This window comes from Paramormyrops kingsleyae, chromosome 8, assembly GCF_048594095.1.
Source record: "Paramormyrops kingsleyae isolate MSU_618 chromosome 8, PKINGS_0.4, whole genome shotgun sequence".
NCBI classification, from domain to species: domain Eukaryota; kingdom Metazoa; phylum Chordata; class Actinopteri; order Osteoglossiformes; family Mormyridae; genus Paramormyrops; species Paramormyrops kingsleyae.
In genome coordinates, this window is record NC_132804.1 from 10525418 (window position 1) to 10657181 (window position 131764).

At 43.9% G+C, this 131764-nt stretch overlaps 9 protein-coding genes and 1 non-coding gene across 25 annotated transcripts in view; 6 read left to right on the top strand and 4 right to left on the bottom strand.

The window, feature by feature from the left end:
* trim62.1 (tripartite motif containing 62, tandem duplicate 1) overlaps positions 1 to 10465 on the top strand; it is a 24002-nt gene extending 13537 nt beyond the window's left edge. For all 3 annotated transcript variants that reach the window (XM_023837553.2, XM_023837551.2, XM_023837552.2), the window contains exons 3-6: positions 2348 to 2443; positions 4998 to 5254; positions 5428 to 5543; positions 7597 to 10465. In XM_023837553.2, coding sequence (XP_023693321.1) covers positions 2348 to 2443; positions 4998 to 5254; positions 5428 to 5543; positions 7597 to 8147 — 1020 coding nt within the window. In that variant the 3' untranslated portion in view covers positions 8148 to 10465. The remainder of the gene's footprint in view (positions 1 to 2347; positions 2444 to 4997; positions 5255 to 5427; positions 5544 to 7596) is intronic.
* Positions 10466 to 12782: 2317 nt separating this feature from the next.
* On the bottom strand, positions 12783 to 26876 carry LOC111856988 (uncharacterized). 3 transcript variants are annotated; one of them, XM_023837378.2, is made up of 3 exons: positions 26624 to 26876; positions 14743 to 14940; positions 12783 to 14660 (listed from the first exon to the last, which is right to left on the bottom strand). In XM_023837378.2, exons 2-3 carry the CDS (start codon positions 14888 to 14890, stop codon positions 13696 to 13698), a joined length of 1113 nt encoding a protein of 370 aa, XP_023693146.2. In that variant the 5' UTR covers positions 14891 to 14940; positions 26624 to 26876; the 3' UTR covers positions 12783 to 13695. The 3 variants fall into 3 exon arrangements, with proteins under 3 accessions (XP_023693146.2, XP_072571274.1, XP_023693145.2); XM_072715173.1 differs by lacking the exon at positions 26624 to 26876 and adding an exon at positions 18234 to 18741; XM_023837377.2 differs by lacking the exon at positions 26624 to 26876 and adding an exon at positions 17889 to 18041.
* A 2089-nt stretch (positions 26877 to 28965) lies between these two features.
* On the top strand, positions 28966 to 45641 carry znf362a (zinc finger protein 362a). 5 transcript variants are annotated; one of them, XM_023837625.2, is made up of 9 exons: positions 28966 to 29270; positions 33104 to 33167; positions 37844 to 38090; positions 38485 to 38791; positions 40876 to 41100; positions 42706 to 42784; positions 43304 to 43462; positions 43799 to 43886; positions 44331 to 45641. In XM_023837625.2, exons 2-9 carry the CDS (start codon positions 33105 to 33107, stop codon positions 44396 to 44398), a joined length of 1236 nt encoding a protein of 411 aa, XP_023693393.1. In that variant the 5' UTR covers positions 28966 to 29270; position 33104; the 3' UTR covers positions 44399 to 45641. The 5 variants fall into 5 exon arrangements, with proteins under 5 accessions (XP_023693393.1, XP_023693398.1, XP_023693394.1 ...); XM_023837626.2 differs by lacking the exon at positions 28966 to 29270 and adding an exon at positions 29613 to 29985; XM_023837627.2 differs by lacking the exon at positions 28966 to 29270 and adding an exon at positions 29613 to 29980.
* A 5986-nt stretch (positions 45642 to 51627) lies between these two features.
* LOC111857101 (alpha-1,3-galactosyltransferase 2-like) lies at positions 51628 to 69944 on the top strand. Of its 4 annotated transcripts, none has more exons than XM_023837617.2 (5): positions 51628 to 51809; positions 57425 to 57514; positions 58709 to 58798; positions 60007 to 60144; positions 68564 to 69944. In XM_023837617.2, the coding sequence occupies exons 2-5, from the start codon at positions 57486 to 57488 to the stop codon at positions 69243 to 69245; spliced, it is 939 nt and encodes a 312-aa protein (XP_023693385.1). In that variant the 5' UTR covers positions 51628 to 51809; positions 57425 to 57485; the 3' UTR covers positions 69246 to 69944. The 4 variants fall into 4 exon arrangements, with proteins under 4 accessions (XP_023693385.1, XP_023693386.1, XP_023693384.1 ...); XM_023837618.2 differs by having other exon boundaries at positions 51628 to 51793; XM_023837616.2 differs by lacking the exon at positions 51628 to 51809 and adding an exon at positions 51817 to 51885.
* trnae-uuc (transfer RNA glutamic acid (anticodon UUC)) lies at positions 64286 to 64357 on the bottom strand. Its single transcript has one exon. It is a non-coding gene; the product is annotated as a tRNA-Glu (tRNA).
* Positions 69945 to 73307: 3363 nt separating the features above from the next.
* LOC111857032 (epithelial membrane protein 3-like) lies at positions 73308 to 78075 on the top strand. Of its 2 annotated transcripts, none has more exons than XM_072715174.1 (5): positions 73308 to 73554; positions 74465 to 74630; positions 75231 to 75333; positions 76910 to 77050; positions 77368 to 78075. In XM_072715174.1, the coding sequence occupies exons 2-5, from the start codon at positions 74520 to 74522 to the stop codon at positions 77538 to 77540; spliced, it is 528 nt and encodes a 175-aa protein (XP_072571275.1). In that variant the 5' UTR covers positions 73308 to 73554; positions 74465 to 74519; the 3' UTR covers positions 77541 to 78075. The 2 variants fall into 2 exon arrangements, with proteins under 2 accessions (XP_072571275.1, XP_023693246.1); XM_023837478.2 differs by having other exon boundaries at positions 74526 to 74630.
* Positions 78076 to 80134: 2059 nt separating this feature from the next.
* fam83e (family with sequence similarity 83 member E) lies at positions 80135 to 88352 on the top strand. Of its 2 annotated transcripts, XM_023837472.2 has the most exons (9): positions 80137 to 80381; positions 80543 to 80917; positions 81009 to 81323; positions 82987 to 83133; positions 83352 to 83476; positions 83566 to 83994; positions 84994 to 85204; positions 86345 to 86539; positions 87224 to 88352. In XM_023837472.2, the coding sequence occupies exons 3-9, from the start codon at positions 81150 to 81152 to the stop codon at positions 87410 to 87412; spliced, it is 1470 nt and encodes a 489-aa protein (XP_023693240.2). In that variant the 5' UTR covers positions 80137 to 80381; positions 80543 to 80917; positions 81009 to 81149; the 3' UTR covers positions 87413 to 88352. The 2 variants fall into 2 exon arrangements, with proteins under 2 accessions (XP_023693239.2, XP_023693240.2); XM_023837471.2 differs by having other exon boundaries at positions 80135 to 80381; positions 80543 to 81323.
* Positions 88353 to 89984: 1632 nt separating this feature from the next.
* On the top strand, positions 89985 to 101596 carry utp3 (UTP3 small subunit processome component). Its single transcript, XM_023837473.2, has 16 exons — positions 89985 to 90138; positions 90644 to 90731; positions 91050 to 91106; positions 91283 to 91339; positions 91702 to 91828; positions 96826 to 96894; positions 97028 to 97149; positions 97270 to 97431; positions 97569 to 97640; positions 97744 to 97784; positions 97950 to 98046; positions 98411 to 98527; positions 100608 to 100747; positions 100836 to 100899; positions 101002 to 101109; positions 101281 to 101596. Exons 1-16 carry the CDS (start codon positions 90122 to 90124, stop codon positions 101368 to 101370), a joined length of 1428 nt encoding a protein of 475 aa, XP_023693241.2. The 5' UTR covers positions 89985 to 90121; the 3' UTR covers positions 101371 to 101596.
* Positions 101597 to 101639: 43 nt separating this feature from the next.
* On the bottom strand, positions 101640 to 104209 carry ppcs (phosphopantothenoylcysteine synthetase). Of its 3 annotated transcripts, none has more exons than XM_023837476.2 (5): positions 104014 to 104209; positions 103551 to 103617; positions 102577 to 103131; positions 102381 to 102484; positions 101640 to 102256 (listed from the first exon to the last, which is right to left on the bottom strand). In XM_023837476.2, exons 3-5 carry the CDS (start codon positions 103106 to 103108, stop codon positions 101933 to 101935), a joined length of 960 nt encoding a protein of 319 aa, XP_023693244.1. In that variant the 5' UTR covers positions 103109 to 103131; positions 103551 to 103617; positions 104014 to 104209; the 3' UTR covers positions 101640 to 101932. The 3 variants fall into 3 exon arrangements, with proteins under 3 accessions (XP_023693244.1, XP_023693242.1, XP_023693243.1); XM_023837474.2 differs by lacking the exon at positions 104014 to 104209 and adding an exon at positions 103853 to 103952; XM_023837475.2 differs by lacking the exon at positions 104014 to 104209 and having other exon boundaries at positions 103551 to 103846.
* A 5094-nt stretch (positions 104210 to 109303) lies between these two features.
* LOC111856970 (beta-citrylglutamate synthase B-like) lies at positions 109304 to 119554 on the bottom strand. Its single transcript, XM_072715175.1, has 5 exons — positions 118656 to 119554; positions 113300 to 113530; positions 112213 to 112299; positions 111921 to 112124; positions 109304 to 111734 (listed from the first exon to the last, which is right to left on the bottom strand). The coding sequence occupies exons 1-5, from the start codon at positions 118816 to 118818 to the stop codon at positions 111259 to 111261; spliced, it is 1161 nt and encodes a 386-aa protein (XP_072571276.1). The 5' UTR covers positions 118819 to 119554; the 3' UTR covers positions 109304 to 111258.
* Positions 119555 to 131764: the final 12210 nt, after the last annotated feature.

Below are 131764 nucleotides of genomic sequence, written 5' to 3' on the forward strand. Positions count from 1 at the left end.
CCTCAGGGCTGCGGCAGAATTGAACAAATTCTTCTGCCTTCCAAGCCTGTTAATATATCATCGGGTGAAGCCCGCAGCCCTTGCAGCGAAAAATGGATGCATGACAGAACATGTCTGAGGGTGCCTGTGCTTGTCTTCACCCCTCAAAAGTTGGCATGGGTGGTGAGGGGAAGGCCTATAATGGCCAAATAATTCCATTCCAGTCTAGGAGAAAATGGGGAACGGGGGGGTTGAAACATCGTTCAATGAACAAGGAAACGTCTGATTCCAGCTAGACAGTTTGAGTGTCCTGAGAACAAGACTCATGCTGTGTGTGTGCTTGTGTGTCCTCCCTGCTGTGTGTCCCCCCCCTACTGTACTGGATAGGAAAAAGGCAAATAAGAAATGTCAAGTTACTGAACAATGAGAGTTGGATTCTCGTTGCATTTGTTGTCAACAAGTGACTTATGAATTATTGTATTGCATGCCGCATTTCCAGTACTGGGCGTCTGTGCCTTCGCCCCTCGCACGGTGGGCGTCTGTGCCTTCGCCCCTCGCACGGTGGGCGTCTGTGCCTTCGCCCCTCGCACGGTGGGCGTCTGTGCCTTCGCCCCTCGCACGGTGGGCGTCTGTGCCTTCGCCCCTCGCACGGTGGGCGTCTGTGCCTTCGCCCCTCGCACGGTGGGCGTCTGTGCCTTCGCCCCTCGCACGGTGGGCGTCTGTGCCTTCGCCCCTCGCACGGTGGGCGTCTGTGCCTTCGCCCCTCGCACGGTGGGCGTCTGTGCCTTCGCCCCTCGCACGGTGGGTGCTGGTACTCTTCCTGTGTAGCCTGTGAATGAGCTGGCTGTGACGGCTGCCTCGTTCTAATTTATGCCCGACCATTAAAGATGACAGCTGTTCGGCACTCGGCTCAGCGCAGGACACAGAAACTGCCCTCTCCCGCCGTAATGCAGAATTATGGCCTGGTGTGATGAAGGTTGTGCTGGAATCGTCCTTGGAAACGTTCCTTCAGGGCCTGGATTCACGGATGCAGACGGAGCGAAGATCCATTTGCAACCGCCTAATGTGGTTGATGCTCCTAGATTGATGATGATGGTGTTATCTGTGCTGTGCCATTGATATCCCCCCTTCCCATCCCCCAGTACCACAGCACTTTCAGGGGGTACGCACAGCCCCCTTCAGCAAATCCGTCACCCACTTTGTGCTTCATGTCATGGATGAGTTTGGAACAGCAGAAATTTTCTGCAGCTCCGTGGAAGACACAGCAGAGCTTTAATGTTAAGGAAATATACCAACACAGCTTCTCTTTGCAGAAAGCGATGCTGGCTAATTCTTATCCAAGGGGATCTTTGGCTTGAATGAAAGCCAGGCTCGGGCGCGCAGTAAGGGTTCACTGACCATTTCCTGCAACAGAATTGATTGTTTATTCTGCATTTCTCACATGCCGATGAGAAGTTGAGAAGTTTTGAGGTTTAGGTCCTTTCAACAGTGTCCTTGAATGTACTTCAGGGACGTGACACCTGGTAGGTCTGACCGAGGCAATGTGTGTGTCTGCAGAAAGCGGCATCCTTTAACAGACACACATCTGCACACTGGAGGGAGTGCCATCGGGCACACACCTGGCATAACGTCCTCGTTCCTGTCACAGCATGAGTGACCTGCACAGATGTAGCTCTCCAAACACTGAGCTACCCTTAAAGTCATGTGTTTGAACACACAACCCAGGTCTTAAACTGCGTGTGTGCCGCCTTGCCAGCCCTGCCATCGGGGCTCTCGGTCAGGGTCGTGCTGGGGGTGCAGCTGGCCCTGCAGGTGCCTGCGCGGCTGCCCCCTGCCCACTTGAAGTTTGCTGCCTGTGACCGCTTCTGAGCCGTGGCCGCTGAAGGGTACAGGTTGGTTTGTGTTTCACGCTGTCCTTGAAAAGCGGGTCACTGTGCTCTAAAAAGTGAGATGGGCGTGTTTGTCGGTGACCTTCAGCCTGTAGTCTCTGCTGCTCTTAGCTGATTAAATTACATAGTTTGAGCTTTTTCCAGAATGTATTTCATGTTATTATTGTGAACTGAGGTGAAATAAAAATGGACAGCTTTCCAACTTAAGTGGACCTCCTCAACGCGCTGCGGCCGTCCTCATTCTGCCTGCCGGGCCTCAAGCGATGTCCCAGTTCTTTCCGGCGGCTTGCAGTGCCCTCATGCAGCCGCGCCCCAATTACCAGTTTGGCAGAGAGCGACACGCGCCATCCACGTGAAACTGGAAACGGCGTGATGTCCATGGAGAAACCTACTTCACCCCCCATGCCGTCACGTTACGGTCTGCCTCGTTCACTGGAGGTGACGCTCTAACTCCTGGGGTCCTCTCTGGTTTCTTCCAGAGGGAGATGAAGGAACAGCTGGCCAGCCTGCAAGACAGCGAGAAGGGCCACACAGAGGCGCTGCAGCTGCTACAGAGACAGCTCACCGAGACCAAGGTAAGACCAGCTGCTCCTTCAAAGACATGCTTTTCATGTCTTAAAATTTCAGCGTGGAGACAGGGGTCTGTTCCGATTTCCTTGAATGGCGGGATCCATGGAAACGGGTCTCTGAGGCTGCCCCCCTCTGCTGCAGGATGAACTCACCCACACAACGCCTACCATGCCCTCTTGAAAATAGGATTATTGAACAGCTCTTTAACCTTGACACCTTGTTTTAATAAGCAGTCTAAAGTGAATCCTCTCCCTTCCTGCAGACTGAAAAGCTCAGGCTTTAAAAGCTTAAATGTCTGCACTTTGCACTATTTGTCAATCTCTTGACTGATGGCACACCACATTGGCCACCGGCGTGCCTTGTCAGTTCCTATTGGCCACCAGTCAGTTTCTGTTACCTGTTGATGTGCTACGTTGGTTTCTATTGGCTGCTGAGCTGTTTATTTCTCCTTTTTACACCTGGCTCGCTTCAGGTTTTAATGAGGCATTTAAGCTCCTGTTTGTCCCTTCTCCATGTAACTCTTTCTGCATGTTGTCCCTCTAGAATTTTTAACAATACATCAGCATGGATCTGCAATCTGTTATACGAACTAGCTCTGTGTTTGGCAGGCTATAATTCACCTTCAAGACGGATATGGTGTTCAGCTTTAATCCCGAAAATAGAGGTTTGCTTCACGGCCAGGCGGGGGTTGATGTTATCGTTACCATTACAGTGTTGGGCTACCATGGTTTCCAGGGTGTCGGACTGAAAGCTTCCTACATTTGCCAGGATACATTCCAAATCCTCGATTCTGTTTAATTAAAAAGCATCCATATTTATGAATGGAAGGTAGTTGAATGTGGGTGTATTTCATCTGCTGTATTTTGTACATTTTACTGGAGGCTTTTTTTCAGGTCCCGTATCCCTCAAATAGCCTCTGCCTAATGTCTTAGAATGGACTCAAATTACATTTGGGATGACACTTAATGCAGCAAACCACTCCTACGTACAGGAAGGATCTGGAGTTCAGCACGGCCCAGTGCGTCAGTATGTGCAGTTTGGTACCATCTCTGAATTTCTGAACTGCAGGTACATTCATTTCTAATAAATCAGGAACTTACTGCTGAAAGCCAGCTTCTTAACTTGTTCGTACTCCTAAAGGTCAGAGCTGCAGTGAGACTTGCATCCTGCATGTTTTGAAAGTGGAAAGTCATTCCTTACTGATTGTAAGTCTGTCAGCTTTCGCTAACCCCGTGTGACCACACCCATGTACCTATTGCGTGGCGCACAGCTCTCAGCGGTGATAGATGGTTAAATATCAAGAGACATTTTATTGACCTTGAAGGAAATTGCAGGTTTACAGTACCACAACACACTCACACGTTTAGGCAGTAAAAATACTTTTAGCTATGAATAGACTAACAATAAATAATAAATGGTAACAGTGCAAAAAAAATGCCAGAGAAAGTATTGTGTGAAATTCAGTAGTAATCGTTCAGAAATAAATAGTATTGTGGGCTATACAGTGAGGGGAGTTCATGCACCATGAATGCGCATAAGTAGTTCAGGTGTGTGTGTTTGTGCAGATGTTTCTGTTTTTAGGGGAAGAAATTTTAACTACTGAAAGGTGATTTTTTTGCTGTTGTTTCTAAGGCCTCGCTTGAGAGGGCTGCTGTGACAGTGACTCTTTGGGAAGTCCCCCACAAAAATAGACATGCAAATGGAAACTGCCTGATCTCCTTGTAGATTCCCCACCTGCTGCCGTTACGGGTTTGAACAGGGATTCATCTCTCTCGCATCCTCTGCTTAATCAGCCCCCCCCCCTTCCTGCACCCTCTTTTGGAATCTGTCCTCCTTTTTTTTTTTTTTTTTTTTCTTTTTTGTGCCCCTCTCCCACCGTGGATGCCAGTCCCTAGCTGACCCCAGATGCTGATCAATACCCTTACCCACCAAATCACTCTGTGCCTGCATCAGTGTTTTCCAGGGATTCTGGGTTGGGCGGCTGGTCCTGTCTCGTGCCTCTCCGGGATACTGGGATGGGCGGCTGGTCCTGTCCCGTGCCTCTCCGGGATACTGGGATGGGCGGCTGGTCCTGTCCCGTGCCTCTCCGGGATACTGGGATGGGCGGCTGGTCCTGTCCCGTGCCCCTCAGGGATTCCGGGATGGGCGGCTGGTCCTGTCCCGTGCCCCTCAGGGACTCCAGCCACCATTTCTCTCATACCTTGACCTTGCCTCTTTCCTTGTTCCTCCATGCAGCTGTTCTGCTGTCCTTCAGAATATGTCTCTAATTACGTGAATCGAGGACATTTTGTGGCTGCTGGCCCCTTCGGCCAGTTCTGTCCGTGCTTAACCTCTGCCACAAATAGACAGTGGGGGCCACAGACCCCCCCCCCCCTTGTATGTGTGATTGTCCAGCCCATTTACAGGGAGAGGCTAATTAATGCTTTGTTATGACAATAAGATGCTAGTCGCAAGCATTAACCTTCAAGGGAGCCATGGAAACACGGCAAAAATGAGGGCTGCCGTCGTGCCACTTGTTGACGTTACCAAGCGCTCAGGCCCCCTCTCTCTCCCCTACAGTCGTCAGCTAAGAGCCTGCGAGCAACGGTAGGTGAGGCCTTCGAGCGGCTGCACCGGTTCCTGCGCGAGCGGCAGAAGAGCATGCTGGAGGAGCTGGAGGCGGACACGGCCCGCACCCTCGCCGACATCGAGCGCAAGATCCAACGCTACAGCCAGCAGCTCCGCGATGTCAAGGAGGGCATTCAGATCCTGCAGGAGCGGCTCAGTGAGACGGGCCGGCATGAGTTCCTGGAGGGTGTGGCAGTCACCTCCGAGAGGTGGGCTGGAGGGGGGGGTTCTGTGGGGGCCAGCGGTGGAGGGGTGTGTGTCCGAGTATTGTGTTTTTAAGTTGTTAATAGTTGATTGGACCCATTCACTGTGCATACAACAGTTGCCTTCTGTGTGGCGCCCTCTCACTCTCACCGGCTCACGGGCCACTTCATTTCTGTAGAATAAAAGGAAAGATTCACGAAACCAACTTGACGTACGAAGACTTCCCCACGTCGAAGTACATGGGACCCCTGCAGTACACAATATGGAAGTCCCTGTTCCAGGATATCTCACCAGGTAACCTGTGGTTCTCCTTCAGACTCTACAACTCCACAAAATGCTTATTTATTAATTAACTTTTAAAAAGCAAAGAAAGCTGTGTGATCTGTCCTCCTTAACTGACGGCCGTCACGGCAGCTTCGCTGCTGGGTTGGCTTGACCGGGAGCCGATGGCATGAGCCATTCGCTGATGTGGAGGGACTATCAATGAGGGAACAATGTGTGATGTATCTGACAAGGAGCCTCTCACAGCACGACACAGTAGCATCATTCAGGATAACTTCTCCCCTCGGGGATCATTCCCCTTTTTAATCAATTTGGAGCTTCCCGAGCATCCTAATGCATCTCGACTGGAGGCGTCTCTTCTGCCGTTACGGGACGCTGCCGCGTCACCGGGACCAGCTGCGTAGGTCACGCCATCTTACAGCCACTCCAGCTGTGTTTGGTTCATCTGTTCCTACGTTCCGGCCCGTGGAGCTGTGTGACGTGGGCGCCGCCGGCAGTGGTGACTGTGTGGGTTTATAAATAGTGTCGTGGGGGGGATGTACCCATCGGCCCCATTCGAGAACTGGCACTGCATAGCAGGTCTCCTCATTATCTCCACCCCCCCCGCTTCTGTCTGACTTGGTTCAGCCCATCACTGGCTCTTGTTTGTGTTGGAGGTCAGAGTGACATTGATGTCTTGTGGTATCACGCCTTCTCGCTTGCCTTATGTCCCCCCCGCCTGTCATCCTGTGATTCCCCTGTCTTAGGGGGGGCTTCCAGGCTTGCTTGCCACTCTTGTTTGAGATTGCATTGCAGGGGTTTCTGCTCCTTGAGCTTTTGCTCAGGTTACAAAAGCATTGGATTGCTTCTAAATATTTTTATATTTCATCCATCTGTTTTCTAACTTCTTGTCTTACTAGATGTCAGCAAGCCAGTTTACTCATTGGTGGGGCAGGCAGCCAAGCAAATGCGACTGCAGAGCCCCCCTCACAAGCACACTTCCTGGCAGCTGATTGGCTTGCCGCAGTGCATGCTTGCCGAGCAATTGGCCAAGTGGTCAGTCCATCTCACTGTACCCATTTGCTCGCCTTCCCCTCTCCCAAGAGGGTCCTAGTGGACAGCTGCCAACATGCACATTGTCCTTCCCATTCCCTGTGCAACATCTCTCCACCCCTTTGAATTTGGTTGCCATGGAGACCCTGCTGGTCCCATAAAGCGTGGTATGGGCTGCAAGCCGGGCATGTGAGGGCTCTCTCGGGTGCCACAAGGCAGGTGACAGCAGATGTATCACGTTACAGCAGGGCACTCTGTCAGGACCCCCCCCCCCCCCCAGGAGAGGAGGAGTTGACTCCCTTACCAATAATCTGGTTGTTATGGTGCAGGGAATTTTTTGCTATGAGTTGTCCATCATCCTGTATGACCTGCTTGTTTAGACTCAGACTTGTTTTTCAGGATGTAGGCAGGATGTTATGTAATTCTTCAGGAGGACACCAACGGGCAGGCCTCCATACCTACTGCACTGCTCCATAAATATGGAGAGCAAAGGAATGGCCTACAAACTTGATTTAGATGCAAAATTGTGCATGGAGTCATGATTTTATTTGTTTTTATTTCTTTGGCCAAACGCAGGAGGGTGGTGATCTCATTGCGTAACGAACGAGCAGAGGATTAACCGTGTCTATGCTTGTTGTAAATAAACTGAACAGTTTATCATGGTGACTTTAAGGGACACAGAGTAGAAGAGATATCTAAGGTTCTCGTGCTGAGAAAGCTTGCTCCTCACCTTTGTCTGTGAATGCCTGAGAGGTATCCACATCTTTGCCTCAAGGGGGTGCTCTACATAGCGTTTTGGAGTAATGTCTTCTAATCTAGTTTCAGATAATGAAACGAGAGGGGCCTCAATCCATTAAAAAAATCCATTACTGTTCATGGTTTATAGACCTGCTTCAGGTTTATCTCTGCCCACTTGAATGTGGCCTGTGACTGTTTGCCTGCAGTGGTAACGGACAGGATGATGTTGATCAGTGGTGTCCTGTGTTGCCACCGCTGCCCTGGTCTCTTCTCACGCTGTGTTGTCGTCCCGCAGTACCAGCCGCCCTGACTCTGGACCCCGTGACAGCTCACCAGCGCCTCATCCTGTCAGACGACTGCACCATCGTGGCGTATGGGAATTTGCATCCGCAGCCACTACAGGACTCGCCTCGCCGCTTCGACGTGGAAGTGTCCGTCCTGGGGGCGGAGGGCTTCGGCTCCGGCGTGCACTACTGGGAGGTGATGGTGTCCGAGAAGACCCAGTGGATGATCGGGGTGGCGAGTGAGATGGTGAGCCGCAAGGGCAACATCCAGATCCAGCCTAGCCGTGGCTTCTACTGCATCGTTATGCATGATGGCAACCAGTACAGCGCCTGCACCGAGCCCTGGACCCGCCTCAATGTGAAGAGCAAGCTGGAGAAGGTGGGCGTCTACCTGGACTACCCCAAAGGCCTCTTGGTGTTCTACAATGCCGACGACATGTCCTGGCTCTACACTTACAGGGAGAAGTTCCACGCTAAGCTCTACCCCTACTTCAGCCCGGGTCAGAGCCATGCCAATGGCAAGAACGTACAGCCCCTACGGATCAACACAGTTCGCCTCTAGAATCCGTGAAACTGGGGGTCCAGGCAGGATGGGTCATCAGGGAAATCACAGTGCGCAGGGTTAAGCTCAACCTAAGGGCACTTGTGGCTCTGGTGCCTGGAAAAATGCCCCCGTTCAGACACGGAGCTTCATATTTAAAGAAATGGCGACGCTTAAATGAAACATTTATAAAGTATGTTTGATCAGTTCTGTCTGGTTTGTGTTTCTGCAGAGAAACTTGCTGTGCAATGCGTGACCATTCCAAGTACACCTTGATCAAATCAGTGAAATTGTGTGATTGTCGAAAGTCAGTCTTACTTAAAATCTTAATGTAACGGGAGGCGTAAGAGGACATAGATCGCTTGGGATTGGGGGCTGGATTCTGGGATTCCCGCTACCCCCAGATGGGCCTCTTACTCCCTCACTTTCACCATCTGCCAGGGGGGAGCACTGACACCCTTATCTCGACTGCCAGATGCTTCACACCTTATTCTCTGTGATAATTTACCCCCCCCCCCCGGCTGTGTTCACGGCGGTGCCAGAGTGTCAACACGGTATCTGTAGTGCTTCTAAAAGCCGACTCTGTGATAAGCCCCTTCCCATTCCCGTCTGCTGCTGTAACTTCAGGACCGGAAATGAGCAACAAAGCTTTCCATCTGTCCTGTCACCATCCTCTTACAAAACGGGTGTGATTCTCCTACAGGTTCTGGTTGTCCTCTGTCCCGATCAGCTGCCTTTGATCAAAACCCCGATCGGTTGCTTCCATAATCCGTAGGCATGTAATTCATGTTCACCTGACCTGTGGTCAGTGTCGATCATTTGACTTATCTTTACTGAGTACCTGTTCAAATAGGGCAGGGTGGTAATGAAGTGATTGGCACTGTTGGCTCACACATCTGGGACCCGGGTTCAACTATCCGTGTGTGGAGTTCTCCACCCCATGTTGTCATGGGGTTTCCAATAGGTACTCTGGATTCCCCCCGAAAGTGCAATAACATGCAGAGGTTAATTGGAGTTTCCAAATTGCCCGAAGGTGTGCATGTGTGGTTGACTGGCGTGTGTGTGTGCCCTGTGATGGATTGGCACCCCATCCTGGGTTGTTCCCTGCCTTGCGCCCTTAGTCTCTGGGTTAGGCTCTGGATCCCCCCACACTCCTGAGTAGGACAAGCAGTTACAGAAAATGGATAGATGGGGGGAAATATATCAATGTAGCATAGTGGGTTTTTTTTTTTAACACCTAAGTTGGGTTTCTGCCTATTGAGGATACATACCCTGTAACGCACGCTGTCCGTACCATCCGCCAGATTCGCTTTGGCTGACGTAGTCTGATGCGATCGCAGAAGCTTGTTCGTGCCCGAGATGCATTATAAACAAACGTGGAGGGCCTCCAAGTGTTTTCCGAGTGAAAAGAGCTCAGCGTTGAGCTTCAGTAGCTACAGGAACAATTATGTAATGGCATTTGTGGAGATTACACCACGGATGAATTTGGGGGAAAATATTGCAAAAAAAATGTACAGTTAGGCAGTCTATCCCTATGCGTCTTCCCTAAGTGCATTGAGTCTATTGCTCTCCAAATAATATTGCCAACCAAAGAAGCGTAGACATTTCAATTATTTCTCAGAATTTTTCCCCACACATTATCAATAGTCTAAGGATCTGTTTCTATGTCCATTTTACGATGTCTAGTGCTCTTCTAATCGTTCCTAGGACCTAGACCTTAAGAAGGATGGTCCAGGTCCGCAAGATTCTTTCCTTTTTGAGTTTCCATGTTTTATTATTCCTAAGTAATGATTATTCAGAGAAGCCATGGTAGAGACATGGCATTTCTGGGCCGAGAAAATGTGGGTCTCAGAGGAGGTGCTAAGAAATTTGCCGGGGTTCCTGAGGTAACTCGAATCATCTCCGACTCGAAGCAGCAGGCCCCAGAAGACCTGGTTCGTCTGACCAAGGTTCTGAGCTGAGCATGAGTGGTCATGGCTTACTCAAAAGATGGCCAAATGGGTAAACCCCGTTTCATTTCCAGGTCTTGTTGTTTTCATTATTATTAGTATGATGATGATTTTCTGAGAGTTCAGTTTTGTTGGTGTGAAGGTCAGGATGCTGCCCTGGTCCGGTGGATGTCGTGTTCCTACATCGCCTGATGTGCTTCTCCCTCAATCACTTTGAAGCAAAGCTGCTAATCAGTCATTTAGCCCTGGAATGGTGGAGGGTGGGGATGTGGTTACTCGAGGGCAACCTCCATGGACATTTTTCGTTCTTTAAACATACTTTGATGTGCTATTGCAGCTAAAGGTCAATGAGGTTTGTGTCAATGTACAATAAAGAATGGTGAAAATCCAGCGCTGTTCGTGTGATCCCTACCTCGTAGGCGATGCGTTGTGTTCACACATGATGATGCTTGCCTTGGATGAGTGTCTAACACCCACAGCCACAAAGCAGGCAGTATGACTTTAGAGAGGCTGCTCTGGACCGTTCTGCAGGCTCTTACTGTGGTGATGCACTTGCACTCCCCGTTGATGTAGGGGAAAAGCCCAACACTTCCACACTCTTCTTGTCTTCCACGTTTCAATGCTGATTCTCAGATCCTGGAAGTAGTCTCTCCTCCACTTCATAGAGTGGGATCCAATGTGGACCTGTGATAAAGTAGGCATTTGTGGCCCCCAACCCCCCCAGCCTCAATCTCTACACTCCACTAATTATCTTGTTTTGTTACCATGCATCTCTGTGTACAGCCTGTTGACTCCCCCCTCCTAAGAAAGTGAGGCAAAATTCAAGACCAGCTGCCCCTCTCGGAGCATGTCCCATTAAGTCGTTGGGGGGGGGGGAGGCCCGCTTGGGCTTCCCACAAAATTTGATTAACATATTGTTTCCTTCTTACACCGCCTTCCTAGGGTGGGGCATGCTCCTTGCCAAGCTTGTGTTCTTTGTGCCCTGCAGGTCACAGCGCTTGCGTGTGGCTGTGTCTCACGCGGAAAATGAACACACTCACTATGTCACGTATGTGGAAAATGAGTGTTTTAAAAGAGACCCACTTTCTGATGTTCGTTTCTGCGTGCGTGTCGTATACGACTCCCGCGGGCCACATTTAGGCAGCCGCGACTGGCAAATTATAGACGGCCTTGTTAGATATGAAGGGGACTGTGGCCCCGCGGCGTGTTGCAAAATCCGCCTCAGTTTGCTTGCACCAAACTTGCAGCACTGACTGACTTTGCATTATTAACAGCGGGTTCACACCCAGCCTGTGTTGGATGGCTCTTGCATCATCCCTGTCTTGCATGTTTAGCACAAACTCCGTTTGCTTTTGAATTGTCTCCACTGTTTTTTCTTCTCTCCATTCATATACTTTTATCGCCATTTTAACACATTTTCTGCAGATGCTTTTCTCTCTGTTCACAAATGCCCAGCCCTCAGGCTATTAACCCCTTGCCATCCACTAGGCTATGAAGGTGGTGTACTATCAGGGACACTAGAAAGCAATAATTTTATCATCATCCTGATGTGAGAACCTGCCTGTCTGGTCTCAAGACTATGTTGAGGCCCAAGACACTAAAAACTTTTTTCCGCATTTTTTCTATTCTACACCTTAGTCCATCGCCCCCTCCCTACACACACACACACAAAGATTATTCCATACTGGTGATGTGCACAAAATAACAGCTTTTGTTTGAGGCAGGCAATACACCTCGTTGAATACAAAAAATTCTCCCCGTGCGTTGCATTCCTGACTAATCCTGCAGAGCGGGGTAGTGCTGCCCAAACGGTAGGATCTTCCTGTCGTCTTCGTTGCATGCAAGAATGTTTCGGTGACTCTTGGCCTTTTGGAGGGATTAGGGCTCCCGAGGCAGACCATAAAGAAGGTGCCAACAGCTGCACCTTCCAGGCAGGTGGGCTGGATAGCAGGACACACCTAAAATCCTAGCCAGGTCGTCCAGGTTCATCAGTTCAAAGCAAATCAGATATTTCCTCCTATGGCTGAAACAGCTGGTTTTTGGAGAATTTGGTGCAGGTGGCAAAGGTGATATTCTGTATTTAGACTGACTTTGTGTACAGCAGGGGATGGGTGGGTGCGGGTTTTTGAGATGATCTCTTGATCAGCCAATAATAAAGCAGTGGTTCTCATCTCCAGTCCTGGGGAACCGCTGTTATAGGCCGATCGAGAGGTCATCCCAAAAACCCGCACCGGCTCTCCATGGATCAGGTTCCACACCCTTGGTGTACAGTGTGCAACAGAAGTAGACCCTGGATGCTACAGCACAGAGTGGTCTATGCTCACAGATGGGTTGTCATGCGTCACTGCAAAGCCAGGTATCGCTGCCTCTCTACCGCCTGTCAGCTTTATGGCAGTCTCACATTTTAGCTTAACTAAAATGTCATTTTGGCTTAACTTGTCATTAATCACTGTCCATATTTCAGATTGTTTCACACTGCTAAGATGCTTTTAAATCGTCCTTGAGATGCACTAAGCAGCAAGATTTTCGACTTAATTTTTGTTTTGCTAAAAACTTGGTCTAAATCTCAGTTTAGCTCAGTACCTTTCGAGACCCAACACGTTCTTGCAACCTCATTCATTTTAATTTCACGAGTTCAAATGATAAACGTCTTGAGTAAATATAAAACAATTTGCGCAGAGATGTTCAGCAGTCAGTGAAACTTGGCCAGAGTTTGACACAGTGCCATTTATTCTCAAACCGTCATACACACTAAAACAAGGTGGGCAGCAACTAGCTGCAACGTTGGGGGGCAGTGTGAACATGTGTGGGCCTGGGTGGTACCCCCCCCCCCCATTAGCTCCAGGCTCTCTGCTATAGGAACATCTGCCCTACGCAAGTCTGAGCACAGATTTGCTGAATGTTTCCCCCATAGAATCACGCCCCTCAGAGCAAGAAAGGCAGCTACAAAAATACACCAGCACCCCCACCCCAAGCAAACTTTTTTCCTCAGCTTAGAGCTCCGTTTTCCCAGTACCCCCCCTCCTCCCTTCAATCAAGAGTGGTTGCCGAGAGACCTCTGCTGTTGGACTTCATCGCTAAGGTTTCCGGTTTGTCGTCACAGGTTAATGAAAGTGAGGAATTTCACCGGCATGTTTGCCAGGAGGAATTTTGGCAGGAGGTACTATCAGTATACGTGAGGATTATACCGTACCGAGGGCCAATGAAAATACCAGGAACAAACCTGTCAATACAAACCGAACAAATCCAGAAGAATGTGATTGGCTCTGCGTAACCATAACATCCACATAAAAGAGATGCCCATCTGTTAAAGGCCGCCGTTTCCACCGCTGTTTCTGTCTCTATCCCCCTGCTCTGCCTGTCAGCTCCTTTATATATTTTTTCCCTGAGAGATTTATGTACAGTTTCACCAGACACGGACCCCAAAAGCCCCCGTCAGTTTTTGAGCAAGAGTGACGGCGAGTTTTAGCCTGTGATTCGCTTTGAGGCTGAGGGATTCTCTTCATGCTCTTCAGAAGACAGGGACTGACACGCTTCTGCTCTCTGCGGTGCAGGCAATCTAAAGGCCTGTTGCAGCTTGGTCGCCTGGCGTGAAGCTGGGCGTTTCACGCCCATAGATCTCATGCCTCTCTCGCCGTCTCCATAAGGTGAACAGCGAGGCTGGGGGATCCGTGTCTCCGAAAGGTGAGCAGAGGCTGGTTGATAGTCACGTCCTCCTTAGACAAAGACAGGAGGGGGGTCAGTGTCCACTCAGCCAGAGACTCCAGGTACCTGATCAGTACCACATTGACACTTATCGAGGGGGGGAAGAGGTAGAGGGCAATGCCGCATGCGAGTCCGGTCAGCACCCTTCCTCGAAGGCAGGAAGTGACCCGCCCCCACATGTGGGCCCCCTGTGCCATGTGTCCTAGGGGGATGGCCATTTGCAGGGAGCGGCTAGAGGGATCCAGCATCACGGTGACTTGCTGAGGGACAGGAGACTCGCTGGTTTTAGAAGTAGAGCCCGCAGCATCCGGGGCACACGAGGATACGGGTGGGAGGTGCCCAGGGTGAACTGGTACTGTGCCGCTTTGGGTCGGCTCACTCCTGGGCAGACTCATACTCAGCGCCAAGGCCAGGAGGAGAGCTGGCCCGAACAGTGCCAGTACAGGGTCCCCCACGGCAGCCAGGGTGATGGCGGGCATGTCAGGGAGGCAGGTGGACAGGGAGCCCGTCCTCAGCATGCAGGCCTTGGCATGCCGCTCATCCAGCCTGACACCGAGGCGTCCGCGGAGTCCGCAGACGACCCAGATGACCAAGCAGCTGAGGAAGGCGCCGCCGGGCGCCAGAGCTGCTTCCTGGCTGCCGTCCTCTGTGTCCCCACCAGCCAGCGCCACCGAAATCCACCGGTGCCCGACACAGCCTCGCCCTCGAGGCCGCCTCATCCTATAGACCATCTCCACGGCGACGAGCGGGGCTGTCAAGAGCAGGGCTGTGCCATAGGCCTGCCCCAGGAAGAGCAGGAAGCGGAGGGCGATGACGTCGCTAGGAGCGGACATTGGAGGCAGTCTGGAGCCTCCGGCCGACCACAGTAGGGCGAGGAACGCTGATGGGGGGGGAAGGAGGTGAGCTGCCGGCAGGACACAGCCCAAAGCGCGGCGTCGAGATAGGGGCGGCATCCAGCTCACCTGTGACTCCAAGGTCGGTGAACAGCAGCAGGCAGCTGCAGCAGAGTCCGACGGCACTGCGGTGGGACCGGAGTGCGGTCAGGGAGAGGAGGCCGCAGCCCACCTTACAGAGGCCCAGCGTTACCACCGTCTCCAGGACGCCATCCATCGCCGAGCCGGAGTGCTGTCTCTGTTGGCACCTCACCAATTCTCCAGTCACTGTAAACACATCCATCATCACCCAAGACTCGCCGTGCCCCCCTCCCCCCAATCCCTGTTCCTGCACCATGCCGCAGATACAGCATCTGTTCTTTTCACCCTGGGCGGTTCTTTTGTGGTTTCGGCAGTTTATAATTACCCCCAATTTACCCCACTATCTGAGAGTTTAGAAGCGGCTTGCAGCTCAGTTCCTTCCTTCCAGGTGTCTGTGCTTTCATGGGGTGCCTCTGCACACCAGACCTGCTTTCTTGTTTCACATGACTTAAGCAGGATCTCTGATGACTAAGTGCTGTCACCCGAAAGCTATGTCAGACAGACATTCGCATTTATTTTTATAATCATGCCTGTCGTATAAAACATCACGCTAAGGCCGTTTTAAGTCAGATCTTTAGAAGATGCTTTGAAAGTTAACTGGCACCTGCCTAAACACTTAGTACTTTATTACATAATGTTCACCTCAACAGAGGAATTAAGAGATTGGCAGTCCTCAGCAACAGCAGTTGTGAACCAAAATTCAAACTTAAATAGTGAGATTGAGAGAAAGAAAAAAAAATTCTGCTACAAGGCAAGTTTTCACACCGGACTCAGAGTGGAGCTGGAGATTACGAACCCAAGATATCTTTTTTATCAGAGGTATGTAGAGCTTTGTAAATATTATGAAGACACATCTTAAGGCGACTACTACCACTTCAGATATGCACTCATTTCATTTACCTGATATTCATTATTTTCCTCTTAAAATGGTGCAGAAGTTAAAACACCCAAACTCAAAGAACCTTTGACAGGAGAGAAACCATCCCTTTTCACTGTTTTATTTCTTTGATCAAAGAGAGAATCCATCTCCCTGAGAATATCATCACTCCCCATACGCGAGTTCTTAAAGCTTTTTTGGAAAGTGAATCGGGTACATTTCATTGATTAATGTGAATGCAATCTAATACTGTCCTCAGAACATATTATATTTTGAATGGTTACTTATGCGTTGTCCTTTTTCCAAATCATCAATCCTCGAATGCTTAGGCATGCAATGTTTCCTTAGCATGTGATTGTTTTTTGTTAATCAGTTAGTAATCAATTAGTTTGTCCCTGGTATGGCGCCTTGACCCTCCATTTGTCTAAAACATTGTGTCTCTCCTGTCACCAACCTTGGATTGTTGCCCTAGCAACTATCACTGTCTGTCTTTTATACTCTTCCTGGACCCGTGCACTCCTGCTGCAAAACATCTTCCTTCTTCTCTCAGCCCACTCTGGGTCATTGTGCCTCCAGAATATATTTCCGTTAATACTTCAGAGATAAATTAAGTAAATGCAAAATAAAAAGCTACTGGATTAAAACCTAAACATTTTAAAGCTCTCTCCCACAACGGACAATCGCTTGTTTGCATCTCCAAAATAATTCTAGACGTTCGGGCCTAAATGGAAACGCCGCTAAAAACGTCCTTTTAATGAGATTTAAATAAAACGTGTTAGCTTGGAAATATGTATGTATGTAAACCAAGTACTATTTGCGAGAATTTTCACATAGGCATGGGCGTTATTTCCAGGGGGGTTAGGGGGGTCATGACCTCCCCAATAATCAGATCCAGCCAATATAACCCCCCCAATAATCATGTTTCCCCTGTAATGGGTGGAGACCTCGACCCCCCCAATGTTCCAGCCAAATTTACGCCCTTGCACATAGGCCTCCTGTTACCATTTTAAATATAATGGATTAGTTGAATGTACAGATTCTTATACTCGCCTTTTTAAGTTGTTTAGAGTAGTTTGCGCTTAGGCGTATATAAACCACCGGTATCTTCATGTTTGGGGAGCGGTTGTTCTGATTTTTTTTCTATCAATCATCATACTTGTTGCTTATTTAGCGAAAATACAGTGAACTGATACCAGTGGTTCCAATACAAACACTATCTCGTCCAAGCTGCACATAGTCCTGATGCCGGTCTGTAACACCTGTGCAAAGGACAGCATCCACCTCACCGTCCTGCACCCCATCACATAATGCTAAGTCTGGACTAAGGGAGAACTAAAAAAAAAAAAAACGTTTTTCTGAACAATTAGGAGTAAGTGCGGCACTTTGGGGGGGAAATATCTGTCCAAAAGGCAGAGAACATGTGTGACGCCGTATTTGGAAAGCTGTAGGCTGCTGGTGATCCGTTTCACAGATTAATGCATTTTAAGATTATTAGGCCTGCGTAATTCTTTTTATTGGCGACAGTAGATCGATTGGTTCCCTGCGTTAAAGGAACAGTAATTATAATGTCTGTCAAATAGTCTGAATGAACCACTTTAATAAAAAAAAAGTTATCAAGTAACCTTTGGTCATTTGTCAAACAGCTGACTCCGTGATAAAGAGCCATCAGCTCTCTCTCTCTCAGTCTCCATTTCACGCTTTCAGTCATACATGCACAGTGACTGGGTTAATGTATAATAACATTATTAACAAAACTATATAGCATAGATATTAAACAACAAAAACCACGTGATATAGGCTAATAATATTACAATACATTGATAGGTTAATATTAGTCCTGAGGACCCAGGTGCTAGGAAAAAAGATATAATAAGATAAATTATTTTAAATTGATACTACTGACTTCTGATCCTAGCAGCTGAATGATCACTCGTCAATATACTTATTTCGTCACTCAAGAACTTGAAACTGTAAAAAATAATAAAACGCCGTTTCTCTCGTTTTTAAATACAGACACTTCCAAAACATTCTATTAACATTTCGTAAACGCTCGACATATGTCAAAGTACAGCATAAACCACAATTAAAAACTTCAGCAGGAATAAGTGCACATTGAGTCCCTAGGGGGAGTTGAAACAGAGCAGGATAAAAACATTAATTAGAATGATAGCTAGATAACCGTGAAGTAATTTCCACGAAGTGTCAGTCAAAAGTCGCTTAAACGTAACCATAATTTAATTAGCTAAAAGATACATACCCCAGAGAAACAGTGTTTTGTAATCAGTGAGTATTATGACACTCTTATTTCCTTTGCTATTTCTGCCGTCAAGTGAAACCCCTCCATCTGTCATGAAACGCACCGGTGAAACAAAAATCGTTCCCTCGTGGACCTACATCGTTCTGCCGCAGCAGCTGCTCCGACTCTAGGCGACTCTTTCGGACGCTTTAGTCACACAGCCCGCCCAGTTCCACCCACTTCCAAACATCCAGCGATGCTTTTCTGCACCGTGCATATCGCATGGAGCTGATTCACCTGCGACCGATGCCTCCTTCCTTGTAAACCTGTTTGACGGTGTTATGAATGAGAGGATTTGTGGATTACCTCTCCTCCTTTATTGGAGTGTGGTAGATTTGAAGACGGGAGCAGATGGCTGTTGCACTCGCGGTGGACTAGAAATTCAGCGGCTTTCCAAACATTGTTTGCTTATGAAAACTGAATGAGAATTGATGGGGTCCAGATCATTTATTAGCCCTATAGTCAGAATATAAATTACGGGGGGAATCCAGCATCCCATCTTTCCTGACACTGACTTCATTTTTCTCCTTTTTAATATTTAGGGGAAAACCCCCACAAATTCTCCATATACCAGGTACCAAAGTTTGGTGGATTTCACCAATGGTGGAGGCTGAAGATAATATCATGGAAGGGTTGCAACTCATATTTTTTTACTACCTGCCTGCATAACAAGAGAATTTCTAGGGGTGGGGGGGTTCAAACCCAACAAACATATCACACCCAAGGGGGCTTTAACACTAGAACCATGGCCGTAAATTACAGGTGGGGGAATGGCGGGGTTGTAGCCCCCCCAATAAATCAAAACCAGCTAATACATCCCCCCCAATAATAATTTTTCTCCTGTAATGGGTGGAGACCTCAACCCATCCCCCCCCCCCCCCCCCCAATGTTCCAGCCAAAGTTACGCCCTTGACTAGAACTACTCAGCTTTTTATTTTCTGGTGAAAAATACCTATAGAACTACTAGGCCATCTGCGCAGGCCATCAGCTCCATTGTCCTCCTGCTTTTGATGCGCAAACGCACTAATCACCTATGAACCCTGGCACATTTGCATTTATTCACTCAGACTGCTGGCTCAAATCCAAGGCAGCCCAAACCTATGTGTGTGACATGGAAACCTTCACAAAAGCCTGCTATATCTATACAAAATATCCCACACACTGACTGACCTCCAAATATGAAAGACACACATTCACAAAATATATGGAAACACAAGTCTTTTTTATTTATAATAAAAATTGTGAAAATAGAATGAAACTAATAGAATGAAAACATGCTGACACATCAGTCTCCAATGTATGTTTGTACACAAATGTCATAAGCTGAGTGAAGTCATGGTCCATGGTTGATAACATACTCATTCTGCCTTTTGTCTCAGTGGTTACTCTCCCACACAGTCTGTCTGTCTGTCTGTCTGTCTATCTGTTTCAAAGTCTCTGTTTGCAGACCCCCGTGCATTTGGCGCAGGTGGGTTTGTGACACTTTACGCAGGTAAACCTGCTGAGATTTCTGTTGCTGCTCTCTTGTACCTGGCATTGAGTTGTCTGTACAGGTCCTGGCAGAGCAGCAGCAAACGCTGCAGCAGTCTTCCTCTCTGTCTCTATTGCCTTTTGCTACATGAATCGGCAACGGAGTTCCTTGGCTAGATGACTCAGAAACAATCTTCTTTTGCCTTTCCACCCTGTGCACGCCTTGTACAGAATGTAGGCATTCACCACTGCCAGGTCCAGCATGTTGTAAAATACAGCTACTGGCCACCTGCATGTTGCTGCTCGTACTGAATACATGCGCGTCATTTGGTCCAACACATCTACACCACACTGTAAAAGCAGAGAGAGAGAGAGACATTAGTATATGTGCTTTTTTTCTACCCCATATAGGCCTGTATAGTACATATCAGAAAACATTGTAGCACTGGTGTAAAATTATATACACATTCACATACTTTCATGTGGTTGTAGTCTGTTATCATGTTTGGTTTCCTTTTTCTGGCGTCCTCTATCTCCACGTCTCAGTGCAAGGAACTCAGAAGACAAACAATTTTCTCTTTTTTCGCTGCGTAGATCGTCAAGGAGACACTGCCACTTCTAAACACTGACGTGGAGAATTACTATCGCTCTGCAGTGTCCTTTGCCGATGGTGGAAGTTCACGGTGAACTTTATTCACCGAGCCCAGTAGAGTCGAACAGTGAGGTGAAGAAATTGTCCGTTGTGACATTTCTCCCATCGTCCAAAAATGACTCCATCAGACTCATGACCACGTTCTCTGCCAGCCTCTCCCCCTTCTGACAACTGGGGTCCTTTCCCAAGTAAGGGGACACGTTGCAGACGTATTTGGTCTCCAAATCCGTCGCCATCCAGAACTTCATCCCAAATTTGTCTGGCTTGGATGCGATATACTGCGTGAATGGACAACGAACCTTGGTCAGGAACAGCTGTTCGTCTATGGTCATGTGTTCTCCTGGAGTGAAACTCTCAGCACAGTTCTTAGTGAAGCGTGTCCAGATGTCAGAGATCGCAGCAAATCTGTTTTCACCCGTTCTGGACACGCTTCACTAAGAACTGTGCTGAGAGTTTCACTCCAGGAGAACACATGACCATAGACGAACAGCTGTTCCTGACCAAGGTTCGTTGTCCATTCACGCAGTATATCGCATCCAAGCAAATTTGGGATCAAGTTCTGGATGGCCACAGATGTGGAGACCAAATACGTCTGCAACGCGTCCCCTTACTTGGGAAAGGACCCCAGCTGTCAGAAGGGGGAGAGGCTGGCAGAGAACGTGGTCATGAGTCTGATGGAGCCATTTCTGGACGATGGGAGAAATGTCACAATGGACAATTTCTTCACTTCACTGTTCGACTCTACTGGGCTCAGTGAATAAAGTTCGCCGTGAACTTCCACCATCAGCAAAAGACACTGAGGAATTCTCCACGTCACTGTTTAGAATGGCGTGCATGTATTCAGTACGAGCAGCAACATGCAGGTGGCCAGTAGCCGTATTTTACAACATGCTGGACCTGGCAGTGGTGAATGCCTACATTCTGTACAAGGCGTGCACAAGGTGGAAAGGCAAAAGAAGATTGTTTCTGAGTCTTCTAGTCAAGGAACTCCTTTGCCGATTCATGCAGCAAAAGGCAATAGAGACAGAGAGGAAGGCTGCTGCAGCGTTTGCTGCTGCTCTGCCACGACCTGTACAGACAACTCAATGCCAGGTACAAGAGAGCAGCAACAGAAATCGCAGCAGGTTTACCTGCGTAAAGTGTCACAAACCCACCTGCACCAAATGCAGGGACGATGGTCCCTGGGTCTGCAAACACAGACTTTGAAACTGATAGACAGACAGACAGACTGTGTGGGAAAGTAACCACTGAGACAAAAGGCAGAATGAGTATGTTATCAACCATGGACCATGACTTCACTCAGCTTATGACATTTGTGTACAAACATACATTGGAGACTGATGTGTCAGCATGTTTTCATTCTATTCGTTTCATTCTATTTTCACAATTTTTATTATAAATAAAACAGACTTGTGTTTCCATATATTTTGTGAATGTGTGTCTTTCATATTTGCAGGTCAGTCAGTGTGTGGGATATTTTGTATAGATATGGCAGGATTTTGTGAAGGTTTCCATGTCATACACATAGGTTTGGGCTGCCTTGGATTTGAGCCAGCAGTCTGAGTGAATAAATGCAAATGTGCCAGGGTTCATAGGTGATTAGTGTGTTTGCGCATCAAAAGCAGGAGGACAATGGAGCTGATGGCCTGCGCACATCTGCGCAGGTCTAGTAGTTCTATGGAATTTACGCAAATTTGCACAGGCTTAGTAGTTCTAGATGCACAGGCTTACGGTGGCCTCTGCTTAAAAGGGGCCCCAACCAACCTTGTTGAATAAAATTTTCAATTGTGGCCACCCCCAACTTTTGTCAACGCCACCCCCCACTTCTCCGTCGACAACCATTACCATCGACCCAAGCCCCGGTCAACAACATCACCATCGTAGAAGATAGCGCTGGCCCCAAAACAGCCCAAATGACCCCGGGGCCTCTGACCATGTTAGTGTACCTCTGAACACACCCAGCAGATAAACAGCTTACAGACTGGTACTTATGGGACAGTGTTGGTGTTCAAGTTTTTTAAATGCTAGGAATTGAAATTTTAGTTTAATTTAGTTGTTTGTCAATGGATTTTCCGCATAAATGTCCAGGTATTGCAGAGGCTGTCCACGCTTTTTCCGTAGGCTGCATCACCCACTATAGTCACTGTATAGGCAACATGTCAAGGCTGGTTCATAATTCACATGAAAGGGGGACATATGCTGTGCTGTGTTCCCTAGTCCGGTCATTGATGTCACTCTTCTCTCTTCGCTGGTACCCTTCCCTGTTCTAATCTTCCCATTTTGACCACCCGTGGTCCTTGTTTATTTCCCTGCTCCAGTTTTGCTCAATAAAGCCCATTTTTGTTCCCCTGATGCCTGTTCTCGAGTCCTGCAGTTCTGTGTCATGACACTAGTGTTGTTTTCGTTAACGAAATTTTTGACGAAATATCTTCGTCAACGAACCTTTTTGACGTGACGGAGACGAGACGAGACGCAACGTAAATGCTGGTCATGTGACGATAACTATAACGAAATATATCATGTAATATTGTTGACGAATAAAAACAAGACTAAATTTGGTTTACAAAATAAAAACTATACTAAAATGTCTCTTCATTGTCGTTGACGAAAACGAGATGAGACGTTTTTTCCTCTCGTTTAATCGCGTTATTATTATTATGCAGTATTTCCTGTGTCTCCCATTCGAGCGCACAGATGGCGGAGAAATGCGGCCACAAAATATCGGGAAGAAAACACCACAAACCTTAAATCCTTAAAAGACATCTCAAGGCATTCCACAATGACATTGAGGTATAAGTAAAGATGTAACGTAACGTTACTTTCTATTTTAGAAAGGTCATGCCAACTGTGGTTAACATGTTATCGTTAGCAATAGATGTTAGCCTGCTAGCTTTAGACATTTTGGAGAAAATTATATTTCATAAGTATGGACACTTGGCGATCTGTACAAAACATCCTTTCTGATAAGATGTTTGATAAGAATACGTAGGTAAAGCGAAGACTTTGAAGCTATGTAGGCATTTTAGCAAACTAAAGCTAAGTAGCAAACTGAGAACGACAGCTCAGTTGTCTTGAATCTTGGCGATCTAAACTTTCAAGCTTTCATTACTGTGTGACTAGATATTTGTCTAAAGGGGTAGTGTTTGAAACATTGAAAGAGCGTTTTTCGGAACATTGTGCTTGCCAGGCTAGTTACCATCCACGTAGAGGTACAGTATACGCTCTGGCTACAGCTCATGTAAATACCTGCTAACTGTGAAATAATGTTCGTGTGGAAAGGATGTTCGTGAATGATTCAGAGCATGATGCATTTTGATTGGCATCCCTTATGGTCTTGTGAGGCCTATTTTTTTCTGTTAAACAATTGTAGCTGATAATAAGCAGCCAAATTACATCCAATAGTTTCAGTCATTGAGGGCAAAATAGGCCTAATAGCAAGGATTTATGCTACTTAATATTTGGAACAGTTAGATTTTCCAGAGGCTGCATCTGTCCTGACATTGTATCTATTCCTGTGCTAGATTCCAGAAACAGCTTCAGTGAAGCAAGTCCCATGCAAGAAGATGGACATTATTTTATTTATTTATTTTATTTAAATTTGTGTGTACTTCTAAGTTCAAGCATGTTTGTTTGGCAAAATAAATGTTATAAATTCAAATGAGAGCGTCTTCCGTGTCTGAAATAGATGTGGAGTATTCTTGAGTATATAAGGTAACAATAATATAATAATAAGAACCTTGTTTTAATTGTGAAATGCATTTGACTAAAAGAATATTTTGTTTTTGTCTATTCTACTAGGTACTTGTACTATATTGACTAGGTAAAATAGAATTGCATTACTAAAATAAAGAGACTAAAATACTATTTTCATTGACTAAAACTAGACTAAAATGTCATCAGTTTTCGTTGACTACAACTAGACTAAAATGTCATCAGTTTTTGTTGACTAAAACTAGACTAAAATTCTGACTAAAATATGACTAAAATGCTCAGACTTTTAGTCGACGGAAACTTGACTAGACTAAAATGAGTATGGACGTGACTAAGACTAATAATAATTAAAATGATAGCTTGACGCAAAGACAAGACTAAAACTAAAATTAAGACAGGCCGCCAAAAACAACTATACATGATACTAGCAAAGTCATTCAAGTTTTGGTCTATGCCTAGAAATAACATTACTAAAACATAAACTAAAATGTATAACAACTAAATACTTTTGCATCTTTAAAATAAAAACTAATTAAACCACACTGAAAACTAAAACTGAACTAGGTATCAATTGAAAATAAAAAAAAAAAATCAAAATGACAACACTGATGCAAAAACACACACAGGTATACAACAGTCAGGCATAACATTCAATCCACCTGCATAATATTGTGTAGGTCCTCCACCAAAACAGCTCTGACCCATTGAGGCATGGACTCCACAAGACCTCTGAAGGTGTCCTGTGGTATCTGGCACCAAGACATTAGCATCAGATCCTTTAAGTCCTGTAAGCTGTGAGGTGGAGCCGCCATGGATCAGACTTGTCTAGCAAATCCCACAGATGTTCGATCAGATTTAGATCTGCGGAAGGCCAAGTCAACACCTTGAACTCTTTTATGTTCCTCAAACCGTAACCGAACAATTTGAACATCAGGAAATACCACTGTCATGAAGCAGTCAACTTGATGTGCAACAATGTTTAGGTAGGTAGTAACATGTCAAAGTAACATCCACATCAATGCCAAGACTAGGATTCCCAACAGAACATAGCCCAAAGTATCACACTTGCTCTGCGCCTTTCATCAACAGAAGTGCAAACTGTAGTTTTATACTGTTCTCATTAAATCGGCCATAAACAATGTACTGTCCAACCTATATCTGTGCACATGTCGCTACAGTGTTTGTATACGCAAAATACCACGTAATGCTCAACTGATATCACTAACAATGGCTAACAATGAACCTGGCTAGAACTGGTATTGCTGAATCGCTTTCAAGCTTGTACTGGAACGCAGTTAAGTCGGGTTTGACGTCCCAGCACTGACTTCCATCCTCCAAGGTAAATGGAGCGCAGCGTGACAACTGTATATGAGGAATACTCCACAAGATGCACTGACCCAGTCGTCTAGCCGTAACAGTTTGGCCCTTTTCAGAGTCGCTCAGATCTTTATGCTTGTCCATTTTTCCTGCTTCCAACACATCAACTTCAAGAACTGACTTTTCACTCTCCTAATATATAATGGCACATTGAAACAAGATAATATTATTCACTTCACCTGTATGAGATTTTAATGTTGTGGCTGACTGATGTATGGCATTGCGGTACAAATGGATTTAAGTTTGTAGCCTAGTCTTCTGGGAGTCTTCATAGGCCTAATCCTGTAGCATGGAATCCTATAAATGCCAGTATTTACAGGCTTACTCTGTCAACCATTCTTCAAATCTGCTAGCCATTTTTGTTATCATTTTATCATAGATATGTAGAAAAGGTATATAATCTTTGGTTCGATCTAGATTTTGACTTCCTGATACTTTTTCAATGGCCAATGAATAATCGCGGTTCACTTGTGTCACTCAGAAGAGCCTCTGCGTTGTTTCGGTTTTCGAGGCCCCCCTACACAGTGTCCAAGGCCGGGCACTATGACGGAAATTAGATGAGAAGCTTTGTGTGAAGTGTTTCCCAATTCAGTCTTCGGGGAACTGCAGACGGTCCACTTTTTTCAGTTTATGGAGCAAAAAACGTGGAGTGCCTATCAATGCCCAAGGAACAGGTTAGGAGACACTGTATTGACCCATAGGGCTACACACATATTATTTTTCTCAATTAAACCATTATGCTGCGGACATATTTGTCCATGTATGGACAGGTTGACAATCCCTGCTTGTGACACAATGATCTCTGTCAAGCCCCACTTATGAGGAACTCACGTACTTTAGTTTTTTTCTGCCTAAATTATTAATACGTTTAATTACTTGTAGTAAGAATTCGTTTCTATTGTGACTTTTGTGATGGCGCAAACACTGTATGTAATTGCGAATCTAGGTCGTCTAAAACAAACTTCTGGTTTTACGCCTCACAGTCATGGTATTCTGTATATTACCTACTGTTCTTGCTTGATGTCGGATGCATTTCATTGCCATGTGTAAAGTTTTACAGACAATAAGAATTGCAGGGGAAACACACAGTAAACTCCAGCTATTAACACCTTGTAAACAATCTAGGACAGATTCTGTGTAAGACTGCATCACACAAACTATGTAGCCGTGGAATGATGCGTGGGATTTTTTCATCTCAACAAGGGAAAGTCATCTTCGTTGCGGTTTTCACGGTGGTAATACGTCTGAAGAAGCCGATGACAACTGCAGTTATGATCCAAGACACGCGCAGATAAGAGAGGAAAGTGAGCCTAACAGACGCGTAATGTTTTGCTCGCACGTTGCACTCTGTAATGCACCGAACTTCTGTGCCCGGTAAGTGTTTGGATCTATCAGCACAGAGGGAAATAGGTGGGGTGCCTAAAGAGGAGATGGGGCAGAAAGGAAACAAGAACTGGAATAGCCAACGAGGGAGGCTGTACCTTACCTGCTCCCCCCGTCTCCGGAGCCAAACACCGCAGTGTTCAAACAACTGCTCCGCTTGGGCTCCAGCGTTTTACAGTCCCTCCCTCCACGAGACGTGGCACCTTGGTATGCACGCGTCTCTGTATGCCTTTCGGGTGTTTTCGGATTTTCACAACGTGTTGCACTACATGCATTCATTCATTCATGAGTATTGGTATTGGTTATATACCGCTTGATGTGAGCGTGCATCTAACGTAGTCTCGCATGGATTAACAACTACTGCCATCTAGTGGCAAACATAAGCCTAGTGCATCTAACTAAATCATATTTCTGCTACTTATTTCAGTTGATCGTATTCGGATGCGAGTTCTTTGCCCCAGGGAATACCGAACAAGTCTTCTTCTTATTATTATTATTATTCATTATTATTATTATTATTATTATTATTATTCTGTCAAAAATGAGTCGGGATAAGTTACATTTTCTGCTTTCTTAATTTTTAGATAAAAATGTAAAGAATATTTCAGTTTTATTTGTATTTAAACACTCAGCCAACGCTGGGAATACACATATATTCTTCTGGGCCCGTATTCACAAAGCATTTTATGTTACCACGACGAGTACTCCTAAATCGCACTAAAAGTTTTTCCTATAAAACCTATTCACAAAGTGGCTGAAAGCAACTTCTAGTTAGGAAAATAGCCAACATCTAAGCTCCGTCACATGACGGCGAAAAGAAACTGATTTTCTCTCAAGGGACGGCACGGTGCCGTGGATAGAGCTGTCACCTCGCACCTCTGGGGACCGCGCTGAAGTCTCCGCCAGGGTTCCCCGTGTCGTCGTGGGGTTTTCCTTTGGGTGCTCAGGTTTCCCCCCACAGTCCAAAAATATGCTGAGGCTAATTGGAGTTACCAAATTAGCCATAGGTGTGAGTGTGTGGTTGACTGGTGTGTGAGTGTGCCCTGTGACGGATTGGCACCCCATCCTGCGCGCGTTTCCCCCACCTTGGCCCAGTAACCTCCTTGATAGGGTCCGGACACCCTCCCTCCCCCGGCGACCATGAACAGAACAATCGGTTTCAGAAAATGGATGGATGGGTGGATAGAAATAGGCTATAGAAGATCATTACTGTATTATAGCGTATTTGAATTATATACACTTCAGTAATTTAATTTGTACAATACTGTAATTGGAAAATCGTTTGAAACATCTGTAATGTATTTTGAACGAGTCAATAAAATTCACTGAATAGCAACACTGTCCGTTTTATTACCTTATATTCATGTAATAAATATACAAATGTTAATTAGATGATAATCTGCCTGAGACGCAAAGAAAAAGAAAAAAAGTAAAATATATAATGATCACTATAAGCGGTTTCCACTGTAGGCTATATGATGGGGTTGTTTCTGTTTATTTGAGATGTTACTGCGTCCCTCACAAACTCCACAACAATCATTACTCCCACCCGAATGAGGCGGTATCCTTTAAGTAATTCAGCGTTCGTTTAATGTTTCCAAGACATTGCGACGTGGATTGAAAGCAGTCATTTTGCGACGATATGTTTGAGAATTGGTCTTAGTAAAAAAAAAAAAAAAAACAGGAGTCCTACATTTAGGACTGACACCCTTTATTGGGGAATTTCTCCTAAATAGGCAAGTGAGGAGCTACTTTTAGCCTTAGGATGATTTGTGAATACGGGCCCTGGGCTGCAGCCCCTACCCCAAGCACGTCATAACAGCCAACGGACAGCATTTATTACCTGTTGTATTTTAGTAAACATTTTTCCATCTGCAAAATATTGTTGATGTTTCATATTTGATTTGATTAAGGGTTCCCTTAAAAGTAGTTACTGGCGAAGTAATAAAAACGTTGATATACTGTTAAGTAAAAACATTTTTCCGTTATACGGACGCCTATAATGATCAGAAGAACAGTGTCGCTGGAATTATAGATGTCATGCTCCGGGAAAGAAAGGGCAATTTAAAATGGATGCACGATCACCTGTTTCCACTGGATGTGGGTGGTGCAATACGCAGCTTTGGGGCCTGGTATATGCAGAATTTGTGTCGGGTTTCGCCTATAAATATTAAACAAACGATAGAGAAAAATGAAGGCAATGTTGGGAAAGAACACGCCATTTTTACAATTTTGATTTTCAAACCATCCAGAATCTCCCACCAACACTTAAGATAATCTCACATATGGAATAACATGTCTCCTTGGCAGTGAAAGCAACGAAAGTACTAAATTCTTTTTTTTATGTGTGTCGTTACCAGCCCGAAGGAACATTTATTCACTATCAAACATGCTTTGTTTTTTCTCCCATGCGCTGCTGGTTTTATTTACGGTGCCGGGTTGATTTGTAGGGTCCTTTACGCTGCACCCCCAGTGTCCACGCGTCGGAGCAGGACCAGTTTTTTTTACAATTATTATTTTTCATTGTTTCCTCCCCCAATGTGTTCAGTTTTCTTGCAGATTAAACATTATACCACGGAACGAATCCCCGGCAATAGCACGGTAATGAAGGCTATTCTACGCCTGCAGCACCCAGAAGTGAACAGTAGGCGACCCGGAAGGTCTGATTAACTCGGATTGAAGGCAGGCAGAAAGAACATCTTAACCTTTTATAATATATATTTATTTTAAACCTGCAACCGAATTCCCAGGTCTGTATGAAATCCTTCCAATGTTTTACGTCGGGCAACTTTTAATGGTTCGGGCGGGTTATTTAGTTTGATTTTAAAACGGGTGGATTGACTGATTTGAGTCTCCCAAAAAGTTGCAAAATGCCCCAAAAAAGAGGAAAAAAGACGAGCGCATGTTTCAGAAAGACAGCTTCCGAGCGCATCTGAGGGAAAAAATAACATAGATACAATGTAGCAGAATCAGCGTCTGCCGACGGATTTATTTGGCGAAGCCTCCAGCGTAGCGCATCAAACGTGATGTGATTCTGAGACGCATGATTGCTGTAGGAAGTGTCTTTTTTTTTTTTTTTTTTTTTTTTTTTTTTTTTTGAGCCGGGCTATTCAAACCTGAAGGGCTTCGTAAACAATCATTGACGTCCTTAACCCTGATAAACTCCCGACAAAAATATACATACATGTTGCTCGAATGATCCATTTTCTTATAAAGGCGAATTCTTGCTTGTAAAAATTAGGATCTGCAGAATATGGCGTCCTGTCCTTATAAAAATAAGACGGGCTGCCATTTTTGTTTTCCTTTTGTCTGAAAATTTTAATAAAACTGTCTGAGAATGTGGGAGAGGCGCTGGGGAGGACCACCGGCATCCGCCGTTTCTTTTCTCCTCACATCCATTTCGATTTAGAAATGTTTTATTTGGAATTGCACCCGGAGAATCTGGTAGAATAAAAGAAAAGTTAGGTAACTTTTTTTTTTTTAGTTATAAAGTATACTATATTATCATTCTTGTTTGCCACGCTGGATTATTTTCTGTCTTTATTAAAAGTGCATGCACAATATAACTGAACTGTTTTTAAAAGCGGGTTAAAACGCGTTTCGTAAATCTGTTTTCATGATGTTCTTTGACGCTGAATTAATTTCTGTTGGATAAATGAAGTTAGACAGGATTGGTTTGGACGCTTTGAACTGTAAAATCATTTTATGTGTAATGTTGCGCCGCAAATTTCGTAGTTGGAAATAACGAAATTTTCAGAATTTCACATACATTAACGTGACATCCCTAGTTGACATGTCGACTAGTTTCAGCGACATATATAGGCTAAGTTTCAAAACCAACACTGAATGAGTCGATTTTTTTTGGTAAACTTAGAAGTCCTTTGTGAGGCTTGACTTCAAGCTTAATATATTATCGTGTAAAAGGTTCTTTGGAATTATAGAAAATTTTGAAATGTAAAATAGTCGAATTAATCATATTATGCTATAGCCTCCATAATTTGCTCATAACGGGGGTGCGTTTGCTCAGCTGTGATCTTTAGCATTGAGACACTATAAACAATTCATACAACTTTACTATTAGTACGTGTCTGTTGTTTTAGGGTTACTTTTGCGTTGGTAATAATAAAGTGGAAGAGATTGGATAATTCTTTAGATTTCTGAAACAGTTCTGTAGAGAATCTTAACTTTTGTGTGAATCGTGTTTTTGTTGGTTTGAACAGTATTAGGTCTTAGATGTATACTATATAAAAATTATAGTTTTTTGACATTCGAGAATGTGTTATTTTTTATATACTCTGTCATTTCTTGTAGTCTCGTTCTGTTTATAAATACTTGGTTCACTGTGAAAGCTTAAACATGACGGGAAAATATTTTTATTCAACAAAAATAGAAGCAGTGGTTGGTTTGGAAAACTAACTTTTTTCTTTCTCTGGTCTATATGTGACTTAAAAAACAAGTGTGTCCACAGATGCACACTTTGTATGTGTGCACACCTTGTGCACACAAACTTGCCATTCCCGAAGAACTTAGGAGTGTAAACACGGCTCCGTCTCAGTTTGTTTACATTAGTAGTTTGTTTTAGTAAAGTTAGCCATGATCCATTTATGTCTGTGTCTCCTCAGGTCAGAGAGTTTATGGTCTCACAGCCTCTATGTATTGTTCCATAGATTGATTGTTGAAGTATTTTTTTCTTTGCCCAGTCATTACCTGATCTTAAGAAAATCATGTGTCTGTGTTTCACCTCTTTTGCACAAAGTCTTTGAATAACTGCTGCATTGTTCAGATCATTCAGAGAGTAGAAATATTAATCAGGGCCTGAAGAAAATGAAATATTTCCTTGGTGTCATTTTCAGAGTTACCTGGGAAATTTGTATGTTCTGAGGCTGTTTTTGTGGGTGAGTCTTGATCTGCGTCCACATTTTTACAGTTAATCTCTTCTGTTTCATTGGGGTTTCTTGGTATTTGATGCTAACAAGGTTCAAAAGTTGGCGTGAAATTGGTAGAAACAAGGAAATGGTGTGTGAACTTTAGCACGTTTCAACCAAGGAATGTTTTACTTTGTAACGTGTTGCCCATTGTGAAGTTTGGTTTCCCCACCATAGTGATAACAGTCCGTGTTGATCTGTTTGCATTGTCACTACATATCACAGATGCCTGACTGCTTATATGACATTTCAGAAGCATTTCCGCGGTCTGTTCCCTCATAGCCATTCCCTCCTGTCTATCGCAGACTTGGAATTCTGGAATGTTGTGTATTTTCTATAGACTGTTTTACTGCAACCTTAAATTCACCCCTTTGTTGTCTGTTTCAGTTAATACACAATGTGTTTCTGCATGGGGTAACATATCACAGAGCATGATGCTATGTCACATTTCAGAGAGCTTGTATTCTTGGGGCCTCTTTTAACTGTGAACATAGTGTAAATATTCATTTGTTTAATTTTTTTCAGAGGGTATGGATGATCAAGTAATGATTAACTAAATTTTGTGGTGACTAATTTACTATTAAGCAAATGTCTCCTTTTAGGTTTATCATCACCTCATATTTGCCCCACAAAAATCCATAATCCATTACACAGCCTTTAAGAATGTCAAGATAGCTCATAGAACGTTTTGGAGTGAAGCCCGATCACTTTTAATTAAGACCATCTGCTGGTACATCCAACTTACTTTGGTGTCCCTCGTTGACCCCAGGCTCAAACACAGGACCTGTTTTCCTCATTCTGCTCCTTGCAGCGTTTCTGTGTGCTGGCTTTCGTTCCAGCTGAGCTCTCTTGATTGAGCTATCAGTCAGAGAAACCACTGAAATCAAGTCATATTCATTTAGAGGTGTGTTTCCTGGGGAATCTTCAGTTTAGAAATAGTTTTAAGGACAAAAAGGTATTTATTTAAAAATCTTTAATATTTTGTGTTCTTTACTTCAGAAAACACTTTATTACTGGGGCATATTTGTATTAATAAAAGAAGCAGCTTTTGTTCTTTTAATTTGATTATTTCTGGGGAAAAAGGGACGGTTAATATGAATGAAGTTGATTCCTTTCTCCATGTATCTGTTCCAGTTAGTATTCTGGTTATTCCATATCATGTCAAATCTAATCTAAGTTTATTGAATGTGCAACAGTAAATAAACGGTGGTAGGTGCAGGCAATGAAGTGAGTTTCCTTGAAAGCTCCATTTATTAATTATGGTTGCAAAATTCTGGGAATTTTCCCATTAATTCCCATATATTTCTGTTAATTACCATGGAAAGTTTCAAACTTGGAATATTCCCAAAATTCCCCATCTTAACTTCCCATGAATTGGGAATTCTCTGGAAAGTTTCTGCACATTTTCCACCCCTTTACAACCCAGTCACGTAAAAAAAAAAGGAAGTAAATAATGCATATATTTAAAAATGTCCATGTTATAGTTAGGACCTATTACGGAGCATGTTTATTTGTGTCTCGATGCTCTGATAATGTTTCCCCGCAAACAGTGTGTGGCTGAGATGGCTGGGTTCCTGGAGGATGATCAGTCTTGGGAAGTATGGTCTGGATGATGTTGCCATGGCAATGGTCACACAATATCCACCTTCTCGTTCCAGGATGGCCGAGCCTCGGTTTAACAACCCATATTTCTGGCCTCCACCACCTGCCATGCCTGGACAGGTAAGATATCCCATGTTAACCACCCCCCACCCCCTCGCCAAAAAAAAAAACATAAAGTCACAGAACCCTCTGTATCTGATCACAGTGTTGCGATCCGGTTAGAGCAGAATAGGACAAACTATGGCCCACAGGTTGCGTCCGCACTGCCAGCAACTTTAATCAGCCCTTTAAACCAACGATTAATCAAACAACATTTGTTAATTGTTTCAGTTTATGGTGATCTTGTGCAAACTGTGTACATAGTCATCCAGGGCACTCGATGGCACTAGATCAGCCACACTGCTCTCGTTGAAGAGAAATCCCGTTTTCTTTTAAGTTTTTCCTCATTAACTCTTGTGAGATTTTGGAATACTTCTGCATTATCTTGCAATACATGTTTATTAATGATTCTGCTGAGGATGTTCAAAATACAAAGTGTAGTATAAACAGACTAATAACAAAAACGAAATGACACAGACATGTCCTGTACATTGTGCTTTAAGCGGTAGACTATGGGGGACAATGCACACAATTTAATTTTCAGATTATGTATTTTTATATGTATTCATAATTGCATGGTGTCCATTCCTTATCATATTAGTTATATTATAAGTGCACATATGATTAAATTTATGTTAGGCCATCTATAACGGAAGTGACCTGCCTTACAATTAAAAGATTTAATGTGGTCTTTGGGCCATAAAGTTTGCCTACCCCTGGTTTACAGGATGTGGACATTCTCAAAAAGATTCTCAAAAAGTGTTTTTCTGTCCCCTGGTGGAGAGTGGGGTGAATTACAGTAGTCAGTCACCATACACTTTTAGACATCAAATGGGATGGAGCTCAAAGGGACCAGTTTCATAAAATCAGTTTTGTGTTCTTACCTCCAAGTTAAAAATAATTTAAAAAGTAATTCAACAAACAACCTGTAAAATTAGCCAGGCAAAGGTTTCATTGTTTCTGTTTAGCTTATGTGAGAAAAGTTATCTCAAAAGGGATCTGTTTCAGTTCACATTTAACTAGACATGATTGTGATTTCCGGTTGCTTTTTCGATCAAAGAAACCACATTTGCAAATAAAAAAAAAAATAAAAAATTGCTCATCGGAAGATGTCACACTGCTGTCACACTGCTTTGCGACTGGTAGTTTTGCTTAAGAGTTGTCCAGTGACTCAAAAAGCAGTTTGCATCATACGGCCATCAGGGGGTGCTAAACAGGTCCTTAGGAATATGCCTTACAAATAAAAGTAAGTTTTAAAGGCATTAGTACCTGTTTTGGAGGAAATATGTTTTTCCAAAGCCAAGCCTTCACTAAGTCAGATGGTTTATTAATGTATTTGCCTCACTTCTGTGATGCTTTAGATAAAGTGCTTGCTATATAAATAAATATAAAAAGTTCTACTCGTGTATTATGTTACTTATGCACTGCTTATTGTTAGGGACAGTTTTGTAAGGGCAGGTTTTTATACTGATGAAGAAATATGATCCGTTTCTGGAAGTTCATTGACCTCAGTGCTTATAAGGAGGTGATTAAGGTACTGATCTGTGAGTGTTTCTCCTGACTTCTGAAAATGGGGATAAGTGCACTTATTGCTGGCTAATATGAGAAAATATGACAAATATGACCAAATATTTTATCATGATTCATTTACTCGTAAGTCTATCAGTCTATCACAATAAATCTTTTTTTTTAATTATTATTTTTAACTTAAGTGCTCCAATTTTGCCGAAAATTCCCTTAGGATTCCTCTTAAACATGAAAGAGACAACAAATTGAATGGACTGCAAACTGAAATAAAATTTTTATAGATAAATCATATATAAATTCTTTTTATGAGAAATTTTGTCAGTTGGGCCGATAAAGATAAAATCAGTTCAGCTAATGGCTCCATGTCTCCACAGACCTGTCTCTCCTGTTTCGTCGTCATTCTCATTTAGGACACAGAACTGCAGGCAGTCTCTCCTTTGGTCTGCAGCACGCAGGGACCCTACAAGCCCACCTGGTGTCACTCAGCTTCCATACTGTAGCTCTGAGGGATGGAACACCTCTGGCTGCATCTCCTGCATTCTTTGTTGGACATAAGCGCCTGACAAGATGTACTTTTTGTTTTGACCATATTTACTTTAGCGGATGACTCATCATCACCTGTCTTCTTACCTATAGTCATTCCCCTGACGATTACTGTGTATTTATAAATGCATCTCTGATGCTCGTCTGAGTCACACATTCAAATAAGCAGTAGTATCGTCTGCCAAGATCAATGTCATGATATAACATAGTACAGAGTGTTCTGGTAACAATAATCTCTGATGCAAATCACTGAGGACGGCAGGAATGAGTACATTAAGCCGGCAATTTCAGCTGTTTTATAAATTTTACAGTCTTACAGTTTTAAGTTTATACACGTATATGAATATAATATTCTGTGCTTTTGGTATATTGGTCAAGAAAATTAAAGGTTAAACTGCTTAAGTATAACTTTAGCTGAATTGATTTTTTGATATATGGTAACTAATTTAACAATCACAAAAACCCATTTGACAAAATATGTAATCTGGGTCTGTGGAATGCCAATCATATTTCATATTCCTTATTGCTTTGCAGTCTTTAACAGAGAACCTGTCTTATCAAGCTCCCTCATCCACTTGTTCCTTCAGTCAAATGAGCTCTAATTAGTAATTAACAGAGTTTGGGGAAACATTGGTTGGTTGATAGATGTTCTCTATGGTAATGAATTTAAACTGACAGAGCAAGACCATGAATGATTTCTCAAAGCTTGTTCTTTACTTTGGAGAGGTTCTCAGAAAGATTACTCGTAACTTTGTGATAAGGCAACCACAGAAATTCTGTTAGAATTTACAGAATATTCTTTGTCATACTGCTGTTTAACCAACTCCAGGCTTATAAATGTTATAGGTGTTTAATAACTCAAAAAATAAAATCAATATGAGACAAAGCAATATGGAAATGCAAAATATATATATATATTTAATTTTTATTTAATATTTAAATACCTTGACCATTACAGTCTCTCTAGTAGGTTTGGGTGGTATCTAATTTTTCATACAGTTATACCATATGGAATTTTAACAGTATTTTCCAAAAGCAACACTGCTTCATTATTCTTGGCAATAAAATTCTCTGAGTGGGGGGCTTGGAGTGGGGGGGGGGACGGGACATAGCCAAACATACCACGGTACCTCCCAAGCTTGCACTGAGGCAAAGAAAGGAAGTGTGACACCTCTGACATCCGTGATTAACTTTAGGGAATGTGCACGGCGGGGGCAGAATGTGCACAGCACGAGGGGGCGTGCTTCTCCACACACTGAGTCTGTGCGGAAACGCACGACTGCCTCTCGTTCATCATGGAGGCAATACCACAAGATTGTTGTGATTTAACTGCCTGTGGAATACCAGTAGTATTATACCACAGACAGGATGAAGAGTAAGGAATTAATGCTGCCATTGTTTCAGGTCACAGAGCAATAGCATCATGAATACCATGTATTAATAATAATAATAATAATAATAAATAATTAATAATAATAATAAATAAATAATAATAAAGTTCTCAAAGCTTGTTCTTTACTCTGGAGAGGTTCTCAGAAAGATTACTTATACCTGTTGCTGACGGATGTGTATGATCAGCACGCAGCCATGCGATCTCCAGCATCAAGGATTTTATTACAATGTCCATGTTAAGTCATATCAATGTACTATTTGCCTTACTTCAGTGTTGCTTTAAATAAGAGTCTGCTAACAGAAATGAATGACCTAACAGTGCTATGCGTGTGTGTTCCATATGGACTGCTTATTGTTAATGTCAGTTTTGTACGGGAACGTTTATATACTAATACTGTTTTAAATATGATCCATTTTTGGAAGTCCATTTACCTCGGTGCTTTTAAGGAGATAATTAAGACTATTGATCGGTGGGCATTTTTCCTGACTACCCCGACAGGGAATAAATGCACTTAAAAATGCCAGGATTTAACCAACCAGCCGGCTAACTGTTAGTCTACTAGCATAATGTTATCTACCCATATTCACAGCCAGTCCCCAAGCCCACACAGGAAAACACTGTAACTGTGAGCACGGGCATTGCTAAAGATTTTGGGTCCCATGAAAGCATATCATACTGGGCCCCCCAGTCCAGACCAATCCAGTTATTTTCCAAATTTTTTAGGACCCCTGTCACTTAGGGGCCCTTGGAATCGTCCTAACTTTCCCTGCCCTTACGGCGCCCCTGACTCTGATTATTATTTTAGGTTTTTTTCTTGCCATGCAACTAGAATCTCAGTTGTAACAGGGTCTTCTTAAATGTAATTAGGGTTTGTGTATATGCATGTGATTCTGGGAACTATTAAAATTATACTCACACACTGTGACCTCTTCGACTACATTTGTGTAAATGTTCCACATTCTATGATCAACGTCGCTGAGAGCCAATGAAAATGGTGGGGAGGGGGGACACCTACTGAGGCAGCCAGGCTTCAGGGGGCTCTTCCTCTGTGGTTCAATTCCAAAAAGAAAAGAAAAACAGACTAGCTCAAAACACAGCAAGACCACCAGAACTGGGTCTTAGTTATTACAGGGTCACTCCACCCTTCCAGCTTGTGCTCGAGACTTTGATTGCTGCTATTGATTCATAACGGAATTTGCGATGACGTTTCCCTACCGTGTGTCTCCTTTGCCAGCTAGACAATTTGGTGCTGATTAACAAAATCAAGGAGCAGCTGATGGCCGAGAAGATCCGGCCTCCGCACCTGCCCCCCACCACACTCCCTTCCCAGCAGCCTCTGCTGGTGCCTCCATCGTCCTTGGATGGTGGACAGCATGCGATTCCGGTCCCAAAATTCCAGCAGGTGCCTGCTCTTCACTCCCACAGCCCATCCCAGCCTGATCTCGCTCTGCACACCCGCCCTACCTCCAGCACTCTGTCAGGTACCGGGGTGGGGGGGTGGCATTATCAGTGGGAATCCTGGGGCATTTTCCCACATCATATTAGGATATTATGATGCTGTGTCTCTTGATTGACTAAAAAACTCAATAGAGATTCCAGCTGTAGGCATCTGCGTTGTTCATGATGTGGAACGTAGGTGTCTCTTGGTACAGCTGCTTGGATGAACTGTTCAGTCAGACCTGCCAGTCTTGTTTGTGTGTCCTGGGATTCAGGACACACAATAGAGATAGGGATAGAGTTAAAGTGAAATAATAATAATAACAAACTTTACTGTTGCCTAGTGTTTAATCTGTGAAATATCACTCACTACCGATGGCGAAAACTATGAAATCTGAATGTGTATGACATGCCCTCCTACTATGACTCCCACATCAGGTCTGTCACTAGCCTCTCGAACCTCAGAGGCCACAACCCCAACCACGCCCATCTGCAGCAGCCAGAGCCGAATGGGCGGAGCTGCGTCTCCCAACATCATCTCAGGACTGGCCAGCCACCCTGGCGTGGAATCCTTTAAGAACTGTGCGGGCCTGGCAGGCCTGTTGGGCCCACCCCCAAAGATGGAACGCGGACGCAAGAAGATCAAGGCAGAGAACCCCTCTGGCCCCCTGTTTGTGGTGCCCTACCCCATTCTTGCCTCAGGCACCGAAGGAACTATCCCCATGAAAGAGGGGAAGACCTACAGGTTAGGAAATTGGTGCGAGAGAAACGCTCACACAATACTCAGCATCAGCGTTATCTTTCCAGGCCTCACACAAATCGCTTTTAAAATGCTTCTTGCAATTAACACTCCATCAAGGGGAAAGTAGTGAATGTTTGCCAGCCATTTTCACGTGTCAGTGCTTTTCATCGTAGCTCGACACTGACAGCGGTGACGTGTCTCTGTAGTTCATGTGCAGTCATTCGGCAGATGCCTTTAGGTATGATTATCTCTGTGTCCGGTCACGTTCATGCTCCAGAGTGGCTCGTTTTCAGTTACGCCAACCGACGGGCTTGCCTTTGACGACACTGCTGACTCATTTCAGTTGCAATAGCGTGAAGCTTTGAAAGAGACCCAGCCCAGTAAAACCTGTGTGCCAGTGACAAAGGGAGCAGGATGGAAGGCAGAGTGAATTGTGTGAATGTGGCATAAAGACTCTGTGGCTTCTGTAGGCAGGGAATATTACCCAAATTCTTGCGTTTCAGTACCTAATTTGTGACGAACTGACAAAACTGACTAAAGGGCAGCGTGTGGCTCAGTGGGCTAAGCCTGTGTACCTATAATCACAAGGTCGCCGGTTCAAACCCAGCCTCAGCACGTCTGCGGGTCCTTGAGCAAGACCCTTAACCCCCAGCTCCCTGGGCGCCGCTACGGGTGGCTGCCCTCTGCAGATAGCTTACTCTACAAAGAGCAAGTTGAGGGAGGTGTAAAAAAACAATTTCCCCACGGGGATCAATAAAGTATCAATTATTAAACAGGCATTTTATTTTCACTGGCAGACTGCTTTGCTCTTTGGACCAGTGATGGGCAAAATGATACTTATGAACCATTTGATTTATTTTTTGACTCCACTGGTGCTGCCTGTTCAAAAAAGGGCTCAAAGCATGCCCCAAAGCAAGCCAAGAGCGCCATCTAGTGAGGTCAAAAAATACAGCAAACGGTTCATGAAGGTTCATTTGCCCATCACTACTTTGGACCATATGAACGTTACAAATGAGAAAACAGGCCGCTGTCATGTTAAGAGGGGGTCGTTGTAGAGTTTGATGCCTGCTGTATATGGGACATCATAAAGTTATTGTATGACTTGTGAAATGGCCATTTTGTTCATTTCCATTAGTGCTTCATGTGCAGAGCTAAATCCTTAGCCTTTCTGCAGTGAGACACTCAAGCATGCAGTGGGATTCTGACTCACCGAAGCCGGGTCTCTCTGCAGAAAACCACATACAGTGGTGCTTGCGGTTCATGAACACAATCCATTCCAGGAAGGTGGTCACAAACCAATTTGTACGTGAACCAAGGCAATTTTTCCCATAAGAAAGCATTGAAATTCGATTAATTCGTTCACAAGCCTACCAAATAATTTTTGTAATTAATTTCTTGGTTTTTATAGTAAAAACACAATATAGTGTGGCCACGGACGGACGGAGGCATCGCGAAAGCAGAGAGACATGGAGACTTGCTTTCTGGAGAAATCATGCTCTTTATTAACAGTCCTTAAAAGGGCCACAACAGGAACCCAACGAGCACTGAACTGAAATACACAGACACAAGGCTGTCAGACGCCGAAATGCAAGATGCACACATGGTGGAAGATTTACACGTGGTGGAAGATTTATACACGGTGGAAGATTTACACACGCCAAATACTTGCGAGGATCGGACCCGGTACACACAAGACACGGGCAAACACACGCTCGACAATAGGGAAATGTAACCATTAACATTAACAACAACACAATACAAGGGCTATTTACAACTGCATGCTGGGACATGCGGGGACATGCTGGGACATGCGGGGACATGCGTCCTGCCGGTGCTTCATTAGCATAAACAAAAAGGTTGAGGAATCTGTTCGTCGACTATATTTTGTACGCGAACCAAATTGTTCGTAGGCCGATGTGTTCGTGAACCACAGGCACTACTGTAGTTGATAGAGTGACACAGCCAGAGTCACATACGGAGGACGGAGGACAGACTTGCATGATAAAGATTTTACGGTGTGCTGATAGTAGGGAGTAAACAGGGTTGGTGTGATATGTGTAAAAGGTCCCTGACTTCTTTCCCTACAGGTGCAAGATGTGTCCCCTGACCTTCTTCTCCAAGTCTGACATGCAGATCCACTCAAAATCCCACACAGAAGCCAAGGCACACAAGTGTCCGCACTGTTCCAAGTCCTTCGCCAACGCGTCCTACCTGGCCCAGCACCTGCGCATACACTTGGGTGTCAAGCCCTACCACTGTTCCTACTGTGAGAAGTCCTTCCGGCAGCTCTCACACCTGCAGCAGCACACCAGGTAGCCAGCAGGGGGTGCTGTGCCCCTCCTCATACTTGGGGTCTCATTTATCAACACTGTGAACCGTGCTTATGCACATTTTTATGCATAGGTTGCTATCAATTTATTTATTACGAATATTTCCAACCATGCATACACACAAAACCCAGAGAAGCACATAGGATACTCCCACTTATTTTTCAGCCTTGATAAACAAATAGAATGATCTAGTTAAGTCCACATAAAAATACGTGCAGGCAGGTCATGCTAATTGCCATAATGAATTATTCTGATATCTTATAACAGGGATTGGCAAACTTATCCGCAAAGGGCTGGTGTGTTTGCAGCTTTTTGAGATAACATTTAGGTCAGCTATTCAAACCCAGGTGTGAGGACTCTTCAGCCAATCAGTCCTCTTATTAGTAATTTAATTAGGGAGTTGTAGCGAAAACCCGCACACACACCGGCCCTTTCTGGATAAGATTATCCACCCTGTCTTATAAGGTCCATGCCCAAAGAAACAATATATCACTGTCACTAAATGTGTGCTTTACAAGGCAACTGACGTGTAGCTCAATTCATTTTCAGGCATCATTCACTTGTTAGTTTACTGCGGCATATGACACACATTTTTTTTCTGCAGACAGTTAATCACAACCAGAAAACTCTCTTACCTGTTTCTGAAATCCTGGCCTCATCCATCCGTTCTCATCTCAGGTGACACAGCAGTAACTGCATATGTCACCCATTCCCATGCTGGGTCCATCTCTTTCTTTGACAGTCCACTGGTAAAGTCTCCAAACAATACCTGTTTTTTTTTGTTTTTTTTTTTTAGAATTAGGTGATCAGTAATCCTTGTTGACACATCACAGCCCACAGTGAACAACAACGAAATGTGTCCTCTGCATTTAACCCATATGTGACATCGTGACATAGCAGGGGGCAGCTAATTCAGCACCCAGGGAGCAGTGCTTGGGGGCGGTACCTTGCTCAGGGTACCTCAGTGCTGCCTTGCTGGTCTGGGATTCGAACCAGCAATCTTTCAATTACAAGTGCACTTCCCAAACCGTTAGGCCTGATATTCTAGTACGTCCAGCAAAAATTACACCTCATTCTCAGTAAAGTTCCATTTTCCCCCCTTTATGGTATATTTTGTTTTTAACTTTATTTCTTAATAGCAAAATACAGTTGCAAGATGACAATTAAAGTGTATAGTGCATAATATATTACAAAGGGGAATAAGGATATAGGGGTATATGTCTCTTTATGGTTTCCATTTCTGCAACACGTTCTCCTGTCGTGCAGATCGACGTGTTATGCGGTGGTTATTTCCATATATGACTCATTGAGGGTATTTCTGTGCACACACAGTCATACTTGGAATGTGTGAGATTTACCAGCATTCACTTTGTACGGCTGTTTGTATGCATGCGTGATATACTGTATACCAGTTTACCTGTACGTACAGGCGATTCATATGCACACAACTAGGAATTGTTCTGTGCAAACTTTGAGAAATTAGATAAATGAGACCCCTGCAAACTTTGATAAATTCCACGATTTTGTTGTCGCTTAACCAGTTCAGTGCTGGCTGGTTAAGCTAATGGATGCTTGTTCCCCCTGCAGAATTCACACCGGGGACCGGCCCTACAAGTGTGCTCACCCAGGCTGTGAAAAGGCTTTTACCCAGCTCTCCAACCTCCAGGTAGACCCAAAGCCTCACCCTCAACCGCATTCTCGCTGCAAAACACAAAAAAAAAACTTTGCAGTGCTGTGCAAAAACAAGCAAGGACAATCAAGGAAATCAATTAAGGAATCAATCAAGGAATCAATAAATTATGTACATAGATAAGATACCGGGCAGATAAGGTGCCTAGTGCAATGCAGTTTTGCAGCAGGTTCTGTAGATGGGCTGGAGGGGCATATTATATTTAGTGTAATGTAGCAGCAGGTGGTTAGATGACCAGGACAAAGTCAATGGCTGTTGCTGTGGCCTACGGCTGTAGGGAAAAAGCTGTTCTGTAGGTGAATGGCTTTGCTTTTAGTAGATGTGGACGAGGCTGGTTTTATGAGTTGCCTAACCTCATCTTTACTTAGGGGTTAAACAACTGGTTACCCAAACAATTCAGGTGGCAATGCTATGACCCAGTTCTCATCCCCTCCATACAATGACACGTGACACCCAGGTTCTGATGGACCACGGTTTCTCTCCCCCACCTCCCAGTCCCACCAGAGGCAGCACAACAAAGACAAACCGTACAAGTGTCCGAACTGCTACCGGGCTTACTCAGACTCGGCGTCCCTGCAGCGCCACCTGTCGGCCCATGCCATCAAGAACGCCAAGGCGTACTGCTGCAGCATGTGCGGACGGGCGTACACGTCGGTGAGCATGCGCACCCGGGCCGGCTTCGCCGCCACCGCCGTCCCACACCAAAAACAAAACAACAGTTGGCACAAGCATGTAAGTTGCCCAAATATCCGTGATGAAGAATCCCAGTACTCTGGATAACAGTGCGCTGCCAACACTGCAACCCGAGAAATCTAGCCTGTAATGCAGAGTCGTGCTGTCCGGTTCTTCTCTGCAATGCAGTGCTTCTCTGTGGCCTCTATGACATTTCACTTAGGAAAGATTTAAATGGGTTTTCTTTTGTTCATCAACATCTAATGGTAAGAACTTTCATAAACTTCTCATAACTGATTGTTCCTTCTTCCTCCCCAGGAGACCTACCTGATGAAGCACATGTCTAAACACACGGTGGTGGAGCATCTGGTCACCCACCACTCCCCTCAGAGGACCGAGTCTCCCAGTATCCCTATCCGTATTTCCCTAATCTGATTGGACCATGCCGTGCCATGCCCCCCTCTCACCACGCCCCCAGCCACTCTGATTGGACCATGCCCCCCTCTCACCACGCCCCCAGCCACTCTGATTGGACCATTCCCCCCTCCCACCACGCCCCCAGCCACTCTGATTGGACCATTCCCCCCTCTCACCACACCCCCAGCCACTTTCACCCTTAGTGAAGCAGCCCCAATCCCAGCACAATTCAGGCCCACATCCACATTCTCACCCTCCTCATTAGGTTTTGAGGGCAACCCTTACAGGTTTGTCCTAAGATGTTCCTTGATCCCAGTGGTGTCACCCCCCAATGTGAGGCCTTCAAACATGTTCTAGACAGTATTTTTACTTCATAATTATGGAAAAAATAAGCTATTGAAAAGTATTTTCTTTAACCCCTTTTCCCCTCAAGGTTTGTATCCAAGGGGAAGAGTTGGCACCTCCAAAGATTATTTTACAGCACTTTCAGGCCAAGTGTGAAAGAAACCGGCCAAAAAAAAAAAGAGTTAAATAAATAAAACATTCTTTGGGCAGCTAAATTCTAAGCATGGGAATTATGAAAGAAACAGAGGCTCTACCCTGTACACTTTCTGCTTTGTTTACATGTTGCATAAGGACAATTCTGCTAAGACGACACTCGTTCCCTGGCTTCCGAACAGCCAAACTTTACATCTTGTTCCACTCCAAAGAGTCCTTGCTTCTCTCACACCATTTCACTCCTGTGGATTCTCTGTCACTGTGTACAGATCATTACTGTTGTGTAACAGATCTAGAATATGCAGTTAAAATGGAAAAAAAAAAACTTTTTTAACTTAAAAATGTATCTCTTTTTAAAATACATCTATTGACTTTTCTTCTCAAAACATTTTGACCTTCCAGAGTCGAAGCAGACTGTTCCTTATGTACTGGGATGTGTCGTCGTCCATAACTGGTCACAGTTCTCATATAGCCAGCAGAACCTCAGCCGAAGAACCATTCCCCCCCCCCCCCCCCCAGCACCCCCAGTAGGATGCTCTCAATCCAACCACAGCCTGGATGCAACCCACTGACTGACCCAGGTACCTGAAAGCAGGACTCCAACCTGGAGCAGCCGTAGGTGCCGTCAGAGTGCAGCTTTCTGGTACTTCCCTGCTTTCCTGCTTTGCCTGGTTACACTGTGCAGGTTGTGGCGCCAGAAGATAGCAGTTAAAAACTGGTTGGTTTGGGGGGGAAAAAAGAATCAGCGTGTTATTGGGCCAAACACACGCAAAATACAGCGACGGGCCTGCAGTGTCCCGGCCCTGATGTTTAAACCTCAGAGCTCTCTATGCCAAGAATTACAGACCGTGTCTCCTAACTCTGCCTTTGTTTTCATGAATTAAATGGGAACATGTGTGTTTGTTACCGAGGTAACTTGCACCCATTTTTTTTATTTAAAAATTAGTGTGTTTCTGCTTTGGGGTGTCCTGTTAAGTTTGTATAGATATGTTTGTGTAGAAACAGATGACCATATCTTATTACCCATTTATTCATGTCCAAATAATAACAATTCACCTTTATTTTATACATGTGTAAGCCTTAATTGTATTACCATTGTATATTTTTTCCAGGTTTTGTTTGTACTGTATGTATTTTTATTCCTTAGCATGAATACATTGTAAAATACATAACTGTTATTATCCATTTTCTATATGAAATTGATTATATATGTCTAGTTATTAAAAATGCATTTTCCTTTGTCCTGCATTGTGGTACTATATACATTTTGCAGTGTCTGATACCAAAAGCCACGACTTTTCAAAAGAATATTTATGGTAATCAGAAAATTTACTTGAAATTCAACATGATTTATATATATATATATATAGTGTGTGTGTGTGTATATGTATGTATACAGACACAAAAGTTTCAGGTCACTTAGAAATTTCCTTGCTTTTGAAAAATAGCTTTTGTCATTAAGATAACATCAGATTCAACAGAAGTATTATGCAGACATTGTTAATGTTGCAAATGACTATCATAGCTGGAAATGGCAGTTTTTTTTTTTTTAAAGAATATCTACAAAGCCCATTATCAGCAACAATTAGTCCTGTGGGAAGAATCAATAAAACTGGCCGCCTTTGGACTATCTACAGCATCAGCAATTGTGGGTTCGGTTACAAGTTCAAAATGGTCAGAAACAAAGAACTTTCTTTTGAAACTCGTCAGTCTATTCTTGTTCTGAGAAATGAAAGCTATCCCATGTGAGAATTTTTCAGGAAACTGAAGATCTCGTACGATGCTGTGTACTCCTGCCTTCACAGAGCAGAGCAGACTGGCTCTAACTACAACAGGAGGAGGGGAGGGGGGGCCAGTGCACAACTGAGCCAGAGGATAAATTTATTTTAGAGACTGAACAGAGGAAGGTTGGGGAAAAAAGTGCTATGGATGGAGAAATCTAAGTTTGAGGTGTTCAGATCACAAAGAAGAATGTTTGTGAGATTCAGATCAAAAGAAAAGACGCCGTCAGGCACTTCCTCAAACATCTGCCAAACATGGTGGAGGGAATGTGATGGTCTGAGGCTGCTTAGGTGATGATGAAGTGGGAGATTTGTACAGGGTAAAGGGATCTTGAAGATGATTTTGCAATGCCATGTCCTGTGGACAGAGCATGATTAATTAATGATGAGTTAACATAAGATCAGAATGTAACTAAGACTTAGCTTGTGGGTAATTAATACATAAGTAAGAGCATAATACTATACTGTTTGTGCCCCGGCAAGTAAAGTGATATTGAGGAAACAAGCACATTTGGAAGTTTGAGAACATCTCAAACTAACATCAACAAGAAAGGTGAAAATCTATGAGAAAATAAATATAGTTGTTACATATGTCATTAGAAATACCTTTATTCTACTTTTAAAAAAAATCATGTACATGCAACAATACATTGTGCACAGGTCAGATGTTTGGTCTGTTTTCAGAAACTAGAATGAAATATCATCATTCTGAATTTCTCATAAATCTACAGCTTATTTTTTTGTCTACAATTACCCGAATGCGCCATCGTAGACTTTTGCGCGAGAGTGAAAAAATAGAAAAATATGCATACATTATTATAATAGCCTCATTACTAATTATTAATATATAATTCATAAGACAAGTGATTTCACAGCTAAAGCTATCCGACTGATTCGATGCAGTGAAATGCAGCGTCTGCAAAGTTAATAGCTGCTTCCCTTTGACCACCAGGTGCCGCCATCGTGCGGCGAAGCTTCGACTAATGATCCTTTTTCCGGTGTTCTGAAATTTTTTCCTACCTAAAATACAGTAGGACATTATTATAGATGCAAACACTTCATAAATATCTGCTCCCCTCTTTCTTAAGGGTGGTAGGACATTATTATAGATGTAAACACTCCATAAATATCTGCTCCCCTCTCTTAAGGGTGGTAGGACATTATTATAGATGTAAACACTTCATAAATATCTGCTCCCCTCTCTGTTATGGCTGGTAGGACATTATTATAGACGTAAACACTTCATAAATATCTGCTCCCCTCTCTGTTATGGGTGGTAGGACATTATTATAGATGTAAACACTTCATAAATATCTGCTCCCCTCTCTGTTATGGGTGGTAGGACATTATTATAGACGTAAACGCTCCATAAATATCTGCTCCCCTCTATGTTAAGGGTGGTAGGACATTATTAAAGATACAGAAATATAGATATAGTTATCTTTCATATTGTCATAGTTAATCTTTAAATGTCCATGTTCTACCCTTTAGTGAATGTATCTCTGGGTATCCTAACCCATCCTTACTCATTAGACCAGCAAGTCCATTCCATATTTAAAACATTTGGGAATGTGAATATTTCATATAACATGACCACTGTGTAGAGCCCCATTTTTCAAATCATGGTCCTCGAGGTCCGAGCACTGCTGGTTTTCCAGCCTTCCTTTACCTTGAAGAGCCCTGGTGTAGAGTATAGAATACACTGCATATAAATAAATAAATATATAAAAAATCTATATGGATCACAGGTTTTACTAATTAAGTTATTTAATTAACTGGAATAATGTTTTTTTTTGTCCAATCACAATGTCCCGACTAGTTTTATTAGTTACACAGCACCTGAAAACAGAGTTAATTTAATAATGTTACACAAAGCAGCACATACAACAGATATTTTCAGAAATGTTAACAGAAAGGATAATATATTCATGCGTGTTGTAGATTGGTTACTGATACCACGAAAACCATCCCTATTTAGGAAATGACATCAGTGGCGGGTGCAGGCTGCGATAGGGAAGTAAAAGAACGGAATTTGGATGTGCTTGTACTGAATAAAGGAACCAGACTAATCGCTACACAGCTGGTGTGTGTCTGTGGTCTACAGTATATACGCTCATCTACACGTGTTCCAATATAATGTGTCTTGGGATAAAATGTAGTCTTTGCATTGAGAAGTCACGACATGACTTTCAGCACTAAAAAATTAAGTAAATTCCGTTTTTATTGATTAATACATTTTGTTTTCATTACGTTTCACATATAATGTATGTACAGTATAGCCAGGGTCCAAGTGCAGTATTAGATTGTTAATGCAAACATTATACTCGGATCATTAGAAATACTGTTCACTTTTTCGTGAATAAAAACGTGTACATTAAATAGAAATCTTATTTATTTATTTTTATTAACAGATAAGAATGCGATTTTACGTAACATGTTTCAGAATGAAAGATGAACAGTTACCACAGAGACGTAAATTGTTATGCAAACTATGGATACTGCAAACCCTGAGTTAATTTCGCACACAGTCAAGTTTTAAAGCAGCGTGAAAATCACGCGGATGCTTTGCAGGCAAGAGTGTATTCAAACTGCAGTCTGACACACGAGTGTCGAAAATGTATGACACTCAAACACACGCGCGCGCGCGCACGCGCACACACACACACACACACACACACACACACACACACACACACACACACACACACACACACACACACACACACATATATATATATATATATTTTACTAAAAATGCGACAAAACTAACCTTGTTTCTTCTTCGAAAAGCAGAGACTCGAAAGCAGCAGATATTTATGGGCATGTGTTAATTAGCAAACGAGCATGCGCAGTTAACTCGGGTAGGACATTTTCATGGGTAGGAAAGAATTTCAGAACACCTGTGTAGTATCGGTCCGCTGCCGGCTGCACCTCCAGCACGCGGAGGACGAAGACCACGTTATAAAGCACAACAGTGCTTCGGGACGTGGAGATTAGACAGGATAAGTAAAAGTCTAGTGATAAAAAGTTGTTTTTAAAAACAATTTCATGTTTAAATGAAATGCCTTCCTGTTTAAATGAAATGCCTTGCACATATACAAGTGAAAAGCATTCACACACACTACTGAAACTCATACAAACAACTGAAAATCTCTCACAAAAACTAGTTAAAACTTTTACACACACTATTGAAAAGCATTCACACACACTAGAAAGATGAGATTTTCGGTTGTGTATGTAAGCACCTTTTACTATAGTGTGTGTTAAAGCGTTTCAGTAGTATGTGTGGAAGGTTTCACTAGTGTTTGTGAGACCTTTTCAGTTGTGTATGTGAATGAATACATTTTCAGTTGTTTAAATATGAGAGTGTTTATTATGAGAGTCTTTCAGTAGTGTATGTAAATGCTTTCACTTGTGTGTGCAATTTTCAGTGTACTAGGTAAAAAATTAAAGGAATGCTTTGAAAACACATCAGATCTCAATGGGGGGGAAATCATGCTGTATATCTATACTGATATGGACTGGGTAATGTGTTAGGAACGAAAGGATGCCACATCGTTTGATGGAAATGAAAATGATAAACCTACAGAGGGCTGAATTCAAAGACACCCCAAAAAAATGATGCGATAGGCTTGTCCATTTTGCCGAAATTTCATTGCAGCAACTCAAAATCGTACTCAGTAGTTTGTATGGCCCCCACGTGCTTGTAGGCATGCCTGACAATGTCAGGGCATCCTCCTAATGAGATTTTGGATGGTGTCCTGGGGGATCTCCTCCCAGATCTGAACCAGGGCATCACTGAGCTCCTGGACAGTCTGAGGTGCAACCTGGTGGCGTCAGATGGACTGAAACATAATGTCCCAGAGGTGTTCCATTGGATTTAGGTCAAGCGAGCATGGGGGCCAGTCAACGGTATCCATTCCTGTTCCATTTCATGCGACAGAACACCGGCAGCGTGGCATGTTGGACTGATGCCAGCTTGTAAATAGTTCTCAGTAATCGCTTGTGTGATTATAAATGTACTGTCTGTTATGTCATGTATTGTGGTTAATGTTTATTGTTGTAAGTAGTGTGTGTGTGTGTGTGTGTGCGCCCACCGTGTGTATGAGGAGCAGTGCCGGTGTAAACGCCATCTGATGATTAAACCCCGAACTATCCGTGCTGTTTAATTATTGCAAGCATGACTCAGCGACCAACTATTATAATACTTTATTATAAATATTATAGTGTGTGTGTGTGTGTGTGTGTGCGCGCGCGCGCCCGTGCCTGTTTGTTAGCCTGGCGCCTGGTCATGTGACAGCCGGGAGCGGCAATTGAGAGAAGTAGCGCGAACACAGACAACAGCAGTGCATTCGAGAGAGAGAGATTGAAACTGAAGTGTCGATCTCATTGAACTGGTATTGATCAATATCAATACCAACATTATTATCGATACTTGGATCGATCCGCCCACCATTAGTTTAGAGGGGAACGGTGGAGAGTGGCTGAAAAAGAAGTTGGAAAGTACTGTTTTACCGTGTTGGTGATTATTAAACGCAGTTGTGGAAGAAACTGTAGCCCGCTTACTACCCACAGGCCGAGAGGGAGACTGGCACACGCTACCCACTCATCAAGAATCCAGGGTTAAAGTAAAAATTCTATTACAGACATCTAAAAGGACAATTGTTACTACTATGAATGTAATTTCATACATCTATAATTCGCATTTGAAATATCTAAAATGGAATTGTTGCCCTCTCCAATGAGAACCTCAATACAAATGAATGGGGAAAATGACATTATTCCTACTCATAAGAACTGAATTACGAATGCTTGAAATGTTCATTGGTTCTCATAAGGAATGAATTACAGATATCTGAGATGCCAGTATATACTAACAGTGCAACAATGCAGACATCTGAAAATGATTACACCTACCTATTTAATGTTAAACCGGCTTGCCATTTTGCTAGTTGACTATAGAGGTCTGAGAATCCCTCCATGGAAATGCCTCAGCAGACCATCACTGACCCACCACCAGCCGGTCATGCTGAACAATGTTACATTCTCCATTCTCATTGTTTGGTCAGAGACATTCACACCAGTGGCCAACTGGAGGTCATTTTGTAGGGCTCTGGGAGTGCTCATCCTGTTCCTCCTTGCACAATGGAGCAGATACTGGTCCTGCTAATGGGTTAAGGACCTTCTACGGCCCTGTCCAGCTCTCCCTAGAGTAACTGCATGCCTGTCTCCTGGGATCTCCTCCATGCCCTTGAGACTATGCTGGGAGACACAGCAAACCTTAATAGCAATGGCACATATAGATGCGCCATCCAGGACAGGTTGGACTACCTGTGCAACCTCTGTGGTTCCAGGTAGTGCACCTGTTGTTAATTTCATTAACACCAAAGCAGCTGAAACTGATTAACAACCCCCTCTGCTACTTCACTGACCAGATCACTATCCCAGAAGTTTAATTGAATCAGACTATACTTTGATTAAAAAGTGTTCCTTCAATTTTTTTTGAGCAGTGTATTAATATAGGTCTTTAGTCTTAGCTCATGCAAATACTGACGTGGTCATTGCCAACTACCAATAGGTGAGCTCTCTCCAGCACAAGCAGGAAGCAGCGAAACAGGTATACAGAATCTCAGGTACATTAGACAGACATGGAGGCGACTAAGAAATTACAGCGGGTACGGCTCACGGTCCAGTATTAACAGTACAGAGGTATAATGCTTTGAACACAGCTTGCACTGCACTTTAAACTTACTATTCTATTTAGCACTACTCTGTCCTATTGTGCAGTGATGTGTATTTATTCAACATAGAAAAACATTTTGCAAGAATTACGCTCTTGATTGCATTTATCCTCTGTAATACAAAAGCACATGTACGGCAGTGAAATGTAGGGAAATAGTGTCTTGGAAATAGTGACCCTACAAGGTCCCCTGTTTTTGCAAAATAATAATCTTTGACTGACACATTGTCTTCAGATATGAGTGTAGGGTTAATATAGAACGCCGTAGGAGCGACACCGCTGCCTCGCTTTTGTCTGCCGTGCTGATATTGCCATGTTGGCTTGCAGGCGAAATAATGTTTTGCTTAGGCACCACTTTATTCCGGTTCATTTACCGTCGCAGTCGAATTTAAACAGACCTTGGAGAGTGGGAGGTGCTTTGTGCTTTATGGTCTCTGGAGGAAGAAAATCACCCAGCAGTTTTCGTACGGCATGGTAACTCACTACATGGTCGCAGGACACAAGAGTACTCACAATGAGGTAGGTCCTTAAGAGGGAGTTTAGTCAATCTATCTGGAGATACCACGTTAAACATAATAGTACAACACTAGCTTGATAAGTGTTATTTTATGTTTTGCATTTTTTTCTATTTGACTTCATACGATTGTACTCTAGCCATGGTCAAAGTGAGCAGTGTAGATTTAATTAGAGCTTTAAATTTTAACAGGTTGGCGTACATTTTATAATAACGGCATTTTGATATATGTTTTCTTCACCTGTCATCGTCAATAGACTGTGCATACATTTTAAACGACAAAAATCGCTTTTTTTCGTGTCTTGAAATGTCACTATAGGCCACTATAGAGTGGATAAAACACTTAAAAATAACAAATAGATTTGAGACCAATTTAGTCTAGGTATTAAAAAAAAAAACCGCTCTGCTGTAATTGGTATTAGTACGAACAAAAAGGCCTAATTAAAACGAAACAATTAAGAATATAACATATATTATACTGACCGTTTTTTTTATTGCGTTGATGAACAGAATACCCACACCGCGTCTTTTTCAACAGTAATATTTTAATAGATGGAAGACAGCAGCTTTAACTGTTACAAAAGAACCCGAAAATGAATATGAGACGAACTTTATGTGACTACAGATGCTCAAATTTACATTTTGAAAATTATGTATAAGACCTCCTCTTCCTTAACTTAGCACGTTGTATCATTGTTCTTTGAAATATTATCACAATAAACAACAATATGTGCGGATAAAAAATGTGAATACTGTATGAACAGACAAGTAGCAGGATTTATAAACTTGGTCTATATGTTATACTATGTATCGCGTTTTCTTTCAGTTGCTAACATTTTAAGTTACATATACGTTGCGCGCATTTCTAAAACGAACCGAGGAAATTTTAAAACGGATGCAAGCAAAACTGAGAGGACATTAAAAAAGGAGTACTATTTCTTTACGAACACATTTCGTGTGAACGTATACCTTCCAAATGAGCCGCTTAAGACTTGTTTATAAGCGTTAAGTTTCCTGCTTATTTCGATGGAAAATTTAAATAGGCCTATCTGAGCCCCGGAATATCGTCTAAGTAATACCAATGCGTGCTTCCTTGGGTATACTAACGATATTTAGATTTAAACTGATGAATTTATTTGTGGAAACGGTAGTTTATTTATAGCTCCTTGGACTTAATGTATGACTATTATTTGTTTGCCATGCTTATCAAAGCATGTTATGCAGTATAGACTAATGTGCAACTAGTGTTTTTACACCGGAAAGGTGGAGATTTGGATTACCACCCCCACAACTAACTGAAAAAATTCACAACTTTAAAGGACTAGGTCACCATTTTCCCCCACGTAACTGAAGGGTGTGCTCGTTACCTGAGGGGGTGCAGGATAGTCGGCTTTGCCGGCGTTTTTCACCCTGCGTTTCTCTGGTGAAGCACTAAGGCATGCCTTCCCTTGTGAAAAAATAGTGTACTGAAGTATTTACTTAAAAAATACACTTGGCACAAAAAATATACTTTCAGCAAAGTCTATTAAGTGTGTTTTATCCCTAAAAAAATGTACTAATGTGTATTTGATTACACACATACTTTTATTAAAGTGTGCTTCAGTGTACTTAATTATGTTTAAATGCACAATATATTTTCTAAAAGTACACAGAAGTATAATGTCAGTGTATTTAAAAAAAAAAAAAAGTGTGTAAAGAGAATGCATTTTTATGACACTTCTAGTGATCAAAGCACACTGTTAATACACTTTAGTGCACTATTTTTCCCACAAGGGTTGACTACCGTGTGCGTGTGAAAACTGTAAAAACCGATCATCTGCTGTGTTGCCTACCGCTTCCTAATTTCTCACTGCCATGTGAAAGCTGCTTCTAACAGCAATTAAATTAAGCACACGTAAAGTCTTTTTTATGAGAACCATTCTGTCTCATGGGTGAAGTTTTTGAGAATGTAGGAAGCTCGTTAGTTCTGTTATCCTGATTTTAGACTAAAATCTGAAAAACTTGTTTTTAGTGGTTGTGTTGGTAATATACTATTAGTCCTTTTAGTTTGCATTGTTAGAAGTAGTTGTGTGGCTCCTACTCCAGTACTATGTACACTTGCAGTAGAGCACTCATAGGAAGCTCAGCCTAGCTGTGCTTAGACCTATTTGAGCCCTGGGCAGCATGTATGTGTTATTTGTCTCACTTGTATGTTGCTTTGGGCAGAGTTACCTGCTAAATGCTCTATTATATTGGGGGTGTCGTGGTGACTTAGGAGACAGTGCTGTACCACCCGGTACGGGGGTCCGAATCCTGCCCAGCTCTGTGTGTGTGGAGGTTGTATACGTTTTCCATGGTGCGTGGGTCTGCTCCACAGCTTCCTCCTGCACTCCAAGAACTTGCAGCGTGAGTCATGGTGAAGCGGCAGCCACCTTTCAGTGCCCAAGAAGCTGGGGGTTGAAGGCCTTCCTCAAAGGCCCATGGATATGCGGCTGGTCTGCTGAGGCCGGGCTCGACCCAGCAACCTTTCAGTCACGGGCACAGAGACTTATAAAATTATAGATGTTGTAATAACAGAATTGAGAGTATCATTCTGCATGCCACTCCCCTCAACCTTTTCACAAAAGGTTGAAATTAGATCCTTGATCAGTCAAATATATGCAGAAAAGCTAAGATTCAAATATGTTTCTATTTGTTTATGTAAAATACGGATGTGGCTCCAGTATGTGTGTGATAATACAATGAGATTTTAAAAGTAGGGACACATGCTCGACAGGGATGGGGGGGGGGGGGTTCCTGCTCTGTAGGTCATATAGGGAAGGCTAATGTTTGTTTTGGGTGAGAAGGTTCACAAATTCTTCAGGCACAGGGGTTGGATAACTTCATGCAGGTGTTTAACAAGACAGCTGGGAGGGACGAAGTGAAAGGCAGCGATGTCGACACTATTCAAATGCTCAAACGACACGATTGATTTTATCAGTGCGATACTGTAAATACAGGAAATGTCAACTGGCTCGCTTCAAAGATCTGATTGGCCAGGTAAAGCTGATTCCGCATATTTCCTAATGGTATCCCAAGATGAAAGAACAGATTTACCCTAGTGTATAAGGCTTATGGCTGTAAATAAAGGCTTGTTGGTTGGTACAGTCAGGAAACTTCATAGCTGTAACCATTACTTCGTGCCTTGAGGGGCAGGGTGATGGGCACCACGGTAGGTAGGGCTATTTCCTGTAACTGTAGCCCTTAACAACCTGCATCACAACGAGAGGAAAACATGCAGGTCACAACAAGTCCAAGCAGAATTTACTGTCGGCTTCTCCTCCCCAGTTTACCTGCGTTGTGGGCGCTGAGCTCACTCAGCCTGGCTGCGATTATTTTTGATTATCATCCCCCAAACTGGGAAACGACATCTTTGGAGGGCAGCGTGTCTGGGCTTCGTTCAGACACGACTCTGTTCTGCCTCACTGTTCGCCTGTTTTTGCCAGGTTTGTGTTGTCTGACTGCACTCAGGAACCAGTGCTTCTGTTTTCCATCTGTTCCTGCATCTCCTCTTTATATAGCAAGTCGGGATGCGCATCTCCGTCACTGAGGCCGATGCGAAACACCCAACGCATTGACAACGATCTGAGTAAAGATACATATGAAGCAAGTACCAATGTGACATGATACGATTCACCCCTATTGCGATGCAGTGCGATTCAACACCTTCTCATTCAACTCAATGCGATGCAAAAAAACATATGATGCTTTGCAATGATACAGGTAGTTTGACAGCAGTGGAGAACTGGAGATGAGACAGTGCGCTTGTGAAACAGTTTAGGAAGGGGGAAGCAATCTTAATATGACATTGTTGGTAAAGAATGATTGGTGGCATTTCTAATTGATAAAGGCATCGGGCATAATTCTGTATTAATAAATCAGATTTTGCCAATGCAAAGATGCTGGAAATGATGCATTCAGAGTTCCTCCCAAATCCTACCTGGTGCATATTAAGTGGCTGTCACGTCGTTAAATTTTTTTGGTGGTGCACCGATGTAGTTCAGTGTCACGATCCCTAATGGTCAGATTTACGTCTTTGTTTGAATAACTTGCCAAAATAGTTGTCTCTTCTTGTTCCCGTCCTTTTTTATAGCTGGCACATCTGTCTCTCGCCATTTCAACTGTGAGGCCAGGAAAGATAAGATGGTCCTGGGACTTAGTACACAGTATAATAATACCATGGTAACAGGGCTGTAACCTGGCATAATACTATGGTAACAGGGCTGTAACCTGGCATAATACCATGGTAACAGGGCTGTAACCTGGCATAATACCATGGTAACAGGGCTGTAATCTGGCATAATACCATGGTAACAGGGCTGTAACCTGGCATAATACCATGGTAACAGGGCTGTAACCTGGCATAATACCATGGTAACAGGGCTGTAACCTGGCATAATACCATGGTAACAGAGCTGTAACCTGGCATAATACCATGGTAACAGAGCTGTAACCTGGCATAATACCATGGTAACAGAGCTGTAACCTGGCATAAAACCATGGTAACAGGGCTGTAACCTGGCATAATACCATGGTAACAGGGCTGTAACCTGGCATAATACCATGGTAACAGGGCTGTAATCTGGCATAATACCATGGTAACAGGGCTGTAACCTGGCATAATACCATGGTAACAGGGCTGTAATCTGGCATAATACCATGGTAACAGAGCTGTAACCTGGCATAATACCATGGTAACAGGGCTGTAACCTGGCATCATACATTTTTTAAAAATCAGAAAAAAGGTCGATGGCTTTGGAGATAGAGACACACTTTTGAGTCCACAAACACAGAAAAGTCACAACAACAGAAATGGACAGCCTCTGATCTGGCCTGATCTGTGGTTACTGACTGCAGCTTGATACTCTCTTTGGAATAAAAAAAATAGTTTTCAAACACGCGCTCATGGGACACAACACAGTACTGACATTTTCCTTTGGTTGCCTTGATTAATTTGACTTTGTTCCTCCTTCCAGACCCTTGCACAGAACAAAAGGCTTTGTTATACTGATATTTTGTACTGTCCTCGGACTACTCATGACCACCTATGGCCCGAACTCAATCAGGTAATTGTGTGTTTCTTCTATTTTTATTGTCAGTAGCCATAGTGTCATTTTCCTTTAAACAGGAGCTCTCTGTTTCCTTTTTGCAAAAATGAAACAACAAACAGCAAAAAGTGACGCTATTGTGAATGAATATGTTTTTGAAAGCCGGATTCTGTTCTCACAACTGCTGAGGCAAGATGATATGATCATCTGAAAATTAACAATATATCCCTAATCATAAACTAGTGGCCACATATTGATATCCGAAAAACAATATGCATAAGTATAGCACTAAGATGACCCTTATTGTGAGAGTAATCCACAATATTTTTTCTACTTTTTTTTTTTTTTTTTTTGTTGAAAAAGTGCTCGTCTCTGATTGGCTGCATTGCCTTGAAATGAACAATGAATGTATTGGCTTTATAAAACACTTTAACTGAAATATATATATATATATATATATAATATATGAATCTCCAATTCATGCAGTTACCATTTTTGTCATTTTTTTTATTATTTAAGTTTTTTTTTTAATTTTAATTTTTTTTTAATCTTCTCTTCCTTTTGAAGAGAAGATTAACCCAACTTCAGACCTGGTAACGGGTGTCTACTTTGTTCAGTGATTCAGATAAGTTTTCATATAAGGAACATTGTAGTAAATTGTGCAATCGTCTAGCACCTCCATTTTGGTGCATTGTAAATCATGATAAGAGAGAACATTAATGCAAGCAAGTTAAGTCAAATATGGCTTTATTATTACATCAGTCTTGTTTAGTACACTGACACAAAATGTTGACATGAAATAACATCGCAAATTAAAAGCAAGTGATTTAAAGAAAAAACGGATATTACTGGATATGACCTATGACCTATGCACACTGAAAGCAATATGGTTTGTGAGCCACCCGCTGTCATTTATAAGGATATTGTTAATTTTATGGTTTTTCAAACATCATTTCGTAACACTAAAGGAAAAGAGAGAACTGCTCATCTCAGGTTAACAAGCACACCACAGGAAACCTGACACCAGTGTAATTAGGGGACTGGGTGAAGACAGGAATACCGTCCTGTGAAACAAAAAGAGACACCTTTGTTTAAAACTATGCAACATGTGTGTAATTCTGCAAAACAGGGAGATGCGTTCTGTAAAACTGCCCCTCATCGTGAAGGGTATGCAGGTTTAATAAACTATTTTAACTTCCGTGTTTTTGGCAGGTTCTTGGAAGGATTGATCCCTATGGATGTGTGTCCATTACCTTATGGCAGGAAACTCTGGGATGGAACAGACGGCTTTCTGGATCTCTGGTGAGCTGGTTTACTTGGTCCAAGGTCTCCTGACACTGTGGCCTGTTGTTGTTTACATCTGCCTCTCCTGTGCTACCACTGGTGTGCAGAAACTGTAAATTTCTTGTGAATGAACTTGGCATATTCAGAGTGCAGTGCTCAACTAATTTGTGTCCAGTGACAATACCCAAGCTAAGCACTGTCCTGTAACCCATCCTGCCCTGAGTGTAGGCCGCTCCTGTGTGTATGCAGATGTCTGCTCCAATGTCTGTCCTTTAAATTTTAAGCAGACGGAAATCCCCTCTTCTTCTTTGTGAAGGGAGGGTGGTAGAAATACCAGTTAGTTAAATAGTAATTGGACCAGTTTGACGAGGTGGTGTTCTACAATGACAGCTTGTTTTAAAAAAAATGGCCCTAAAAGTAATATGATCTGAATAGCAGCACCTGTAGTAGGAGGGACTAAAGTGCACTGCGAGTGACCTAAGCGAGGTTCCAGGCCCCAACAAGCATTAAAAGGTCTTCAGAAACACAAAAATTTGGCATTAAATGAAGGTCATTCTGCCGCTTCTCATCTCAGATACATCCAGTATGAGCTCCACCTAGGATTTTGGAATAATAGATTACTGCTCTATACATGATGTATTAGCTACGCATAATGCAATAACAAATACCTTATCAAGACTTATAAGGTAATAAACTGCTGAAAATATAATATGTGCAAAAATGTTACTATGGATGAGGATATAACAAAGTTTTTACATTTTGAGTTATTACATTTATACTGTTGCATTTTTTGTGGTAAATGTATTTTCTCCAACTGAAGCATTACTCAGTTGTGACATCAGTTGTGGCTTGGGGGGGGGGGGGGGCGATGCGGAGAGCCATTCGTGACTGGTCTGGAGTGTGGCAGGACGTACTCGACATAAATGGTGCAATAACATGTGCAGATGCACAGCAGCCAGTCAGCTCGCTTTCTCTCCTGGAAACTAGATTTGTTAAAACCGCACAAACACAGGTGCCATGTGCCCTGACAATTAAACCCACGAGGGGAGTTGGAGCTCTGGCAGACTTTAACCCTGAAACCAGTAAGGAGATCGTAGTGTCAGACTGTATATCCACACCAGGCATCGATAGCTAAACATGGCTGACAGCCCTCTCAGATGCATGGATTCATTCAGTTGGCGCTCATTTGAATCACAGCAGCTACAATGTGTGTCCCTCCCCTTCAGGGCCAGAACGGATGTCCAGACGTGCACGTACTGGGGTGCCCCGATAATTTGGGAAGGGATGTTTGACCCCAGCGTGTTTGACCAGCTGCACAAGGAGAAGAGCACCAGAGTGGCACTGACCGTGTTCGCAGTGGGAAGGTGTGTTCTGTTGCAATCCTTTTGTGTAAAGTCATGCTGTGGAAACACATGAGTGACACCTCAGCCTGTTAGTGCTGCTGGAGGAAGTAGTGATGGATTTTGTCAAATCGTTTTTTTGCTCTTATCAACTGAGACATTCTGTTCGGTGGAGTGGAAAAGCCAGAACAATATAAGACAGGATATTGTTATTCTATGTATACAAAGATATTTTGTGTGGCAACTTGCAGACAGAAAACAGCAGTAGATATGAAGAGGCATATACAGACGTTCCAGAAGATTCGGCTGATCGTAACTTGAAATGTTTGTAAATCGTCATTCAACATCATTTTAAGGGTATATGCAAGTACTACAAAGAAGTAGGATGCCGGGAGTACGCACGCTACGCTGCTGCGCCGCGGGAGTAGCGGCCAGAAGTCGTACTAGGCGGAATTGGCACGCAGAAAGAAAAATTGATATTGCGGACAGGAAACGGGAGCCCGAGGAACACAATTTGGACTTACAGTCCTCTTCGTTTGAATGTCTGAAAGTTCGTAAGTTGAAAGTTCGTAAGTTCGTAAGTTAAGAAGGCTCCAGGCCCAGATGGATATCCAGTAGTATTCTATAAATACATCCAGCACCGGATATAAGAACATAAGAAATTTACAAACGAGAGGAGGCCATTCGGCCCATCAAGCTCGTTTGGGGAGAACTTAACTAATAGCTCAGAGTTGTTAAAATCTTATCTAGCTCTGATTTAAAGGAACCCAGGGTTTTAGCTTCCGCTACACTAGCAGGAAGACTATTCCATACTCTAACTACATGCTGTGTAAAGAAGTGCTTCCTCAAATTTGTTTTAAAATGTTCTCCTGCTAATTTCCACTTATGGCCACGAGTTCTAGTATTTAGACTAATATTGAAATAGTCATTTGGCTGAACAGCATCCAGACCCGTTAGAATCTAACAGACAGTCTTCTAACCGAGATAGGAGTGATGTATCATCAGGGTTAATAGATATATATAACTGTGTATCATCTGCATAACAATGAAACCCAACACCATGATTTCTAATAATGTTACCAAGAGGTAGCATGTATAGGGTAAACAGTAGTGGGCCCAGTACTGATCCCTGTGGGACACCGTATGTGACTTTGGTGGCCTTGGATGAAAAATAAAAATAATCTTAATATCAACCAATATAGAGACAGTTTGCTGGACCATATTAGTCTTGATACAGCTTCTGCCGCCACATTAGACCAATCTCTCTGGGCTCCTTTGATCAGCTCCATCACCTAGTGGGGGTGGGGGTCACAGGTTTCTCCCGCTTTGGTCTTCGTTGTTGGCGTGGGGGGGGGCATATGGGCTTGGGGCGTCTGGGGGTGGGTTTCTGGGGGAGTTCGGCGTTGGGACTGTGGTCCTGGCCTTGGTGGGGCTTTGGTGGCTCTTGGGGGGTGTCTTTCTGGTGGCTGTATGCGGCGCTGCTGGGGGAGCCTGTGCCGGCGGAGGTAGGTTACCGGCCTGGCGGCCGTGCTGCTCCTGGGTAGGTCCGGGGCGGGCTTGGGGTTCTGGGGGCGCTCTGCCTCCGGGCTGGGATTCCGGCTGGGCCGGGGGGGGCTTGGGTCCTGGTGGGTGTGTCGCCGGGGTGTGGGTTGGCGTGTGCACTGGGGCCCGGCCCTGGTGCGGGGATTGTTACCATCTGTCCGCAGGTGGTCCCTGCCTTAGGGGTATCCACTCTGCGGGGGGGGGGGGGGGGGGATCCAATAGAGGAGGAGAAAGGACTCAACCTGGGTGTCTATTGTCTTATGTAGTCTGGGAGTTGACTGAATGGTGGGGTGGGTGTAGTTTTTCCCTCTGTGGTGGGGTCCGGTTGGCCGCCCCGGGCTCTGTGGTGCCCGGTGGTGCCGCTGCTCTGAGCCCCGGTCTGGATGGGCCTGGGCCCCCCGCCCTGGGTGGATTTCAGGGAACGGGGGTGCTTATGGGGGTCAGCGGGGGAGCTGGCTCCAGAGGGGGGGTATTTTGCCCCCCCCCCCCGATCCTTTCCTCCCCATCCCTAAGTGCTTCCCTCCTCCCGCTCCATTACACCAACACACATGTAGGGCTTTGAGGTGCAGGTGTGTTGCTGGGATGCAGGGGAGGTATTCCTCCTCTGTCCCCCCGTGACCACCTGTGTCTCAATCACACATCACAACTTAGACACTCTCATTATTTACTCTCTCATGACACATACATTTAGGGCCTTGGGGTGGGCACACAAAATGGCATCCGGAGGGCGGTCTGTTTACTCAGCCTTACCTCTGGTGCCAGTGCCTCAATTTTAAGTCGCACATAGACACTGAGGGTTCTGGGGAGGGACCGAGCTGACACCAGCTGTTGATTGGCAGAGGGTGGTTAGCACCATGCCCTTCCCCTGTTTTAAAGCACTTTTAGAAGAACACGCACCAACACCACATATGAGCAGGCGGAGGGAAGCATGGGGTCTTTTCACACCCCCGTTCTCTGTTCACCATCTGGGGCCGGGGGCTGGGAAGAGCTGGCTGTCCGGGGTGGACTTCTTGTCCCCACGCCAGAGGAAAAAAGGGGTCCATCTCCGAGGTCTGGTGACAGATTGCCCCTCTGGGGGCGGTGGTGCCTGGATCTCGGAGTATGGAGTATATATGGGGAGGGTGAGTGTGTGTACGGCGTTCATTTCTGTGTGTCTCCAGGGTGGGGCGAATGGGTGAATATTTGTTTGTGTGTGCATGAGGGTGGGAACGTATGCTTGTGTATGTGTGTGCCCCCAGCTGCCGATGTGTTGGTGGTTCTTTATGTCCGGGGCTGGATGCTCTGGTGTGTGCTGGCTCACTCTTGGCGGTTGCCTGGCGGGGCCTGGCCCTCCTGGCTCTGTCGGGTCCCGGCTGGGGGGTGGGGGGCCCTTGGGCCCGGGGTCCGGTCTGCCCTGGTGTGGCCAGCTGCTGCCGGAGCCTGCGTGCTCGCCGCCACGGCCCCCTGGGGCTCCTGCGATGTGGCTGCCGGATGGCCCCCCTCCGGAGTGCTCCTCTGCCCTTTTCTGGGTGGGGGCTGCAATTGTCCCTGCGGTGGTCCTCCTGGGATTCCCGTGCCCTGGGGGGCCTCTGGATGTCTGGGGCCCGGGTCTCCTCCGTGTCAGCTTCATGTCCTGGGGGGGGGCGGGGCTATGGCTCCCCACACACACTACTAGACATTTACATGGAGAAACCTTATGAACACCAGCGCACTGACACACACAGGTGTGCGGTCAGGTGCTCACTAGTGCTGTCTTGATCGGCTGTTGCTTCTGGGGTTGTGTTGTAATGCTGGGTGTGTGCGCTGTTCAACAACATTTAACGTTTGCTTTTCGATGGGATTCGTACAGATGTTGGTTGTTGTTTACTCTCTTCAGCAGACATTAAAGCAGATTATTTGTTTTTTTTTTCTTTTTTTTTCTCTCCCCCTCTCTCTATCTCCCTTCTTCTCCTTTCCCCCCTACCCCCCCCCCCTCCCTCTCCTCCTTTTGAGGAACTAAATAAAAATAAATAAATATTTAAATAGAAATAAAGCAGTCCTCTGCAGAGGGGGGTGGTGGAGGGAATATATAAAAAATGAAAGTTCGTAAGTAGAGGAGCATCTGTACATTAAAGACTTTCTGACATATACAAAATAAAATCAATCAAAAGCAAATAAGTAAAAAACATTATGGTCAGAAGACATTGCTCAGTCAAAGTGAAACTGGGTACAGTGGTATATTTTTATTTTCATTACAACACACGGACAGAACGTGCACAGTAGAGAGCAGTCCAGGCTGGAGGTTTCGAAATGATGTCAGTCTGAATCACATGTCAGATAATCACATGTCAGATAGTTGCTATGAATTCTTTGTCACAATCCCTCTACCTTTCAACAGTGCTGGAAAAAGTACTCAGTTTAATAATAATAATTAATACTTTATTGATCCCCGTGGGGAAATTGTTTTTATGCCTCCCTCAACTTGCGCTTTGTAGAGCAAGCTGTCTGCGAAGGGAAGCGACCAGTAGCAGCGCCCAGGGAGCTGGGGGTTGAGGGTCTTGCTCAAGGAACCGCAGACGTGCTGAGGCTGGGCTTGAACCGGCGACCTTGTGATTACAGGCACACGGCTTAGCCCACTGAGCCACACGCTGCCCCCAAACATACATTCCCATACCGGGAGTCGAACCCGGGCCGCCTGGGTGAAAACCAGGAATTCTAACCGCTAGACCATATGGGATTGCAAATTTTCATACTTAACTGAAAGTACAGATACCACACCAAAATACTAATCAAGTAAAAGTAAAAAAAAATATTCCTGGTGTTAAAAGTAGGCTATTTAAGTTAAAAGTACTATACTTTCAAATCTATTGATCTTACAAAAAGTAACCTGTCCTTTTAAACCTGTCCCTCAAGACAGGTTGGAATATAACATTGTAAGTTAGAGTGTAGCCCAATAAGGAAAACTGAGTAGGACATTTTCTTTTTATTTAGAAAAAGCAGTCAAAGTCGCCAAGCTTGCTGGCGCAGATTAGCAGAATGACTTTTTTTTCCTGTGGTGAATGATAGATCAATATACAGGCAGGATTTAATAATAAATTACAGTGGTACCTTGGAACACAAACTTAATTTGTTCCACAAGACTGGTCGAGTTATGATTTGGTCAAGGTCCAAGTCAAATTCCCCCATAAGGAATAATGTAAATGAATGTAATCTGTTATTTACCTACCTAACTAATTGTAAAAAGGATTATCAATCAATATAAAACTAATACACAAAATGAAAAAGCACATGTAGAAAAGCAATAAACTTGAAATAAACGACAATTCCATACTCCGAAGCGAGAGCAGACACACATGCACCACCTGCATATCCAATAGTATTATATATCATAGCGTATAATAATAGGTGCAAAGATACGAATGATTTTATAAATATATATATATATGAAAGAAGCAATAATGCATGTGTTCATAATTAATGGTGATAATTAATCCAAATAATCAATGAAATGCACAAGCAGTGGCAAAGCTATTCACACTCAGATGTGCCGTCATGACCAACCTTCACTTTTACACTGGGGAGCCCGTTTCAGTCCTGGCAGGAGACCAACACGTGAGTCCCGAGAAAGTGCCGGGCGATGTGTGCTCTATCCCACAGCTGAGCTCCGGTCAGTACTGAGATCTCCCCCTTCCTTTATACTAATTTGGGCGCTGCGTGTGGGCAGGGGACGAGCTGGCCAGGCTCGCCCCTCCCCTCAGGCAGTGCGTTCTCAAATTTCCAATTTTGTCCGGGTAATGCTGCTTGTGGTTTCAATCAGAAATGATAAGGCAAGTTCCCATAATCAGTGCGTCCCCCTCTTCCTGATGATGGGATAAGTGTCCTGCACACCAATCAGTGGGGTACAAAACTTATTCGGCAACACTTTCTCTCGTCCTTAGGAAATCCCCTCAGAAAAACATGGAAAGCGTCTTTGAACATGGTAAGCATATCATAAAACAAATTAACAAGACAAGCATCCTTGAACAGAATAAGTTATTTTTAGGCCAGGATAAGCATTTTGGCTCCTTTCATAAGAAACAAGTTATTCATGAAAAACAAGTTATATAAGTGATCAGTAAAAAACATGCTTCTGTAGTTCAACCTTGGCACAATAATGTTATGGGTGAATCGGACGACGTATATGAATCCCAGGATGATTAATCCACATCTCAATCACCTCATATATATGTCTGCTAGGTGGAGTTACTACACCTAATCGTGAGTAATGGAGTCCGACAGTTGCAACTTCCCCAATCATCACGGTGACAGGGGGACATTCAACAAATTTCTTTAATTCTATGCTATGTGAGCGACGTGGCCAGTTGCATGGCCACCTGTGAGTTCATCTTAATACATGGTAACTGCATAATTAGTCCTGCTGACCAACCCCGTGGTGCCACATTATGTCAGCCAATCACGAACAGTGGGTGGAATCAACAAATGAAAAGGTTTGCCTTGGGGACCCAGCACAGGTGTGTCGAAATGGTAATCCCAACGGCAATTACGAATCATACAACATCGTATTTCTAAAATGACGTCGATTCCATGGATTTTGTTCGCAAGTATATGGCCACTTTTACGTTTAAGTCCTGACTTCTTTAAATCCAACAAGTTATCCAGTTAAGCAAGAAATTGAGCTTCGTGGACAAGCGCCGTTTGGTCAAAATTGGGTGCAAATGGCGGGGCCAACTTTACTTTCACGTGACCGTGCAAAGAAACATATCTCAGAAACTAAAGAATCACATGGGGGTACGCCATGTTCATCTAAACCTCCAGGATCAGGTTTTTTTTAGGGTAATCTGCCAGCCATTAGTATCTGTGAGTGGCTGAAGTAGCTGTGTTTGTTTTACAAAGGGACCAGAGCTCTGGAAAATACAGCTCTGGAAAAAATTGACACCACTGCAAAATTTTCAGTTTCACTCATTCTTATTTTATGAGTATGTGTCTGTATAAAACATACATTCTTTTGCAAACTCCAGCCTGGTTCTTCCCTTAATTAATGAAGGGCTTCTTCCTTGCTTTATGGGATTTCAGTCTTGCTTCAAGGAGCCGGTTATGAACTGTCCTAGCAGTGCACTTCACACCACTTAATGTCACCTGTACTTTTTGTCATCCTCTGATTAATGAGGCACTGCTGGATTAGTTAACGGTTAACAGTCATCTCTGGCGTTAGAGCTCCTTCTGCCCTCTATCTGGCTCCCACTGTCTCCTGCTTCACCTTCTTCTTCTGTCCTGCTGTCTTGGACACTTTGAGCCTGGAAGCAGCGCCTCACAGTGCAGCCTCCTGCCAGCAGAACCAGGATAAAAGCCGGATTTAAGAAATCAGACTTTTAAAAAATACAGTGTGGGCTCTTAATTTTTTCGGAGCTGTTATGTAAGAGGCCTGAGCTGTTTTTCTTCGTTTCATTTTCTAAATTTCTTATTTTACCTTTAGCCAATTTTCTTTATCTCTTACACTTTGACTGTGATAATTTGATATTTTTATAAAGTATCTTTTTGAGTAAACAGTTTTTGTCAGAATGAAGCTTATTCTATTGTCTAGATATTTCAAAAGGGTTGCAATTCTGGTGTGATTAGTGTCTTTGGATATTTACTGAACGCCTTTTTGTGTGTGCGCAAGTTTACGGGGGGGCGCTGATTTTGTCACTGCAGTATTGAAGACTAGCCTACATCCATGGCTGGTGTCAGCATTAGTGAGCCTATTTCAAGGAAAGTCTGAGTGTCATGTTATTCAAAAATTCTTGCTCACTCAGGGATGAAAGTGGTCTGACCGGGAGTCCGATGATCTTGGAGCAGACTTTCACACTGAGTATGACCTTGTTGACCCCAAAGCTGTTGAGCTTCCTTAGGAGATATTGCCACTGCTGACATCTCCTTAGAATGTCCTCGGTGTTGGAGGCAAACTGTAGGGTGCAGTCGAAGATAGTGCCCAGATATTTGTACTCCACACTGTGTTTAAGCGCTGGGCCAGAAAAAGATTTTGATTTTACTGTTCTAAATGCAGCCAAAGAGTGATTTGCAAAAAACTAAAACCGCAGATTAAAATTATGATAAACTTTGCTGATGCTGGAGGAGATTCTTGTGCTTACAAAGTATGTGCAGCACAGATGAACATGGTGCAAAATGGGCAGAATACAAAGATGGTACTCAGTGCAAATAAGTAAATGTGGGGCATGCAAATTAAAAAGTTCTCTGCGCAAACATAATACCCTGAAAAGCAGAATATTGGAACATCAAGGAAGTAAATATTTTAAAAGAAGGATAAATTACCAGTGGTATTCGTACAAGATAGGATGCTTCCTGACATATATACACATATATGTTACATGCATGTTTGATATGTGTTATTAATGTCGTCCAATAAGGACAACCACCCAGCCTCCAACGCCATTGGATAGAGGTTAACAAATGACTGACATTACCCAATCTCATGCTTATGCTGAGGGGAAGGGGAATGTCACCCTAGGGGATCAGCCACTGGCTTAGCTAGAGTCTTCTAATTAGGGAAGGATTTTGCTGCAGGGTTTGAGAGTTCCTATATATGTACCCTTCCCACAAGGTATACAGTGCACGTTCTTAAATCTGACAAACATCCAAATTCAAACAATACCAATAACTGGGAAAATAGCTGTTTACTGAGCATGATATTAGCCTTTTTTCAGATGCACAACAAAGGCTTAAATTGATTTGGCAAAGTAGCATATGGAGCCGTCATTATATGTGAACAATGGTAGTAGCAGAAAAACTGTGAACCTTGTATTGGGATATAGGCTCCGATTTAGTGAAGAGTAGGAATCCTATCTTACATATTCACTTGTCATAGTGCTGTCCTGCATCTCTAAATTAATCACATGCAAGGTATGCTGATCTTACAAGCTACCCTCTCTCTGTGGATGTTCTACAGGTATCTGGATGCCTACCTTTTGCCTTTCCTGATGTCTGCAGAGCAATACTTCATGGTGGGTCTACCTGTGACGTATTACGTGTTTACAGACTATCCAGAGAAGATTCCTAGTCTCAAGCTGGGCCAAGGGAGGACTCTTGAGGTCATTCAGGTCGCCAGGGAGAATCGCTGGCAGGATGTGTCCATGATGCGCATGAAGACCATCACTGATGCTATTGACGGTCACATCCACCACCAATGCGAATATGTCTTCTGCTTTGACGTGGACCAGATTTTTACTGGCCGGTTTGGCTCAGAAGCTCTTGGAGATTCAGTGGCTCTACTTCACTCATTCTACTACCACAGACCCAAGATGTTCTACACCTATGACCACAACCCCAAATCGGAGGCCTACATGGATAAAGGGGATTTCTATTACCATGCTGCCGTCTTCGGCGGCCGGTGGCAGAAAGTGAGAAACTTGACTGAGGCATGTTACCAGGGCATCATGAAGGACAAGGAGAACGAGGTGGAAGCCTTGTGGCACGACGAGAGCCACCTGAACAAGTATTTGTTTCTCCACAAACCAACCAAGGTGCTCTCCCCCGAGTACTGTTGGTCAATGTTCATCGGCCACCGCAACGACATACGTGTCCACCGCCTGCTTTGGGCCCAAAAACAATACAACGCACTCAGGAACTGAGCAGTGTGGCACCTGGAAGACTGGTGCAGATACCACATGACTCAAAGTCACTCAAGTTCAGAATGTGTAAATTCTTTGTTGTCTCTGCGATAATAATGTCCGTTTCCGCATGTTCTGAACATACACTGAATATCAGGTCTCAAATTATGCACTCCGTGCCACTTCATACCAAAGATGTTCCATGTTCCAGTGTGGATTATGTTAGTCTTTATTCATGCATAACCTAGATGAAGGTGGGGAGAACCTGAGTCATTTGCCCTTAGGGTTTAGCTCTCTGTGAAGGTCACAAAGAAAGCAGAACCATTCGTCGTGAACCAGAGGCCTTGGTGCCGAAAAGCTGATTTCAAATTCAAGTAAAATTAAAATTGCACTATAGTCCATCCAGAAACAGTACGACAAGGGTTTACTGTAAATTCATACATTTGTGGTTGACGCAGGGTCTCTCACACAGCTCTGCTTGCTGCTTTGGACGGGAGACGGAATGTTTGCTTTGGAATTTACTTTATTCCTAAACTGCTTTTATGTAGGTCTTTGCTGTCATGTACACATGAAAGTGTGATGGTAGCTGCATGTTCAACATTCATGTTGTACAAACGTTAAACATTGAGTGCCTTGAATATTTCACATTCATAGCTGTCCACAGTCCAAATGTATGTGTTTGTTTTGTGTTTTTATTAAAGATAATTTTTTTTGCATTAAGCTATGCCAGTACAGGCTGTCATTTGTAACATGTTTCAAACACGTTCTTTAGGGAAGGAATAATCAACACAGGATACAAAGTTACGTTAAGTTCTTGATGCTTTTAGTTTACCATCCACCCTCCAGATTAGGTCATTGTTGCAGAAGTAAAGAAGATTACTTCTACTGTTTATTAATTTTAATATACTCTCCATGAATTATCACCAGTGAAGTACTGTTAATAGGATTTACCATAGTTCTGAGTGGGGAAAAAAGTGTACAGTTTTGAATTTCACTTGAATTTGAGTTACTAATAATGTCTGCATATACTGGCTACAAACACTTAAAAAAAAAAAAAAAGTAACAATAAGAGTCTCACTGTAGCCAACAGGTTGAAGGCTGAGGCCTGTTAAATGGGTGGTGCTACTGCCACCTGGTGGGAACTGAGGGGGTGACAATTTTTACCGTTGCCATCCACTCAGCGTGGTGAAACTGAGCAGGGGCCAGCAGGGTGTGGGTACCGGCAGAGAAGCTTCTCTAAGCCGCTACATGGGCTGTGACCACTACTGTTGCAACCTTTCATGCGAATAGAGAGACTACAACTCCCACAGAACATCAGGAGGGCAATAAGTGATGGCTTCCCTGCAGGTACCTCACCAAAGCCATCCCCCTTGCAGAACACATGACAGGTACGCTAATTATATTCCGGCTTAACATTTATCCTCCCAGTTTTATCTGAGGGTGACTGGAGGGACCCAGAACCTTCGGTACCAGACACAATTGGACTTAGGGGACCACCTTCAAGCAGACCACATGTGTGATGGTCTATAAATTTGAGCTGGTTTGACTGACGGCTGTCACAGCCTCCTGATGACCCCCTTCATTGCTGTCTTCTCAGCCACTGGTTGAAAGCCAGGCTGTTAGAGAAGCTTGGCTGTGTTGCGTATCAGTCAGGTGGCTGCTTTGGATGTGGCACAATGAAATGGAGTATAAACTAATATAACGGTATAAATTGCTGATGTGCGAATTTTCGTTTTACAGGGTGGTTTGGGCAACCTTATTAATATTCATGAGAGAAGTGCTACCTTATTGGCCAGTGAATGTCTTAGAGTTCACCAGCCAATTAGGTAGCTTCTCTCATGAATTTTAATAAGTTTTTTCAAACCACAATTAAATAAAAACATGTAGCACTTGTCAATAGGAGTATGTTCACAGGCCAATCAGGTAACATATCTCACGAATGTAAATCAGTTTTCCCAAACCACCCTGTAGAATGAAAATTCTCATCCTCTGCTGGTACAAGAATGCATCCATATGCAAAACCCCAACTGAAAATGTTGGCTGTTATGTCAGTATGCGGGGCAAAGGGTCAAAATGCTGTGCAATACAACACAAAGCGGAACACCTGGCCACCATAAATCGAAAACAATTGACTTTTGCGACTAATAACCTTTCTACAGTAGCAGACAGTGCTGTTACACTTGTGGAGCCTGAGTCTCCTATACTCAAAACTGGTAGAATTTATGTATAATTTTGTCATTATGGTTTTCAGTGGCCTACATCTGGTCTACATCAATGGTCTATATCAGGTCTATATCAGTGGTCTACATCAGGTTTACGTCAGGTTCGATCTATCAAATTTAGAAAAATGGTACCAGCCACCTCATGGAGATATCAGGAGGGTCATTGGGTATATATTGAATATCCCCGTATCCCAGTATGACAATTTGTAATTATTGTCTCACAATATAAATTTCTTGTTGTTCTCTGATAGAGGATATTGACCCAATCCCATGGTGAGGTCATGTGTCTATACTGAAAATACAAAATTTCTCATACTGAAAAAATGCATATTCTTTTCCCTGCTGCCTGTAAAGGCGCTATACAAGATCTATCTGCAGAAGCCAATAAAAGTGTAAGATGGACCATGTGAAAGCCAAATTAAGACCCAAATAGAAATCATTAGAGCATCAGCTAAAAGTGAGTGGATACTGTAAGTGGCAAATTAGTTAGCCTAGATTTGTTCGGTTTCTCAGTTTATAGAACAGACCTGAACTTCCAGTTAACAAACCTAGCTTAGTTGCCATATTTTTGTTTATGATGCTTACTTATGCATTTATATGCAGAAGGATTTGAACACGGGACCCTGTTCTGTAAACTACTTACTACTACTGCTTTCACCTGTAAAAAGGTGTTTGCAACAATCATTTATGTTTTAGATCAAACAGCTGGAATAAAAGGCGACTTACAGTCCAAATGATTCCTTAAGCTTTGAAAAATATATATTTTTTAAAGTGATCATCTCCCTGCAATGGGTTGGGGTCCCGTCTTGGATTATTCCCTGCCTTGTGTCTGTAGCTTCCGGGATAGGCTCTAGACCCCTACGGCTCTGTTTAAGACAAGCGGTTATGGAAAATTGATGGATGGATGGATGGATGGATGGTTAGGTTGTTGAAGAATGAAACGTATGGAAAGAGCAGAGCTCTTGTAATACACTAGGTGGCAGCAGAGTAACTCATACTAGGAGAACAATGACCATTTTGATACCTTAGAATTCTTTAAAGTGTCACTATATTATTATTTTGATAACATAAAAATCTGGCTCAAGTTTTATTATATCCATCCATCCATCCATCCATCCATCCATCCACCCACCATGCCATTGATCCAGTACAGGGAAATTTCTTTATACTCAACAGTATAATAAAGATTAGCTATAAATACAAAATGTGCCTGTTTTAAATATGTACCCATAACCAGATGAAAAAAAATTGCAACCCACTTTTATCTCAGTCTGCCATGGGTGGTCTGGGTTTTGTTTTTTTGGTGCAAGAGGAAGCAGAGCTGGTCTCCTGTGAGAGGCAATTTAGTCGTGGCCTAAACATGAATAAATCCGGACAATTACGTGCGGACATCAACAAGAACTCAGTTAACTGATCTTTCACGCTGTTAAACTAACTAATGGTCACTGTAAAATATTTCACCAGGTTAACAATATATATTAAGTCACTAAATAATCTAAATTCCAAACTGGTAGCAGATGTGCACCTATTAAGGGAAAATATCTACGAGGTAGAGAAAATGGTTACAGAACGGGAAAGTATATTTGTGTAATACAAGTATATTATATTCATGGGAAATTTTATGTGTCAGGATAATATTTAAGAAAGAGAAGATTATAGTACTGCTGGAAGCTGATGCTAGAGTTGAAAATGTATACAATGCATATTTGCTTTGATCTCAAGTAACAGCCAAAGACTGGAAATATAGACCATGGTAACCGAAATGTTCCACATTGCAGGAGAAACTGTGAGCCATTCGGTGTTTACAGTATGCTTTCTTTTTCATGTGGTTTGTTCTTTTTTTGTCCTTGGGTGGGTCTGCTTGCCAGGGAACTGGAGGCTGCAACTCCAGACTCAAAGAGGGGAGTGAAGCAGAGAGGAAACTCACCCAGAAGGAAATGGGTGTTGAACAGTTTTTTGCTAAAACACCAGGCACGTTCCCCCACTGGCTCTGGAGAGCAGAGAGGAAGAGGCGGCTGATCAGCTGAGAAGGAGGGAGTCCAGGAGCCCAGGCTGTGCCGTGAAATTCGCCTTCTCTTTGTCCTGGGACGTCAGCTTATCGGTTAAGGGTGAGTTGTCACATTAGATGTCACGTAACGTAGTTGGGGTGGGCTTTGTAACAAAGCGGTTTCCCTGGAGATCACCCTAAAGTTGTTTTCTCTGCAGGCCTTAGCTATAACCAGGGAGAAAATCTCTCAGAGTGACTATTTCTCAGTTAAACTAACATCAGCTTTCTTGTTGAGTTTGTTGGTGGCCTAGGTACTGAAAATACCTTATCTTCTAAAATGGACAATATCTATAAAAAAAAACTTATTTTCCACTGACCTTAATATACACACTGGCCCTTTGAGGATAAGACTGCCCAATGTGCCCATCCATGTTTTAAAACTTTCTACTGCAAGGGTTTAGAGTTCTTTCAGTTTCACTTCCATGAAAGCAGCTGCTAAATTTATAAGAGTGTATTACAATAAAGGGATAGGAATTGGTTAAATGGTGGAAATGTAACCGATTGATATAAATACTCATCTAATTAAAAACAAATGGCAATTATTCAGATTGGGTAATCTGAATCAAATTAATCAAATTATTAAGATTTGTCTGTGGCAAATCTTCATGGAATTGGCTGACCCCAGATTATGCTGCAGGATCCTATTTTCTCTGACTCTCCATGCAGCATCCCTGACTTGACTCCAGATTATGACCCTTTTCCTGTTGCCTGTGACTTTCCGTGCAGAATTCTCCGAATTGACTCCAAATAATGACCCTTTTCCTGTTGTCTGTGACTCTCTCTGTGCAGAATCCTCTGAATTGACTCCAGATTATGACCCTTTTCCTGTTGTCTGTGACTCTCCGTGCAGAATCCCCTGACTTGACACTGATTACCATGCCTTTCCTGTTGTCTGTGACTCTCCTTGCAGAATCCTCTGAATTGACTCCAGATTATGAGGCTTTTCCTGCTTTCTGTGACTCCCCTTTCAGAATCCCCTGACTTGACTCTTGATTACCATGCCTTTCCTGTTGCCTGTGACTCTCCATGCAGAATCCTCAGATTTTACCTCTCATTACGATGCCTTTCCTGCTGGTGTCTATGACCCTCTTGCACCTCATCACCCTGGCCATGCTCTTCATTGCCACCACAGAGAAGGTGAGCCACAACCACCATGAATTTTTGTGGCTGAACTATGAATAATGTGCTCTAATGTGCGCTAATTAGTCTTAAAAATTCTGCATCACGAATACCATTAGCAAAGGAGTTTGTCTAATTAAGTTCCTTTTGATTGTACTTGATCATATACAGTGTGATACTGCCAAAGAATCTCAGATAAAGCCTGTACTGTCTTGTCTACCGTTGTCTTTTATTCCTCTACTGTTTGTTCTGTATTGCACTATTGTTTGAATCCCCCCTTCCCCCATGCACCAGTCCCCTCCCTTGCAACTGTAGCATAAGAATTTCAGTGTTCCTTGGAACACAAATGAAAATTAAAACTTAAAACCTGAAACTTGTAACGTGAAACTAGAGAAACAAGGTTATAAACAAACAGAGTTTTTGATTGATGTTTTGCATACTGCTGCACAGTCATGCTCTACTATGTCATTTGTTTCACAATTATCTTAGGGACGAAACAGTCCCTTTTCCTCTTTATTCTCCAATACTTTTTTTTCAATGTCGTAATCGGCATCAGAGTTTCATCTGGGTGTAAACATGCTACCATGCTAATCTGCCTTCCTTGCCTCTCATTCTCAGTCGTGGTGGGTATGGGGAACCACGGAAAGCTCAGACCTATGGTATAACTGTCACCTTCACAACATCACTGGAAGCTGGCAGTGTGCCACCACTCCGGAAAATGGTAAACATCACCGTCACATGATTCTTCACTCGGGCTCCTCCTCCAATGATGTATAGAGAACATTTACTGCCAATTGAAAAGACAGACCCAGAGGTTCCCATTATAATAAATCACACCTACATACTCATACTATTCAATTCAAATTCATTTGTCTTTATATAGTGCCCTTCCCAACAATACCGTCCAAAACACTTAAATATTTTCGATCAATAGAAAAACATCAGACTGAATAAACATCAGCACTAATAGACATGATGAAAAAACCCAGTAAAACAAATTGCTGAATCACGCAGTTTACTAGAATGTCACCATAAAAGGGCCCCTCCTATACTTTTCCGGTTTTTCCCTTTCCTTTAGTGTGTTATATGGCTTTATGTGCATGTAAATGGCCTGCAAAGTCTTATGGCCCAAAGGGAGTAACTCTCACCACAGAAACCACTCTTCTCTAATCTGCCTGAAACACCTCATTGGAATTCCAGCCCTTACTTCCGAGACAAGGTGAGGTCACCTCGTAACATAATCCTTCTTAGCCGCCTACCTGCAAGGATCTATCTGCAGAGTGCAGGACGTAGGCGGAACGTATAGGGCAAGCTGACCAATCAGAGCACACCGGGCTCACCAGGGGCGGGGCTTAAGGCTCTAACAGAACATTTCAGACAGAGTAATAGACAGAATGAATAGAGATATACAGTATGACAAAAATAATGTGTTTTGATGTATGTATGTAAATCTATTGTAATAGACCCCAAAAATAAGATTACGCACAGTGAAAATGAGTATAATAGGGTCAGTTTAATATGTTCATTTTCAGATCCCATCTATATACAATAACTTGAGAGTCTGTCCACTAAGATAAGATAACATAACATAAGATACAATGAAGTCTTTTGCATACAGCAGCAAGGTAGTTAAAGCGAACACAAACATATAGTGCAAACCAAGACAATGTGGAGAAGTAAACACAGGGCAAGTAAGTACACAAACGTAAACATTAACATAAAAGTATATTAAGTAAATAATGACATATAAATAAAAATAAATAAACTGAAGTTGCTGGCTCTGATGGTATTTATAGTAAGGGACTTTTTATACAGAGTATTAAAGAGTATGAAAGCACACGTCTGTTCATCGCGATCGTAATAGTGTTTCGCTTTAAGCTCCAGTGCCGGGTCGGAGCCAGACCTTCTACAATGGAGTGGCCAGACTAGACCCAGTGATTTTACTGGGGTGGCAATGGGGTAATATTTTGCAAGCTGGGCCGCCACGGTACATCTTGCTGGTTGACTTAGCGACACGCCGTGACTGACTGATGACGGGTTGGCCAGCTCAGGTTTGCAGAGTTAAACGCTCCAGATTTTGTTTTTATTTTTTGGTGAGGGCTGGCAGGGGGGGCCACCTCTGCCCCCCCCCCCTCCCCCTCCCCTTAGATCCACCCCTGATGTCAGCATCATTAAACCAGCACAGACATATCGGAGCACTTCAGCAGCTTGCAGCTGCGTCTCCAAGCTGCAGACCCTTGGAAACGATTGCTGAGCCCCTCCATCTCTGTCCCTCTGGCGCCCCCCTCCCCATGCAGACTGGCTCCAGGCTGTGCAGGTTCTAATGGTGCTGTCCAGTATCCTCTCCTTTGTCTCCTTCCTGGTGTTTATGTGGCAGCTTTTCACCATCCCTCGAGGGGCCCTCTTCTACTTCACCGGCCTGTGTCAAGTGCTGGCAGGTAGGACAGGAAAAGGTCACTCACCGTCATAGTCTCAGTCCCAGAGGTGGAGAGTTCAGGTCCAAAAAGTAAAAATCCAGACCAACATTTTGTTTCCACCAACCAGTTGAGAACTGACTGTGACTTTGACTCTTCATACTCAACTGGTTGGTTGAAACAAAATCTTGGTCTAGATTTTTACTTTCTTGGACCTGAAATTTCCACCTCTGCTCCGATCCTGCAGATCAACCCTGTTTTCACTCAGGTGATCTTCATCCTTTTGGATGTTCTGACTGATAATCTAGGTCTGTTTTAACTCCCTCCCATCTCTCTCTCAGGTCTGACGGACTTTGCTGCTGCTGTTATCTACACGCTACGTAACAGAGAAATCTTGGAGGGCTCCAGGTCACTGGAGGGCAACTTTGGCTACTGTTTCATCCTGGCCTGGACCTGCGTGCCCCTGCTCCTTTGCAGTGGGGTGCTCTACAGCCACCTACGCAAGAAGGAGTGACCACATCCCTCAAGGGCTTCCGTTTACACAGGTTCTTCAGCTCCACCTCAGATTTTAAGTACCAAAGTAATTATTTGAATAGTTACCACACCCAACCACCTCAACTCCCAAGGTGGATAATTGAAACATATGGCAGGATAATCTGCAAGATTCCATTCCTCCAGGACAGCAGTGGGGGGGGGGGGACCCCAGGATGAAGTTGACCCAATGTCCACCTCTTTCACTGCTACTTTCACAATTTCACAAAGCACCAGGCTTGTAGGCAGTAATGTCCCACCTCCGCTTGCCTGACATCACATCGTGAAGAAGGGCAGGGCATCTGAGCCAACGACAGCTCTCTGACTCACCCCTGCAAAAATAAGTCCCCAAGACAATAACAGACACAGCCCATATGATGAGTTTCCAGATTTTCTTTCAGAAACTGCTATTAAGTTTTGTTTTTTTTTGTTTGTTTGTTTTACATGATTTCATTTACTGAGCATGGTGTTGTTACAAGCCTTTTATGAATAATGTTAAAACCATCATTTACTCCCCAGGTTTGTGTCTTAAATATTTATTTAATATGGACAACAGAGCACACGATTAGGAACAGGAAACAGCAGTTCAGGATTTTGTCCCATGTTGTTAAATTTCCCTTGTGAAAAAATAGTGCACTAAAGTATTTACTTGAAAAATACACTTAGCACAGAAAATATGCTTTCAGCAAAGTCTATTAAGTGTGTTATATCCCTAAAAAATGTACTAAAGTGTATTTGATTACAGACATACTTTTATTCAAGTGTGCTTCAGTGTACTTAATTATGTTTAAATGCAAAATATATTTTTCAAAAGTACACAGAAGTATAATGTCAGTGCATTAAAAAATATGTATAAAGAGAATGCATTATCATTATACTTATAGTGATCAAAGCACACTGTTAATACACTTTAATTCACTATTTTTTCACAAGGGTTAGACGTGTACAAACACAGGTTGTTTACTGTGGACTTTGACAACTCTGGCAGCTGTGAAGAGAATACTTAGATTTGTGCAAGGTGGATTGTACACGGCATTGATTTCAACCGCAGATGTGTGCAACCAGTGGAGGAACCGTGAATATATCAAACAAATCCGCATGAACTGGTGTGTCACAACACGTCTCCGTGCAGCGCCATCTTTGGTGATGTCATCCCGTTAGAGATCAGGACAGTAATCTCCAGGGAATATAATAATAGCGCGTAATGTTCAGTGTATGTTAAATATTCCACTGAATGACTCACAAAGTGGAAAAATGTAAAGGGACAGTCAGTGGTGGTTCTAGATTGTACGGCACCCAGGGTGAACCACCAGGCAGCAAAAACTGTGTGTTTATCTCCCACCCCCACCCCCCCACCAAAAAATAGTGTATACCATTCAACACTGCCCATAAACATCATATCATAAGCAAAGATACGGGATTGGACTTGTCAGCATGCGTAAATTCCGCTGGTATCTTGTGACGGGGTTCTGACCAGTACTACTGCAGACCACCAATGGAAGATATGGATGTTCTAATGAAAGTAATGATAAAACTAAACAACAAGGAACAACATTTCACCTATTTTTCTTATTACTTAATGTATATATTTAAAATGAGTTAACATTTTTTAAAAAATAAAAAGGTGCCTAGGTTACAAACTGGATTCAAAGCGTCCGCTCCGACAAGATTGACTACCCCATGTGGTGACATGATGTCATAGACGTGACGTGAAACTGAGCGATAGAAAACATATCGCACAAATGTCACGACTTTTTTTTTTTTTCTTTAGTGCAGGTGCCCCTTGCCACCCTGCTGCCCATGTCGCCCATTCCTAAATCCGCCAATGGATAAATTCCGGTGGGGGGGGGGGGTAGCCTATGGTAATGCCGAAACCTCACTTTCTTGCCCTGAGGGCAGCAACTGCATCACCTATTGGAACCTGCACTAGTATCCCTGCACTACCCCCTCCTGGGGGGGGGGGGGGGGGGGCACAATTTAATAATTGAAATTCAAAGTTCTGTTTATTGGGGGGGATGAATGAAACCAAATTAAATATTTGGGAGGGGCACATCCCCCTCTGTCCCTACGCCCATAATGACAAGGACAGCCCTTTTGCAAACATCACCAACAGGGACCCTCTACAAAGTCATACTGCTTATAAAGCCCTTGGCGCCTATAAATTAAACGAGTATTGAAAATCCTGTTTGTCTTTATTTCGCAAGACTGGCAATGTGCTGTCCGCTGACAGCGCAGTGAAGGCATCTGACGTGACATGACACTCCTTTCCTCAGAAGCATGTCGCAGGGTTCATATGTGATGTCATGTAGCGACAGAGGCTGAACAATTGCAACATGGAAGCTGCAATATTCTTGTAAACCCATATTTAGAGCATATCACATTTCAAAAGAACCTGTCGTACAATTATACTGCATTTATATATTTTTTTAACTATTCAAAAGGTGGGAGGTGTGTAGGTTAATAACAGACAGCTCCACCCAAAGTGAGCCTCACCGTGTCCCGTCATGGCTTGTACCAGCTGACCTGCCGATCCGGAACGACCGGTAGGAGGACGCTCATGTCACAGAGCTCAAGAAAACACCTGTAGCAGGCAGGGGAGGAGCCCAGCGCAGACAGGTTACCGCTAGCCGGATCGGAGACGGAGCGCAATGAATGTGTGAGCAGCAGAAGGAGAGCGAGGTGAGCGGCAGGATCATCCGGCACGACCGAGGCGTCCCTACTGGCAGGCAGGATGCTCTTTCAGTTACTCTCAGAGAAAGAACCAGAAAGCATAACAGGGAACAGAAGGATCCAAAGGAAGTAGTGAGAAGAACCTTTTAGAAAGGTAAGTCGTCTCTCTGGTATCTAGTTATTAAACAAAATTTCCACAATGAAAATTAAACCTTTTCTCTAGTCATTCTATATAGTTACTGTATATGAGTTCTGTTTCACCTTGTATGGGAATGTCCAGGAGAAAATACAGCGATTCGTTGTTGTTCATTACAGGTGCTTGCGGCTTGTCTCTCTTAATCTTTGCTGGTGATGGAATTCCAACTCAGGCTGTAGCCTCAATTGGTTTCTGGGACAGTGACCGTCAAGGATTAAATTACACGCGAAAGAAACCCTGGGCGGTAATCTCTGTGGGATCTGCCGGTGCCGGCCCCTGCCACCGCAACCGTACGCCGCTGTTATGGACTGGCTCCTTTCCAGCCCAGCCACGCCGTGACTCTTGTGAGAACTGGAATCGCCAAAAGGCATCAGCCTGATCGTCAGCTGAGCCGGAGTCATGTCCAACTCCCAGGAGCAGAGCCTGGACGAGAACGCCGTTTTCGCTCCGGTTCCGGAGACTAGCCCCGAGTTCTTCCACTGCGAGAAGGAGCGGTATGCACTGGAGAGCCTGCTAAGCATGGGGCCCAACGCCTTTTATACTCAGCTAGAAAAAGAGCACCTAGACCCCTTCCTGTCTCGGCAGGAAGTGGAGCAGCTCAGTGCCTGGACCCAGGACTACAGCAGCAGCAGCAGTGAGGGCGTGGAACCTTCAGACGATAAGGGAGCGACTCCTGATGAGGGAGCGACTCCTGATGAGCTCAGCCCAGGAGTGGATGATCTCTCCATGTGCTACTGGCCCACGTTCTCAGACACCATACCGCCGGATCTAGAGCTTGGCTGGCCAGATAGAGATTCCTGGGCCCAACCGGGTGGCGTTCATATCTACACCAACCCCCCCATGCCACAGACCCCCCCCATACGGGAGGTGATCAGGAGGTTAATACAGGGAGCTCGCAAGGTCAGTCGATTTGCTCTTTTGACGTCGTGAACAATTTAATATCCACTTCTGTGTGTGACATTTTTTTGTTAAACATTATACCCCTGCAAAAGAACACCTTCAGCGCTTACTGTTCCTGTCTGTCATTCTGCCATCTTCAGCCTCATTCCATCCTGTCTTCACCATAACCTTCTGTCACACGTGTTGTTGCTGTTGGCGTCGCGCATACCCAGCAAACGAAAACGATAGCAAACGACCAAAAACAAACACATTAACATTAGTATACTGCTAATGTCAGCCAAAACACATTCAGTCAGAGAGCTCAGTTTAAATCGTGCATTAAATAATCCTCAAAATGAGGATTATAACAGTGCTGTATAATTCACGATTACACAGCACTAGTGTCACTGTACAAGTACAATTAGATGACGTTTAGATCAACCTGTAGAAGCCTCAATAAAAATGGTACAAGCCAACAAAAATTTAAGGAAAACATTTAAAAAAAATAAAATAAATAGTATATAACAATTACAATACACAGTATGAAGGTACAGGATGAATATTGCACATAATATTGCAATAAATTATTGCATCTGAGAAAGGCAGCAGTTGAGAGTGCAAGATACTGATCACAATCAGCAGTATTGCATGGCATAATGGATTACAGGGACCACTACTGTGCTACTAAGGTGAATGTGATTAGCAACATTGTCATACAGTCACCATAGGCGATTGAGTGAAGGCTAGAAGCCAGAACAGTTGAAGTGCACGGCACATGTAGAGTGCCTGATGAATGAATGAATGAATGAATGAATGTTACATTTATATAGCACGTTTTCAACACCCAAAGTGATTTACAGAAGCAATGGGGAGCCAACTTCAACCTCTACCACTATGTAGCCCCCACCTGGATGACACAAAGGCAGCCATTCTGCACCAGTATGCTCACCATACAGTAGCTAAGGTGGTGAAGGGGCAGGAGAGAATTCACCAGTTAGATATAGGGAATGATCAGGAGGCCAGATTTGAAAGGGCTACAGTTGGCAATTTAGCCAGGACAGGACCACCCCTACTCTTTCACACAGATGCCCAGGGATCTTTTATGACCTCAGAGAGTCAGAACTTCAGTTTTACGTCTCATCAGAAGGACGGTGCCATTTTTACAGCTCAGTGTCCCCATCACTGCACTGGGGCACTGGGATCCACACAGACCACAGGACGGGCTAAGCTGTTGGACTCACCAACATCTCTTGTAGCAGCAACCCAGCTTTCCCAGTTTGGGCCAAACCTGCTCAGCTGCACATGGGTGACCTAGTCTGACCTGCAGGTGGTACAGCTGCTGGCTGATGTGTGTGGTGTGGATAAGTCACAGTTCAGTTCAGTCCGGTGCTGCTGTGAGTGTGTTTTCTGCTGTATAATTAGCAGTGGATTGACACAAGTATCCCAAATGAGTCTTAGATATTGGACATGTAATGTTTTAGTACACATGTATAAGACATTTTGTTCAATGTCTAGTCAGGTGATTTAAAACAAAAAATTAGGGACAATGTTTTGAAATCTGTTCTCGAATGACAACTCAGATTGCCAAAAACAACAAGAAGATGAATCACTAGATGCTAACAGTCAAAAGCAGCTCACGTTGGTCCCAGGCTTTTTGGTGACTGATTCTGTGTTTTCCAACCAGGTCATCGCTATAGTAACGGACAGACTGACCGATAGCCTCATAATAAATGATTTGTGCATTGCTGCATCTCACGGTGTCCCAGTGTACATCATCTTGAACCACAGGTCTGCCCAGGACACAGACCCCCCCCACAAGCTGAGACACCCGGTGAGAAATCTTTAAACTGGGAATTGGGGAATTGGGCACAAATTCACCCCCTGGACACAGGGACCTGAAACCCTGTATCAGTCTTAACTTTAAATAATTGGCTAATACTCCCATCAGTCTAACTCTCTGAGCCAATCTTAATCTCTTGGCTCTTTGGTAAAAGTTCTGAATGCATTCTTGCAGCAGAATCTTGATTTTTTTTTTTTCTACGCATACAGAACATACGAGTTCGCATTCTGGAGGGCAAATCGTTCTGCTCACGTGAAGGCAAGATGGTTACTGGCGAGCTGAGAGAGAGTTTCTTCATGTTCGACTTAGAGGCAGTGATGTTAGGGAGTTACAGGTAAACCTACCCACCTGTGTCATCCCAGGGGAGCGTCAGATATCACATTCAGGCACTAAAGTCCTTTCCTATCTTTTTGGACCTTTCAGCCCCACCTGGAGCGACGCCCATTTACACCGGCAGTTGGTAGTGCTCCTGACGGGCCCAGTGGTCATGTCTTTTGACCAGGAGTTCCGGATCCTATATGCGGCGTCACTACCCACCCCAGACACCTTGCTGGTGGCCCCACCCCTGAAGAGGAGAACATCTGACAGGGCATGTCCCCAGTACAAACCTCACCACCAACTGAATGGACTCTCGCCAATATGTGACATGACCAGCCCCCCTCCCTCAGACTTCATTGTGGACTGGGACAGCCTTGGATTGACCAATTACAAGTTTTCGATTGACGAAGCTGTCAGTCCACCTTGGCAGTGGAGGGACCCCTCACTTGGTCTGCCCCCTTTAGTTGAGAAAAATATGTCAGTGCAGAGGAGACTTCAGAGAAGCGGGGCACACTTTTGGATGGACCAGCCGAAGTATGTGAAGATTTGTCTGTTTCAGTTTATCCACCTATTGGGTTTAGAGTCTGAATCCATGAATTGGCTCATTCCCCTATTGTTTCATGATCAGTCCAGATATACACAGGGCATGCAATGTAGTGACTTTGAATGCATATGAATATGTCCCGGAGAGGACTAGTGTCCTGTCCTGATTATCTCTTGCCTTATGAGCTATGCATCCTGGGAGATGGGACATCCCTGTTCAAAGCCCAGTATTTACCTCAGATGATATGGACATCATTTATTATGAACTTAATGGCTGGCCTGAGAGGTTCTAAAAGTTGGATCATTCCATAAAGTTTGGATGATCCAATAACAAATAACAATTATTGTTGGACAGCCAAAAAGAAAAAAACCTTTAAATTAGCATACTGCTACAATCTGCATTCAGCCAGTGAACTCCTGCTTATATATATATATACTTTACTGTGAACAGAGATGGTGCATGTTTTTTCTCAGGGGTGAAAATAATGTGTGCAAGTTGCATTCCAGAATGCAATGTTTCAGCCAACAACATTTTTTTTACTTTCCCAGGCTAATTCTCCAGCTAACAGGTGATAATAATCATGTTGTAAGCAGGGCCTCATAAGTAATGTGCTCTGACTTCAAGCCACAGATCCCATGATGGCAGTTTGGGAAGATCATATGAAACGCCTTAAACAGCTTTACAACCTAATGCTGCCAAAACTCTTCATCTAAGTGTTCGTTTAATTGGCTGGTATGGATTGACCAATGTGGGATCATGTGGCTTTGGATTGTGTGAATGGACTGATCATGACAAGGTCTCCTGTCTACTCCTTCTTGATAAAAACTTTATTGCAGATTCTGGCTATTCTGTGGCAGTATTTTAGGGCCACAAAAACAGGGAAGAAATATTCATTCCTGCTTTGTTGCTGTACCATGCCATAAACGCTTGGATACAAGTTTCACTTCTCTTCAGCCTTCTCACTGAGACAATGTTGCATATTTTTCAAGGGTCCATCACGAGTCCCTCTGCCGGCGGACCAATCAGCTGTCCAGTGAGAAAAAGGAGACCACTCCCAGAGAAGAGCCCCTCTCCCGATCGACCAATCAAAGAGCAAACGAAGAAGGTTTACCCATGAGTCACAGGAAAGGGAGTTTTCTCGAGCAAGGGCTGAACTTCGAGTTTGATATCAGCTCTGGAGTGAGCAAACGGGTCCCTAAGGCAAGCCTGTGTGACTGTCCCCTGTCCCTGTCAAAGTATCTCCTCTGTCTTTGTTCTCATCCAACTTTAAAAACACATAAAACTACCACGTAAGGCTGATTTATACTTCTGCGTTGAGCCTGCCCCATGACCTATGCAAGCGACCTACGCTGTTGCGAGCATTTATACTTGTGCGCTGGTGTGTCGGTGTCGATCTGCAACCACTCCGCCAAAATGCTAGCTGGCTGAATGCAGTGAGTTTAGGTTTTCCTAAAACATTTTCATAGGAAACAAAACTTAGCACGCTTTGAAATTTTAATGATTATTTCTTTTCAAGATTATCCAGTATATGTTTAAAAATCAGTTAACAGTTTACCCACTCTACCTCTGCATGAGCTTCGAATGTGCTCTCCCAGCCAATCATAATCACTTTCATCGTTGCTGTTTAAATTACTTGTAGTCGGGTTTGTGAGAAATGTGTTTATTTTGAACTCATTTTTTGCTTTATAAATATAGCAATAGTTATCACACAAAAAAAATCACATTACGAACAACCATGAACAACTGCAACTGTGTTTTTTTAATAGCATGAATGGCTACAATAAGGCAAAAACATCCGGCTAGCAACAAGCTAAATGCAACTTGTCCCACACTAAAACACCCCTAAGCTGGAAACAAATAACAACAAAGCATTTGTGTACGTCAGGCTACATCATAAGCTACAGCATCGGCTACGTCATAGGCTATGACATAGGCTACGTCACAGGCTACAACATAGGCTATGATATAGGCTACAGCAGGGGTGTCAAACTGCAGTCCTGGAGGGCCAGAGTCCTGTATAGCTTAGTTCTTTCCCTGTTCCACCACAAATGATTCAGCTCAAGAGCTGTGTGGTAATTAGTACAAGGAGTTGAATCAGGTGTGTCAAATGAGGGGAAACCCAAAAATGTGAAGGCTCCGGCCTTCCAGGACTGGAGTTTGACACCCGTGGGCTACAGCATCAGCTACGTCATAGGCTACAGTGTAGGGTATGTGGCCACGCCATGCCAACAGGGTCGATTCAATGCGATTCAATTTGAAATCAGCCTTTAATCTCCTCATGGTCCTGATGGCCTCCACAACTGAATGAGCAATGACTGTGTTCCTCTCTCCCCCATGCAGAAGGCGCTGATACTCAGCGTGGCAGAGAACAGGTCCTACAGCAGAATCAGTGATGTCCTGAAGACATTGCAGGGCCAGGGTAGGTGCTTCTCCCAGCAAGTGGACACCACTAGGACACTCCCTGGGATCAACAAATTTCAGCTGGACCAAAACTTTCAAGAGGAGCACCCTCCAGATAATCAGCTGAAAACCAATGTAAGGAGGAAGGTTTATTGTGATTTAGGTGTCTCAGCATGCTGTGAACTATGATTCTTTTTATGTGTACAGTACTATGCAAAAGTCTTAGGCAGCCAAAGGAAATGTTTAAATGATGTTTATGTTGGTGTAAAGCTATGCTATTATACAGTACCTGTCAAAGTGTGTTAGCTTAGCCATTTCAAAACCCCTGCTAAAGTCACCCCATTACTTCCAGCAACCATCCATACACCCATGAATTTTTTGACTCGACCACAAGCACACCTCGTATAGCTAATCAATATCTCATTGACTTTTTTTAACTAATTAAATTCATTAATTAATTAGTTTAGTGAAGTTTCACAAATACGCGGAATGGCTGAGGTGCCCCTGAGGACAGGTTGGGGAACTGAAGCGAGGTTCCTCTAGCCATGCAACTAGATATCAGTAACTTTTTGGAGAATAAGAAATTTAGCTTTAAGCATATCTTTTGACTGCCTAAAACTTTTGCACGGTACTGCAATTACAGGCATGTGTGTGTACCTGTGCGTGCTGTCCACCGCGTATCACTTGAGATATCTGAAATACCAGCCACTTGTTTTCTTTCATCTGTGTGTCATAAAATATTTATCAGAGGAAAGAGCTAGTGGCTCTGCCCAAATATTCCTGGTCCTGCACTAATCCATTTCACCATTTGCTCCTCAGTCTCACACCACGGGGCATGTGACCCCAGCCCAGTCCCTAATGAGGCATCGCACTGAGGAGATCAGGCCTGGGGTCAGCCGGGCCCCCAGGACTTTCCTGGATGGAGGCAGGCCCCGCAGCTCCAGCATAACCCTTCCGCGGGAGCGATGGAAGTTCCTGAACAGCCTGAAGCATGACACCAAGAAGTGACCATAGACTTTGGAAATAAACTTTAAAATTTTTATTTTGCAATTCACGACAGTCTGAAGGAGGAGAAGATTGTTATAAAACTGTTTAAATGAAAATAGACGGAGCTGGAATGCTTAATGTGTCATTCATAGAATGCTAATGTAACATTTGAAAGGAATGAGGGAAGTAAGAAATTATAATGATACTACAACAGAAAATGCACTTGGAAATATCTCAGACACTGCCTGGAACAAAAAAAAAAACTGAATGCACGCAACCACCAACCCAGTATGTTTCTTTGGAAATGTTTTGTTCAAACAACTTCATTCTCAAGTTGCACTCCATGCATGGAGATTTTATACTCTTGCTTAACAAAAACCAGTTTTCTGTCCCTTGAGACCTGGAAACGTATGCAAACTGACCACTTCATACTGCCGCAACAGAATTCTCTCTTTGAGTACAATTCTCTTTGAGATTTGAGACTTCCTAAGTACTCTGCTGGGTCACTTTGAGTCTCATTTCCATAAGTCAATGTCTAACCCACCACCGCTTCTGAGTGCTTCAAACAAGACTAACGTCTCACATGAGATTAAAGAAAAACATTGCAAAAGTGATCTGCTTTAATGAATTTGGTCAACGGCAACATGATACAGTTATTCTCTTTGCTTTGTCATAGTGCTCTGAGTTATGATTGTTGTTGAAGTTGTGCCACCATATTATCATCAATGAACAAGGATACCAAACTCAGCCATTTTGGCAAGGAACTTTACTGCTCCGGGAATGCAAGCAGCATCAGCACTAAAAGTCACCATCTACTGGACATCAAGTTCTGCATCCTTCAAATGACAATAATGCTGGTTATTTTGAATATTTCAGATTACATTCTGCTTCAATCTTAACAATCCAAAGAAAAACAAAAAACAAATTAAAGACCCCTAAATCTATCATTAAATCTTGCAAACTATGTGTTTTATTATAAACTTCAATATTTTAACAAATCATATAGTACTATCTGGCCTCCTAACCATCTCCTATATCTGATGAAGTCGCTCCTGCCCCCTCCACCACCTTAGCTACTGTGTGTGTGTGGTGGGGGGTGTGCTGGTGCAAAATGGCTGCCGTCACATCACCCATTTTTATTGGGGTGTTCAGCGAACTTCAGTGGTGGTTCCAGATTGTATGGTGCCCTCAGCCAACGTCCCCACTGATTGTTTATCTCTATTCCCCACCCCCCATTCAGCACTATCATTTTTATGAAGCTATTTGGAATAATACAAATAAATTATGATACATTTTATACTGATTTTATTAATTCCATCATGCTGTACAAAGTTAGAGGTGCCACGTTTCCATGTTTGACTGATTTCCCCGCTGATGGTACCTCGGGCTCCCAGTGGACCAATTAACCCTCCCCCGCCCCCCTCCGTTCTCATACTTCCGAGCGCTAGCCTGCCTAAATTACAAACTGGATTCATTAGGTTAACTGACCCACACGGTAACATATTATTGACGTGATGTGCAAATGAGCGATAGAAAAGAGATGGCGCAAATGTCACAATTGTGTTTTTTTTTTTTGGCTCCCGGCAATATGAGTCCCGAGCGGCTGCCCATATCGCCCATGCCTAAATACGCCAGTGGTGGCGTTCGACAAAACATGCATATACAGTGCTCACAGAAAGTCTTACGACGTTTGCTTAATAAAGTAAAAAATATCGAAATTGTATTGGTTTTCTAACAAAAATCATTAATTTATTCTTTGGTTTACAAAAAAAATGTTAGAAAGTCGTTTTAAGTAAAAGCTTCATTTTAAGTAGTAAGAAATTGAAACCCAAATTGTAAATCTAAAAGCTGTTCCGAGCTAAAAATCCCATAGACAATCAATCTCATTGGGTGCTTTTTAATCAGTAACACCTTTGCAATAACATTAAACACCAAACATTTGTGTTTAGTATCTTTCTCAGTTTCTGCGAGCCAGTGACTTAATAGCAAAATAGCAATAAGAGAACTGAATGAGTCAGTAAAAAAAAATAGGACACTTAATAAAAAGAAATATGTGCGAAAGATATGTGCGGTTATGTTATTTTGTTATGAAACAAATAAATTTGCAATATATTTAGAGAATTAAGAAGGCGTCCTAAGACTTTATGAGAGCACTGCAATTGCATGCAATGGAAATTGGTATTAAAACGAATATCCATGTTTCCCAGTCGACCTCCTTTGGCAGTAGTACCGGAAACCCACAAGCAAAAGACAACGCGTGGAAATGAATGTATACGGTGACTATATTTTGGCTTGCATATTTTGCCTTGTATTCCGGAGGCAGAATGCAAAGTCTAAAAGCAACACAAAAATGAACACAGAAAGTATACTGACTGTAGAAAGGAAATGTTAACGTGAAACAAAACCTAAATCACGGATCTTTAGGTCCCAAAAAAGGGACGTACGGTCACTCTATTTTAAACCTATAAAACCATTTAGAGAAAATGGTCAATGTACAATAGAAGAATCTGAAAACAATATTAACGATTCAGTATTTCAGATATCAAAACCCATTTCACGCCCAGCACTCTTTCTACAAACAAAAGCGCGGCGACAAAATGTTTGCGCATTACGTAATACGTAACGTGTAAAACGTAACACGTAGCGTAGCGCTTGCTGGACCAATAGAAAATCTGTAAGCTTTCCAAAGCAGAAACGTGGGGTCCGAAGGCTTCAGGAGTAGGCAGCAGCATGGTCAGAGCGAGAAGGTTCGTATAAATTTATGGTTTGCAGTACCGGCTTGATTTAGGCTCATCAATGCAGGAGCGTTTAGTCTAAGTTTTCAGCGTGTATATTCGTTTTACAAACCCTATAAAAATGGTACATTAATGAGGACAGCAGCTGCTTTCCCACCGACATCAAAATAAACAAAAAAACAGGGAAAATATATAAATTACTTCATTTTCTGGGTGTTTTATGGTTCTGCTACCTTTTCTCTGGTTGAATTGTTATAGCATTATTTTAGCGCATAAATGTAAATGGTTGGGTCCCTACTTGTTTACTAAATCGTAGCTGACGATTACTTTTTGCTGTTTTCCCCAATGACAATTTGCATTTTCCTTGCATTAAAGTAGTGGACGAAACTTGTCATCTTAAGTAAAAAAATGTATTGTCTGTTAGTAGGAAAGCCCAGTTACCCCCAGTGTTTTTGGTTTTCTTATTGCAGTCCTATTCACACTTGCCTATGGTTCTTTTCCATCTGTTGCTCCTCAGGGCCGTCCGCCGGCCAAAGGCGAAGAAGGCGGAGCAATATGACAGCGATGATTCCGCTACTTACCGGGACGTGCCAGTCCCCGACAAGGTAGCTATATACAAGCAGATTCTGGTGGAAGTTCCTTACCCTGTCTCTGCATCTAACGGGGAAGTTGCTTGTTCTTTTTATTTGTGGGTTAGTGGTTAGAGACACAGAGTTGTAACCTGACAGCAACTCACTGTCCCAGGAAAGGCTGGAAGCCAAATGGCTCCAGAGAAAGTTTTTGATGGTTTTTCCATTTATTGCATTGTAATGTAATTTTATTTTCAATTTGTACAAAGTAATTATTTCTAATAATGAGATGAGTGTTTTGTGTCTTCCATACGATTTTGTTCAAACACTGTCTATGATTTTTTTTCCCAACAGAAATCCTCTGAATACATAGAAGATGAAATCGACAAGTTCCACAATAAGAGGATCTCGGTTGGTATCCAGGGCTAAATGTTTTCTTTATTATCTGCATCAGTGTCACATCATGTGTCTGACCTAAGTTAGGTCTGCTTTGGTGTTTGATATACATACCGATATTCTAATTCACAATTTGCAGACTCAACCTTTTTTGATATGTGTGCATGCACTTATGTACTGGTTCTCTGCAGAATCTCCTTGCACGTGGAATACAAGCGGACAGTGACCAGGAGGACATTGAGGATGAGGTGTGGGGAAAACGTCATGGGAGGGGCTGTCTCTTACCAATGTGGACTTAGGGTTAAACTATTCTGATGCGTCAACCAGCCCCTAATGTTGTGAGAAAAAGTGAAAGTTACACAGCTTATGTGTTTGCACTTTGCTCCAAATAATGATTAAAAAAAACTCCAGTCACATTTCCACAGACTCTTCTTAGGAGTTTTACCAACAGTCTGTATGTGACAGAATCATTACTGTCACATACAGACATATTTGTCCATCGAAGTATTCATCATCCTGATATTAAACTGAGAGGTACTCTCTTCATCGGAATTTTTAATGCTTGTCTGGAGTTGCAGAGAGATTGAACTACTTGTGCTTTGATCTTTAGGATGAGGTGATGGCCCTGGATGACTCTGAAGAGGATGAGGAGGAGCAAGAGGTGGGTGAAGATGAAAAAGAAGAGGAGGAGGAGGAGACAGACATGGAGAGTGACCTTGAAGGAAAGAAAGAGGATGGTGAGTGTTGTCTGTGAGTGGAGTGGATCAGAAGAGAGAGACTTATGGGTGTTCTGATTCGTTGGATAACTCTGTTGTCCGATGTTTATTGTCTTCAGTGACACTTTATTGATTCCATGTAGGGAATTTCTCTCTTCCCCTACCCCATCTTGCTCTCCTTGGCAGAGATTGGTTAAGGGCCTTACTCAAGGACCCAATGACATGTGACCATTCTGCCAAGGCCGGGCTCAAACGGGTGACCTTCTGATCACGGACACAGAGGGTTAACAACAACAACAACAACAAATTTATTTTTGTATAGCGCATTATCACAACATTACATTGTCCCAAAGCGCTTTACAGCATCCCCACCCAAAGCCCCCAGTGAGTAAGCCATAGGCGACAGTGGCAAGGAAAAACTCCCTAGAAGGAAGAAACCTTGGGAGGGACCAGACTGAAAGGGGGAGCCCATCCTCCGGGGGCCGGCAGGGAGAGTCAAATACAGTTTAGTCTGAAACACAAACGGGGAGCAGGGGGGAGATGACAAGCCGGTGCCAACACTTCCTCCAATCGCCAGGCAGCCAGAAGGCAGGGAGCGGGTCATACAAGGAAGATGACACTGGCAGAACGGCGAGCTGGATGCACGGTCGTCATTGGCAGTGGCGACGTCACATGTTGCAGGGTGTGCTGGACATCTTGATAGATTGAAAGCTCCAGGTAGCACCACCCAGGAGAAGGTGGTGGAAATAAATGCAATTAGTCAAAGTAAGGGAGACTATAGGCAGTGCTAAAAGTTAGATGAGTGCAATATGAAGTGCAATGCTCCGGCAGATATGGCTATGGCAGCATAAGTAGGAGGGAGAGGCAGGTGGGAATGCAGGCATGGGGAGTCCCTGAAATGTCAGCACTCCAATCCCACAAGCAATTGTGAAGCTAGAGTGACAGCACTGTCAATTCAGTTTATCCAAAGCCAATGGCACCGATCCCCACCCAGCTCTACACCTCACACTATAGGTTTAACTGGGAGTGAGAAGCTAGCTAGAGCTAGAACTAGTGTCCCTATAAGCTAAACTAAATAGGTGTGTTTTTAGTCTAGACTTGAATATTGAAAGTGAACCTGAAACCCGCACATCCGGTGGAAGACCGTTCCACAGCTGAGGAGCTCTATAGGAGAAAGCTCTGCAGCCTGCCGTAGATCTTTCTACCCTAGGTACTAACAGATATCCCGCACCTTGAGATCGAAGCAAGCGTGGGGGATTGTATGTGGTCAGCAGATTATTAAGGTAGTCTGGTGCAAGGCCATTCAGTGCTTTATAGGTTAACAGCAGTATTTTATAGTCAATCTGAGACTTAACTGGTAACCAATGAAGGGAGGATAAGACTGGTGTGATGTGATCAAATTTTTTAGAGTTTGTGAGAACTCTGGCTGCCGCATTTTGTACCAGCTGAAGTTTATTTAAGGAACCAGACGGGCAACCAGAAAGGAGGGCATTACAGTAGTCTAGTCTGGTAGTTACGAAGGCATGTATTAATTTTTCTGCATCACGAAGTGAGAGCATCTTACGAAGCTTGGCTATGTTTCGTAGATGATAAAACGCAGTTTTGAGCATCAAAACATAGATCTGAATCTACTAGAAGACCAAGATTTCTAACCACTGTGTTAGGTTGTGTAGGAAGGCCACTAATGCTGAGGTGGTGAAACTTATTTCTTGCAGCCTTGGGACCAATCACCAGTACTTCTGTTTTTTCTGTGTTTAACATTAGAAAATTTTTTGCCATCCAGCACCGAATATCTAACAGACAATCTTCTAACCGAGATAGGAGTGATGTATCATCAGGGTTAACAGATATATATAACTGTGTATCATCTGCATAACAATGAAACCCAACACCATGTTTTCTAATAATGTTACCAAGCGGTAGCATGTATAGTGTAAACAGTAGTGGGCCCAGTACTGATCCCTGTGGGACACCGTATGTGACTTTGGTGGCCTTGGATGATTCGTTGTTCACATGTGCATACTGATAGCGATCAGTTAAATATGAGCGGAACCAAGAGAGTGCTGTCCCTGTAATGCCAACTACACCTTCTAACCGGTCCAAGAGGATATTATGGTCCACAGTATCAAATGCTGCAGTTAAATCCAGTAATACCAACAGCGATATCAAGCCACGGTCAGAAGCCATAAGTAAATCATTCATTACTTTGACTAGAGCAGTTTCTGTGCTATGGTTTGGTCTATAGCCAGACTGATATAATTCATTATTATTATTTTTTTGTAGGAAAGTAGACAACTGACGAACTACAACCTTTTCCATGATCTTTGAAATGAAAGGAAGATTTGAGATTGGTCTATAGTTTCCTAAAACACTAGGGTCAAGATTTGGTTTCTTTAGAACGGGTCTAATAACAGCCAATTTAAAAGGTTTAGGAACATATCCAAGCTTAAGAGAAGAGTTTAACACATTTAACAGGGTATTGCTAATCTGTGGTGTGATTTCTTTGAAAAATTTTGTAGGAATTGGGTCTATGAGGCTTGTAGAGGATTTACAGGAGGAAATTAAGCTCAGGAGTTCTGGGTGTTTTATAGGAATGAAAGATTCAAAAGTCTCATTATTGATAGGCATAAGACTAACAGGAGTCTGGCAGTCATAGGTAGCTAAGGATGTGCACTGGATGGTCTGTCTAATCTTAGTTATTTTACCATTAAAGAATGTAATAAAGTCATTACTCTTAAGAGATTGTGGGACTTGCAAGTTTAATGGAGAATTCTGTGTTAACCTAGCCACGGATTCAAATAGGAATTTTGAATTGTTTTTGTTCCCGTCTATTAATCTGGAGAGATACACAGACCTAGCAGACACTAGTGCTTGTCTGTATTTAGACAGGCTCTCTTTCCATGCAGATTTGAAAACTTCTAGTTTAGTTGAGCGCCATTTGCGCTCTAGCTTGCGTGATGCCTGTTTGAGTTCACGTGTATGATCAGAGTACCAGGGGGCAGGTTTCTTATCTCTATGCTTTATTTTCTTAAGTGGAGCTACAAGATCTAGTGTGCTACGAAGGGATTTATCCATGTTTGCAGTCGCCTGTTCAAGTTCATTTATACACGATGCTTCAGATGTAAGGCTGAAGGACTGTGGAAGTTGTTTCATAAATGTTGTTGTAGTTAGTGAGGCAATGGAACGTCTGATTCTGTACTTTGGAGCTGCGGTCAACGGGAGGCTATACTGGATTTCAAACGTTAACAAGTAATGATCAGAGAGAAGGGGACTCTGAGGCATAATAGATACATGTTCCACCAAGATGCCATGACTAATAATCAAATCAAGGGTATGGTTACAGGCATGAGTAGGCCCGACTACATTCTGACATACACCTAGAGAGTCAAGAATAGCTGTAAACGCTATTTTTAAAGGATCACTATCTTTCTCCATATGAATGTTAAAATCACCCACAATAACAGCTTTGTCAGTACTGACCACCAGGTTAGTTAAAAAATCAGCGAACTCCTTAAGAAAATTACTGTACGGCCCAGGTGGTCTATAAACAATAACAATGGTGATTTGGGGTGAAGAGCAAGAAAGAGATGAGCCAGCAAGACTAAGAACAAGAGTTTCAAATGTGCTGAAACTCAGACCACATTTCTCAGACACTCCTAGGCTGGATTGAAAAATTGCAGCAACACCACCACCTTTGCGATTTGGTCGAGGGTTATGCTTGTAACTGTATTCAGCTGGAGTAGATTCATTCAGTGCCATGAATTCATTTGGTTTAAGCCAGGTCTCCGTGAGGCATATGGCACCAAGACTAAAATCAGTAATTATTTCATTTATTAATAGTGCCTTAGGAGCCAGTGATCTTACATTCATAAGTCCAAGTTTAAGTTTAAGCCCTGCATCACAGCTGTTTTCTAGTAACGGATTCATTGTAATTTTTATTAAGTTATTATGGCACACACTACGGTGGAATCAGCTTCCATGATTAAAAACGCGGGGAACAGACACAGTCTCAATAAAATGAACCCTAGGTGACGACTCTAGGCGACTAGCAGGCGGTCGGTTATGCCGGTTTGCCTGCCGCCTGGACTTGGCTCTAGTTAGTCAGCGATTTGTCTGGAGACTATGAGCTATGCATTTAGACAAGACGTCAGCACCAGCACGCGAGGGGTGAATACCGTCCCTCTTCAAAAGCCCAGGCCTACCCCAAAACATCCGCCAGTTGTCAATATAACCCACACCATTTATCGGGCACCATTCCGACAGCCAGCGATGTAGCGACGATAATCTGCTGTACATTTCATCGCCACGTCTAGCAGGGATAGGGCCAGAGCACGTTACTGACACACACATCTTCTTCGCAAGGTTGCACACCTCTATAAAATTTGATTTCGTGATCTCCGATTGCCTCAATCGGACATCATTAGTGCCGACGTGGATAATAATGTTAGAGTATTTACGTTTACTTTTAGCCAGCACTTTTAAGTTTGCCGAGATGTCGGTCGCTCTGGCACCAGGGAGACAATTAACTATGGTCGCCGGAGTCGCTACTCTCACGTTTCTTAGAATAGAGTCGCCTATTACTAGAGCACTTTCAACAGGTGTCTCAGCGGGAGTTTCACTGAGTGGGGAGAACCTGTTGGAAACGCGAATGGGCGAATGGTGCCGGTGTGAATTTTGGTTGGATTTACGACTATGCCGCCGGGTCGTCACCCACTCGCCTTGCTGCGTAGGCTCTGCTGCCGGAGCGGGGGGAGACTGAATACCTATGGCGGACATATCCGGAGCCGCTAACACTGAATCAATAAAACTCTCCGTTTCCTGAATGTCCCGTAACGTCCGGATACGTCCCTCTAAAACTACAATTAACCCGCTGAGCCACACTCTGCCCCTTTTCAATGAGTCCTTGTGACATGAGGGACCTGCCCACTATCATTTTGGCAGCTGTTGGCTGAAGGATGCGGCCTTTTGGTTTAATTTTGAGATGCTTTGTGTTTGATGCCACTCTGTCCTCCTCTTAGACCTCCCCAGTGATATGGCTTGGGGGCGCAGGAAGAAGATGTACTACGAGTCCGATTATGTCACAGTCAGTGAGTATTTGCTCCTCTCACTTTGTAAAAGACCATGTGACTGTCATTGCATTATACTCATGTTTTTGGTATGTGGAATTATTGGGTATGAGAGATTGTCTGGAAGATTTGACTGTATCTATATACATTCCAGAGGGGAAATCTAAGGAGGAAGCAGATGCTGAAGACCTGGAGGAAGAGGAAGAGGCAAAGAACATCCAGAAGCGCTTGGTGGGGAGTCTGAGTGAGGACGACTATGACCTGCATCTCCTTCAGGTACCTTCTCAGGAGCCACGGACATTCTCATGGTCACTTTTCAGCAAGGGAGGCGTCTTTTCACGCAAGTAAAAGTTGCAACCTAATTCTCTGGTGGCTTTTCTGGGTCTTCTCCTATAGGAGCTTGGAGGGGAGGGAGAGGGAGAGGTAGAGAGAAGCCTGGAGAAGGAGAAAGAGAAGATCGTGAAGGACCTGAAGCAAATGTCTCACAAGGAGAAGGTCAAGCTCTTGAAGAAGGAATCTCCAGAGCTTCTGGAACTGATCCAGGACTTCAAGGCCAAGGTACCATGTTGCATCAGACCTTCTCCCTGGTGTGCTGCTCGCTGTTCCTCAGCACCATCATACACACAGTTAGCTTCAATGTTCTTCAATGTGATTCTTGAGGCGGCCTTAGTGATAACCACGGTATGTTGTTTTAGCTGACGGAGCTCCGGGACGAGTTGCAGCCTCTTCTGAAAATGGTTAAGGATGGGCATATCCCTGCGGGAAAGGTGAGAGCCGGTCACAGCGGCACCTTGGGATGGATTTCGGTGTCTGTAATGAACTGGCCATGTAAATTAATCCATTTGTGTCCTTTTGACTGGTTTTCTCAAGGGAGCAGAATATCTCAAGACCAAACAGCAACTGTATTTGAAGTAAGTGTGATTTCCTTACTTCCTCGTTACATGGGTGGTGTGACAAGGGCAATCAGTGTAAGATGCAGGCAGGTAAAATCAGGTCATGTGTGTCACCATGATGGTTGGGGACTGTGGGACCCTAATGTCAGCTCACAGTCTGTCTTTCTGACTACATCTGCGCAGTTACTGCACCAATGTGAGCTTCTACCTGGTGCTGAAGTCCAAGCGAATCCCAGCCCACAGCCACCCCGTGATCGAAAGGCTGGTCTCCTACCGAAACGTAAGACGGCTCTGATCATGTGGTTACTTCTCGTTAAGCGTAGGCCTGGGTGGGGGTGAAGGTCATCCTTCTTGGGATTAGGGTTTCTCCCATAGAAATGAGTGGATCGTCCCCACAAAGATATGTTGAGCTGCACTTGAGTGCAGAAATCTGATTAGAAAATCTTTCTTGGTTTTCTTCAGTGTGTCACAGGGATATCCTTAGCTATCCCAGGCCGGCTCGTTGGAAAGTGCTGTGACAAATATGCAGCTATGTTACTGAAATGCGATGCGTCCTGATCAGGGAGTGCCACAGGGCGGTTGGTTAATGAGCTTTTTAGACACGCCTGTTAGATTGTCCCTCACGGTTTCCTCTACCTGCACAGCTCATAAATGAACTGTCCCCAGTGGATGCCAGACTCGCCCCCCAGTTGCGCCGTCTGCTATCAGAGACCCAGCAGGGCACAGCTGTCAGGAGGACCACTGACGCCCCCAGGAGGAAGGTGAGTGCATGGAGGACTGCCAGATGCGGCAAGTCATTTGGCCTTAAGGGGGGACCTGTTATGAGTTTCCAGTTTTTTCCTTTCCTTTAGTGTGCTGTGTAGCTGTATGTGTGTGTAAACGGTCTGCAGTGTCTTAAAATTACAGGTAAAAGGGAGTAATTCTCACCACAGAAACCACTGTTCTCTAATCTGCCTGACATGCCTTATTGGAATTCCAGCCCTTACTTTCTTGCACTGTTTATTTTGACAGCAAATTTTAATTTAGTTTTTGTCATAGTCTTTTGACTAAAATGTAATTTAGTTTGTCATAATTTAGTCATCTAAATTATTTTAGTTTTAGTCTAGTTTTAGTTGACTAAAGATTTACAGTCGACTAAAACTACAGTTGATTTAGTCGACTAAAATTAAAAGTGTAAAGTGTTATGTTTAAAGTTTCCCTTTGATGTCAGATGTTCACAAGATGAAATGAAACCAATGTTAAGGGATGGTATTAAGGTCTGACTGTGCAGTACACAAAGACACAGATTTCACTCTTATTTGAAACACAAACTTATGTTTATTTACTCGGAAACTGAGTACTGTAAAATCAGTAGTGTTACTGGTGCAAAAATAAAATCACTTCAAAGTGCATAGGCTATAATGCCACCAGGCCTGCTCTCTCTGAATATTAAAATAGAAATATTAAAATAAATATTTGTAGACGTAGTTTATTGGTGATTTCATGTTCGGTGAAGTTTCCGCTTTTTAAGAACTATATAAAGTAATGTTATTTGTTATATAAATCAAAACAGGTGAAACAAAAAATGTACGTTTTCAGCGTTGCCAAATCTCAAGAATCTGGCATGACACTCACACTTTCAGACTCACGCAGGAAATCTTACGCCAAATCTATATTATACCATTATAAACGTGAAATTAGCTACGTCCAAAGTGTATTTACACGGTTAAATACAGAAGCAGACTATTTACAAGGTAAGAAATATTACATATGTGTGCAGACATCTCGAATTGAAAATCTCACTGCAGCCAGCTGGCCGAAGTTGGCAACCCCGCGTTTTATTTGATATAAAAAGTAAAATGTACTGTTTTCACCTGAAACGGCTCGTCATTCCATTTGTGTTGTTACTCCGACAAATATAAAACAAATATGAGAAAAACGCGTCACGTTTTATATCTTTTCAAAATAATAAGACCGTCCATATCCTACTCTAACAGCGATTAAAGTGATAAGTTTGTATGTATTTATATTAAAACAAGACTTTAATTTTATTACTGGTGTGGGATTATAGAAAACAAATACTTAAATCCATGAACACTAAAGTATATGACATAGACACAACTGTATTAGGGTTTTACGGCTTAAGTTAAGCACTTTATTTAAACATGCACAATTTTCACATTTTATTTATTTTCTCTTATTTTGAAATGCAGCCCTACCTTTATTTAGTAGATGGTGATACAACTAATACGCTACTTAAATATATATCACATTAAAGAGTTAGACATGATCTTCTGGACCTTTGCTTCAAGAAATTTTCTCTAACTGATCCCTGCCTTACGCGAACTACATTAGTTCTGACTGGATCTCGTCTCTGGCAAACATTTTTATCTCATTTTTATTTGTTTACGAAATTGTAACAATACACTTCGTCATAGTCTTAAGCATTGAGAAATCATTTTTAGTTATCGTCTCGTTTTAGTCTGAAAATAAAGGTCGTTGACGATAAATTTTCGTCATAGTTATCGTCAACAAAATTAACACTGCTTCCTTGACATGGTGAGGTCACCTCGTAAGACGATCCTTATTGGCCACCTATCTGCAAGGATCTGTCTGTAGACTAGGACGGGGCCAAAATGTGTAGGGCAAGCTGACCAATCAAGAGCACGCTGGGCTCATCGGGGGTAGTGACAGAGTTATTGACACAGGAAATAGGGATGTACTCTATGGGGAAAAAAGTGTTTTTGGAACATTGAGGCATGTAAATCTATTCTAGTATAATGACGTATAATAATGACGGGAACATGAGCATAATAGGGCCCCTTAAAGGGCCACCATTCACAGCATGCACGTGCTTGTCAGGGTACTGGAGACGGTGAGTCAGAAGCTGAGGAGGATTCTGACTCCGAGCTGGATGAAGAGGCAGCCCTGCGTGCCTACAGGGAGGTTGAGCGGAGGCTGAAGCTGAAAAGGACAGCCAAAAAGCTGCAGCCGGATGAGGCGTAAGGAGAAAGGCGGGGGGGCTTGTCTGATATGCATGTGGGATGGCCCTGCAGGACGGCAGCCTAAGACTGTGGTCTTCTTTGTTAGAGAGGAAGAGGAGGAAGAGGAGCCAGACCTGGACCCAGATGCCAAGAGGGGTATCACTTACCAGGTATACTAAAGACCACTAAAAACACCACCAGGCTTTTACTGTTTTTTGTAGTTCTTGGTGATACGAGCCCCGCACTGATTTCTCGTCCATCTCTTCTGACAGATGGATAAGAACAAAGGCCTCACTCCAAAGAGGAAGAAGATTGATCGCAACCCCCGAGTCAAATACAGGGAGAAGTTCAGGAAGGCTAAAATCAGAAGGAAGGGCCAGGTAGGTTGGAATTGGTTAGGGTCACGGTCACATGGTTTAAGTGGCCAATGATATGAAGTAGTTGGGGAATCAATTTTGAGTGGCAGTTGTTTTGTCCAGCAGCAGTTTGCTTAGCCTATAAGTGTATGTTTTGCAAAATATGGTTGCCCAATAAACTACACTGTGTTTCAGGTTCGTGAGGTGCGCAAGGAGGAGGTTCGGTACGGTGGAGAGCTGTCTGGGATCCGTGCCGGAGTCAAGAAGAGCGTCAAGCTTAAGTAAGACTCAAGAGCGGTGCCAGACTGCGTGTATGGAGCTGGCTGTCATGTGGCTGAGCTGGAAAAGTCACAAGGATCAGTGGTTTAAAAGTGAGGCGGTTGGCCATGGCCCTGAGGGGGGCCACTTTGTGGCAATATTATTATTTTTTTTTAATTCATGGACATTCAGAACTCCCTTCCACTCCCTGTTTGTCATATTTTACACTTTGACATTAAACATCTTTGCTGAATCATGCTCATATTTGGTTTGTGACATACACACTACGGCACACGTGCAACAGATCTGTGATTTAATGATTGCTCCACCCTCTTGCGGTACACAAAATACAGGCGCATCCCGGATGGGGAGACCGGCGACTGCTGGTACAGCAGTGGTGACGCTGTCTCTCTAGGAGGTGCAAGACAGACTTTGCTATCACTTGTAGTTTTCACACATTTTACATCAAGGCCGAGTACCAGTTTGGATTTATCTAGAGAAGCTGGATAGGTGGGTTCTGTGGAGGGTCCGCCATTTCTAATGGTTGGATTGTGATGGGAGGGGCTTGTCCATGCCTGATATGATCGCCTTAATCCTGCTGGAGAATAAAGTTGCTGTGAGCCGACACCAGGTTGCCGACGATCTTCTCCTCGATCTCCAGCCTGGCCTGTTCCTCGGCAGCCGTGAGGGCCAGCTCTGTCGCGTGGTCCTGTGTCACCACCACCACGTAGCCGCGCCGCGTGTCCAGCACGTTGGCCACCACGGCCTGGTGGTGGTAGGTGTCCAGCGCGCGACGCGCCCGCTCCAGCAGGATGCCCGGGTCCGTCTCTAGCTTGAAGGAGATGACGAACGCCTTCGGGGCCCAGTCCTTCACCAGCGGAGACAGCATCTTGGGTACCATCTTCATGCTGAGCTGCGAGGAGGAGGAGGAGACAGTGAAGGCTGGAAAAAGGTCCAAACAGCGTGCCTCGTCTGGGCTGTTTCAGTACCCTGACTAGCAAAAACTGCATTGGGCAGGAGGTTTGGCTGGGCCTCACCTGAAGTGGCCCTTCGGACGACTGGATCTTGTGCTCCGGCATCTCGGATGCCGGGATGTAGAAATCGGAAACTGCAGCAGCCAGGTAGAACATGGCCTCGGACCCTGCAGGTGGAATGGACAGGTAAGCACGTTCAGCAACCTGCCGCAAGGGAAAATGAATGTGTCCTACCATTACGGGACGCCGACGGCCATACCCATGTTGCTGAGAGCCTGTGCCGCAGCTTTGAGGAGGTGAAGGTACTCCGAGAGTGTGTTGAACTCCACCGGCAATAGCAAGCCTGCCACTTTGACCTCCTGGTAGCGCTGCAGCACAGCCGCGATGCCGGGCAGGGACTCCTGGTCCGCCACAACCCGGGCAGGGGCGCACTCCCCCGCGGCTGGCTCCAGCCGTAAGCCGTCCAGGAGGTTGACGCCAGCGTAGCGGCGCGTGTACGGGTATAGGGAGCGGTGCCGGTGCAGGAACACCACGGCATACCCTGCATCCAGGAAGTACTCCGCTGAGGATGCCCCACGCCGCCCACTGCTGAAGTTGTCCAGGAAGCGGACCGTACGGGACTCCAGGGGCACCTTGGTGCCGCCCGAGGTGACCAGCACCACACGACGGCCTGCAGACCCATGACGCTCGGCAAACTCCGCCATAAGGCCTTTTACCATCTGCACATGGGATGGCACCACAAACTCCTGTGTCAGGCTGCCTTCCACGGTGGAACATCCTGCCTCTGCCATGTCGCTTTGGTCTTGTTAGATTCCTGCATACATGAAGGGTAAGCCAAGGATACACAGGGACATCAGTTGTGAATTTTTAGATCACTAGGTATATTTGAGACACAAGTGCTTGTTCTATAATTTATTCAAACTTTGAGTTACAAAAATTACAAAACTTAATTTAAGTATCAATGTGTCTACTTCCGTATCAGAACAGATCCGGAATAATTAACGTTAAAATGTTTTGACGGTTCATTTAAACCTAACTGAAAGTGATATGTCTCTAGGGGTTTGGGATATGGGGAAGCGGGTATGGAGGTCGAAGAGATGTAGTAGTATAATCCAATACATTGCGTGCACACAATTAACAGGCTTCACGCTGCGAAGCTTGGTAATGATGCGTGTTAATATAAAATGCTTCACTGTTAATGAATTAAGTGTCCAAGTGACCGTCTGAACTTACCAAGTGCAGCTAGGCTAGCTGTCAAGCCCGATACCGATCGTCTAATGCAAACGAAGGAACTGAAAATCTGTTGAAGAAAGAAGGATATGAACGTACAAATGGCGCTGCCGCACGGGCGGACCTATTTGGAGTTTTTCATGGAGGAAAAAATACGTTTGTATTTCAAGAATACATCCTGTTGAAGGTGAACTCGAATAAATTCTAGCAAATTCGTTTAACTAATAGATATATAAGGGCAGTCTCATTATCCACACATGTAAATGAAATTCTGAATGCACATATGTAGTAAACTAATATCTTACTTTGAAAGTACACCAAAAAATACACAACAACCAGAATTGCGGTCCTTCGGTCTTTAAGTTCCCCAAGCCCGAAAAGCCCTGTACAAATGTAGTTCCGGGGTCAGTTATTGTTTCATTCTTATTGTTATCTGGTGCAGCATGTTCAGTAACAATTTACTGACCCATTATGTAGCTGAAGAAAACAAGATATAAAACCTTAGAATCTTGAATTTTAAAATGAGTTTTTGACTGTATTCATTAGGGGCATAGAGCTTATGTCGTTTTCCTTATCGTTTTCAATATTAGATGCTGTTAAGTCGAGGTTGACGCCAAGCGACCATATAAACGGCATTCCTCATTTTTTTGTCCATCCATCTTGTCATTACACGTGCAGAAAAACACGTCTTCAACTGGGGCATTTGTACTTCACGTGAAAATTTGGCTTGTTTTGATTCACTCCTTTTCCTCGTGCTCCATGGAATTCTTAAAAGCCTTTTCCAGCTTTTTGATTGTCTAGCTTTCGCATTCATAAAGATTAAAATAAAACAGTATATTCTGAACAATTCCGATTTTTGCTCTTAGACATGATAATACTGAAAGATTTAATCCTTTATTGCTTGTTGTCTTCGTGTTGAGGGTTATTCCAATGAGGCAAAAGCTCTCTATACTTTTTATGTTTTAACTATCAACACTAAAGTTTGCTGCCAACCTTGTGCTCACCTTTGTTTGCTTCCATTTTTATTTGTTACATACATAATCAAACGCAGTACAACAAATGACTTTCCACCTGCTTCCTGGATTAAATAAAAATTAAAATAATAATAAAGATTAAAAAACTGCAAAATAAATAGTTAAATAAACTTCTAAGCATCCTGCAGTAATGGAGGCGCTGTCGTTTTAACCATATTGTTGGTGTGCGCTACGTGTGTCAGTGCCTCTGGATGGGGACACCTATCGGAAGCTGAAGCTGGATACCCTCTCTATAGGCGCCCTGCTGATTGTGGGGGGCTGTAATGCCTCACCTGTGTCCTCCTAAAGTAAACAATCGACTCTTTTGTTTGCTGATGTACAGGAGGGGATTGTTTTCCTGGCTAAAGCTTGTCAGGTTCCCCGCCTCCTACTTGTAGGCCAATTCATCATCATTGAAGATCCGACCCGCCACGACTGTGTCGTCAGCCAAGTTGACAATAGTGTCGGAGGTGAATGTGGCTGCACGGTCATGCATGTTATGGGGAACACAAAATGACTATGGCATAATCTTACAAGCCGACTATCAACTAGCTTTAAGCTGCCCTTTGTACGACGGGGCGCAGGGTTATGACGTTAATTGTGACCTTGTATTTCTTCCACGTTGAGTTTTGGCTGTGTTTAGATAAAAAAGACAGTCAGTTTGACGGTGTTTGTGCCTCACCGCAGTGTATAGTGATCACAGCAGGGGACTTTGCATTCAGCCATAGTCCCGCATATTCCTTATTATTTTTCTTTCAAGTGTCCTGAGATATTTTTCAATTTCCACTATTAGTATGGTGTCATCAGCATGTTGAAGGTCGTTAATGTTTCTACCATTAAACTTGACTCCATAGTTGTCTTCTTCCAGCCCAGCTTCTCTCATAAGGCCTACATTTTGCATATTTGTATATGCAGAAAAACTATAATGACAAAATACAATCACGTGTTCCTTTATACTTGTCTGGAACTAGTCAGTTTCCCATATTCCATCCAGATTGTGTCATGTCTAGAGATTTTTCATAAGAACGAGATTCTGGTTTTGGTAGGCTACCTCAACTGAGAACATTCCATAGTTTGACATGGCCAGCACAATGCAAGACTTCATTGTAATCAATAGTGTATAGTTTATTCGTCTGTAAAATCAACGTTTAGAAAATTATTGCTAAATATGACACTAGATGGCAGTGTTTTATTTCATAGAAAGTCCAGACGGAAAACGGACGTTTGTATTGTGTTTCTTCTGGTTGTTGTGGGAAAAAGTTCACAGAGTTCAAGCAGCTGGGAAGTTACTTATCGGAGGGGGAGGAATTTTGGACGGCTTTGCACCAGAGAAATGCAGGTTATGAAATTTAATTAGAATTAATTCAAATCAAGAGAACAGAGACAAACTTAATTAATCTCACGGATTATTTTACTAAATTTAGATCGGGAGTACTTGGAGTTAAAAACTGAAAGGCTGGAAGGGTGACAAGATTTAGTCCTTTTGCCTCGAAGTCTACTACGCGATCGTCTGTCAGACTTAAATCTCCTTCGTGTTGTGTCGCAGAGTGAATGCAGCCCTCCCATATTATTTCTTGAATCAATGGTGCATTGTGCAGTCAGCGGGAAAAATAAGGAAACCAGGAACCTCGGATGGGGAGCTCCCGGTCTGGCTGAATAGATAGTGGGTTTGGTTTATTGTGAGTCAATGCGAGGATGTCTCCCTGATCCAGAGTGGTCCGATGGGGGTCGAACCTCCTCTCCAGCAAATTATATGCTTGAGCCCCCTCCCCACTAGAGTGCGGGGGCTTTTCCGCACTCCAGCAGGACTCGAATAACGGGAACACTGCACTGTCAGCATGAATCTGTCTGTCGTTGATGCCAAACCAACAGCGTCAATAGCATAGAAAACCGACAAATTATTAATATATCTAACTATACATCACTTGTGTTCTTCATCTTCCTTTTAGTGAACTGAGAATTACGGTTATTCTCTCTAGACTTCTTACGTGGCCACAGTGATTTCCTTTGAATGTAGTCATTTTCAAATAGGCTAATTCATGGATCTTTATAATAATTCGCTTCCTGTGTACAACAAATTCCCCCAAATATACTTAAGTCTTCTTATATGTAATTTAAATATTTTTCTTTCCGCAACAAATTAGCACAGTTCTCACTTTGTCAAAACCCTCCATCACACCGATCCAAACTCGGGTGACACTATAGTACTTACAAGTGAAAACGTCATGAAAATGTGCTCAGTATGAAATACAATGCTTTTTTGGCAACCAAGCAAAAGCACTATGTATAGCGACTAGAATCCAACACTGGTACTCGAAAATCCACTTTTACATCAAGACCACGTCATATTAAAATCAGCCTATATTCTGACGATGCACGGCCTATCTGTCAGCCCACTGTGACACGTACAGTGTCATCTTTATGTTTTTTCTTCTATGCCAGATAAGCTTTTAAAGATAAATCATAGACTGTGAGAGCCCAGCTGCTATGGGTTAATTATTATTTGAGATTCCCCACTTTGCAACAATTTAATAGTGTTTTAACTTCCTCTGTATAACAAAACGACTAAACTGTCCACTGTTTTAATGCGGTTAGTGCATGCTTAAAGTGTCCCGTTAAGAAAAATCGGAAAAATCAGCTGGACGAAGGAATTTCGCGTAATTTATTTAAAGAGGTTTGAGAAACACACCCTGCTGTGTGCAGCACGCCTTTGACTTCTTAGCTATGGTTGCTCCGCTGTACGCTGCAGTCCTCGGGACGGAAGGAGGTCTTGGACACAATCTAAAGCCGGAGATTCAAAGGGCTCGAATTTCGTGTGTGTGCAACCAATTACGTAAGGTGCAAACCTTAGGCAACATAATTTCAGTGAGCTGCTTCCCAAACAATAGTCCAGGTGGTAACAGTGTTCTAAATACATAAGCGTTAACCTAACGGAGATATCTTTCAGCTAGATTAGGGTCATCTGTGTTTCTGTGTGATCGGTGGTTTTAAAGCATTTGGAAAAGTTCATTTTATTATGTAAATAGAGAATCTGGCTTATAAAAGAATGGAAGCTAAGCGGATTCATTGTTATAATAAACAGTAAATAGTTAAATTCTGGTAAAGCCACATTTTTGTGGTCCTGCGTGTTATCTCTGCAGTGCAGGTAGTGTTGACGCAGTCTCCGGACCCTGGCTGAAATCTGTGTCTTTCTGAGCTCATGCCCCTGGTGTTTCAGAGCGGGCACAGCAGCGCCACTGAAGGTCGTATCCGTGGCTAGTGGGGTTCCGCTTGCTCGCCTCTGCTTGCTGCGGTGTATCGCTGGCGCGTTTCCAGCGTCTGGATCTTCACCAAGGTTGCTGCTGAAGGGCTGGAAATGACCGTGCAGCTGCTGGCCGCGGCCGCTTACCGGGTGACCGTCCAAGAGCTGGCCTCGGTCGCTTACTGGATTGACTGTCCAAGGTCTGGCGGTCGCCCTAATTCGGGGCAAACCCCCAAACTTAACTACGGACCCGGGGACACGGGACCTGAAGCAATGGGACATAGCGGGAACCAAAAGAAGCGGTTCTGCATTCTAAAGATCTGATGGCAGGTGCTGAACCGTCATAAATTAGGAATCTGAACGCTGGGATTACATAGCAAAGCCCCCAGGGACACTTAACTCACAGGAAGGGCAGCCATTTCACAGAGGGAGAAAAAACTGTGATTTCTAGTTTTTGATGAAAGCAACAGGAACGTAGTTAGTGTGACGGCTAAAGAGTGGTCAATGATCTCGAGCAGGAAGCCTCCGCAATGCCGTGTAGATGTAAAGGCTGAGAATGGTCACGTCGCAGCGTTGACGTCTCATCTCGGTCGGTATGAGTGTCAGTGTATAACCCGAGTCCTAGGTGACAGAAAATATTTTTTTAAATGGTCCTTCGCACAGTAGCTCCGCAGCTTGATGTTTTAGTATTATTTGCTATTTGAAGGGTTTATAAAAGGCTCGTTCAACGTGCTGTTAAATATATATATATATATATATATATATGTCCTATTTAGAAAAAAGCATTAAAATACATTTTGTAATGGGAAAAGGATAAAATGAGCTTATTACGTATTTATTGAAACATAGGGGAGTTTGCTTATTGTCAACCAAATGCAATTTCTTACAGAGGACCAGCTACAGAACCCTGACAAACCCACAGCTGTGAGTAATGCTGTTAAAATCCCCCCCAACATTCCTTTTTTTGTTTGCCCCAGAGGATGGAACGGCTGCTGTTGCCAGGGGGGGATCTCATTGTCCAATTGTGGAATTGCAGACCACAGAGGGATTACCATGGGACTGCGTGACTCAGTCTGCGAATCAGGGCTCCGTCTGCTAACAGCTCTGATGGACTGATGTACCTTGGTGGTAAATTATGATGCGTCTGGCAGAATGTAGTTGAACGGAGCAGAAAATGTCGAATCCGTCAGCAGTTATGATAGACATGTGTCTGACACTGAGAATCTTTTGACGCATTTTCAAAAGTCCCTGCGACCAAACAATATGTGGTGGTCCAGGGCAGGGCGCATGCGGCGGCAGCCCTGCTGGAGAGGCAGCAGCAGATGGCAGGCCTGTCGGCCTCCCATGGACTCCCCACTCTGCTTCCTTTGTCCCAGGTGGCAGTGCCCTGGGGATGTGATCATAGCCTGTCAGGGGTGATGGTGGGGGGCGGGGCATAGCAAGGAGGGGGTGGGGTCAGACGCGGCCAATGGAAGACCCCCGTGACAATGATTCATCAGCTGGCCAACAGAAAACCTCGCTTTATTGAGACAGGTTAGTGCTCACAAACCAATTTCCTTTAAAAAAAAAAAAATCCTACACAATAAATTAAAGGAAAATGAAATTTAAAAATGTTAAACATTATGTAACAAGCAGGGAAGGGAAAAAGTCCACATAGACTTTTATGGACATAGCATGTTTCTGCAGCATTAAAAATGGGGTTTATGGTTCCTTCAGTACAGATCAAGCAGACCTCCAGGCAGCATGGAGATGCTTCCGGGTGAGGTGGTAAGACTGGGCTGCTTCCTCAGCTCAATTTCTAAAACCATCAGCACGGTTCAGCACGTGTGCAGTCCAGGGGGGGTAGACACCCAAATTCAGCTGTGACTGGTTACCTGTGCTTCAATGGGGAAATACAACCTCATGACTCCCCATAACTAAAAATAACATTACCTGTATCACCCTTGTACTTTCATATGTCTATTTTTCCAATGGGAGAATGAATGTGAAGCCTTTTCACAGAGTCGGAGGGGGTCAAAGGGGGCTGATTGCTGTGGATGTTGTGGATAGAGCAGGGGTGGGTAGAGGGTAGAGTAGGTGAGTGTAGTCATCTTACATGTGATGATACTGTAGCAGATGTGGTCTTCGTGCGATGGTACAGGTGTGGGAGTGGTTAGTTTGGCTGTGATGATGCAGCACTGAGCCTGGCAGTTCGGACTGAAGACGTGGTGAGCACAGAGATGTGTGTGGTAGTTGGATACTGTAGGTATCCAACTACTGTAGGTTGAGACGGCATGGCAATGGAATGTGGCAGAGGTAGGAGAGGGCATAGTGGATGTATCTCATACGCAGCTGAGCTTTAAAAGTGCTCATGCTAATCCCAGAACTGGGTGCATCGCAACAAGAACATTTCTATTTTCGCATCTGGTCCCTTTTTTTCCACCGTCAAGCCACCTGGCTGAGATGATCCTTCTAGCGCGGGCTGAATTCGGTCAAGATCAGCCTCCCAAGCGTATAACTCCTGACAGCATTCGAGATTAACTAAAAACCAGGATGATATTTTCAGTCCGGCTGGTTCACAACGTTAGCGAGCAAAGCTGTAATTTATCCTTGGGTTAGGCGGCCTGTTTATTTTCATACATACGGGCTGCATTTTACAAATGACGAGGTGAAAATCGAACTACTTGTCTGTCTTGCTACGTTTAGGCTACATATTTTGTGTGAATCATTCAGGCAGTGAAAAGTGACTCTGCTTTGTGTCGAACCCGCAGTGGCACCCAGGTAGGAGACCACACCAATGTTGTCCCTCCTCAGACTGGTGTCCGCTTACATAGTGGCCAGCTGGGAATATGCTTCCTGCTCCTCCAGCCTGTCTGATCACTGGGCTTAGGTGATGATTTGGTGAGGCAGAGGGTTGAGGTATCTAATTATGAATTGACAGACTTCGCAATCTCCTGACTTACCTGCGTCAGTCAAAGATCAATCTTACATACAGAGAGCAAATTTTCAAAGCTCACTCAGATTTGGTTCCCAGTACTGCAACATATGATGAGGATGCCTGACTTTAGGTCATCGGCAGTCTCATCTCAAAAATAACAAAAAAAAAAATGGACTGCTTGACTTTTGCAAATTTGTTCTTCAAGTGTTAGCCTATCTGCTCCCATATCAAACTAGTGCCACCAAGGGGTGATGTAAACTGAACTATGGTGGGGGGGGGGGACAGTGGCTGAAGGGAGAAGCCCATCAGACTTTGCTGGAGGTAGCATGTCGAGAAAATAATGTTTACCTTTGTTTCGGGTTAAACATGCTTATTTTAGCATCTAGGGTTTAGGGTAAACGGGGGGGGGGGGCTGTGTTTTTGTTTCGCGACACATGAGAACACCATGATGTCTATGTGTGTGTGTGTGTGTGTGTATGTGTGTGTTATATTTCGTGTTTCTATGGGTGTGTGCGTGCACCACCATGCAGGACGGATGCCTCATTTAGTCAATAGCTTGATCTCACTGGCAAGGAGAGCACTGAAGTTGTAGGAGGCGTCTGGAAGCTTGGGGGTGGGGTGAGGGGGCGGAGCCAGCTCTGGGTCGCTCTCGCTGGAGGTAGAGCCCACACTCATGGCACAGACCACTTCTGGCACAGCGCTGGCTGGCGGACAGGCCTCGGGTTCGCTGCCCGTCTCGCTGGTGCTGGACACCACTGAGAGCAGGGAGCCTTTGCGGCCCAGACGGCCTGGCAGCAGCGAGAGGGCGTAATCGGCCACGCTGCCCGCCACGTCCATGCCGCACACCTGGTCGAAGGCGATGAAGCCCACGTTGGCGTTAGCCTCGCACACCACGAAGGAGCCGTCGTTGCGCTGCAGCAGGTCGATGCCGCACACATCCATGCCGAGGATGTTGGACACTTGGATGGCCAGCTGCTTGCCCTGCTCACTCAGCGGGTACATCATCCCGACACCACCTGAAGGGGGCAGCAGAGCACCTTTTTGTTTTTTAATCCAATGCGTCTTCAACACATATAGTGCCACCAGCAGACATTGTACCACATCACACACACACACACATCACATTCTCACACTGCTCACACATCAGCTGACCAATACATCTTTCAAGAAAGTGTCAACTATAGTGTACAGCGGTCACCTACCCAGGGAGCAGTTGCTCTGCATGCGGCCGTCCGTCGAGCAGCGTAGCATAGATCCCACTACTCGCCCGCCCACCAAGATCACCCGCACGTCTTTGCCGTGGGACTCCTTCACATACTCCTGGAATAGGTAGGGGGCGTCGTGCCGGATCAGGTGGCTGAGGTCTGAGAGGTGATGCTTGTCCCGTGCCAGGAAGACAGTCTTTCCTGCGTTGGGTATAAAAGAGGTAGGCATGGAGTTATGGATGTGGCAGACGTGCCAAAGCGCATGGGTTACACGTCGTGGCTCGCTGACCTCGGTGTCCACGTGCGTTTTTCACCACCACGGGATAGCCCAGCGGCTCCGCCTCATCGATCATCTTGCGGAAATTCTCATGTCCCCCTGGGAATGAGATCAGACACACAAGACACGCGATGTGAGAACAGGGGCTGGCCTTCTCGTGCTGGAAGACACCAACTTCTCTCCCTGTCAAACTCACCCTGCATCTTCTCCGACACCCAAGAAGAAAAATCAACAAATGAAAACTGAACATCTGGCATTTTCAGACCCTTTTTGGCATGTTTTCACTGTCCACGTGGGGACATTTCCAAGGAAAGTCTGTCTGTGTTTCTGTACGAAACGACATTCTGATGTAAAATCACGTCCAGGCTCTGCCCTTCTGCATGAAAGGTCACTCAGCACACTTCAGTCCGCCACTGAGTTGCAGCTTAAAGTGAGCAAATTACTAATCGCCAATCACTAAGCAGAGGTACCTGAGATCAACCAATACCCTATGTGTCCGAGAGACGGGTTTTTTGCGTCTCTCGTCTTCATGCTTTTGCATTGGACTCCCAACTGGGAGGGCGGACAGGGAATAGCTGGCTCCTCTTATGCATGAAGGTCATGAGGTCCTCACATAGCCAGCAGTGTCTGGGGTGGGGAGTGCTTTCTGATATGCCCAGCCATCGAGGTTTTTAGTAAACCTCGCTTGTGCAGATGGGGGTGCAGGCATAGTGATAGTCACCAGGATGCGTACACCAGCTACTGCAGACGTGTCAACAACTGCTGAAGCTTTGAGTCATCGTGCTGATGCATCTGTATGGAAGCTAAAACTGCATAGCATTAAAAGGGAACAATGTGGTCGTTTTCCAGCACATAGTTTATGATAGTCTAGGGATATCTGTGCTGTTTTCTCTTGCATTTTAGACTTGAAATTGTAAAATAATGTTGCATTAATAGGCATGCCCAGATTTAAGTCATTCCATCCTTAGGTTTCCAATGGATGACAGCTGGACTGAAGAAACCTGCAAGGTCTTGGTTGAGGAGGTCAAACGACCTCATGAGGTCCCTCAATAGATGTTTGAAGACATCTGAAGTTAGCTGGAAGCCACTTTGCACCTACCATATGAGAAGGTGTCCGGCAGCGGGACCCCATGGCCGGCCAGCTCCTGGAAGGTCCAGAATTTGTTGACGCAGTTGAGGATGGCCTGGGGTCGGTTCAGCAGCCGGCAGCCCAGCTTCTCCAGGTGCCGCAGCACGGTGATGTCACTGTCTGACTGCACCCAGGGTGTGGGGACCCGCACCACGACCACCTGGGGGTAGGTCGTCACCAGCTCCTGGTCCACACGCAGCCCTGAAGAACCACCGGGTTGCGTCAGCCCATGTTTGTCCATCTGCCAGGGCTTCAAACACCCCACAGCTTGGATCATGAGCCCCCCAACAGTTTTAGGCCAAAATACTGCTGATGGTTTTAAAATGTTGGGCAGTGCGGCATCGAGGCGATCTGAGGCTGTCCTCTGTCTGAACACGGGCCAGACACCTCACACACACAGAGCTCAGGGTCACATCGGCCCCACACTGCAGCTTAAACCTAGACTGCCAAACAGCAGGCTCAGTGCCATATACCTTCATACAGACCTTACACGCGGTTTGTATGAACAGATGTTAAGCCTGGGGATGTGACCTCTTTGTGGTGTGGCCTTGTGGGCTTTTATGGTGTGGCTCTCAGAGTGTGTGTCTGTGGGGGTGTGGTCTTTATGGCACAGTTTTCAGATGGTGCATCTTTTGGAGGGCGGGGTCTTATCGTTAGGCCTTGAGAGCATGTGTCTGTGGGGGTGTGGTCTTTTCAGGCAGTGGCCTTTTGAATGTGTGGTCGTGTCATATGATCTATAAATTAAATACAACTACAGATGGGTAACAGGCGTACAACAGAATCAGAGGGTGTCTGCGTTTACAGCTACGGTGACCATATGCATTCAGCCGCAGCCAGGTGTCCATTTACAAGTACAAACATGGAACAAAGTACAAATATGGATCACAAAAGAGGAGGGTACTGGGAGACAAAACTGGTAAGGGTAACATGGGAATGTGCTGAGAAACAAAGGGCCATCGATGGGTAAACTGAGGCTTTAGGGTGACACTAATACAAGAGTCCCCCAGAGTCACTGCCCTTTACTGTTTGACACTGGTACTGGACTCCCCCAGAGTCACTGCCCTTTACTGTTTGACACTGGTACTGGACTCCCCCAGAGTCACTGCCCTTTACTGTTTGACACTGGTACTGGACTCCCCCAGAGACTCTGCCCTTTACTGTTTGACACTGGTACTGGACTCCCCCAGAGTCACTGCCCTTTACTGTTTGACACTGGTACTGGACTCCCCCAGAGTCACTGCCCTTTACTGTTTGACACTGGTACTGGACTCCCCCAGAGACTCTGCCCTTTACTGTTTGACACTGGTACTGGACTCCCCCAGAGACTCTGCCCTTTACTGTTTGACACTGGTACTGGACTCCCCCAGAGTCACTGCCCTTTACTGTTTGACACTGGTACTGGACTCCCCCAGAGTCACTGCCCTTTACTGTTTGAGACTGGTACTGGACTCCCCCAGAGACTCTGCCCTTTACTGTTTGACACTGGTACTGGACTCCCCCAGAGTCTCTGCCCTCTACTGTTTGACACTGGTACTGGACTCCCCCAGAGACTCTGCCCTCTACTGTTTGATACTGGTACTGGACTCCCCCAGAGACTCTGCCCTTTACTGTTTGACACTGGTACTGGACTCCCCCAGAGACTCTGCCCTTTTACTGTCTGCCACTGGTACTGGACTCCCCCAGAGTCTCTGCCCTTTTACTGTCTGCCACTGGTACTGGACTCCCCCAGAGACTCTGCCCTTTTACTGTCTGCCACTGGTACTGGACTCCCCCAGAGACTCTGCCCTTTTACTGTCTGCCACTGGTACTGGACTCCCCCAGAGTCTCTGCCCTTTTACTGTCTGCCACTGGTACTGGACTCCCCCAGAGACTCTGCCCTTTTACTGTCTGCCACTGGTACTGGACTCCCCCAGAGACTCTGCCCTTTTACTGTCTGCCACTGGTACTGGACTCCCCCAGAGACTCTGCCCTCTACTGTTTGACACTGGTACTGGACTCCCCCAGAGTCTCTGCCCTTTTACTTTCTGCCACTGGTACTGGACTCCCCCAGAGACTCTGCCCTCTACTGTTTGACACTGGTACTGGACTCCCCCAGAGTCTCTGCCCTTTTACTGTCTGCCACTGGTACTGGACTCCCCCAGAGACTCTGCCCTCTACTGTTTGACACTGATACTGGACTCCCCCAGAGTCTCTGCCCTTTGCTGTTTGGCTCTGGTACTGGACTCCCCCAGAGTCTCTGCCCTTTGCTGTTTGGCTCTGCTAGTGGGGTCACCCACAGTGTTCCCTTACCTTCTGTACTGACAGAAATACATCATATATTACTTTGTATGCTAAAGGCTACTGAGTGGCCCGCGGACACTGTGTTTGCCACCAGGCATGTGGGAGACAGGGATGCCACAGCTGCACTGACGGAAATCATCTTCTGAAGCTGGGTGCACTGGCACCAAACAAATGAATCCATAGGACCTGATGCAGAGGGTCATATGTCTAGATGTGAGCCGCCATAACAGGTAAGCTGTAAAGTCATAGCTTTTGCACACCATCAGTCACAGCAGGGATGAACAGCGCCATTAAGTGATGGACGGGCGATGCTGTCATAGCCTAAGCTAATGTCTCTGGCTTAGGGGGCCAAATAAATCAACCGGCCGCCCTTTCTCTGTTGAAGTGGAGAAGACAGGCTATTTGTCAGTGATGCGAAGCAACAGCCAGGGCACCAAGGAAACTGTGCCAGCCAGGAGATGGACTTCTGGTTGCTGGGCTGGGCTGGGACTGGGGCTCACTGGGCTGCAAGTCGTGGTCTGTTGCTATAAATAATGGCAGTGCGAGATTTGGCACCTTTCAGCGACAGCAGCGTATCCAACTGGACTGTTGTCCCCAACAAAGTCGGGCAAGCAACGCAACTTCATACACCAAATAATACCCAAATCAGAGACACAGTGTCCAGGAACCCAGGGAGTGGCTGGGGGGGAGTTGAGATTCTTTGGACGCTCCATTACATGTCAACAGCAATCGTGAAATAGCCCATCCACATGTGAAGCATTTCTGTGCCATGCGCCCATAGCCCATCCCAGTCCGTAGGACACTGCAATACACCACCACCACCACCATGACTGCCCCCCCTGGAGAGTCTGAGTCGGCAAACAGACCCCAAGGGACCGCTGCAGCGGAAGGCATCTGCATGCTGATGAAGGCATCCGAGGAAACTTTCCAGTGCGACCGGAACGCGAGGAGCTACAGCAGATCTACGTCTCCATGGGTTGCCGCATGACCTAAGACACTGTCCCTATGGGAAATTTCCATCGCATTTATTTACATAAATTAAAAGCCTGCAGACTTTTTACAAAGTGCGAAACGACTGCATTCATGCCTGCCTTGAGGCGACCGCACGGTAAAATCAAGAATAACAGCATCCAGGGGGAGAGATCACGGCAGTGCCTCGTGTTCTTCATGTTCAGATCCTGCTCTGATGCCAATCTGATTTTAGTATTACAGTCCCATTAATACTTGCTCTATTATCTAATGAAATTTGCAGCCCTCCTCCCCCGTTTAAAGCCTGTCCCCCACCAGCCTCCACCGCCAGTCACCTTGAAAGCAGCAGGTGAGGTGTGGCTGCCCAATTCGGGCGGAAACGCGGATCCCACCCCAAGCCGGACCTTAATCTGGGATGTGAAGACGCTGCTTGCTGCGGGTCCCTAAGTCCCAGAGACCCATCTGAGCCGTCACTGTCCCCGGTGTCAGAACTCCTTCTGCCGGCTCCCACAGCCCCTACTTGGTTGTTCTGCTGGACAGAAGGCTGCCGCTTTCTGCACGGATCACATGAAAATGACACCAGTGGGATGGGGAGGGGGGGGGGGGGGGGCAGGGGTCCTAAAGAAATACCTCCCTCCTGCGGACTCAGCTAAATGAGGTCCTTGATCGATAATGTACCCATTGTCACTGGTGCTGTATGTGTGTGTGTGTGTGTGTGGGGGGGGGGGGGGGGCACACCCTTCCCTCGTAATCTGCATCACTTTTTCCCCAGTAAACAAGATGAGGCTTTTCCAATCCCGCCCCCCCCCCCCCCACACACACGTACCACAGTGGCCCCAGGTCTCACCAAATTTCAAAGTGCTCCATCCCCTGTCCTGAAAAAACAGACCCCACCTCCAGCTCCACCAGCCAGTGTCATAATGGACATGCGTGAAAATAAAGTTTTCCTCTCCATTCCTCTTTAGGGCAAAGTGCCCTTTGGACCTCCAAACAGTGACTACTGCATACCCCTCACCCGTCAGGCTTGCAGCTCAGAGCATTATCTCGCTCCAGTCAGCTTCCCTATTGGTGCTGTCTGGTTTTATATCACGGACTGTTACGCTCATGCGGAACCATATGTGAGACTGAAAATTTCAGAGCACTCCTGACCATCCTGAATGTCGAGTCAGATCATCACTTGTCACAGGTATAAAACCCTGGGATCTAAGTTGTTGGGCAAGCTGGGGGCACCGCGTTCAACTTGGAAGTTAAATCATATGCACGTCCGCCTAGTCGCCACCACATCACCCACATGTCGTGTTTGAACGCGAAAGCTGCAGCACCTAACGCCAGTCCTGACCGGTATAGCTGTATAAGTCGAAGGCTGCGACCTTTTCGGTGGGAAAAGCAACGAAAGACCGCTCCCCTGCCCAAGAGGGACACGCTACATAGAAACGCATCAGCGAGAAGACGGGAATCGCGCCTCATGCAGCCTTACAGCCTCCTTAACTTCTATCTATCTATCCATCTATCTATCTCAACGACGTGCGCCGCTTATATTTTTTTTTTTACCGCAATAGCACAAGTTAAGCGAATCGAAACAATTAACATTTTCACATTATTTGCATCACAAAAGGCATGTTTCCTAAAGGTGATGATGATATCCGTGACCAACCTGTGTGTACGTGCTACACGTTTCAATGTCTCCGTGAGGGACCCTGAGACGCGCGAATAATTTCAGGTGCCTGCTGTAGATGGTCCTTCACTGAAACTAATTGCATAGTAAAGTGTATGCTAATGTTCGGTGGCGTGAAAAAAAGAGAAATGGGGGCCTTAATAAAACGAGATTTTTAACATAAAAAAAGAAAAGAAAAGAAACAAACAGCGCCCATTTTGTAGGCAACCCCCCTCCGCCCCCTTTATCCAGACTGGCTTCAGATGAAAAGGGTTATGCTGTGAAACGGAAGCACAACAGACAGCTACTGACACACACACACACACACACACACACTTAATGCACAGGTAACACACCCCCGTCTCCCCGGTCACCCCATGCATGCATAGTGGAAAAAAGCACCACCATCCTGACTGTGCTTACCTAGTTGCCCCCCAGTGATGGTGAGCACAATCTGATCCATGAGCAGCGAGCGGAACTCAACATCATCCTCAGCGCAGCGCTGTCTCAGAGCCCGCAGGATCTGAACCTGCGGGTATTCCTGGCTGATGCGCCGGTCTGTTACGAACCACACCCGGGAGCACATGGCCTGGGATGCCAGGTTCTGCCGCAGTCGGGGTTTTGCGAGGGAGAGGGGTCCAGGGTCGAGGGACAGGGGGACGAACAAGAATAGCACGATGCGGTCAGAGTCGGCCGGTCGGAGGTCTGCTGAGGTTAAAACGGTTGGGTTCTCGGTCCGCTGGAGCCCGACACGGTCCTGCGACCTGTCCGACCAGGAGATTTTAACAGAGATTCCTGCACACGCTTGAAGTTTGCATCCGCGTTATTCCCGGTTCGTCGGTTCAGGGTCCTGATAAAGTGCAGCGAATTTGCGACTATCTAAGCCAAAGAAGGTCAAAGGGACTAACAAGCCCTTCTGTCTGTGGTGTCCGGTGGGTTTTTGTTCTTCTTGCTGGGTCTGTCCCGTTCGTGCTGCGCTTCTCCACGACCACGGCTGCTTTGTGACTCCCTACCTACCGGATGGAGCAATCAATTTCCAGCCCTGATGCGGTGAGAACAAAGCTGGACACAATCTGCCTCGAACCCCCAGTCGAACGTAATAACTTACTGTCTAACTGGAAACAAAGTAGCCGCCTGGAGAAAAAGAAAGACAGAAAAAGATAAAGAAAAACTAGAAAATGGAGGCTATGGTGACCGACATGGACGCGCTTCTAAACCTGTCCGACCGTCTTGCGGTAAATGTACCGCCCCCCGGCTTTCCACGGTTATCGGTGCTGAAATAATAAATAAATGATGTAGCTACGTTGAGTTCATCCTTGCCCCCATCCCCTCGCCTGGGTTGCCAGATATGTTTATAAATCTCCCCAGTGGTGGATTTAAACCATGTAGCCTAATTTAAAACAGGTTTTCACCACTTGTTTAAGTTAATTAGGCCTTCAATTCGGGTTTATCTCACCGTTATATAGGCCATATCAAATAATTGGCTATACTTTTTTTCTGCGTAGTTTACATGAATAAATTAATCGGTTTAATTTGGTTCAACACGAAATGACGGAAATTCTACTCGTAGCCTAAAGAATTCTAGCCATGCCACGTGTAATGAAGAGGTCCACAGTAAAATAGACCCCGTGGTCTTTTAAATTACCTTTCTATGTCTAGTGTCTTTGGCATCACTATAGTGCAAATTACCGGCGCAAGGGAACAATTTCTATTCAGAAAATGGCTTTCTTTACAGCTGCCCCTTCCCTATTTTAAGTTATGTACTTTATACATTTTTGTAAAATTTAAAAGAGAGCAGGATGCCCGTATACTCCCACAGACTCACCTCACCGCACAACCATCAGCGTCAAATGAGTTCGCATTCATCGGGTTTCCCATATCTGGCAACCTTTCTCTCTCTCTACCCCATCCGCCCCCCTTCGGAACTCTCCCTTTCCGCGTCCTCCAACAGAAGCAGCCAATGGACTCCCCCCGGTGTAGCCTGTGCACCAACCAATCGTGGTCCACACACAAGTGCTTGCATGAGTGTCGGTCGCTCCCCCCTTCCCCAGCTCCGCTACCATTCCTCTCTTTTTTTTAAAAAAGGGACTTGAATCTTCCATGACATTGATTGGGTATTTATTTGCATTTGCGATGCAGCACATAATCTATCCTGTTAATGTCATTGAGGAAAGTTTTGTTTTCCAGATCTGGGATAAATAAACATTATTTGTTCATGTCACAACTTCTTCAGGTTTGACAACAATAAGACGGGAAGTCTATGGGTAGCGGACAAAAAGATGATCATGAAACGGTTTTTGCATGCATCCTAATTTCATGACGCAACATACGGAGCGTTTTAGCCGACAGTTAAATATAGTTAGACTGGGTGTGATGTTTATACGTGGCAAATTCATTTCTGTTTAGAGTATCGTTGTCCGTTCAACGATATTCCAAAGATGGATACACGTGGGTTTCTTCTAAAAGCATCCAAAACGTCCCACAAATTATTTGGTTATGTAGGGAGATACGCGTGTATATGAACTATAGTCACCACCCAAAATACAAGCAACCATGTCCTGTATATTTTTTTGAATTAATAATAAACGTCCTTGACGTTTCTGAGCAAAGCCAGGACGACCATCACTGAAGACCTCGAAATTTCATGTGATAAATTATTACAAAACGGTAATCGTATAGCAGATTAACTGGAGCCTACATTTTTCATACTTCGCATTCACTATATATATATATATATATATATATATATATATATATATATATATATATATATATATATATATATATAAAGCAGTAGCCTTAATGGTATGATTCCACACAACAAATGCTAGCCATCGCAAAGGAGATGCGCAGAGGTCCGCGGGAATCTGACAGACCAACCAGAATTATAAATGTGTAGGCGGTCTCCCAGTGAATTCAGCCAATAGGAGAAGAAGGGTGTGTGGTGGGCGTAGCCTATGACCGCTATCTTCTCCTCAACGCCTCGTGAGAGAAAGAAAGTCTGGGACTGAAAGCTGGGGGGGTGGTGTCCGCCTCAATCTTGCGACTCGCCCGAACCGGTTCAGACTGGGTACGGGGAGGTCTGTTGAATACTGACGCCGCAGCGAATGATTAAATGTTGGGGAAGAAAATAACTACCCTTGCACCAGCACATTGGTTTGTGACCGAGATGGGGGACGCTGCTGGTACCGACGGACGGGGGGAAAAAAGCAGAAGAACCAAGCAGCTGTTGACATCATTTGAAGTGTCCGCAATAGACAAAGGAAACCTTTCTCTCTGATCCAATAGTACAGTTATACTTAGTAGTATTGTGTTCCATATAACGGGATGTCTGTCTATCTATCGTTTACGTGAGACTCCTGAAGGTTGTCGGGGGTAACTCATCGTAAATAATATTACCCACCAGTCCATTGCCTTGCGGTATTAAGTTTCGGTGTCCGATAGATGGTGGACATATTATTGGAAGAAAACACTGTAGTGCCACGTAACACCAACCCCGATTCTACCTTACGATTTTGCAAGAATGTGCAACAATAAACGTGATTTGGAGCAAGTCATTCTTAACGTCGCAAAGTTCCGTGCAAAACTAATCACTGTCAATAAATGAGAAATTGTGTGTAAACTGTTAACGTGTCAAACTGGTGTGTCTTTAATCTGTCAGGCTACACGATCTGTTGTCGTTTTAATTAAAGTAAGGAGTTTTTGGAAAGAAAATATAACCTACTCTTTTATATACAATTTCCTAAACTGAAGTAGCCTACTGTATATTAATTGCCAATGACTGTTCAATATGTAATTATGGATAAATTATATGCAGAGCATAACTTGGAATTTGCTGTTTTGTGGCAGATTTGTCATGCGCAGTCCTTGCGACGATGCTGTGGTTTTAAGCAAACTATTTCTGTATTCTCTTGAAATAATTTATGACACACTGCAGTTCATGCGAACATTTTAGGCAGAGAAGTGGTATAATAAAAAGGAAATATTTTCTTAGATAAATTGAAAAGTGAGTTTAAATGGTAAAAACGGCTAATTCTTTGAACAATCTAGAGAAAAGGTGCTGAACCGCCACATATACTAAATTTAAGTCAGTATCTCCATCATCGGCTTTAGATCGCTAAAATAGCCCCACCATGTGGCCAATATGTGCTACACATGAGGAGAGGATGTGGTTCAGTGGAAAGTAAATGCGACCGGCTTTAATTAGGAAGTATCAGTAACTGTTTTGGTATTAAAGGTTTTAGTAACTGTTTTGTTTTCAGAACATTGACAAGTAAGTCTGTCATTGATAAATCTTGCTGGCGGCAATATACTTGACCTTTAAATTAGACGTAACATATACTAATAAAGTGTGACATCACTTACTCTAAAAATAGAAATGAGTTATAGGTGTGCAACAAAAGCAATGCAAGACCTCCACTTTTCCGCGAAAGCTTTCCACTAATGACTGAAGCTGTTTATATTATATTTTGCAAAAAAGATATGACACGAGGATTTTTCAACTACGGATTGTGAAAAAGTGTAAACGATTTTACAAAGAGAATCATGTACATTGCCATTTAATGATAAATTGCATGCTTAAGTGATCAAATTTACGTCATACTGTTATTGCATATTTTATTATTCCATGCCATGATGTATCTCCTATTCAAAAATGTATTCAGTTTTATGTGAAGAAATATATACTGTCGTTTAGTTCTCTTCACTCAATTGCGAAGCTCAGAGCAGGCAGTAAACATTACATTACTTTGCTCAGTGTAATTATTCATTCAATGCAGTTCTTCTGAATGCAGTATAAACTGAAACGCAAAGTGGAGGGAAACTGTTCTTGGCTGGGCTTGGTGCTCCTGGAAATAACAGGGACAAGGGATACCACTGATTTTCATTCCAATCCAATATAATCAAATTCCAAGGTTGGTATCGCCAATACTGACCCCGATATCCTACTGTTTTTGTGGTAATTACAATGGGAAATCACAGCGCAATGCTTGAAAAATTTGCAAAAAATAATGCGATATTTATAAAACATTTAAAGGAAATTTACCCAAAAAAGTATAGTCAAACAGAACGTATTACATACCAATACATCATCAAAGATGTTGGTGGCATTGGCCCGAGTTGTGTCATCAGCAGTGTTTGGCAGGGTTCCACAAACCACAAATTAACTAAGCTAACTTTGGGGCCCCCGGCTCCTCCGTGCTCTTCGGGGGCTGCGGACATCCTGGGCCTCCTGGGTCTCCTGGTTCTGTCTCCGCCGACCTCTGGCTCTTGTGGGGTGTGGCTGTGGCCTCCCACCCTCGCTATTTAGTACGTTCCATGTTGAGAAAAAACACACACACCACACACACACACACACGCACACCACACACACACACACAAGTCCGCACATCTCGCCTACACAACTCAGCACCCGTGTACATACACTTGCACGCACCCCTCCAAGCACACACAACAATTTTGTATGTTTGTATAGCCGTGTTACTTTATTCATTCTTTGTTTTTGTTTGTGTTCATGAATTTATCCATTTCTGCACTTCTTTCAGATGTTGTTGATCTTTTGCCTTTTTTTCTTCCCTCTCCTTTACAGATGCAGCACTTGTAGATTGTGTTCTCTACTTTACTCATATTGTTTTTTTTGTTCTTTTTTTGTTCTTTTCTTTTATTTCTTTTTCTTCCCCCTCCTAATCTGTCCATCCTCTTCAGCCAGCTCAGCCACTGCAATATTTTACATGTGCTAAAAATGAAATAAATAAATTAAATTAAAAGAAATCGATCAACATGAGGGGCCTATACAGAGTTTATAGAGCCCCTCATGGTAAAGCAAACGTGTTTGGCACAGCAGTGCATTCAGACCATGATTCTGCTTGCTAAAGCTGCCTGACAGGACAAAAGGAAGAAAAAAAAATAAATCAGTTAACTTTTTCTGTAGCGATTAGCATTACCGCTAACTTTGAGAACTGTAGCAGACTAATTAGCTCATGCTAAATTTAGTTCAGCTAACTGTTAATCTGTTAACATTTTTTCACAGGTAAACTGAGTAAAGTTTAATGGTCAAAAACATTTGTAAACTCTAAAGTCAGACATCTTTGTTCCGGTCTGGCATGCTGTTGGCTGACTGTGTAAACGCAAAACATGATTGGTCGATAACTTGTCGATTTAAGGTAATCTTGGCTAAAGTAAGTGAACCAAGGATGGGACTGAAGTGTTACAGTAATACATTGTAATCACTGTAGTGTACTGAGGTAGTACAGGTAGTAGAACATTTTTATGCAGTGTCTCAAATAAGTATTGAGGAAAAAATAAATAGACTATAAGAACTATGAATCACATTGACATTTAAAGTAGTTAGCTTGCTAGGCTTTGGATTAGTAATGAATACAAATTGCTGTAATTTCAAAATGCACTTTTGATAAGTGTGGAAGGCGTTAAGGTAATTCAGAATATTGTGGTATGTTGGGTTTACGGGTGCAATGCTAGATTTCAAAATACCGCAGAATATTTGAAATGGTGAGAAAGAGCTTTCCGAAGCCCTCCGGAAGCTTGTAGATGCATGAGTCTGGGGAGGATATAAAAAGATCTCAGGAGAGTTTGGAATCAGCCATTCCACTGTCCAGAAAATAATTTACAAGTGGAGAACATTTAAAACAACTGCCAGTATGGCCAGGACAGGCTGCCCTAGCAAGTTCAGCCCAAGAGCAGACGCCAAGATGCTGAAAGAAGTCTCCTTAAGTGTCATCACGGGTCATACAGGAAGCTCTTGCCACAGTTGATGATGATAATGATGATGATGATGATGAGTCAAGGTACATGCATCCACCATCAGAAAGAGACACACAAGTTTGGTTTACATGGGAGCTGTGCAAGGAGGAAACCCTTGCTGTTAAAAAAAAATCTGGGCAACACTGAAATTTGCCAGAGATCACCTAGATAAAGACCAGGACTTTTGGAACAATGAGATTTGGACAGATGAATTTGAAATTGAATTATTTGGGTGCAGTAACAGAGAACAGGGAAACCAAAGACAGCTTTTGAGCAAAAGAACCGCATACCAGCTGTGAAGCATGGGGGTGGAAATGTCATGGTTTGGGGCTGCTTTGGTCCAGCAGAACCTGGCCGGCTCACCATCACAGAATCCACTATGAATTCTTCATCATATCAGAGGGTATTTGAGGACAATGTGAAAACATCAGTCCAGAAGTTGAAGCTGAAGTGGGGGTGGACCATGCAAATGACAATGACCCAAAACATTCCAGTAAATCTACCAAGGAATGACTTACAAGAAAGAAATTACCCAGAGTTCTGGAATGGTCAAGTCAAAGTCAAAATCCTATTGAGATGCTGTGAGGTGATTTGAAGCGGAAGTGCACGCAAGACACCCTTCAATCATCACACATTTGAAGGAATTCTGCATTGGAGACTTTCTGCCAGTCGATGTCAGAGATTAGTAGATGGTTATAGGAAATGTATCACTGAGGTTATTTCAGCCAAAGGGGGAAATATTAGCTATTAGGACACAGGGTGTCCTAACTTTTTCCTCAGTAGGAATTGGCATCGTAGTTAATTTCCTTTGTTAAGTGAATTTGTTTCTTGTTTTTGCATAGGTGATGCAATCACCTTTATCTGCTGATATAATCTGAAAGATTTAATAAAAGAACTATATTACAACATAAACTATAATTCATTAAATACCACTTATTTAGTCAGATGACTTATTGGTGGCATTTAGCTTACTCCTTAGCATTTTTAGCATGAACTATTTTTGACAAATGCGAGCACAAGTGTTTCTGATCTGTTTTTTGCAAACAGGAAGTGCTGCAGAATGAATCTTTAGGTTTGATTTCGGGAAACTGAAGATCTGAGACTCAGATTGTGTCTCCAAAAAGAGTCTTTTCGCCCCTCACTACTGTCCTTTGTTACTGTTTTCCCTAAATCTTTCCCCGTGTTTTATGTCAGCCCTTGTTCTGACCCCTTGCGATTCTTTTGTTTCTGGTCAAGCTAATGTAGAGCTCTGGAAAAAATTTAGAGACCACGCAATATTTTTTTTTGAATCTGCATTTTTAAATCCTGGTTTAATCCTGGTTCTGCAGGCAGAAGGCTATGCTGTGTAGCAGGTTGCTTCCAGATTCAAAATTTTCTAAGACAGCGGTACACATGAACAAGGTGAAACAGGAGACACTGAGAATGACTAGAAACCAGCCAGTTAAAGAGCAGAAGCAACTTTCGAGTGCCATAGATGAGTGTTAACTTGTCCGGCAGTTTCTCACGAATCATAGGATGATATCAAGTGACCTTCAAAAAGGAATGGGAAACATTAAGTGCAGGTGTGAAGTGCACTGCTAGGACAGTTCGTATCAGGCTCCTAGAAGCAGGACTGAAATCCCATAAAGCAAGGAAGAAGCCCTTCATTAATGAGAAACAGGGAAGAACCAGGCTGCAATTTGAAAAAATAAATAAATAAGAATATATATATATTCACAGCCCCATAAAATGAGAAATAAATTAAACAAAAAATCATGCTGTGGTCTCTTAATTTTTTCCTGAGCTGTACATTAGCTTGACCAGAAATGTATGTTCTGTAATAATGTCCCCTTCAATTTATTGAAGCTGTCTCTGAATCGTCACTCCCTCCCTGCTTTCAGTTGTGACAACTTCATTTTCCTAATGACAGCTTTTTTTTTCCATACCTGAAGCTATTTTCCATACCTTCACTGTGTTTCCTAGCTTGACCATTGTTATTGTGTTTAGTATGTTTCCCTAATAAAGTCTGCGCCATTCACAGAGCTGCTCCTTCAGGGTCATGTCTCGCACGATGCACGTGACACAGTGCTGCATGGCGTCATAGGCCTGCGTGAGCTACCAAGTCAACAGTATTTTTCTTTTCAAGATTCAATTCCTGACGGTGATGAGCCTCTGTGGGCAGGGCCGGGGGTCGATTCCAAAAAGAATCGACTCCTGGATTCCAGGCGGTTAGGGATCAAGAATCGACTTCAAAGCTTTGGCGTAAAATTTTTCAGTTTTAAGTTCAAAAAGTTTTATAAAATTAAATCCTGTGTACTCGAACGGAGGCTGCTGCAAACACTGTGTGTCGATGACTGCCCTGATTGGTTGCTATGGTGTTGTCACATTGACAGTTGACACCCTCATTGGATTGGATTATTGCTACACTTATAAATTGTAATATTTGTGCCAACGTCATATTTAGTTATGTTACTCAAATGTATAATTAATATTGGCATTTTGTTAAATTACTAAGTTATAATAAACTGCAGCACTTTGAGGTCCACTGGAAGTTCGGCCATAGAATATCAGTGAGAAAATGTACCCTATTAATAAAATAGCTGCCCTATCATTTTATCATTTTAAGTGTGCAAGCAAGACATAAATGATGAGCTACACTGAATAGCATTTCATTTACAGTAGAACCCCAGAGGTTGTCGGCTTCTGAACTCGGTGTTTGTCGCGAAATGACCAGAAAATTTTGAGTCAGAGTTTGTCGGAAAATTGGGAGTTTGTCCCAAAAAACCGCATGATTTCCTTTGTAAACAAATGTTTACTCTCAGTTGGCATCAGACTTACGCGTCGTTCACACGTTGCTCTGAGTGTTGTGATCGCATTTTATACTTTTTTTTGTGGCTTTTATAATCTTTTTTGCTAATAAACATGGGTCCAAAGAAAGCCAGTGAAAAGGAAATCAGTAAGAACCACAATTAGACTTAGAAAGGAGATTACAGAAAAGTTTGAAAACAGCTCCCTGACAGACTGTACAGTAGCCTACTGTACAGTAATTGCTTCAAATCAAATTTTACTAACTTTTAATGTTGTGTTTCATGCTTAAATTATGTTATTTAACTCTGAAGTTATATAATTGTAATATTTGTGTAATGTTTTTGTATAAAAGGCAAGGTTAGGGGGGTCGAAAATGGATTAATCTGTTTTCTGTTATTTCTTATGGGGGAAAAAAATTCGGTGTTCGTCGGATTCACATATAGTCACTCCTTCTGGAACGAATTACCGACGAACTCTGGGGTTCTACTGTATATACAATGCATTTGAAGACACAATCTAGGCCATTAGTGGGGAAAATTGCCATACTTATTAGCATAATATGACATCATCAAGTCACACCAGCCAATACTGCCTGATATGGACGTGGGACATGGTGCAGGCAGCGAAAAGGTGACGACCCACTTAGCAGCTCAGAGACAACAACGGTTTATGGAAAACAACTAAATCTCACTAGGGAAAAACACCAAAACAAAGGACCACAAGGAGTCAGAAATAAAAAGGGAAGAAACTCCACACTGAACCATAGAACAGACCTACAGAGGGAAACAGGAACCAGAACTAGAGAATAGAGGAGACACAATCACTTAATACAAACAGGTAACCAGCTAACATGAGGGCAGGCGGGGCACATGAGACAATTACCCAATCAGCACAGTACAAGGAAACAGCCAACAGGTGGAGGAACTGAACAAGCACAGAAACTAGGGAATTGTAACAAATACCAAAACTAGGAAACATTGCTACATACTGGGACTTAAACAACGGGGTTATTAATGCAGAACACAAGCAGGGCAAACCAATACAGAACATAATATAACAAACACAGGGAAACAGAAAACCAATAAATAATAATAATACTAAGTCGGTGAGGGCAGTCTTGGGCCCATGACTGGAGGATACCAGTCGCACAGTCAGTCTGGGTAGCAAGGGAAACACACAAGGGTTGACAAGACGGGATGGCCAGCGACATCTGCTGGCCAAACGGGGAATAGACACGAAGGGCGGGACCAGCCGGGTGCTGAGCCTGACAACCACCGGACTGCAGTCGAATCAATGTTAAATATTTAATAGATCGATTTCATTGAGGAAAAATGAAGTAATATGGAAGCACAATGTTTAAAATCATATGCACCTTAAAAAATAAGAAATGACAGTTTTCCATTTGTTCACAGATCACAGATTTGTTCTCAAACCAGATAATCTCTGGAATGGTAAAATAACAGTAAACCTGCCTCACTTATGCACAGGCCTACAAGTAAGTAAATAAATGTACACACTGTTGTTTGTTAATACATAAATGACAATGTAGTATAATATTATTCTGTGATAAATGTGCAGCAGGTGGCTTGGTCAAGTTTGCTGGTTAATCACCTGAATTTCTTTTGCACAATATCCAGACTCATGAATGAGCACTGAAGGCAACTGGCTTCACAACAGACTGTGGAATTAGTACAGTCTCAGGGTTTGTTGGGCCAAATTCAAAACAGCAGTCTAAAGTGAAACCTTAATCCATCCACCTTCCAACTTTTTGCCCTGGACAGACATGTGGGGGCCCTGGAGCCTGTCCCAGGCAGCATACGGCAGAAGACAGTGGTACACCCCGCAGTAGAATGAGAATTAAAAAGCATAAATAACATTTAGGGTAAGAAAAGGGCTGCATTGCACATGTTCAAGTTGCCAAACTTTACAGCCTCTCTCCTTTGCTCATACTCAAATGAACCACAAGGGGGTGCTCTTCTGGGACCAACAGATGAAATTTCTTTGTGGGGTTTTCTGTAAATAAGACAGGCCTCCCTTTGCACTGGCTGTAAAATGGTCACTAATCTGCAAGAAAATAAACTGATTGGATAACTATGTTAAATGAAAAAGTAAAAATCTGACATGCACAGATGAAACAGCAGGTTACAATGTCAGTTCACATGCAGTTAGGAAGTGTTAGTGTTTTGTTATTGCTTGGCATGTGCCGATACTGTGCTCATGTTCTTGTGTCAATATGCCGATGCCTATAACCAATACCACGCGATGATGAATCAGCGAAATCATTAATCAGCAAAATAAACTGGACAAAAAATCCGCAGTGCGGAAATACTTCAGAGTTAACAACGAAATCAAAACCATAGCAGACTGCAAATTGTGCTCTAATGCACTATCAAGAGGAGATACGAAAACAGATCCAGCACTAGTAATCTAAACATCTAAAAACGAAACATAAGAAAGAGCATGATGAAAACTGCACCAGCAGCCACACTCTGCAAAAACCAAACATGCAGCAAACACTGGTACAGAGTGTGAAAATGTCAAACGGTAAACCTTGTGCAGTGAAAATTAACAGAAGGTCTTCACCAATATTGATCAGGCACAGTGTCATATGGAGTATACAACGTTTGGCATTTAAATTCAGTTGTAAACCCTTGGCATTACCTAGAAGATTATTTACTATTTTGTCTCCAATATTCCAGTGATATTGGTATATTTTTACTGCTGTTTGTGCTATTACTACTATGCATAGTGCCACTGGTCAACAAACGCAGCTGTACAGACACAATCACAATTCCTCCTTTTATTTTGCAGAGGTGGAGATTTCAGGTCCAGAGACTACAAATCCAGGCCAAGATTTTGTTTTAACCATCCAGTTGAATACTCTGTTACTCTTTATACTCAATTGGCTGGTTGAAACAAAATCTTGGTCTGGATTTGTACTCTGGATCTGAAATCTCCACCTCTGTTATTTTGAAACTGCTGTTGTTTGGGTTAGCACTGCTGCCTCGCTCCTCTGAGACCTGGGTTTGAGTTTCTGCCCGGGTTCTTTGTGTGGACTTTGCATGTTTTCCCCATGCTGTTGTAAGGTTTTATCCTGGTACTCCGGTTTTCCCCCACAGTCCAGAATCATGCAGAGGTGATTTGGAGCTATCAAACTGCCTGTAGGTGTGCATGTGTGAGTGAATGGTGTGTAAGTGTGACCTGTGCTGGGTTGGTGCCCCATCCTGAGTTTTTCCCTGCCTTGCACCCATAGCTTTGGGGATAGGCTCTGGGTCCCCTGCAACCCTGAACAGGACAAGCAGTTGCAGAGAATGGATGGCTAGATGTATGGATGGACTGCTACTGTTTGGTTTTTGTATTAACCTTCGACCAAGTGGATTTTCCTGTTAGTGTTTACAGCCTTAAAAATGTGCAGTAGTTTATAGCCTGTCTCAATTTCAATTATCATATCGCATATCTACAAACTAGTGGACTGTGATGCAATCGTGCAAGGTGAATTACAAAGGAATGTTGCTGCACCATGAGTGGAAGTTTTCACTTTGGGTTTTTAATCATAAAGTCTGAGGAGTCGCAGACACCCAGAAACAGAATTATGTTCCTGGACTTCTCCACTGACATCCCACTTTGTCTTCACTTGAGGTTATTATGACTCATATGTTGCTTATACTGACCACCAATGATCATATACACTCACCTAAAGGATTATTAGGAACACCTGTTCAATTTCTCATTAATGCAATTATCTAATCAACCAATCACATGGCAGTTGCTTCAATGCATTTAGGGGTGTGGTCCTGGTCAAGACAATCTCCTGAACTCCAAACTGAATGTCAGAATGGGAAAGAAAGGTGATTTAAGCAATTTTGAGCGTGGCATGGTTGTTGGTGCCAGACGGGCCGGTCTGAGTATTTCACAATCTGCTCAGTTACTGGGATTTTCACGCACAACCATTTCTAGGGTTTACAAAGAATGGTGTGCAAAGGGAA

Excerpts from the sequence above, each read along its gene's own strand:
- LOC111856988 (XM_023837377.2), bottom strand. The coding sequence starts at position 17,982 with ATGACAGATGGAGGGGTTTCACTTGACGGCAGAAATAGCAAAGGAAAT. Across the intron at positions 14,941-17,888 it reads CAAAACACTGTTTCTCTGGG|TGACTGGAGAATTGGTGAGG; the intron begins GTATGTATCTTT and ends ATGTGTTTACAG. Across the intron at positions 14,661-14,742 it reads CACCGACCTTGGAGTCACAG|CGTTCCTCGCCCTACTGTGG; the intron begins GTGAGCTGGATG and ends CCCCCCCATCAG.
- znf362a (XM_023837625.2), top strand. The coding sequence starts at position 33,105 with ATGGCCGAGCCTCGGTTTAACAACCCATATTTCTGGCCTCCACCACCT. Across the intron at positions 41,101-42,705 it reads CACCTGCAGCAGCACACCAG|AATTCACACCGGGGACCGGC; the intron begins GTAGCCAGCAGG and ends TTCCCCCTGCAG. Across the intron at positions 42,785-43,303 it reads CCCAGCTCTCCAACCTCCAG|TCCCACCAGAGGCAGCACAA; the intron begins GTAGACCCAAAG and ends CCCACCTCCCAG.
- LOC111857101 (XM_023837615.2), top strand. Across the intron at positions 57,515-58,708 it reads TATGGCCCGAACTCAATCAG|GTTCTTGGAAGGATTGATCC; the intron begins GTAATTGTGTGT and ends TGTTTTTGGCAG. Across the intron at positions 60,145-68,563 it reads ACCGTGTTCGCAGTGGGAAG|GTATCTGGATGCCTACCTTT; the intron begins GTGTGTTCTGTT and ends GATGTTCTACAG.
- LOC111857032 (XM_072715174.1), top strand. The coding sequence starts at position 74,520 with ATGCAGAATCCTCAGATTTTACCTCTCATTACGATGCCTTTCCTGCTG. Across the intron at positions 74,631-75,230 it reads TCATTGCCACCACAGAGAAG|TCGTGGTGGGTATGGGGAAC; the intron begins GTGAGCCACAAC and ends TCTCATTCTCAG. Across the intron at positions 77,051-77,367 it reads CCTGTGTCAAGTGCTGGCAG|GTCTGACGGACTTTGCTGCT; the intron begins GTAGGACAGGAA and ends TCTCTCTCTCAG.
- fam83e (XM_023837471.2), top strand. The coding sequence starts at position 80,823 with ATGTCCAACTCCCAGGAGCAGAGCCTGGACGAGAACGCCGTTTTCGCT. Across the intron at positions 83,134-83,351 it reads CCCACAAGCTGAGACACCCG|AACATACGAGTTCGCATTCT; the intron begins GTGAGAAATCTT and ends CTACGCATACAG. Across the intron at positions 83,995-84,993 it reads TTTTGGATGGACCAGCCGAA|GGTCCATCACGAGTCCCTCT; the intron begins GTATGTGAAGAT and ends ATATTTTTCAAG.
- utp3 (XM_023837473.2), top strand. Across the intron at positions 97,785-97,949 it reads AAACAGCAACTGTATTTGAA|TTACTGCACCAATGTGAGCT; the intron begins GTAAGTGTGATT and ends ACATCTGCGCAG. Across the intron at positions 100,748-100,835 it reads AAGCTGCAGCCGGATGAGGC|AGAGGAAGAGGAGGAAGAGG; the intron begins GTAAGGAGAAAG and ends CTTCTTTGTTAG.
- ppcs (XM_023837476.2), bottom strand. The coding sequence starts at position 103,108 with ATGGCAGAGGCAGGATGTTCCACCGTGGAAGGCAGCCTGACACAGGAG. Across the intron at positions 102,485-102,576 it reads ACAGGCTCTCAGCAACATGG|GGTCCGAGGCCATGTTCTAC; the intron begins GTATGGCCGTCG and ends TTCCACCTGCAG. Across the intron at positions 102,257-102,380 it reads CGTCCGAAGGGCCACTTCAG|CTCAGCATGAAGATGGTACC; the intron begins GTGAGGCCCAGC and ends TCCTCCTCGCAG.
- LOC111856970 (XM_072715175.1), bottom strand. The coding sequence starts at position 118,818 with ATGTGCTCCCGGGTGTGGTTCGTAACAGACCGGCGCATCAGCCAGGAA. Across the intron at positions 113,531-118,655 it reads CATCACTGGGGGGCAACTAG|GGCTGCGTGTGGACCAGGAG; the intron begins GTAAGCACAGTC and ends GTGGTTCTTCAG. Across the intron at positions 111,735-111,920 it reads GCAGAGCAACTGCTCCCTGG|GTGGTGTCGGGATGATGTAC; the intron begins GTAGGTGACCGC and ends TGCCCCCTTCAG.